Source organism: Physella acuta, unplaced genomic scaffold, assembly GCF_028476545.2.
Source record: "Physella acuta isolate Inbredline_101_S28 unplaced genomic scaffold, ASM2847654v3 ptg000197l, whole genome shotgun sequence".
In the NCBI taxonomy this organism is placed as follows: Eukaryota; Metazoa; Mollusca; class Gastropoda; family Physidae; genus Physella; species Physella acuta.
In genome coordinates this window covers 1,303,191-1,447,369 of record NW_026731716.1, presented here as the reverse complement: position 1 = coordinate 1,447,369, position 144,179 = coordinate 1,303,191, and the positions used below count along the sequence as shown (strand labels likewise).

The 144,179-nt window shown below is 39.7% G+C and overlaps 4 protein-coding genes across 9 annotated transcripts in view; 1 reads left to right on the top strand and 3 right to left on the bottom strand.

The window, feature by feature from the left end:
* The window catches only part of LOC131936954 (uncharacterized), a 15,559-nt gene extending 5,873 nt beyond the window's left edge, over positions 1-9,686 (top strand). The window contains exons 6-12 of one of the 3 annotated variants that reach the window (XM_059294097.1): positions 1,082-1,195; positions 2,624-3,004; positions 3,437-3,583; positions 4,780-5,250; positions 7,390-7,549; positions 7,816-7,874; positions 8,542-9,686. In XM_059294097.1, the coding sequence (XP_059150080.1) occupies positions 1,082-1,195; positions 2,624-3,004; positions 3,437-3,583; positions 4,780-5,250; positions 7,390-7,549; positions 7,816-7,871 (1,329 nt within the window). In that variant the 3' untranslated portion in view covers positions 7,872-7,874; positions 8,542-9,686. Of the gene's footprint in view, positions 1-1,081; positions 1,196-2,623; positions 3,005-3,436; positions 3,584-4,779; positions 5,251-7,389; positions 7,550-7,815; positions 7,875-8,541 lie in introns of those variants that run through there. The other 2 variants (XM_059294098.1, XM_059294099.1) reach the window with 2 other exon arrangements.
* A 16,027-nt stretch (positions 9,687-25,713) lies between these two features.
* LOC131937006 (uncharacterized) lies at positions 25,714-48,109 on the bottom strand. Of its 3 annotated transcripts, none has more exons than XM_059294182.1 (5): positions 47,972-48,109; positions 44,447-44,511; positions 42,415-42,546; positions 27,225-27,397; positions 25,714-26,081 (listed from the first exon to the last, which is right to left on the bottom strand). In XM_059294182.1, exons 2-5 carry the CDS (start codon positions 44,498-44,500, stop codon positions 25,886-25,888), a joined length of 555 nt encoding a protein of 184 aa, XP_059150165.1. In that variant the 5' UTR covers positions 44,501-44,511; positions 47,972-48,109; the 3' UTR covers positions 25,714-25,885. The 3 variants fall into 3 exon arrangements, with proteins under 3 accessions (XP_059150165.1, XP_059150168.1, XP_059150167.1); XM_059294185.1 differs by having other exon boundaries at positions 27,268-27,397; XM_059294184.1 differs by lacking the exon at positions 25,714-26,081 and having other exon boundaries at positions 26,899-27,397.
* A 4,445-nt stretch (positions 48,110-52,554) lies between these two features.
* On the bottom strand, positions 52,555-126,588 carry LOC131936986 (toll-like receptor Tollo). 2 transcript variants are annotated; one of them, XM_059294152.1, is made up of 6 exons: positions 126,434-126,588; positions 106,356-106,625; positions 61,199-61,385; positions 60,883-61,016; positions 60,083-60,199; positions 52,555-59,957 (listed from the first exon to the last, which is right to left on the bottom strand). In XM_059294152.1, the coding sequence occupies exons 3-6, from the start codon at positions 61,382-61,384 to the stop codon at positions 56,312-56,314; spliced, it is 4,083 nt and encodes a 1,360-aa protein (XP_059150135.1). In that variant the 5' UTR covers position 61,385; positions 106,356-106,625; positions 126,434-126,588; the 3' UTR covers positions 52,555-56,311. The 2 variants fall into 2 exon arrangements, with proteins under 2 accessions (XP_059150135.1, XP_059150136.1); XM_059294153.1 differs by lacking the exons at positions 106,356-106,625; positions 126,434-126,588 and adding an exon at positions 84,609-84,691.
* On the bottom strand, positions 87,461-140,096 carry LOC131936973 (putative PPE family protein PPE54). Its single transcript, XM_059294118.1, has 3 exons — positions 140,075-140,096; positions 89,093-90,361; positions 87,461-87,615 (listed from the first exon to the last, which is right to left on the bottom strand). Exons 1-3 carry the CDS (start codon positions 140,094-140,096, stop codon positions 87,461-87,463), a joined length of 1,446 nt encoding a protein of 481 aa, XP_059150101.1.
* Positions 140,097-144,179: the final 4,083 nt, after the last annotated feature.

Sequence of the window (144,179 nt, the reverse complement as noted above, 5' to 3'; positions counted from 1 at the left end):
CGTTTTTCCCTGTGACTTTTTTTCCTGTGACTTTTTTTCTGTGTTTTTTTTCCTGTGTTTTTTTTTCCTGTGACTTTTTTTCCTACAATCGAATAGAAAAGCCAGAGTTTGCTAAAGACTCTATAACCACCCTGGATCTACCCAGCTCTGATGAGTGCCACAAGGCTACCTTGTATGATTTTGTTCAGAATTGTATGATTTTGACCTAAAATTAGTGCTACTGTTGTCTTGAAACAGTTACAGATTATTTTTGTATACATCAAGTCTTGTAAGGTGTAACAAAATTAGTTTTAAAAGAAAATAAACTCTGGCTTTTAATCTTTAAGAATCAATATCAGCAAAAATTCAGTTTCTTTGTTTTAACTTTTCATTTCCTGGTCCAATTATTCATTATCATAATCATCATCATTTTTCCTTTTTTGTTCTTTGCAGAACTTAGGGCATGAGTCAAATCTTTCCACTCCCCCACAGTCTCCTGCCACTCTTTTCAGCTGTTCCCAGTTCCTTCCTATCCTTTCAGCCTCCTCTAGCATGCTATGTTGTCATGTCTTCCTGGTTTGACCCCTGCATCACTTGACCTCGAGGTTCCACCGTCTGTTTCTATTGCCAATGTCCTTCCTAAGCGTGTGCCCAACCCTTTGCCATTTCCTCTCAATGATTTGCCATTCTATTGTTTACAGGTCCAAGGATTAAATTCATTTAATTAAAATTTCAGCTCCATTTTCCTTTTGGTTTGCATTAATGTAACTACTCATAAGGGTATCAATTAGGTCTGTAACGTTGAAAAAAAGTACCCCTCAAACCTGATGGTCTGTGGGGCAGGTGAAGTAGAATCCACCTGATTCAGTGTGAACCACAGTAATGTGTGGCTATAGAAGATTATTATTCATTAAAAGACTAATTCTGCATGGACACAATTTACCCCATGATCTACCTTACACATTGGATCATGTAAAAAATAAACAGCTGAATTCATCTGCACTTTAGAACATCAGGCTTATCTTATATGCTGATTAGATTGATGAAAACAGTTAAAATTTTAAAACTGACGATCATTTATTTTAATTACCTTTTATTTTAGGCATCACCAGCAAGTGTATATGACTCACAGTTTTCTGAAGTTCCAGCAGACACAAATGTTTGTGTAGGGGAGACAAATGCAGAAACTTGTGACCCCAACTGGACCTGTGCTAACGTATGTTTTATTTTTGTATCATCTACAATAATGAATTTATAGCCTATGTTTGCCTATTTCTCATCAATTTTTTTATAAGCAACTATTATCAACAGAGATTTTTAATTGATGAAAACTGTCTACAGATATTTTTCCACTGACCACATTTTTCATAAACATAAATCACCTCTAATCTACTTCTTATGATGCGCCCCAGATGTGACCTAGCTAGTACATTCCTATAGGCCTACAGCTTGTTTCAATTCAACTAGCCTGATTATTTAAATGTATAATTTTAACATTAATTGCTAAAAAAATCTACATCGTCTTAGGTTGGACTTGTTTGGACACATATGATGAATGTTAAAGGTAGTTATTAAATCATTAATATAGTGTCAGGTTAACAAAATAATAGGACTCTAGGCCAACAGTAATGTGTTTTAAAAAATGTAGAAATACTGTGAATAGGGTGAGAAAATTCTGCTTTTTCATTAGGCGGGTGGATACATCTCTGTATCAATAGCGTTACAGTCCTACTTAAATATCTGCTGTAAACTTTATCACCAACAGCAGTGTATGCCTGGACATAGTTCGACTTAAAATTTTTCCTTTGGTGTTTATTAAGTACTACAATGTAATATTTGCATAAATAAATGAATCTTTCAACTAAAAGTTGTATATTATTTATACTTATATACACAAACATTTACCAGAAAAGCATGTTTGCTTTTGCTTTCTACATCATACATTTTTAAAAAGATCTTTTGTTACTTGTAGGTTCATAGTAAAGCTGTTGATGCATTTAACAACTGTTAATGAAAAATTTACTATAAAACACCATAAAGCAATATTAAATTGCTTTATTCATAGAATTCTATCTGATAAAAAAAAAATAGCTGTTGTAGGGAGCCGTGGTTAGAAATTTGGAAAAGATTTCATTATATAATTAAAGGGGGTGAAATGTGCTATTATACTTGAAAACTGGATCAAATGCATCACACTGTAAAGCATTGTTTACAAGCACAGACACATGTCCAGCCTCACATTTGTACTAGTGTTGTTGGTTTTATCATAACAGATTTTCCCAACTATTATTATGGCAGCAAATAAAAATATTGCACTAAGTCTAACTAAAATTCCCAATTCTGAAGCTAAACAATTAGTTAAACAAAACAAATAATACTAGTCTAACTAAATAATTAATAAGGAAATTTGCTTTATTGTTTAAATTGTTCTACATTAATGGTTATATTTAGTTTTCAGAAATGATCATTATAGTTACTTTTTAATATTTGATGATGGAGAAAAGTATTGTTTATTAGCTTAATAATTATGTTGGCTACAATTAAAAAATAGTTGATACAAATTTGCCAGCTAATTATTAAAAACTGCTGTTCTCTTTTAAAATGTCCAAAAAATTATTGAATTTTCATTTGTGTTTTCTTTCAGTTTCTGAGCCCATCTTTCAGCAATGATGTGACAGACTTGCTTGATTTGTTAGATGTGACATCTTTGGTTTCTTCTGCTGAAGATCTGTCCAATGCTTTGGTTTCTTTTTCTGAGGATCTGGAAAGCCTCAACTCATGGCAAGGAAATGTGAAGGATGCTGGTCACACTCCCTATGGCTCCGGCACCAGTGAGGATGATGTTTTCCCTGTGTCACTTGAGCCAGGTGTGGGTGAGGGGGATGCTGTAGATGGGGAACTTCTGCAGGAAGCAGCAGCCAGCAAAGTTGGATCAAGCCAAGACTTAAATGACAAAACCTCACAGTGGGTTTGGGAAACATTTCTTTGGCCAGGAAAATTTAATACTCTATCAGCCAAAGATGAGGTACATATTACTTAAATCTATGTTATCTCCAAATCACCACTTTTGTTAGTTGATCTAAGAATAAAATGTTATGTCAGGTTTTAATCATAAATTCAAGAAGGAAATCTGCTTAATCTGGAGGTGTTCACTAACCTGTAACTCTGTACATTAAATAACTCATTTAGTGTCTTTAGTTTATTTGTAAATAATGATTTCATTAGGCTGTATACAATTATAAATTTGAATAATCTATTGCAAGATTATGAAATGTATAAGAGATAAATGTGTCAGTATGACGCGCAATCTGTCGATTGCTACACAATCTTTGGTAACAGCCCAAAATGGTTTATCTTACTAAGCTAAGACACAGGTTTTGTCTTAGCTTGGATTTAATTAAATTCTCCTAATTAAATTCTCCTAATTAAATCATTGGTGCTATTAATATCCTTCAAGATTGAGACTGACAGCCCCGGCCCTGCAAAGGTCACTTCAGCTGACGTGTCCCCCTTGTGTGAGGCTTCACTCAGAGAAGTGGACGGAGCATTATGGGATGTTGATAGACCCAAGTCTTCTCACTTACTGCCAGGCTCTGCTAATGAAGTAATTATGTTTAAGTTGAAAAAATAACCACCCATCCCATAATTTTCTGCCTGAGGTCAGTAATCCAGTTCTTTATCTATTATACTGCAAACAATTCATGTAAACATGAAACCTTCTGTACAAACATATTTTATGCTAAACATAGACCCCCATACAAAACTTTTAGTACATAATTTCATGCTAAACACAGACCCCATACAAAACTTTCAGTACATACATAATTCACGCTAAACACAGACCCTGTACAAAACTTTCATTACATACATAATTCACGCTAAACACAGACCCTATACAAAACTTTCATTACATACATAATTCACGCTAAACACAGACCCCATACAAAACCTTAAGTACATAATTTCCTGCTAAACACAGAATCCATACAAAACTTTCAGTACATACATATTTCTTGCTAAACACAGAATCCATACACAACCTTCTGTACATACATATTTTTGCTAAACACAGACCCCATACAAACCTTCTGTATATACATATTTCATGCTAAACAAAGACCTTATACAAAAACTTCAGTATGTAATTTCTTGCTAAAGCTAAACACAGATCCCATACAAAACCTTTTGTACATACAATTACCCAAGGAATGTAATTAAGTATGAGCTAAGATCAATAGTCCCTGAGTAATTAAAGTTATATTTAATTAAAACTATCTAAAAATTTATTCCGTGAAATTTGTAATTTACAGCAAAGTATTTTAAAAATATTAGTTGGCTTCATTTAAAAGCACATTAAAAAACTTTAAAATTTAATTAAAAAAAAACTTCCACAACTATGTGAGCACATAATAAATAAAGTTAGGAAACCACCAAATACCAAAATTGATATACTAAATCTCCTTTTTATTTTTGAGGTGCTAGCTACTTATTCATTCATATAGATTTTATTCTCAGTTGAAAGTATTCAGTATTTATAATGTAATCCTATCAGACATTAAAATGCTTTGTTAAATGTTTATTTATATTTCCAATCTTTTAAAATTTTTTACTGTTTATGACAGTAAAATATAATTAGTGTTCAACTGACCAATACTTGAAACCAGGATATTTGATCTTTGGGTCATGGGTAAAGTAAAATTATTGGTGAAAATTAAACAGATTTTTTTTTTTTAAACTTTGTTAATTATATTTCACAATTTGCTAAGATAGTAGTTTTTTTTTTAATGTTTTGATTTTTAGAATGGTTCGTCTGAGGCAGTAAGGGACAGAAATCTTGACCTTCAACAAGTACCGCAGCCAGTTGTATCTCATAATACAAGTTTTGAGGCACATGGTTTAGTACTGTCAGCTCAGCCAGCAGATGCATTGCCAGTCACACAGGGTAGATCTGAATTCTTGCAAAGATCAGAAGGGAGATCCAATACATCCTTTCCTAGACTTGAGAGATCTTCTTCTGCTTCAGCATCAAGATCAAATGTCTTACTAGCTGAGAGATCCTTCCAAAATCTTTTTCCCAGGTTCAAGAGATCTTTATCCGATTCTTTGCTTCGATCACATGATAGATCACAGCCATATTTCTTGCAACGATCACAGGAAAGGCCGGAGCAAGTTTTCTTGCCAGTCTTGGAGGTGTATTCAACCCTTCAGCCACCCCAAGAAGTGCCAGAGATCTTGCCCTCAGTAGAACATCATGGACCAATCTATCAGGAGGTAAGGATTTCATCGTTCTACCTGTCTATCACTTGTGTTCAAATTCTTGTACATCTTTAATTTTTACCTTCTAGTATATATAGTGTATAGAGGAAGTATCATAACAAAAGTATTGTACAAAAAAAAACAAAATTAAGATTTTTCACAAATCGCGAGATTTCACACCTCCATCAGCCAAGAGATACTTTCTTTTGTTATCTTGTCTGTCTGTCTGTGTATGTGTGTGCATGTGCCTGCATAATAACTTGAGTACTTTTCAGTTATATCCTATTTGTAGTTTTCAATCCTAAACGTCAATGTACGCCTAAGCATGTCAGTTGGATAAAAATGAATAAAATTTATCTCCACCTTGAAAAAACCAAGTCAGTGCCCATTGCTACACATCAAAAACTTATAAAATAGAATTTAAGATAAAAAATATATACTTTTAACATTGTTTCCCCCATCGCCCTCCCGTTAATTTACAAATGCCCCCTCCCCCTAGAGAACAAAGTCTGATAGAGTTGTTGATCACTCATCCACTTAATTACATATTACTACAGAAAATAAACTAATCTCAAAGTGTACAAAATCCTAGGGTTAGTTAGTGATCACTAACCTAGTCCGATCATATTCAACTTCTTTAAATGTCTTTAATAAAAACTACTTTCCAACTAGCTAGTATAAACATTTTGTTAATTATAATAGCATATTAATTTTCTACAATGGTTTCATACAATCTAGTATAGATTATGCTTCTATAGTCTTGAGTGGCAGCTTCATAATCAAACAGCATCCTCTCTTGATATTAGAAAAAAGGGCCATAAGTCTAGTGACTTATCTAGAAGTTTAAATTGTTTCATTAAAACTAATATTCTTGCAATAGATAAAAAATAATATATACTATAGCAACTTTTCTATAAACTTTTTTTTCACAAATTGATCTTCTTACTTATAAGATCTATTTTTTTAAAACACAAAATTAAGTCAGTCTTAATTTACTCATCCAACTTCCACTTTTTTCTAAAGACATAGCTTTTCCTACTCTGGTGCCAATTTGTGGAACAATCTTCCTAATACAATACAATTATATGTAACTAAAATATATTCAAAACAAATCTATAAACAAAAAATATTTCATGTCCTCCTTAACTAAGTCACTGCAACATTGTAATTCTATTCCGTTATTTATTTCTTTATTCCACATTTTAAATGCTATTTTACTATTATGTCTTTAATATTCTAATGGTATAATATAAAAGTCATTAATATCTTTGTAAATAACGGCCAATGTGAAAAAAGCCTTCTTGCCTACTGTCATTACTGTTTTAAAATAGTTTTCTTCCTCTTCTTATTATTATTATCAACTTTATAACTATTTCCGTTAACCATAAGTATTTTAAAAGCTGATAACTTGAGTACCATTAAAGTTAGGTGTAAAAAATTTCACAAACATGCACATGTTTCTGTAAACTTTTGAACCAATTTTGGGCAACCAGAATTAGTACTTAACTTAATATTGGTACTTCAGTACTGTTCAGTTAGTTAAAGATCTAATAATAAGATTACTTTTAATTTTTGAGTAACCTCCAATATCTGGAAAAGGTACTTTATTTTCAGTTTCTAAACTACAGATTACTTAAGTAGTTTCAGGTGGATGAAATGGGGCTGACAAGTATTATCTCCTGAACGTAGATTTATATATCAACTCTTTAGTAATTTCTGGTAACAAGAAGGGGTATCTTACACCATTATCAGTTTCTCAAAAACCATAAGAATTTGATAAATTTATATCATATTCTCATGATCTTTTTGCCTCTAGCAAACTTCGATAGCTGATTGCACTGGAAAAGGTATACCAAACCTTTACTGTTAAAATAAAATTACAAACAATAGAGTTGCTGAAAACTCACTCCACCGCTATTAATATTTTAAAAAATGAGTATCATAACTATGTTAAAATACTGATCATTATCAAATTGCCACGACAATGGATTGCAGTGCAGATAATCTATATTCTTATATACTTTAAAAATGATCATTTATTGTCAGTTAAATTTCTGTGTATTTATTATTCATTTACATATTATATTGAATGGCTTTTGCTTTAAAATTTGATTTAACATGTACTTTACTTAGATATATCATTTTAATTTTCAGTCGTTCCAGTTGTTACATGATGATATTGATCAGACAGAGCTAGACTATCAGATTCAACATCCACTTTTTCTGGGCACACCTCTGCCTTCTGATGTGCATGTGAACCAACACAGGTTAGATGTTGATATCAGAGAATCCAGAAGAATAAGGCGCTTTCATCGTAAGTAAAAATTTGATTCATTATTTACTAATCAGGATTTAATTACATTTTTTATAAAGATTTCTGCCTAAAATATTACTCATCAACCTGTCTCATGCCTGGTCGACCTGGCATGACTGAGTAGTCTGCATTGGCTGATTTAACATTTCACTCAAGTATATTTCATTAATTTATTAGGTTTTTTGTGCATCTGGGCCTGTTGCAGTTTTACAACTGAAAAATAGTACCCTCTCTGTCACTGCTCATAACATTTTATTTTTCTGCAGATATCTGCTCGCATCAACTCCCCAAAGTTTCACGGCACTTGGATGAACATTGTTAAACTGTATCCATCTTTTTTATATACTATAGGAACTGTATAGAGAAAAATCTAATCCTCACAGGGCAGCTGCCCTTGCGAAATTAAAAAAAGATATTTTGCAAAAACCTCCCCTAGAGTATTCTTTTCAACTCCCCAAACATACATGCGATTGGATGAAAGGTGTTAAACAGTATCCAACTTTGTTTTTACATATACTGTTTTTAGAGAAGAATTAAATCCTGTCCTGCTGGGGTACTGCCCTTGCAAAATTAATTTTTTTTCCCACAGAAGCCTCTCCAGGAGTACTCTCAACAACGTCCCAAAGTTTCATAGTGATAGGATGAAAGGTGTAGTAATGCATAAAGGGCAAACCCACAAACAAACTAACACACGTTAATTTATATATATCTATATATCTATATATCTCTAAATCTCTCTCTCTCTCTCTCTCTGTATATATATATATATATATATATATATATATATATATATATATATATATATATATATATATATAAATATAACTATATATATATATATATATATATATATATATATATATATATATATATATATATATATATATATATACATATATATATATATATATATATATATATATATATATATTTACATATTTAAAGCTTTTATATTGTTTATTTATTTCTACTCTTTTTACTTTATTCTACAGGACTCTGAAGCTATGGGAGAAAAATTATTTGACCAAGGATAACGGATTGAAATTGGCTGACAAATTCACAATGTCAAATGTTTGAGAAACCTGTAATATTGTTCTAGCCTTAGTTTTGTTTAACACATAGGACAATGTTCAGATTTTCTAAGATTCACAATTCACCTGCACTACTTTAGAAGACATACATAATCAGCTTTAAAAACTGGTCACAAAAACTCACACACTTGCAAATTTTTTCAAATACAATCATTTTACACTTTGCTATCACTCACATTGCTTTAAAACCCAAATCGTTGTACCAGAGGTTTTAGAGTTCTACTTGACAGTTAGACTTGCTGTCTGAAAAGAACATTGACTAGAGCTTTTCAGAGCCAACCCAATCCAGATCTTGCTTCTGAATCTTTCTTCATCTTTTTCTGTTCATCTCTTTGAGATTTTCTTGGCCCGCCCCTTCTTTCTTTTATCCTGGTGACACCAGTAGATGATGTAGTTTGTCAATCTATTGCCAGTGTGGTAACACATCTTTCTTGATCCAACCTTGAAATCAGTTCTTCAGCAATTTCATGGTTTATTACAGTTTTCTTGTTTACTGCAGCCAATGTGCTTTATTGTACCCCATCTGGTTTATTGTACCCCATCTGGTTTATTGAACCCCATCTGGTTTATTGAACCCAATCTGGTTTATTAACTTCTTCTTTGTTAACTTCTTGCTTTTGTGTAAAGTTAACATGCACCCAGCCCATAGCGCTGGTTGAAAAATCAGATATTGTTGTGTAGTTAACTTCATGCTGTTGTGTGAAGTTGACATGCACTCAGCCCATAGCGCTGGTTGAAAGATCATATATTGTTGTGTAGTTAACTTCTTGCTTTTGTATAAAGTTAACATGCACCCAGCCCATAGCGCTGGTTGAAAAATCAGATATTGTTGTGTAGTTAACTTCTTGCTTTTGTGTTAAGTTGACATGCACTCAGCCCATAGCGCTGGTTGAAAGATCATATATTGTTGTGTAGTTAACTTCTTGCTTTTGTATAAAGTTAACATGCACCCAGCCCATAGCGCTGGTTGAAAAATCAGATATTGTTGTGTAGTTAACTTCTTTCTTTTGTGTGAAGTTGACATGCACTCAGCCCATAGCGCTGGTTGAAAAATCAGATATTGTTGTGTAGTTAACTTCTTGATGTTGTGTGAAGTTGACATGCACTCAGCCCATAGCGCTGGTTGAAAAATCAGATATTGTTGTGTAGTTAACTTCTTGATGTTGTGTGAAGTTGACATGCACTCAGCCCATAGTGCTGGTTGAAAAATCTGATATTGTTGTGTAGTTAACTTCTTTCTTTTGTGTGAAGTTGACATGCACTCAGCCCATAGCGCTGGATGAAAAATCAGATATTGTTGTGTAGTTAACTTCATGCTGTTGTGTGAAGTTGACATGCACTCAGCCCATAGCGCTGGTTGAAAAATCTGATATTGTTGTGTAGTTAACTTCTTTCTTTTGTGTGAAGTTGACATGCACTCAGCCCATAGCGCTGGTTGAAAATTCAGATATTGTTGTGTAGTTAACTTTTAGCTTGTGGGTAAAGTTAACATGCACTCAGCCCATAGCGCTGGTTGAAAATTCAGATATTGTTGTGTAGTTAACTTCTTTCTTTTGTGTGAAGTTGACATGCACTCAGCCCATAGCGCTGGTTGAAAATTCAGATATTGTTTTGTAATTAACTTCTTGCTTTTGTGTTAAGTTGACATGCACTCAGCCCATAGCGCTGGTTGAAAAATCAGATATTGTTGTGTAGTTAACTTCATGCTGTTGTGTGAAGTTGACATGCACTCAGCCCATAGCACTGGTTGAAAAATCTGATATTGTTGTGTAGTTAACTTCTTTCTTTTGTGTGAAGTTGACATGCACTCAGCCCATAGCGCTGGTTGAAAATTCAGATATTGTTGTGTAGTTAACTTTTAGCTTGTGGGTAAAGTTAACATGCACTCAGTCCATAGCGCTGGTTGAAAATTCAGATATTGTTTTGTAATTAAATTCTTGCTTTTGTGTGAAGTTGACATGCACTCAGCCCATAGCGCTGGTTGAAAAATCAGATATTGTTGTGTAGTTAACTTCATGCTGTTGTGTGAAGTTGACATGCACTCAGCCCATAGCGCTGGTTGAAAAATCAGATATTGTTGTGTAGTTAACTTCTTGATGTTGTGTGAAGTTGACATGCACTCAGCCCATAGCGCTGGTTGAAAATTCAGATATTGTTGTGTAATTAACTTCTTGCTTTTGTGTGAAGTTGACATGCACTCAGCCCATAGCGCTGGTTGAAAATTCAGATATTGTTGTGTAGTTAACTTTTAGCTTGTGGGTAAAGTTAACATGCACTCAGCCCATAGCGCTGGTTGAAAATTCAGATATTGTTTTGTAATTAAATTCTTGCTTTTGTGTGAAGTTGACATGCACTCAGCCCATAGCGCTGGTTGAAAAATCAGATATTGTTGTGTAGTTAACTTCTTTCTTTTGTGTGAAGTTGACATGCACTCAGCCCATAGCGCTGGTTGAAAAATCAGATATTGTTGTGTAGTTAACTTCTTGATGTTGTGTGAAGTTGACATGCACTCAGCCCATAGCGCTGGTTGAAAAATCAGATATTGTTGTGTAGTTAACTTCATGCTGTTGTGTGAAGTTGACATGCACTCAGCCCATAGCGCTGGTTGAAAAATCTGATATTGTTGTGTAGTTAACTTCTTTCTTTTGTGTGAAGTTGACATGCACTCAGCCCATAGCGCTGGTTGAAAATTCAGATATTGTTGTGTAGTTAACTTTTAGCTTGTGGGTAAAGTTAACATGCACTCAGCCCATAGCGCTGGTTGAAAATTCAGATATTGTTGTGTAGTTAACTTCTTTCTTTTGTGTGAAGTTGACATGCACTCAGCCCATAGCGCTGGTTGAAAATTCAGATATTGTTTTGTAATTAACTTCTTGTTTTTGTGTGAAGTTGACATGCACTCAGCCCATAGCGCTGGTTGAAAATTCAGATATTGTTGTGTAGTTAACTTTTAGCTTGTGGGTAAAGTTAACATGCACTCAGCCCATAGCGCTGGTTGAAAATTCAGATATTGTTGTGTAGTTAACTTCTTTCTTTTGTGTGAAGTTGACATGCACTCAGCCCATAGCGCTGGTTGAAAATTCAGATATTGTTTTGTAATTAACTTCTTGCTTTTGTGTGAAGTTGACATGCACTCAGCCCATAGCGCTGGTTGAAAAATCAGATATTGTTGTGTAGTTAACTTCATGCTGTTGTGTGAAGTTGACATGCACTCAGCCCATAGCGCTGGTTGAAAAATCTGATATTGTTGTGTAGTTAACTTCTTTCTTTTGTGTGAAGTTGACATGCACTCAGCCCATAGCGCTGGTTGAAAATTCAGATATTGTTGTGTAGTTAACTTTTAGCTTGTGGGTAAAGTTAACATGCACTCAGCCCATAGCGCTGGTTGAAAATTCAGATATTGTTTTGTAATTAACTTCTTGCTTTTGTGTGAAGTTGACATGCACTCAGCCCATAGCGCTGGTTGAAAAATCAGATATTGTTGTGTAGTTAACTTCTTTCTTTTGTGTGAAGTTGACATGCACTCAGCCCATAGCGCTGGTTGAAAAATCAGATATTGTTGTGTAGTTAACTTCTTGATGTTGTGTGAAGTTGACATGCACTCAGCCCATAGCGCTGGTTGAAAAATCAGATATTGTTGTGTAGTTAACTTCTTGCTTTTGTGTGAAGTTGACATGCACTCAGCCCATAGCGCTGGTTGAAAATTCAGATATTGTTTTGTAATTAACTTCTTGCTTTTGTGTGAAGTTGACATGCACTCAGCCCATAGCGCTGGTTGAAAATTCAGATATTGTTGTGTAGTTAACTTTTAGCTTGTGGGTAAAGTTAACATGCACTCAGCCCATAGCGCTGGTTGAAAATTCAGATATTGTTGTGTAGTTAACTTCTTTCTTTTGTGTGAAGTTGACATGCACTCAGCCCATAGCGCTGGTTGAAAATTCAGATATTGTTTTGTAATTAACTTCTTGCTTTTGTGTGAAGTTGACATGCACTCAGCCCATAGCGCTGGTTGAAAAATCAGAAATTGTTGTTGTGTAGTTAACTTCATGCTGTTGTGTGAAGTTGACATGCACTCAGCCCATAGCGCTGGTTGAAAAATCTGATATTGTTGTGTAGTTAACTTCTTTCTTTTGTGTGAAGTTGACATGCACTCAGCCCATAGCGCTGGTTGAAAATTCAGATATTGTTGTGTAGTTAACTTTTAGCTTGTGGGTAAAGTTAACATGCACTCAGCCCATAGCGCTGGTTGAAAATTCAGATATTGTTTTGTAATTAACTTCTTGCTTTTGTGTGAAGTTGACATGCACTCAGCCCATAGCGCTGGTTGAAAAATCAGATATTGTTGTGTAGTTAACTTCTTTCTTTTGTGTGAAGTTGACATGCACTCAGCCCATAGCGCTGGTTGAAAAATCAGATATTGTTGTGTAGTTAACTTCTTGATGTTGTGTGAAGTTGACATGCACTCAGCCCATAGCGCTGGTTGAAAAATCAGATATTGTTGTGTAGTTAACTTCTTGCTTTTGTGTGAAGTTGACATGCACTCAGCCCATAGCGCTGGTTGGAAATTCAGATATTGTTGTGTAGTTAACTTCTTTCTTTTGTGTGAAGTTGACATGCACTCAGCCCATAGCGCTGGTTGAAAAATCAGATATTGTTGTGTAGTTAACTTCTTTCTTTTGTGTGAAGTTGACATGCACTCAGCCCATAGCGCTGGTTGAAAAATCAGATATTGTTGTGTAGTTAACTTCTTGATGTTGTGTGAAGTTGACATGCACTCAGCCCATAGCGCTGGTTGAAAAATCAGATATTGTTGTGTAGTTAACTTCTTGATGTTGTGTGAAGTTGACATGCACTCAGCCTATAGCGCTGGTTGAAAATTCAGATATTGTTGTGTAGTTAACTTCTTGCTTTTGTGTGAAGTTGACATGCACTCAGCCCATAGCGCTGGTTGAAAAATCAGATATTGTTGTGTAGTTAACTTCTTGATGTTGTGTGAAGTTGACATGCACTCAGCCCATAGCGCTGGTTGAAAAATCAGATATTGTTGTGTAGTTAACTTCTTGCTTTTGTGTTAAGTTGACATGCACTCAGCCCATAGCGCTGGTTGAAAATTCAGATATTGTTGTGTAGTTAACTTCTTTCTTTTGTGTGAAGTTGACATGCACTCAGCCCATAGCGCTGGTTGAAAAATCAGATATTGTTGTGTAGTTAACTTCTTGATGTTGTGTGAAGTTGACATGCACTCAGCCCATAGCGCTGGTTGAAAAATCAGATATTGTTGTGTAGTTAACTTCTTGATGTTGTGTGAAGTTGACATGCACTCAGCCCATAGCGCTGGTTGAAAAATCAGATATTGTTGTGTAGTTAACTTCTTGCTTTTGTGTGAAGTTGACATGCACTCAGCCCATAGCGCTGGTTGAAAATTCAGATATTGTTGTGTAGTTAACTTCTTGATGTTGTGTGAAGTTGACATGCACTCAGCCCATAGCGCTGGATGAAAAATCAGATATTGTTGTGTAGTTAACTTCTTGATGTTGTGTGAAGTTGACATGCACTCAGCCCATAGCGCTGGTTGAAAAATCAGATATTGTTGTGTAGTTAACTTCATGCTGTTGTGTGAAGTTGACATGCACTCAGCCCATAGCGCTGGTTGAAAAATCTGATATTGTTGTGTAGTTAACTTCTTTCTTTTGTGTGAAGTTGACATGCACTCAGCCCATAGCGCTGGTTGAAAATTCAGATATTGTTGTGTAGTTAACTTTTAGCTTGTGGGTAAAGTTAACATGCACTCAGCCCATAGCGCTGGTTGAAAATTCAGATATTGTTGTGTAGTTAACTTCTTTCTTTTGTGTGAAGTTGACATGCACTCAGCCCATAGCGCTGGTTGAAAATTCAGATATTGTTTTGTAATTAACTTCTTGCTTTTGTGTGAAGTTGACATGCACTCAGCCCATAGCGCTGGTTGAAAAATCAGATATTGTTGTGTAGTTAACTTCATGCTGTTGTGTGAAGTTGACATGCACTCAGCCCATAGCGCTGGTTGAAAAATCTGATATTGTTGTGTAGTTAACTTCTTTCTTTTGTGTGAAGTTGACATGCACTCAGCCCATAGCGCTGGTTGAAAATTCAGATATTGTTGTGTAGTTAACTTTTAGCTTGTGGGTAAAGTTAACATGCACTCAGCCCATAGCGCTGGTTGAAAATTCAGATATTGTTTTGTAATTAACTTCTTGCTTTTGTGTGAAGTTGACATGCACTCAGCCCATAGCGCTGGTTGAAAAATCAGATATTGTTGTGTAGTTAACTTCTTTCTTTTGTGTGAAGTTGACATGCACTCAGCCCATAGCGCTGGTTGAAAAATCAGATATTGTTGTGTAGTTAACTTCTTGATGTTGTGTGAAGTTGACATGCACTCAGCCCATAGCGCTGGTTGAAAAATCAGATATTGTTGTGTAGTTAACTTCTTGCTTTTGTGTGAAGTTGACATGCACTCAGCCCATAGCGCTGGTTGAAAATTCAGATATTGTTTTGTAATTAACTTCTTGCTTTTGTGTGAAGTTGACATGCACTCAGCCCATAGCGCTGGTTGAAAATTCAGATATTGTTGTGTAGTTAACTTTTAGCTTGTGGGTAAAGTTAACATGCACTCAGCCCATAGCGCTGGTTGAAAATTCAGATATTGTTGTGTAGTTAACTTCTTTCTTTTGTGTGAAGTTGACATGCACTCAGCCCATAGCGCTGGTTGAAAATTCAGATATTGTTTTGTAATTAACTTCTTGCTTTTGTGTGAAGTTGACATGCACTCAGCCCATAGCGCTGGTTGAAAAATCAGAAATTGTTGTTGTGTAGTTAACTTCATGCTGTTGTGTGAAGTTGACATGCACTCAGCCCATAGCGCTGGTTGAAAAATCTGATATTGTTGTGTAGTTAACTTCTTTCTTTTGTGTGAAGTTGACATGCACTCAGCCCATAGCGCTGGTTGAAAATTCAGATATTGTTGTGTAGTTAACTTTTAGCTTGTGGGTAAAGTTAACATGCACTCAGCCCATAGCGCTGGTTGAAAATTCAGATATTGTTTTGTAATTAACTTCTTGCTTTTGTGTGAAGTTGACATGCACTCAGCCCATAGCGCTGGTTGAAAAATCAGATATTGTTGTGTAGTTAACTTCTTTCTTTTGTGTGAAGTTGACATGCACTCAGCCCATAGCGCTGGTTGAAAAATCAGATATTGTTGTGTAGTTAACTTCTTGATGTTGTGTGAAGTTGACATGCACTCAGCCCATAGCGCTGGTTGAAAAATCAGATATTGTTGTGTAGTTAACTTCTTGCTTTTGTGTGAAGTTGACATGCACTCAGCCCATAGCGCTGGTTGGAAATTCAGATATTGTTGTGTAGTTAACTTCTTTCTTTTGTGTGAAGTTGACATGCACTCAGCCCATAGCGCTGGTTGAAAAATCAGATATTGTTGTGTAGTTAACTTCTTTCTTTTGTGTGAAGTTGACATGCACTCAGCCCATAGCGCTGGTTGAAAAATCAGATATTGTTGTGTAGTTAACTTCTTGATGTTGTGTGAAGTTGACATGCACTCAGCCCATAGCGCTGGTTGAAAAATCAGATATTGTTGTGTAGTTAACTTCTTGATGTTGTGTGAAGTTGACATGCACTCAGCCCATAGCGCTGGTTGAAAATTCAGATATTGTTGTGTAGCTAACTTCTTTCTTTTGTGTGAAGTTGACATGCACTCAGCCCATAGCGCTGGTTGAAAAATCAGATATTGTTGTGTAGTTAACTTCTTTCTTTTGTGTGAAGTTGACATGCACTCAGCCCATAGCGCTGGTTGAAAAATCAGATATTGTTGTGTAGTTAACTTCTTGATGTTGTGTGAAGTTGACATGCACTCAGCCCATAGCGCTGGTTGAAAAATCAGATATTGTTGTGTAGTTAACTTCTTGATGTTGTGTGAAGTTGACATGCACTCAGCCTATAGCGCTGGTTGAAAATTCAGATATTGTTGTGTAGTTAACTTCTTGCTTTTGTGTGAAGTTGACATGCACTCAGCCCATAGCGCTGGTTGAAAAATCAGATATTGTTGTGTAGTTAACTTCTTGATGTTGTGTGAAGTTGACATGCACTCAGCCCATAGCGCTGGTTGAAAAATCAGATATTGTTGTGTAGTTAACTTCTTGATGTTGTGTGAAGTTGACATGCACTAAGCCCATAGCGCTGGTTGAAAAATCAGATATTGTTGTGTAGTTAACTTCTTGATGTTGTGTGAAGTTGACATGCACTCAGCCCATAGCGCTGGTTGAAAATTCAGATATTGTTGTGTAGTTAACTTCTTGCTTTTGTGTGAAGTTGACATGCACTCAGCCCATAGCGCTGGTTGAAAAATCAGATATTGTTGTGTAGTTAACTTCTTGATGTTGTGTGAAGTTGACATGCACTCAGCCCATAGCGCTGGTTGAAAAATCAGATATTGTTGTGTAGTTAACTTCTTGCTTTTGTGTGAAGTTGACATGCACTCAGCCCATAGCGCTGGTTGAAAATTCAGATATTGTTGTGTAGTTAACTTCTTTCTTTTGTGTGAAGTTGACATGCACTCAGCCCATAGCGCTGGTTGAAAAATCAGATATTGTTGTGTAGTTAACTTCTTTCTTTTGTGTGAAGTTGACATGCACTCAGCCCATAGCGCTGGTTGAAAAATCAGATATTGTTGTGTAGTTAACTTCTTGATGTTGTGTGAAGTTGACATGCACTCAGCCCATAGCGCTGGTTGAAAAATCAGATATTGTTGTGTAGTTAACTTCTTGATGTTGTGTGAAGTTGACATGCACTCAGCCCATAGCGCTGGTTGAAAATTCAGATATTTTTGTGTAGTTAACTTCTTGCTTTTGTGTGAAGTTGACATGCACTCAGCCCATAGCGCTGGTTGAAAATTCAGATATTGTTGTGTAGTTAACTTCTTGATGTTGTGTGAAGTTGACATGCACTCAGCCCATAGCGCTGGTTGAAAAATCAGATATTGTTGTGTAGTTAACTTCTTGCTTTTGTGTGAAGTTGACATGCACTCAGCCCATAGCGCTGGTTGAAAAATCAGATATTGTTGTGTAGTTAACTTCTTGCTTTTGTGTGAAGTTGACATGCACTCAGCCCATAGCGCTGGTTGAAAATTCAGATATTGTTGTGTAGTTAACTTCATGCTGTTGTGTGAAGTTGACATGCACTCAGCCCATAGCGCTGGTTGAAAAATCAGATATTGTTGTGTAGTTAACTTCTTTCTTTTGTGTGAAGTTGACATGCACTCAGCCCATAGCGCTGGTTGAAAAATCAGATATTGTTGTGTAGTTAACTTCTTTCTTTTGTGTGAAGTTGACATGCACTCAGCCCATAGCGCTGGTTGAAAAATCAGATATTGTTGTGTAGTTAACTTGTTGCTCTTGTGTGAAGTTGACATGCACTCAGCCCATAGCGCTGGTTGAAAAATCAGATATTGTTGTGTAGTTAACTTTTAGCTTGTCCGTAAAGTTAACATGCACTCAGCAGATCTGTCAGCTGCAGCTCTGTATTTTTTATGCAGTAGTTGCAGCTGTGGGGGTGATCAGTTTTGTGTAAGATTGCTAGCTCTAAAGCTTTGAGACAAATCTTCTACAAGCATGAGCTCAAAAGATATTCTTACACATTTAACTTATCACCCAAGGGGAAAGTCTATTCTTCCCACCCAGGCCATATGATGAAAATTATAATGGCTGCTGAAGCAGACCAAATATGACCTTCATACTGGGCCGATTGAGATTTACATCATCTCCAAAATCTTATGCAGTTGATCATATATATGCCTATTAATGGTGTACTCCTCACATTCTCCCTAGAACAGCTGTTCAAAAAAAAAAGAATAGGAAACATTTATTGTACTTAAAAAATTCTTTAACATGGTTTCTTCACTCCATATTCAGTCCTGTCACTTGACACAAACATTTTTATTTTCTCATCACTAAATAGTTCATTGGAGATAAAATATTTCAAAATGTAGGATCAATTGCTTGCTTTTACACTTTTTTTTTAAAGATCATAAAGATCACAACTTAAAAAATTAATTGGTAATGGTACCTGTTTTAAATAGCTATTTTTGTTGTTTTACTAAGTAATAGAAATTAAATGAAATAAATGTAATTTTTTATCAAATATTTAATTATAGATTAAATTTAGCATATTAAAACTAATTTTCTTAGATGTAGTATTTTTTTTTTTAAAACTAGTATTAAAACCAGATTAATTAATCACGTCAAGTAGTAAAAAAAAAACAGTATTCCTGGTCTCTAAGTTCTGACATTAAGTAGTAATTCTGAAAGCAAAAAATATTGCTGAGGAAGTTCTGGAGACTGTCTTATACTATGATCACAATGCTAAGTAAACATTCCAGATTTTCTGGAGATAAAACTCTTGCATCTTTTGATGCAAAAAAAAAAAAAAAAATTTTGTAAAAATATTTTTGCGTCAAGATTGAAATTTTGTAGTTATGAAGAAAATTGTCTATAATTTAATTCACTTTCTGAAATTTTTATATGTTTTATTTTACATACTGTTTATAATGTAACTTTATTTATTAAATATTTTCTATATAGATTTCTAAATAACTTATTTCACAAAGCCAGTGGTCATTTTTAAAAGAAAATAATTTTCATTATAGCCTATTAATCTGTAAAGATTTAAAACATAATAAATTAAGTTTCTTTTTTGATATTTGTAGACTACTTTTCTGGCCATTTATACTAGCCAAACAAAAATATAATAGTAAAAAGTATTGAGTAAAAATCTGGGTAAACATTAGCCAACTAAAATTTTAAGCTAGTGAGATTAAATTGCATTATAAACAACAGTATATTAAAATATTTATAAATTATTTGTTATAGTTACAGCACCACATTGATTTTTGTTTAATAAACAATTGTGATGTATTTTTTTGTCAGCATACTTTTTCTAGTTCGGTAGTCTATTGTTTGATATCAAATGACAATATTCAAATATTAATTATTCAAGGGCATAATTATATTATAAAAGTCTTATATAACCAAAATATCTAGAAACATGTACATTGTAAGATGGTGTTAATTTGAAAAGTTAGTTTATGTAGGCTACTCAGCTTGTCACAACAATTTATTTATTATTAACCCTACATAAAATAAGCGTCGCTGCACATTTAGTTTAAACTACAATTATAATAAATATACTAACCTTTGTGATACCATTTTAGTTTGAGGTTTTTATATTCTGTGATAATGCCATAGTATTTATGGAGGTTTATATTTTTGCCAACACTAAATAAAATTCAGGTGGTCGCTTATTTTATATTTTCATTTTGGACCACAATTTTTGTAGTTCAGGTACTAAACAGTTTTTTTTGTCAATTTGTTTTAGAATTTTTATTATAAGAATGTCACTAGATACAAACCACGAATAATAGGCCTATTCTAATTTCATGAGCATTTGTAGCACAAGATTCTTATATAGATAAGCACCAACTTTTTGTTCAAGTGATATTTCTGCAAGAAATGTCAAAAGTTTGAAAATCATAGAATTACTAAGTTGCTATTCTCCCATCTGGTATTTCATGAACAAGCCTTTAATTTTAAGTTCACCCTGAAGGGAACTGGACATCAAACATTCCTATGCTAAATGTTAATAATATATTTTATTACAAATGGTTATTACCTTGTTAGTACGCCTATTCTAAATGTATCCATGAAAAAAAAGGGAACAAAATGTTGGATATATATTTTTAGATAATTTATTATTTTTAAATGTGTATAGATATTTACCTCTAGAAAATTTTTGTTTAATTTTTAAAAATATAATTTGTGTTTATTGTTTTATTTTTATCTTTAAGTAAACTATAACAAAAATGTATGCCATCAATTTTATTTGTATATTTCTCTTTGTAGTAGGAACTGATTTGATAATAAAAGTAGCTATACTGTTTGCTTATTGCATTGCTTTATTATTTTCACTGTAATTTTTGTCCCCAAGACAATTCTTAGGCTGCACGTAACAAACACATATAACAGGTAAAAAGTCTATCAACTATGAAGGAGTTGGTAGGCCCAACATTCAAGTAAAATTTCCAAAATATTGGCATTTGTTCAGGTTAGTTCAGACATGAAGTAGCAGAAAAAGCACTTGCCAACCCAAAAAATCATGAGCTCAGAACATGTATTGTGGGTGAGACAAAAATTAATTTTTTTATTCTGTGATAGCCTTTCAGACTAATGAGTATTGCTAAAGCTGATGATGACCATGTATGTGAGTGAGAAAAAAACATGAAATAACACCGTGAAAATATGAAGATTGAACACCGAATGACGCAATTTCTTTCTGTAATCATTTAATGGCAAGATTTAAAGATGAAAAAAATTTCTATGTGCTAAAACATTAAGCTGTCATGTTATAAGCCAATGATAACCCTTCTTGTAATTTTGCAAAGAAAGAGAATTCAAGACAATTTTGGCTTTTGATTGTAGTACTACACTAGAGTAGATTCATGTCTTTTGACATTATATACATACTAACAGCAAACAAGAGATTTTAAAACCTGTTTTACATACCGGGAGTGATCTCCCCTAAACTTCCTCATATTTTTATACGAGCTGACCCGCGGCGTATCATACGCCCCTATTTAGTTGTTTTATTTTCTACTTGTCAGTACTTTAAGTGAATTCGACACTACCCTCCCTTCCACACCCCCCCTCCCCGCCACCGTGAATGCAGCCGTCCTTGACGACAGTTTACGGACGACAATAAAAAAAAATCAAGCAAAACTTCTGACCTCTCCTTAGCTTCAAATCGTTTAAAAGCTAAATTATCTGCCCCTAATAGCCGTCACTAATTCGACCAGCTCTACGATTGTAAACATTCGGGGTGAACCTTAGCTCACCAGAATGGTGGGGTGGTAGCTATATGCCTAGAGAGCGGAGGAGTCACGGCGTGCGTTTACATGGTGGTGTCTCGCATGGTCCCCATGAAGAGAATTTAGTATATAGATAAAGTTACGTGGGATGGCAACTCTGAACATAGACATGATTTTCAATCAATTTTTAATTACTTAAACTTTTAAAAATAGAATAGAATCTCGTAGAAAAAAAAAAGAATTGTGCACCAAGTGAATGCCAAACAATACGTGTATAAAAGTGCGGAATATTATTAGTACTTTATAAATTCACTTGGGTTTTTTGAGAAATCGGAAATAGCGTAAAGTACTACTAAATTACTACGGAAATGACTCAAAATTTGACATTTTTCAAGTTATAGGCTTTTGAAAAAAAAAATTGAAAGTAGAATAAGTTCCATTTCCAGTTACCCGAAATTGCTGAAAACTTGAAGCAGAACTACAAATTTGATATAATACTTGTATATGAAATTTCATCAACCTCGCTGTAACGGTACTCAAGTTATAGTCTTTACCTACACACACACACATACGCACGCACGCACGCACACACACACGCATGCACGCACCCACGCACGCACGTACGTACGCACGCACGCACACACACACACAAACACACACACAGACGCACAAACACACACAGACAGAGAGACATACGGACAGAATTGCAAAGCCCAATTTTTCCGAATCTATTACGCATAGAACGCTGAAATTTTGCCTGATTAAAATAAGTCCCTATATTCCGTATAGGATGAAGTACTGAGGTGTAAAACGATGGAAACTGTCAAGATTTCATGTTATTTTTGCGCACGATTACAATACCTACTCTGTACTCTGTATACGAGAAAGTAAAAAGACTGTAATTAGAATTCTTCCACCAGAAATCTGTAAAGGGGAACAACCAAACCAATACATGTCACAAAATCAATTCAAAGATTATCTTCCTTAGCTACAGTTAGATTGAAAAAAAAAGAAAAAAAAGATTGCTAGTAAAAAAACTCACTCCTTCTTGGTATCTTTTTTTTGATTGCTCAGATTAAATAAGACCCCGTCCGTCCATAAGAATTGGGTTGAGTGTTACAGCTGTTTAGACATATGAAACTACACCAACTGATTTAAACTGTCAAGGGAAAATAGAACTTCACTAGATTTTTTGTGTGGGTTATACGGATACTATCGTTTTGGTTCTAGTCCTTGATGGCATAGCTATTAAAAACAGGGTTCAGTTATATGTAGGCCAACGCCATGTTTAATAAAGAAAATAAGCAAATATAGTGCAATAGGTTTAAACTAATAAGGTGCTCAATGATTACATATTGTAGTGTATAAAAAGAAAGCTGATTACAAAAATATTTCTAGATAGTTTATGTTTTTTTATACTTTAAAAAAGATGACTTTTTTGCCTACACTTAAAATTAGCTGTAGTAAACTTGTTGGCTATAGCTACAATCTTACTTCACTTGAAGCTTGTTAATTAGTTCAAATACACGAAACTGCAATTTAATATAATTATTTCAGTTTGCACGGAAAAATAGAAAGCTATTTTAGCTTTGGAAATTATCATATTATCTTAAACATATAAACGTGTAGCTCAGATGTCGTATATCGAGATTATCGGTTGATTAAAATGCCGTTCATTGAAGTGTAGTCTAATTTTAAAAGTTTATCATTAAACAATATTTACATACAACAAAATAATTTCACATTTACCCGGGGATTTCAGTTTTTTTATTTTATTTAAACGATCATAACTTATTCTTTCAAAATGGGCACTAATATGAAAATATTCAGTGTTGTACTGATGGCACAAACCAGTCCTGTTGTACTGATGGTATCAGCCATAGCACCACTCGTCTTGTACTGATGGTACCACACATGGCACCGACATCCTGATAGTAATCGATGGACTCTGCAAACATTATTACATTAACCAGAAGCTTTAAATCAGGTCGGCCTGGCTGTCCACAAGTAGGTCAAGTCTTTATTTACTTCTGTCCAAACGGTGCCAGGACATTCAGCTCACGAACTGAAGAAAGTCTGGGTTTTATGTACAACCACGACATTCAACTCACGAACTGAAGAAAGTCTGGGTTTTATGTACAACCACGACATTCAACTCACGAACTGAAGAAAGCCTGGGTTTTATGTACAACCACGACATTCAGCTCACGATCTGAAGAAAGCCTGGGTTTTATGTACAACCCATTTTGTCTCTGTATTAATGGAAGACAGTGTCTAGAGTAGTCACCACCCCCTCCAACCCTCCTTGACTTTTACCCTTGCCTTTACGAAGCAGATTATTTTTCTTCGTTTTTGTGAAATTAAAAAAAAATATTTTTGTACGGTTACATACCACTAATAATATTCATGGTAGAGATTTATCATAGGCATACACAATTTAGAATAAAGTTTCAACAGTCTTCTTAAAGATAAATGATTAATTTGTGTACCTTAAACACATCTGCCAGCTTAGATTATAAATACTGAAGTGCTTTTTCCAAGCTTAATCTAGCTAGCAGCTCTGTATTTTGGTGTACCTTGTACCTAAACCAAGGTTCTGGAACCAAACAATACAGTCATAGCGCGATTACCTCCCCTCTACGCTACTCACGGCAAGGGACAGCACTGGTATTGCCCTAGAGAAGGGGGAAGCACTGATGTCGTCTGGCTTATAAGGGAATAGGATTGATTGCTTCTGGTTAAAAGCACTCCCCGAGCCTCGCCGTGTGGTTTACAAAGTACCGAGAGAACTGTTCTTCTTTGTTGGTTCACACTTTAGTTCATTTCGTGACCTATGACCTCTTCATTTTTAAGTTGGCAGTACCCTTGCATGACACACACTTACCCTGGCATGACACACACTTACCCTAATATGACACACTCTTACCCTGGCATGACACACACTTACCCTGGCATGACACACACCCTGATATGACATACACTATAAAAATATTTTTTTAAATATGTATCAAGTGTAAAATGAGAAAGTTTTAAAACTTACACATTAATTGGTATTTAATGTTATAAAAATATACAACAAATAACTAGTTAGGAATAGGATGACTGTTAGGGATATAGCTGGTTGAAAAGGAAGAATGCTATTTTATGTTTGTATCTCGTTTTAGTCTACATACCCATTCTTGCTTATAATAGTATACATTTGCTTTTCTTTAATCCGAAATTAATTTTAGCTTTAGTTATAAGCTCATGCGTCGTACCCCCTACCTTACTAAACAAAGGTTCAGTATTTTTTACACCCCCCCCCCCCCCACCACCCCCATAGACCATTCCCAACTCTCCACAGAACACTGAAACTTCCTGTTAAAAATATTTTAATTTTTAGGTTTAAAAAGTGGAAATTAAATGTTTTGTATTATGTATAAGTAAACCATCTTCAATGAATGTAAGTACATGTCTGAAAAAAAGTATTACTATTTTAAATCATCAGTCCTCATAAGCCGATGATGAAAACTGTAATACTAAATCCAACTTGTTAAGGAAAACTCACGCAAACTGTCTAATGCAAAAAAATAATAAATTATAACTACTACTGGCATAAAATATCTTGCTTATCCAATCATATCAGCATAAATAATATAAAAAGTTCAGTGTAACATAAGGCCCAAATAACGAGTAGTATAGACTAAGCTCGTCTCAAAGTACAAACAGGCAGTTTGTTGGTCTGGAGCTACAAACGGTGCGTTGTCTCAGAATACGAAATAAAGGTTAATTTATACACAGATTATACAATCAACAACTATGCCGTAGTTTCTAGAATGAGTCGCTTAGGTAATTCCGACCTTGTCTAGACAGGCTTCCCCGCATAACAGCCCCCCTCCCCCCCATTATTCCCAGACTCCTTTGTTTTAAAGTACTGGTGGAGTAGGTTTTTCTGTAGCTGTTGTTTAATTAAACAAAGTGGTTTTTCGCTTGAGTTTCAGGCGCCAGAGAAAGTCAGCCTCATCCAATAATCCCATCGTCTGCGGGTTGGTGAAGCAGACGGCACCACCCAGCTAAAACCTCTGAGGTTTAAGTAAATATTAGCTACCCTTTACTTTGTCGCAGTGTTTAAGATAAATTGGTGTTGCACTATAAGACAAAGGCGTTCAATGAGAAATAGGAATTGTTTATTACATAAAGGTCTGTATCACAGAGAATCGCAGTCACTCGTCTAAGCTATCATATCAATTTTTTTTACATGTTGTCTTGTTACATTTGTCTTTTTTTCAACATTGTTACATACGTAAAGAATACCGTACCAACAGTTGCACACATAAAAAGTGGATTTAAATTCACACACAATGGTTATTTTAAAAAACAATTAAATATCACAATTAACCAGGTGAGATTATTAATGATCAATCCACATTTATAGCAAGCAGAGAGGGGACGGCGTGGTCTAGCGGTAGACCGTGCGCTTGGTTCAGATCCTAGGCGGGAAACTGTAGGTCGTCTCCTGACCGAATGACCCCTCACGTCCAGAACCTGGTCATGTGGTGTACTGGGGGAGGAAGATAAAACCTAGTGGAAACCCACGGGTCTAGTGGCTGGTAGCAGGGGGGGGGGGAGAAATGTGGTAACCCACGGGTCTAGTGGCTCGTAGCAGGGGGGGGGAGAGAGAAATGTGGTAACCCACGGGCCTAGTGGCTGGTAGCAGGGGGGGGGAGAGAAATGTGGTAACCCACGGGTCTAGTGGCTGGTAGCAGGGGGGGAGAGAAATGTGGTAACCCACGGGTCTAGTGGCTGGTAGCAGGAGGGGGGGGGGGGGGGAGAAATGTGGTTACCCACGGGTCTAGCTGGTAGCAGGAGGGGGGGGGAGAAATGTGGAAACCCACGGGTCTAGCGGCTGGTAGCAGGGGGGGGGGGAGAAATGTGGTAACCCACGGGTCTAGTGGCTGGTAGCAGGGGGGGGGGGGGAGAGAAATGTGGTAACCCACGGGTCTAGTGGCTGGTAGCAAGGGGGGAGAGAAATGTGGTAACCCACGGGTCTAGTGGCTGGTAGCAGGGGGCGGGGGAGAAATGTGGTAACCCACGGGTCTAGTGGCTGGTAGCAGGGGGCGGGGGAGAAATGTGGTAACCCACGGGTCTAGTGGCTGGTAGCAGGGGGGGGGGGGGAGAAATGTGGTAACCCACGGGTCTAGCTGGTAGCATGGGAGGGGGGGGAGAAATGTGGGAACCCACGGGTCTAGTGGCTGGTAGCAGGGGGGGGGGAGAGAAATGTAGTAACCCATGGGTCTAGCGGCTGGTAGCAGGGGGGGGGAGAAAAGTGGAAACCCACGGGTCTAGCGGCTGGTAGCAGGGGGGGGGGGGGAGAAAAGTGGAAACCCACGGGTCTAGCTGGTAGCATGGGAAAGACAAAAGTTCGATTCTTAATCCTGTTCCAGCATGCCTGGGTATTCATTAAATGATTGAAGCGGTAAGTCCCAAACATATGGGAGAACAAACATGCAGACTGACAATGTTCTCTTTCAAGAAGAACTCTGTTGTTGACTTCAACCACTCAGTCCAGTTCTGCCTACATTGTTACTCATGAAATCATTATGTACAAATATTGTTTACCTAAACTATGAGTCAACACACAGTCTCACAGATTAAATACTGAAACACTCTCGCACTAATAAATCTACACAAAGTCTAGCTTTACCCCGTAGCACAGTGGCCGTACGTTTCATTGTTTTTGAACTCACAGTGTAGACCCTGTGCGCAGTCGCAGATGTACCCTTCCGTCATGCGCAAACAAAGCTCACCGAATGCTAGTAAAGGCTTGCAAACTGTTCTTGCTACTAAATTCCTGTCCAGGTCATCGAACGAAATGACCTGAAAAATTTGAAGAATATGTGTATAGTTAAATGTCTGATTTAGTCTTTTAAACAACATGAAAAAGTTGAAGAATATGTGTATAGTTAAATGCCTGATTAAGTCTTTTAAATAACACGAAAAAGTTGAAGAATATGTGTATAGTTAAATGCCTGATTAAGTCTTTTAAATAACACGAAAAAGTTGAAGAATATGTGTATAGTTAAATGTCTGATTTAGTCTTTTAAACAACATGAAAAAGTTGAAGAATATGTGTATAGTTAAATGTCTGATTAAGTCTTTTAAATGACATGAAGAAGTTGAAGAATATGTGTATAGTTAAATGCCTGATTAAGTCTTTTAAATGACATGAAGAAGTTGAAGAATATGTGTATAGTTAAATGCCTGATTAAGTCTTTTAAATGACATGAAGAAGTTGAAGAATATGTGTATAGTTAAATGCCTGATTAAGTCTTTTAAATGACATGAAGAAGTTGAAGAATATGTGTATAGTTAAATGCCTGATTAAGTCTTTGAAATAACATGAAAAAGTTGAAGAATATGTGTATAGTTAAATGTCTGATTAAGTCTTTTAAATAACATGAAAAAGTTGAAGAATATGTGTATAGTTAAATGTCTGATTAAGTCTTTTAAATGACATGAAGAAGTTGAAGAATATGTGTATAGTTAAATGCCTGATTAAGTCTTTTAAATGACATGAAGAAGTTGAAGAATATGTGTATAGTTAAATGCCTGATTAAGTCTTTTAAATAACATGAAAAAGTTGAAGAATATGTGTATAGTTAAATGCCTGATTAAGTCTTTTAAATAACATGAAAAGGTTGAAGAATATGTGTATAGTTGATTGCCTGATTAAGTCTTTTAAATAACATGTGTAAGTTTATGTGCATGATTAAGTCTTTTAAATAACATGAAAGTTTTGAATACTATGTGTAAATATCTATGCATGATGTAAGCCTTTACACTTTACATCTGTAAAGCATAAATAATGAACTAAATGTCTAGGAATGAAAGCATTGCAACTGTTTTTCTGTTGAATAAATGAAGCAAAAATCATTGTTGTCAAATTGAAATCTCACGGAGCGAGAAGAAACATGGGAAAAAAAGTTGAGAAAAAAATTGAGCAAACGCGGAGAGAAAACTTGGGATGATGGCACAAAACACAAGATGTGTCTTGTGTTGGGTGGGTGAGTGTCGTGGATTTAGTCAGTGAGTGTTGGGTATTTAGTGTGTGAGTGTCGCGTGTTTTGTGTGTGATTGTATTGTATGTGTATTGTGTATTTAGTGTGTGAGTGTCGCGTATTTAGTGATTGTCATGTATTTAGTGTGTGATTGTAATGTATGTGTATTGTTTATTTAATGTGTGAGTGTCGTGTATTTAGTGTGTCTCGTGTATTTAGTGTGTGAATGTCGTGTATTTACAGTGTGATTGTCGTGTATTTAGAGTGAGTGTCGTTTTTTAATTGTTTGAGTTCTACATATCTCGTGTTAGAGATAATTGTCTTATATTTGTAACGCAGACTTTTCACAACAGGTGTGTTTAAACACATTTATTTATTTTTTTAATTTTCACACATAATGTAAAAAATAATCTTAACTGACGTATTATTCTAAATCTACACATGTTATCTGAATAGTCTTTTCCCATTTCATAATCATCACCAACATATCACATCGCTAATTATCACCTAATCATCACCAACACATGACATCGCTAATTATCACCTAATCATCACCAACACATCACATCGCTAATTATTATAATTCCAGCACCAACACGTCACATCGCTAACCATCACCTAATCAGCACCAACTCATCACATCGCAAAGTATCACAATTTCATCACCAACACATCACATTGCTAACTATCACCGAGGATTGGGCTGCAACTTCAAACATATATTGGAATTATTTTTTACACATTTTTTTCAACCAGAAGCCAAAATTTGACGTGACTAGCCTTCAGCGGATATTGGGTTCCCGCTTCTGATATACCAGGCTGTACCCCCGACCAAACAATCCCTATACAATTATTAATCATACATCGCTGTAGGAATAAACATGGCCGGTCCGCATGACAGGGAAATCAATAGCTCGCATTATTAAAAAAATGAAAGAACTGGAGGCTAAGGAAAATAAAAATAAATATTATCCTAATTACGCGGACACAATAAAACTCAGCTGCCCAGTACGCCGTTTGAGAAATGGCCGACTTATTGATTGGGGATATTTTGGACACCGACTTTAGGTTTCTGTCAGCACTGCATGAGCCCGGGCCATTGAATTCTGTTTGATGGATGGATGAAAGGGACGCCATACAGGGAGGTAATAACGGGGGAATCAGGGGCGACTACTCTCACGACGGCAAGGTCCCACAGATTTTACATTACAAGTGCGTCTACAACATCGACGAGACTTCTGCAGACATGCAAGCAAGAAAATTGTGTTTTAGCCCTATTTATATCTGTAGCAAGTAAATTGTGTTTTAGCCCACTTCACCTATGTAGCAAGTCAATTGTATTTTAGCCCACTTCACCTATGTAGCAAGTAAATTGTGTTTTAGCTCACTTCACCTATGTAGAAAGTAAATTGTGTTTTAGCCCACTTCACCTATGTAGCAAATAAATTGTGTTTTAGCCCACTTCACCTATGTAGCAAGTAAATTGTGTTTTAGCTCACTTCACCTATGTAGAAAGTAAATTGTGTTTTAGTATGTGATTCAGGCAAGTTTAACTCTGCTTTCTAACTTGCAATTAAACGATGTAAAGTTACTTTGAACTTTATCGTAATACGTAGAAAAATTACGTTGGCCACCTGACATATTTTCTTGTTTTGTGCTACTTACCATGGCGACCAACCTCTGTTACTGAAACAATATTTAAATAACCGTTACTTTTTTCTTCTGAATGTTAAATAAAGTTTGAATTTTACATGTGTAAAAAAAGTGACCCGCGTTGAGTTTTAAAGAAATTCCTTTCCAAAGTTCGGGAAGACGTGTTCAGAATACCCCTTCCATATTTAAAGGGTAGGAATCGATTATTCATTACAGCAAAAGGAGGGAGAAAGAAGGAACCAAGAAAGGCAAAGATAGCCTGGCCCCGACTCAGCTAAAACTCAATTCAAAGGGCTTTTAATGGCGAGAAGTTGCCAGGGGCGAACACTCTTGCCACCTAGAGATTAATTTTGCCAGCGAGAAATCTAAACGACAACTTGGCAAATGACCTCATTAAAATTGCTATTTATAGCTGTTGTCGTGTCCTACAGCACAACTCTAAAAACAAGAAAACAAATTTGCCCTTCAAACGAATTAATAAATTTTACGGGATATTTTTGTCAGTTTTATCAGAATATTAATTAATATTTAATCTAATCAATACAACATTTAAACTTTTTATCCACAGTATTGTTTGAACATTATTTAAAACAGAATAATAATCTTAAGTGTGATTAAAACTGATTTGAACCCAACACTATGGATTCACTTTAGACTTCAACGTTTGAATTTAACAGTTAATAATTTAAAACAACAACATATAATATTTCAAAGTGCTTGTAGTTTGTTCTGATCGCGCTTAGTGTTGTTAACAAATTAGCGGCTAATAAGCTCAGCTGAGCTCTTGTTGAAATGTTATATTCAAATGTTGTCAGTTTTTTAGCGATGAATGTGTTCAGTCTATCGAGATTATAAAATGTGTTACTGAGTGGCAAGTACTTTTAGTCAGAGGCGTAGCGATGGGGGGGGGGGGGCAGGGGAGGGGGGGGTACATATGTCCCCGGGCGCCGACCTCAGGGGGCGCCAAAATGGGTTGTAAAAACAAAGTAAAATGCCATTTTAGCTGCACTTTTGCATTATAAATAGTTTGGGGGGGGGGGGGGGGGTGCAAATCGAAAGTTTGAGGGGAGGGGGTGCAAATCGAAAATTTGCTCCCGAGAGGGGCGCCAAATTGAAAGTTTGTCCCCGGGCGCCAGGAAGGGTCGCTACGCCATCTGCTTGTAGTTTACGTATTTAACACATTGAATGACTATCAATAACTGTAATAAACAGCTCCAAGTTCATATAACTGTGTAAAATGACTTTTCTTTAAAGTCTCAAACGCCATCTGCTAATGTACATTATCAAGGCACTGGTGTTGTATTTGCACACGTTAACCTATTATTACATCTACAGAACGCATCGAATTAAAAATGCATGTCTAAACGAAGCCTTAAAATTTCGGATAAAAATATAAAAAAAAAAAATATTTAAAAAAAGCGGGATATAACGTGGAAAGGATTTTAAGCTATAGCAAACAAGAAAAAAAAAAGGATTCTAAACGGTTTAAGTAGAACGGACAAGGAAGGATAACTTGTTTACTGCCTGCCCTTTGTTTTTGATCTACACGATGTGGAGCCTCTCAACTAAACAAAAGCCCCATTTTGTTTGGGATTAGTTAAATCTGACTCCTGGATTACCGATAAGCTTCCCGCCCCGTCCAGCAATGAGCTCTTGGTGGCCCTGGTCACGTGACGAAGCTATTAACGGACGGAGAAATGCGCCACCCAATTCCGTGCGTCAGGCAGACGATGGCGCCATTGTGCGGAAGGAAACTGTTCCCTGCTCACAGTCCAGCTTTTGGCGGGGCAGGGTGTTGGGCGGTGGGGGCAAAGAGCAAGTTTTTTTTTCATTCTCGCCTATACACTCAATCGATCTCCGTGCACCCCTCCCTCCCGGCACCCCTCCCTCCCGGCACCCCTCCCTCCCCCACCCTGCTCCCATCTAAGCGCGAGCATCATTCATTATTAACGTTCGTGTTTTGTTTCAGCGCTGACCGCCTAGAAGCGTCCAATACATTCCGGCTGGCTGAATATTTCAAATCTAAGTTTGACGAATGCACATTTTAAAGATTGGCCTGTTCTGCAAGGCGAGTTTTGTAATCGGAAACTATTTTTAGAACTGTATTGCCATCACTCTGCATGTGTACCTCCATTAAACTTTGTAACTGCAGGTCGGAGAACCGTTAAATCCTTACTCATAGTGTTGCATAACGTTTAGGGCTAGGTTAAAATAGCTTACATTAGCTGGGAAATTGAGCGTGTGAGCTGTGGTTAGGTCTGTGTTGTTGTGTTTTTACCCTAAGGTAGATAGTGGGTATTAGGGCGGTGTGAACGATTGGTAGGGGAGACTACTGGTTAGATAGCTAGAGGGGAAGTTACTGTGAATTGTATAGCTAGAGATAAATAAAGGACAAAATCTTTGTGTAGTTTATTTTAGAATTAATAAAATTGACTTTAACACTCATACCTTAGCCTAAAACTTACAGTAGTTGTCAGTGGCGTAGGCATGGGGTATATATATATAAAAAGTATGAGGGGGGCGGGTGCAAATCGAAAGTTTGTCCCCGGGTAAAAATTGGAACCCCCCCCCTTGAGACGATCCTGGCTACGCCACTGGTAGTCGTACATCAAATACTTATTCAGAAACAGCAAAATCGGTTAAATATGGAAATAGTTTACAAAATCTTATCAAAAACAACGTTGGTTTAATTGCCTGTTTATAACAGCTTTTACAAAAGAAGCAAAGTTGAATTATACATTACATTTAAAGCAAGCTGTGTTTGCCTGTTGACAAACACCCCCCCAAAAAAAAGACAAACACCCCACTACATGTAAGGCAAGCCTGTATCAGATGGTTACTTCCCCTGAGTCACAAACTTTCCAGTCTGGTGGGGGACTATCTGGTGCTGGCATCTCGTTTGGCATCGATTCGGTGTCTGGATGTGCTAGCTACAACACTCGGTCAGCACGTCAGTGGTCCTTCTGTCTCCTTTCAGTTAGTGGTCCTTCTGTCACACTACAGTCAGTGGTCGTTCTGTCAGTCAATGGTCCTTCTGTCACACTACAGTCAGTGGTCGTTCTGTCAGTCAGTGGTCCTTCTGTCACACTACAGTTAGTGGTCCTTCTGTCACACTACAGTCAGTGGTCCTTCTGTCACACTAAAGTCAGTGGTCCTTCTGTCACAGTACAGTCAGTGGTCCTTCTGTCACACTAAAGTCAGTGGTCCTTCTGTCACACTACAGTTAGTGGTGTATGGTCACACTACAGTCAGTGGTCCTTCTGTCACACTACAGTCAGTGGTCCTTCTGTTACACTACAGTCAGTGGTGTATGGTCACACTACAGTCAGTGGTCCTTCTCTCGCCTTTCAGTTAGTGGTCCTACTGTCACACTACAGACAGTGGTCCTTCTGTCACACTACAGTCAGTGGTCCTTCTGTCACACTACAGTCAGTGGTCCTTCTGTCACACTACAGTCAGTGGTCCTTCTGTCACACTACAGTCAGTGGTCCTTCTGTCACACTACAGTCAGTGGTCCTTCTGTCACACTACAGTCAGTGGTCCTTCTGTCACACTACAGTCAGTGGTCCTTCTGTCACACTACAGTCAGTGGTCCTTCTGTCACACTACAGTCAGTGGTCCTTCTGTCACACTACAGTCAGTGGTCCTTCTGTCACAGTCAGTGGTCCTTCTGTCACACTACAGTCAGTGGTCCTTCTGTCACACTACAGTCAGTGATCCTTCTGTCACACTACAGTCAGTGGTCCTTCTGTCACACTACAGTCAGTGGTCCTTCTGTCACACTACAGTCAGTGGTCCTTCTGTCACATACAGTCAGTGGTGTATGGTCACACTTCAGTCAGAGGTCCTTCTGTCATACTACAGTCAGTGGTCCTTCTGTCACACTACAGTCAGTGGTCCTTCTGTCACACTACAGTCAGTGGTCCTTCTGTCACCTTTCAGTTAGTGGTCTTCTGTCACACTACAGTCAGTGGTCCTTCTATCACACTACAGTCAGTGGTCCTTCTGTCGCACTACAGTCAGTGGTCCTTCTGTCACACTACAGTCAGTGGTCCTTCTCTCACACTACAGTCAGTGGTCTTTCTTTAATACACCATTTAGTGGTCCATCTGTCCCACACCAACTTGTAATCTTTATGTAAGAGATCAGCAAGTAGTCTGCTGTTACACAAAAAAGTGTAATTTTTAAATCCCTTTGTGGAACTGTTTACATAATTTAACAACATTAATGTTATAATACGTCATCGAGATCATATTTCTTTACAAAAATAAACTCGCTGTGGTTATGCTTTATTGATACAGAAAGAAATTAAATTATAAAATATTTGTGACAGATATTGTGTTCACCGTTGGCCCGTTGAAATGTTGATCACAACAAGGTTACTGCACAAACGGTTTGGAAAAATCAATGCCTCTTAAAAAAAACGCGAATGATTTTTTGAGAATATTAGATTGCGACAGAGATTAAAGGTTTGTGCTAAAAAGAGCGGTGTTTCAGAAAAGTTGATTAAAGGATATAATTACGTGTCTAAAAAGTGTAATTATGGCCCTTGATGTGAGCTATGGTGTATGTGGAACAACGTTTAGTGTAGAAAACAAGGGCGGTGGTTACTTCCCTGTAATACCAGTAGTTACTGGCACTTAGGTGAGGCGATCTGTTCCGGTTAAAATAAAAATATGTGTGTTACTGTGTGTATGTGGATTGTTGTGTGGCTATGTAGTTGAATCGTATGTGTGTGTAGATTTTAGTATGTGTACGAAGATGAGCTGTTTGCTTATTTGAACGAACATATTGTGAGTCGTGATTATTGTTCATGTGCCTAAATAAACATTGTCTTTATCAGTTATTGATGCCGTTGTTTAGAGTAGTTGGATGTTGGGTGCTGTCGTATGATCATAACTGTGAGTGTGTTTGTTAGTGAGTGATTTTAACAAGTCTTACATATGTTAATTAAACTTTTTACGTCTGTGTAGGCCTATAAGGCGATTGGTTAAAAAAAGAAGGGGGGGGGGTGAAGATCGAAGATGAGAAACTTTTACTCATGTGTAAGGGCAGGGTTGGATATGTTGGGTTCTGTATGATACACACATTTTGAATTAGCCAAATCAGAAGCAGACACAATCAAACGAATTATTTTTTCATAGTACGAAAATGTTAATCCTCTGAATTACTTAGAATATCTATATTTTAGGATCTATGCGTTTTGCCTGACCTTTAAGTAAACAAGTCTGCATCTGCTATAAATATTCTGAAATGAATTTAAGTTGATCACTAGTTAAAAAAGAAAAAAACACGTACCTTAGATAGTGAGGTACAGATGTTTGAAACAAAATCTGCTTTTTTTCTAAATAAAACTAAGAAAGTACAACTGCGACGTATTATGTTCGCTTTTATATTTTAGTTAAATGATTCATAAAATCGTTTAGTTAATTTCTTTTAACGAATTGATTTCAAGTTTTTAAACTTGACAAATAAACAAACAAACAAACAAACAAACATTAAAAAAAACAACGAACGCACTACTGTGCAGGTTACTCCCAAAATTAAAATATTCAAAAAATAAAATGTAAAAAATCTCAATCAGTGTGTCTTTAGTTAGGATTTTAATATCATTTAAATATTTATCTTCAGAGTAAAAAAAAATCCTTTTAACGATTGAAAAGGGTCGATACGGCCCGTCTAAAATTGTATTAATTAATTATTTATTTTGCTTTATTGATTACAGAATCTGTTTAAGGGATATTGATATTTTGCAATGTATCATCCGCTAAATTATTTTTTAAAAGTTCAATGTCATTTAAGCTTAAAATGAAATGATTAAATGCCACATAAAAAGGTCGTTAATGTAAAGGGGGTTCTACAACATTCCCGCCTGTCACGACAAGGGGGGGGGGGGGGGTTGTGTTTGTACAACATTCCCGACTGTCTTGTACAACATTCTCGCCTGTCTTGTACTACATTCCCGCCTGTCTTGTACAACATTCACGCCTGTCTTGTACAACATTCCCGCCATTCTTGTACAACATTCCCGCCTGTCACTCTACAACATTCCCGTCTGTCTTGTACAACATTCCCGACTGTCTTGTACAACATTCCCGCCTGTCTTGTACAACATTCCCGTCTGTCTTGTACAACATTCCCGTCTGTCACGACACACGGGGAGGGGGGTTGTGTTTGTACAACATTCCCGCCATTCTTGTACAACATTCCCGCCTGTCACTCTACAACATTCCCGTCTGTCTTGTACAACATTCCCGCCTGTCTTGTACAACATTCCCGCCTGTCTTGTACAACATTCCCGCCTGTCTTGTACAACATTCCCGTCTGTCTTGTACAACATTCCCGTCTGTCTTGTACAACATTCCCGCCTGTCTTGTACAACATTCCCGCCTGTCTTGTACAACATTCCCGTCTGTCTTGTACAACATTCCCGCCTGTCACGACACACGGGGGGGGGGTTGTGTTTGTACAACATTCCCGCCTGTCTTGTACAACATTCCCGCCTGTCTTGTACAACATTCCCCGCTTGTCACTGTATAACATTCCTGCCTGTCTTGTACAACATTCCCGCCCTACACTGTACAACATTCCCCGCTTGTCACTGTATAACATTCCCGCCTGTCTTGTACAACATTCCCGCCTGTCTTGTACAACATTCCCGCCTGTCTTGTACAACATTCCCGCCTGTCTTGTACAACATTCCCGCCTGTCTTGTACAGCATTCTCGCCTGTCACTGTATAACATTCCCGCCTGTCTTGTACAACATTCCCGCCTGTCTTGTACAACATTCCCGCCGTCACGACTCGAGAAAAAAAATCACCGTTTAATTGTGTTTAAAATAGCTCGTCAGTTATTGATCTGTTTGTCCACACTATACACCATCTCACACATCTCACACACCTCACACATCTCAAAACTACAGCTGTCAGTGTCAGATGTTCACACCCCACGTACTGCGTCAGTCATGACATACAACATATATTTACAACCAACATACATCGTCAGTCATGTTATACAACATATATCTACACCTCACATACAGCGTCAGTCATGACATACAACATATATCTACACCTCACATACATCGTCAGTCATGACATACAACATATTTCTACAACCAACATACATCATTGGTCATGACATACAACACATTTCCATACTAGACACATATGTCTTGAGTAATGACTAACAACATATTTACACATCCAACATACAGAGTCAGTTTTGACAGGAAAAATCCAGACTGAATATAATTTCACCACAACAAAAAATAATCTTCCACACCCCCACCCCACTTCACATCTCACCCCCTCCTCCTGTCTTAGTCCGATGTGTTGTCTGTCACCACTGAGATGGGAGACGGTACAACTACATCTACTGTTTTGTTTCCTTTCTACATTATCCACCCCAGGGTGTTAAAGCACATTCCGATTTTCTCTTTTTCAATGCACTTTTTGTACAGGAACCTCTTCCATTCTCACAGCCGTCTCATTGATAGACAGCTGGTTCTTCAGGCACTGTAAACATTCATGGCACTGTCCTAGCCCACGGGGGGAAAAGTGGTTTTACTGAACTGTCTTGACTCTGGTATTAAAAGTGGTTTTACTGAACTGTCTTGACTCTGGTATTAAAAGTGGTTTTACTGAACTGTCTTGACTCTGGTATTAAAAGTGGTTTTACTGAATTATCGTAGCTCACATATTTTAAAAGTGCTTTTACTGAACTGTCTTAACTTAATTTTTTCTGTGTCTGTATGTGAACACGATATGTGAATACGATAATTTGAGCACCTTAGCAGCTATGTTGACAAAGTTTATTATTTATCAAATTTGTAGTTTTCTATCAACTTTGGACCGGAAGTGGTTTTAACTCTATTACCAGTTTCTCAAAAGCTGTTAAATTCAGTAAAGTTAAAGTACGTGAACGAAATTTCACTTTAAGTATTACATTGTATGCACATGTTTCTATTTTACATTTGGACGATTTCTGATTACAGGAAGTGGCTCTTTACTGTATTTCCGCAGGGGCACGATAATGTGAATACTATTTTATTTAGGTAGACGAAATTTCAAATATAAGTAAAACAAATCTTACATTTGGATTACTTTAAATTTTTAAGTGACTTTCGATATCCGGAGTTGGTACATTACACTATATCTGGTAACTTGAGTAGGCTGCCGTTTCAGTAAAGGGGACATAAATATAAGACAGTATTCGCTGGTTTCTGACATGTTTTAGATGATTTCCGGTAACCGGAAAACGTGTTCCTGCCGATTTCTTTCAAACTTTTCAAGAAGGTCAACGTTCGATGACATTGCGTTGTGACATAAATGGCGACTTAGTTAAATGTCTAATTAACTTTTTAAAGTTAATTAGTGTTTCTTTTATAAAGCACTAATGTTTGCTCTGTTATATGCGCATTGTTTTTTTTTTAATTTGGTGCGCAATTCTTTTTTTCCAACGCAGTTCAATTTCATTTCAAAACATTTAAGTATCAAAATAATAATTAAAATATCTCTATAGCCCGATTTCATTGGAAATGACGGACATCATAAAGACAGATTACCAGTTTGTATGACGGACAGCATAAAGACAGATTACCAGTTTGTCGTATGACGGACAGCATAAAGACAGATTACCAGTTTGTTGAATGACGGACAGCATAAAGACAGATTACCATTTTTGTATGACGGACAGCATAAAGACAGATTACCATTTTTGTATGACGGACAGCATAAAGACAGATTACCATTTTTGTATGACGGACAGCATAAAGACAGATTACCATTTTTGTATGACGGACAGCATAAAGACAGATTACCATTTTTGTATGACGGACAGCATAAAGACAGATTACCAGTTTGTCGTACGTCGGACAGACATAAAGACAGATTACCAGTTTGTCGTACGTCGGACAGACATAAAGACAGATTACCAGTTTGTCGTACGTCGGACAGACATAAAGACAGATTACCAGTTTGTTGAATGACGGACAGCATAAAGACAGATTACCATTTTTGTATGACGGACAGCATAAAGACAGATTACCAGTTTGTCGTACGTCGGACAGACATAAAGACAGATTACCAGTTTGTTGAATGACGGACAGCATAAAGACAGATTACCAGTTTGTCGTACGTCGGACAGACATAAAGACAGATTACCAGTTTGTTTCTCATTGAATTTCCGCGCTGCGCCCCCTACCGGTAGTTTCTGCTAGTATCGATTAATTTCAGCCAAACAGTAATCGGGGAGAAATTGGTACAAGCACGCAATTTACTAACTTGTTCCAGTCTGGCTAGGATAGGTCTGTCGTCTGGCTGATCCACGGGGGTATATTGGAGCAGGGGTATATTGGAGCAGGGGTATATTGGAGCAGGGGAATGTTGGAGCAAGGGAACATTGGAGCAAGGGAACATTGGAGCAAGGGAACATTGGAGCAAGGGAATATTGGAGCAGGGGAATATTGGAGCAAGGGAACATTGGAGCAAGGGAATATCGGAGCAAGGGAATATGGAGTAGGGGTATATTGGGGCATGGGAATGTTGGAGCAAGGGAATGTTGGAGTAGGGGAATATTGGAGTAGGGGAATGTTGGAGCAAGGGAATATTGGAACAAGGGAACATTGGGACAATGGAACAGTGGAGCAAGGGAATATTGGAGCAAGGGAATATTGGAGCAAGGGAATATTGAAGCAAGGGAATATTGGAGTAGGGGAATATTGGAACAAGGGAATATTGGAGCAAGGGAATATTGGAGCAAGGGAACATTCAAGCAAGGAATATTGGAGAAAGGTATTGTTGGGGCAAGGGAATATTGGAGCTAGGGAATATTGGAGCTAGGGAATATTGAAGCAAAAGAATATTGGAGAAAGGAGTAAGTAAAATATTAGGGTAATTGAATATTGGAGCAGAGGAATACAGTAACAAGAAATTTTTGTGTGCAACGAAATATGAAAGCGAACGAATGCTAAAACAAAGTAAAATTGGCGAAACGGAACATTTCATCAAGGAAACACTGGATCAATGGAACACTTGAGAACAGAAACATTATGGAAGGGGTAATGAAGGTGGTGAAACTAATCCTCAGACTTGATTAATGCAAGTCACACAAAAATACACACAGAGATTAAACTAGTTGTTATCGCTTCATTATTCGGCTTCACTAGAACAGCTTCACTAGTCGGCTGAATGAAAATGGAAAACCAACAAAACTGATTACAAGGACGAATACTTGGATAAACAGTCCTGCCTGTGTGACCTGTTTAGCCTGGAGTCTGGTCAAGCCATGAGACCAAATAAACATGACCTCCAGATGATTAAATAAATGACACGCGCTAGTGTACACTAAAGTAATAGAACAGATCACGTCCAAGTAATGACCACTGAGGCGGCGGGGCATGGAGCTGACCACACTACCCTTCTATATGCTGACGTATTTGAAACAGATGAACTCTACTTCATCTGCCTGGTGTATTATGGGCACGAACGGGAAACAAAGATAATCGTTTACCAACCAGCAATAATCCACGTAACTAGTTTAAAGCTATCATCAGCTTAGATAATTTTGATACATGATACGTACAGTTTTAGATCGACAGTATGTAATCATAGTAAAGCGAGTTTTTGTGCTGTGTTTCAACAAATTGATCGTGTTTCACTGGTAGAAAAGTAATAACACAATTAGTGTTTGTTTACAAAAGATATAAATAGATGTTGGCCTGGCGCTGACTTAAGATTGCAAAATAATTTAAATGTAGGTTAACAACACAGCTAGGAACGTGAGCATAGGTTGCATATACACAAATCACAGTCATCATTTTATAACTTATTATTAGCAATCATTGCAGGATACACAAAAAACGATATGTAGCACTGGAGTAGAATGTCATACACACTAACGACAGCTACAATAAACTGGCTGTAAAATAAATATTTATCTTAAAAACAAACAGCTTTTAAAAAACTGTAAAAGCAAACAGTATATGCAAACACTTAAAACAAACAGATAAAAAGAACTTTTTAAAGTTTTAAAACTACTTTTTAAAAATTACATTAAAACGAATAATACACTAATCAAATAAAAATAATACAACTACAACTGAAAGATTCGTCATCTTTTTAAGCTCACATGGAGTAACCTAATTACCCCCAAAATAGCCTAATAACCCAATCTTCCCTAATTCCTCAATTCACATGGCAAAGACCCCCTTAACAAAGACCCCTTCAAAAAGACCTTCCCAGCTGGGTTAAGCTTGTTAACAGAATTGCATATTCTTCATCCATCGATCTACGAGCCTCCCCTCTGCAGAAAATCGCCTTAATTCCGACGGTGTAGAGGAGTGTTTAGTGTTCTCAGTAAACCGATTACCACGTAAGTGTTGGAGCAATTAATGACGTTAGAGAAAGATGGCTTAGACAAAAAAAAAATTTCCTTAGAACTAGGATTTTTTTTAATACAAGACAGCAATATGTATCCCGCAAGTTCTACCCCCCCCCCCTCCCCCCCCCCTCCCCCCCCCCCCCACCCCACTGTACGGTGTACAGGATCAATACGGTCTCCCACGAGCCCAAGTTGCATGGACGTTAATGACGGTTAAAATAGAAAGATAAATCTTGGGATCATCTCTGGAATAAATTGCTACATGCCTGCTGATGCTAGAGGATGTCTGTAGGTATAAAATATCATGTTGGGTTACACGATGTCTAAGGGTATAAAATAACATGTTGGGTTACACGATGGTTAAAGGTATAAAATAATAGGTTGGGTTACACGATGTTTAAGGGTATAAAATAACAGGTTGGGTTGCACGATATCTAAGGGTATAAAATAACGCTGGTCATATGAGACGGTGGTGGCGATAAATTAACGCTGGTTATATTAGACGGTGTTGGTAGCTATAAATGAACGCTGGTTATATTAGGCGGTGTTGTTGGCGATAAATTAACGCTGCTTCAGCTAATGGATACCCCTACGTCTAAGTTCACGAGAATTCGATATAGACATTCTTGACAATAATACAACATAGAACGAGATAGACTAAATTGATGTTCAGATTGTAGAGATTAAAAGACAAGACTTTTTGACAAGATGTTCTATGTCCCAACTCCTATATCCCAGTGTAATGAACGGTTTGTGAGACTAAATGGCGCGGACGTATGAGAAGCTACACTAAGCCTCACCTCTTTGACGCAGCATTCCCCCTCACGGCACCCTGTTTGTTCCCACAAATTGCACAGGGTCCCCCTGTCCAGCAGCAGCCACGAGGAAGAAGATTGGTGGTAATAATCAGGGTGGGACCCACATTCCTTCATCTGTAACAAACAAAAAACTGGTGGTAATAATCAGGGTGGGACCCGCATTCCTTCATCTGTAATACAAAAAAATGATGGTAATAATGGGGTGGGACCCGCATTCCTTCATCTGTAACAAACAAAAAACTGGTGGTAATAATCAGGGTGGGACCCGCATTCCTTCATCTGTAACACAAAACATACTGGTGGTAATAATGGGGTGGGACCCACATTCCTTCATCTGTAACACAAAAAACTGGTGGTAGTAATCAGGGTGGGACCCGCATTCCTTCATCTGTAACACAAAAAATATTGGTGGTAATAATCGGGATGGGACCCGCATTCCTTCATCTGTAACACAAAATAAAACTGGTGGTAATAATCAGGGTGGGACCCGCATTCCTTCATCTGTAAACACAAAATAAAACTGGTGGTAGTAATCGGGGTGGGACCCGCATTCCTTCATCTGTAACACAAAAGAAAAACTGTTGGTAATAATGGGGTGGGACCCGCATTCCTTCATCTGTAACACAAAATAAAACTGGTGGTAATAGTCGGGATGGGACCCGCATTCTTTCATCTGTAACACAAAAGAAAAACTGTTGGTAATAATGGGGTGGGACCCGCATTCCTTCATCTGTAACACAAAATAAAACTGGTGGTAATAATCAGGGTGGGACCCGCATTCCTTCATTTGTAACACAAAATAAAACTGGTGGTAATAATCGGGATGGGACCCGCATTCTTTCATCTGTAACACAAAAGAAAAACTGTTGGTAATAATGGGGTGGGACCCGCATTCCTTCATCTGTATCACAAAATAAAACTGGTGGTAATAATCAGGGTGGGACCCACATTCCTTCACCTGTAACAAACAAAAAACTGGTGGTAGTAATCAGGGTAGGACCCACATTCCTTCATCTGTAACACAATAGCTACAAAAAAACAAACAAGAGAGCCACATAATTAAGCCGTTGTTACAGTGACATTTTGACGATAATAACTCTATTCATGTCTCTTCGTGTCTCTAATCATGTTGTCGTGGTTTTAATGACAATCATTGCTTTTGGCATTTTTTTTCAAAAGTCGTTACTCTTAAATCACTAGCAAAAAAGAAAAGCTTTATAAATGAAAATAAACATTTTAACAGATTTGATAATGCATGCAAAACTCGTAGCACAAAATGTATGAGGAATCCAAAAAAGGAAAAAAAAAGTTAACGATTTTTAAAAATTTCAAGTTTTTAATAAGTTATTGTGTTTTAATGATATCCTTATTTTATTTTATAGTGTAGTTTAAATGTTATATACGGACATTAGATTAAAGTATTTTTAAAATCGCATATAGTTATTTTCCTTAACTAAGATTCTAGATATTTTTAAACCGCTAATGGTGATGAAGGCCGAATCAAGCGTGACAGTCACGCTTCAGCAATTAGTGGCGGATGGATTTAACGTTCGATCGGCGAATCACTCCGGGCTGTCGGGCTAGCGTGCTCGGGAGCAATTACGCTAATTACGCTAATTGGAGTTGAAAAATTCCCGGGGTCAGAATCTTAAAAGATTTTTCTATTATTTAATTACGGGCTAGCTCAACAAGAAATCCGCATTAGATTAAACGTCTCGAACTTTCGAGGCTGACGATTTTAAGTGCGATTTGGTCACACGGATTTAAAGTTTCAGAACAATTGAAATCTTAACTTCTAGATAGAGGCTGCTTATTACATGTCATGCATAATGGGTCCAAATCTTAAACGACTACTAAAGTTAATTAACCAAGATAAACTTAACTCAGCTTTGAAAAGCACCCTTTTATTATAATCTACAAAATAATAAAATATTAACGAAAATGTTTTTTAAACATTTACTAAACAAAACATTGCCTAATTAAAAATGTGCTTAATTGAAAAAAGTTCACCTACCAAAAATAAGAGACAGGTGTATCCAAGTATCAGCAAGTCTGCATTCTGTAACATGGTTCCTAGCCCTGTTGGGTGATAGCATTAGTTTTAACACCAGTAGCATAGAAGTAGGTTTTATGTAGGCAAACTGGGATCAAATGGGATTGTTGAGGAGAAGGGGGGGGGGGGGATCGGATTTCGATGCTTGAGCATGGATTATTAAAATCTTATTTGTGTAATCAAAATTGGGATAATTAAATCAAAATAGGAATAATTAAATCAAAATTGAAATAGTTAAATCAAAATTGGAATAATTAAATCCCGGACACCAAATATCAAGTAACGGAAATATAGGTTTGATATGACATGGAATACGCACATACACCACATGTCAGCACACACACACAAACACACACATACACCACACGCCAGCACAAACGCCAGCACACACACACACACATACACACAACTACACAAGAAAGAATTGGAATAAGAACTACAATTCTAAATTTAGACCCTATGTTCTATTAACTCTTTTAACCAACATTTACATTTTATACTCACACAGAGAGAAGGGTTAATTCAATAAAATTTGTCGCTTTAAACATTCATAGAGACACCGCTTAGACTCGATTGGTTTTCTTTCTTGTAGGCTATTTCTAGCCTCAGATTAGATGAAACGTGTATTGAAACAGATTGGATCTACAAATGCCACTATTTGATTTCATTTGACACAAATAGCTGTCATTATGTTATTCATAAACAAAGGTTGGCAACCTTTAAAATTGACGTTACTTTTTACAATAGATGTTTAGATAAATTGTTCAATACCTAAATAATTTAACCATGTTTGGTTGTGTAAAAAATAGCTGGAGTGTTCAGGCAGGGGGGGGGGTGCTGTCATCGATTTGGGCGATGTCTGTGACGTCCGTATTTCACGAAACATCGCTGCCTGAGATTTCACCAGGTCGGCAGACAATGTTTCTTTAATGATGCCATTTGTTGCAGGGGAGCGGGGGGGGGGGGGGGGGGGGGGGTGGGTGGATCAGGCTGCACACGCACTCTGGCCTCGGGCGAAAATTTGGAAAGATACAAAGTTATAATAAAATACTTAAAAAAAACTTTTTTAAAAACCACGTTTTTCTTGTGGACTAAAAAGTAGAAAATAAATTTTTCTTTTGTGCTTCCTCGAGCTGTGCAGGTTCTTGTGATGACTGACAAAAAACGTGGGTACGTTCACCATCAAATTTCCCGACCCATCTGCCCGACCCACGTTTTTTGTCAGTCATCACAAGAACCTGCACAGCTCGAGGAAGCACAAAAGAAAAATTTATTTTCTACTTTTTAGTCCACAAGAAAAACGTGGTTTTTAAAAAAGTTGTTTATATAGTTTATTTTCTACTTTATCTAATGACTTGATTAAGTATGACTTGACTAAGTGTTTATAAATACACGGACTAAAAAAATCTTGAGCGACCAGGATTCGAACCTGGGTTGTCGCGGCCACAACGCGAAGTACTAACCACTATACGATCACGGCCAGCGCGCTCACATCGATTGGGGCCGAAGTAACTGTGTCTATAAGCCTCCAGTCTTGTCGGTATCTTTAGAAATCATGTCCTCAATTTTATGGTCCTTGGGGCGTAATTAAATTAAGCTAATTACGGTCTCTAATTGCTAGTTTTTATGATTGCATCTGAAATTGTTAGGCGAAAGTAGCCTGTATGCCAAATTTCAGATCTGTAGAGCAATCAGAAGTGGGCTAATTTTCGATGTCAATTTTAACAACAAACAAACAAATCCACAAACGCGAAGCTGAGTTAAGAAAAACGTGTTAAAATAGAGGGCATAAAATAAATGGTATGGTATAAAATAGAGGGCATAAAAACAACGTAGCTGAACCGTGACGTTCGGACTTGTATCATATAAATAACAAATCTTGAACCATGCTTGCTTAAAATGATGTACCCTGTGTTGAATGGAACTAAATGGAACTAAATTTTTTACAAAAGTTCGAAATGTAAGTTTTACTTAATGTATTGTGAAGTGACATGACCATAGCTAGCGTGAACGAATTCTTATATATTTTACGTGTATCTTTATGAAAGGAATAATTTGATTTACAAACTTATATTTTTTTATTAGACTAATTTTTGTGTGTAGACATTGTTTCCTGAGCCTGTTAGGGACCGGTCTATCCCCGTCCTAACGTTGTACAGAGTATTGGCAGGGGTTGTGGATCCTACGAGCTGACGGTGGGGTGAGGGTGGTGGGGTGGGGAGGGGGGGTGACTGGGACAGACCTTCCTCGCTGAACTGGAATTATAGTATCACAAGACGAGATCAATTGGTAGAAAGCCGTATACTACCAGATACGATGTTTATATAGAGTAGGATGACGGATACGGTGTTTATATAGAGTAGGATGACGGATACAGTGTTTAGAGTAGGATGACGGATACGTTGTTATATAAGGTAGGATGAAGGATACGGTGTTTAGAGTAGGATGACGGATACGATGTTTATATAGAGTAGGATGACGGATACGATGTTTAGAGTAGGAATGACGGATAAGGTGTTTAGAGTAGGATGACGGATACGATGTTTATATAGAGTAGGATGACGGATACGATGTTTATATAGAGTAGGATGACGGATACGATGTTTATATAGAGTAGGATGACGGATACGATGTTAATATACAGTTGAGTAGGATGACGGATACGATGTTTATATAGAATAGGAAGACGGATACGGTGTTTATATAGAGTAGGATGACGGATACGATTTTTATAAATGAATAAATCAATGTAATCACCACAAATTAATCCACTAACTAAAAGGGATGAAGTAAAATCATTAAATTCCCCACTTGTAAAACACTTCAATCGATGGTTTATGAAAGCGATCGGCTAAAAATTATAAGCAAATGGTTTAATGCAGGGGTCTCCAAACTTTTCAGTCCGAGGGCCGCATTAACTATCAAATTTCAATTCGGGGGCCAGTTTCTTCTTTGATTTTTCTGGACAAGGTTCCTCATCCATCAGCAACAAACGGTTTTTCCCGTGGTCAAAAAGATCTCCGCGGGCCGGATGAGAGGACATCGCGGGCCGCATCCGGCCCGCGGGCCGTAGTTTGGAGACCCCTGGTTTAATGGAACATCATACGTGCAGTGATAAGGTGTAATATGGCACAGCGGAACATCATAAAGTTAAAGAGAGGTGAACTATTTATAAATATAGGACACGTGCTAGACACTTGGCACTACGGCTATTGTTGTTTAGATTTTGTCACTTGCCCTATGTATCTTGTTGTCACTGTGTTTTTATGTTATTGTGACGTGTTTCCTTACTATTAAACAAGTCCCATGGTCAGTCTAATGGAGACAGCGACCGCAACACAAGCATGGCAACCAGAAGTTTATATTCTTCTGATTTACCTGTCTAGTGACCCACACAGGTAATACAAAGACAGGTAAATTATTCTGACATACCGGTCTAGAGACTAAGACAGGCAAGACAAAGACAGGTAAATTTTTCTTACTTACCGGTCCAGCACCGTCCAAGACTTGGAGATGTATCCAAATTCTCAACTAACCGCTATCCAAGCAGATCCCTCCCGCCTTTGTCAAACTCCCGCCATTTAAGCGCTACTTTTTCCCCAGCAATCGAGGCGGACGGCTCGGGTACAAAAGCCCCTGTATCCCCCAGCCAGCGCGCGCTCCGTACCGTCTGAAACCGATCTCCCCGTCCCCAGTCCCGTGGCTCTGGGAGATCGATCCCATCCACCGCATGAAAAACTCACACACAATTCACATCCAGTCCAAGTTTTAAAAAAAAATGGCGCTACTTAAAAGCATTGTTAATGCCGACGACAGCTAAAAGGAAGTTTTAAAGAGCTTAAACAGAATTAAAATTGAAATTGGATTTTGACATTGATTGCATTGATTACTTTTAATCTATTGAAAGACTGATGAAATGGCTACAATATGATAATGGACAACTGATTTTTTAAAAATACAATTTAACCGTAAATTCTGTTTGTCAAAGAAAAACAGTAAAATAAAAATAGAAGAGAATAAATGAAAAACATGCCAAATATTTTCAAATTTCTACAGAGACGCACGCTCACGAAGGACGGGTGAGGACAGGACTAGTGGTTCACTTGAATGAAATCTCATGACATTCCATTTCCACGTTTCTCCATAAGCCACCGGGTTTTTTTGTCTGGTCTGTCAGTTGTTGTTTTGTGGCCAAATATCGATTTTGGTTCATTTCCTTTTAGGCCATATCTTCCACGTGTTGCACATTGTTAACTGCCCCATACAACACAATAATGGCTAACATTGAATATAATTTGGTATAAAACTAGTCATTAGATAATATTTTGTAGATGGCTACACAAAAAGGGGAAGTAACTAGGCGGCAGTGATGACTATCAGAGTGAGTGAACTTTAAATCACGAGTGTTGTTGACAAGCTGAAAGCTGAGAGGGGAGATAACAATAGACAGATTAGACTTGTTTCAACTCTGCTGCTTGCTACAAACAAATTAAGTAGAGGGGGGGGGAATAGGCCACACATTGCGCAGACAGCCAACCAATAGCACCAGGCAGGTATTGCAGTTGAACCCTCCCGGAAAGTGTAAAAGAGGTCGATCTAGAAACAACTGGTGACGGGACTTTGAACCGGAAAAGGATGGGCTACAACTGTAGGCAGGTTAAGGAAATGACACATGATCTTTGGTTGGCGGCCCATACCCCAGTAGGACAGAGGACTCAGGAGATCTTTGGTTGGCGGCCCATACCCCAGCAGGACAGAGGACTGGAGATCTTTGGTTGGCGTCCCATACCCCAGCAGGACAGAGGGCTCTATGGATCTTTGGTTGGCGGGCCATACCCCAGCAGGACACAGGACTAGCACGTCAAGCTCACTGGAGTATTTGAAATGTTTCTTGAATGTAGGCCAACCACATGTAAGCCTACCACATGTAAGCCTACCACATGTAAGCCTACCACATGTAAGCCTACCACATGTAAGCCAACCACATGTAAGCCAACCACATGTAAACAACCACATGTAAGCCCATCACATGTAAATAACCACATGTAAGCCCACCACATGTAAGCCTACCACATGCAAGCCTACCACATGTAAGCCAACCACATGTAAACAACCACATGTAAGCCCATCACATGTAAATAACCACATGTAAGCCCACCACATGTAAGCCTACCACATGCAAGCCTACCACATGTAAGCCTACCAGATGTAAACCTACCACATGTAAACCAACCACATGTAAGCCAACCACATGTAAGCCAACCACACGTAACCCACCACATGTAAACCAACCACATGTAAGCCAAGTAAGCCAACCACATGTATGACACCCACATGTAAGCCTACCACATATAAGCCTACCACGTGTAAGCCTACCACATGTAAGCCAAGTTAGCCAACCACTCGCCTCTTTAAACACTGCTAACTGCACAAACACTTGGCTTCATATTCTATTTTCCGGCTTGAAATAAAGGAAATAATAATAATAGTAATGCAAATGTTCCAGTCACTTCTATTAAACGTTAGTAATGCCGAAATTTGAGCGACTGCTAACATACGCTAGTATTGCCAATGTACTAGCCACTGCTAACATACGCTAGTAGTACCAATGTACTAGCCAGTGCTAACATACGCTAGTAGAGCCAATGTACTAGCCACTGCTAACATACGCTACTAGAGCCAATGTACTAGCCACTGCTAACATACGCTAGCAGAGCCAATGTACTAGCCACTGCTAACATACGCTACTAGAGCCAATGTACTAGCCACTGCTAACATACGCTAGTAGAGCCAATGTACTAGCCACTGCTAACATACGCTAGTAGAGCCAATGTACTAGCCACTGCTAACATACGCTACTAGAGCCAATGTAATAGCCACTGCTAGCATACGCTAGTAGAGCCAATGCACTAGCCAGCGCTAACTTACGCTAGTAGAGCCAATGTACTAGCCACTGCTAACATACGCTAGTAGTGCCAATGTACTAGCCACTACTAATTATGACCTAACAATGACCACTTGCGGGGCCCGACACAGCGTGGCATCAAGTAAAACTCCATGACGTGCCCCACAGACCAGCGATAAAGTCAACTATCCCTCCCCTTCATCCCCATCCGCCCTGCACCCCCATCGTATGGGTCGAGATCTTAAGGCGATTATAACCATACAACGCTTCAATGGTAACCATTCCTATTTTTCCTTGATTCTTTTTTTAAAAGAATAAATGGAAAATTCGATCCCTGAACTATTTAATTGATTTAACAAGAGCAGGGAGATAATCCAACATTTTGTAGAAATATTTCGGTTTGCCCGATTCTCTCCCATCATTCACATTTTCTTAAATAAATTGTAAACTAAACTAAGACTGATATAAATTTAAAATTTAGCTTAAACATTATAAACAGTAACAACTGTACCTGAGAAATAAAGCTTCATATATAGGTGTATGTTCCAAATTCAACGTAAGTTTATTGTGGCCCAAGATTGATTCATTGTTGATTCATGTACGGTTTTGTTTAATTCCTAGTTTGTCATGGACGTGAAACATTGTAAAATTGACACCTCAGTAGTTTAATACTATCACGTCGATGTGTTGTGAAACTAGCAGTTTTTGTACTTAAATTCTGATGGAAGCGACACACGATTAATGTCAGCTCGAAAATGTCAAGTGATGTACAGGTTCAAACCAGACCATCAGAGAGGGAGTAGAGTTCACCTGTTGTTGACAGAGCTACCTTTGTATGACGAGGCGAGAAAAGTAACAGAAACAGCTAAACACTAATCACAAACTATATTATATACGTCAATATCTCCTCACTCCTCACCCACACACTGTCATTTCGATTTCACCCGTTGTCAGCCCCTAATATTGCAGAAATTTTAGCTTCTGATTATTTAAAAAAAAATTATATTAATTGTATTTAAAATAATTAAGACGCCAATGTTAAAAATGTTTTGTCTCAAGTCTCATCTTTGTGAAAATAAGAATTTTATTGTAGCTTTCATTCAAATTTATGACGGTGTAGCTATGACTATTTTGTATCTAAAATTAAAATATCTTGTCAGCTCTATGTCTAGGTGGAGTAGAGTCGGCCTGAGTCGATGTAGACCATGGTGGCTGACGGTGTAGCTTGTGTGACACACATAGAGAGAACCTAACGTGTGAGTAGAACCATTGTGTCACTTCCTCCAGGTGTCACACTGACAGATGGATGTCAGTGTCACAAGTCTGAGACATACCAGCATGTGTCGTCAGCATCATCATCAGCCTTTCTCTTTTGTGCCAAGATACATGAGGCCACCGCAACGGTCGACACTCGCTAGAATCTAACCAGTTGTTGATACAGCCTCTCGTTTAGATTTGCCATTCAGGTATCAGTCATTCCGATATTCACACATAGGATATTATCCTAACATTCCGATATTCACACATAGGATATTATCCTAACATTCCGATATTCACACATAAGATATTATCCTAACATTCCGAAAATCACAAATGGGATATTATCCTAACATTCCGATATTCACACATAGGATATTATATTAACATCCCGAAATTCACACATAGGATATTATCCTAACATTCCGATATTCACACATAGGATATTATCCTAACATTTTGCCCATGTTTAAAACAAGCTCAGTGTGCATACAATATAACCATTTGAGTTGATAGCTCAAGTAGAATGATTAACTTCGATTTGTAAAAATAAAGTTTTTACACGTCCGAAAAGTTTTTTTTTTTTACACATTTTGTTGTAGTCAGTACCATAATCTCCTGCATGTTAGCTATCTTTATGTATCTTGAGGGTGTATGTATCAAATTATCAATAAGATACACATATAAAAAAACAACAACAGGAAATGATATACTGGTTTTGTTTTCTGAAAGTCTGAATGTAGGTCAACATCATTACGGCTGTTTAAGCACTCAAAACTTGCACACTTTGGGCGAGTTTTGAAGCCAATTTTTTTCATTAAGTGGCCATTACACCACCATTACACCACAATTACACCACAATTAAACACAATAGAGAACTCTAGAGGCAATTATATTTCAATGAGTTTATTGTTTGAAACAGTTTTTAAAAAAGCATACGTAATTGTACTAATTATAAATTTAGCACAATAAATTTTAAATACATTTGGATAGTATTGCACAAAAAAATATGACGTTTTATTGGAAAAAATTCCCAAAATTTTCTGGAAAACAAAGCTCAATGCTTGACATTCAAAAGTTTAAAGACCAAACGCTGCTAGAATACACAGGAAAATTAAGTCTCTGAAGCGGTAATGTGTTGACAATCAATGACTAGATGTTAGATCGCAGCTGGAGAACTTAGCAAAATGCATAAGGTATAAGGCAAATCAGTCACAGTCTGAAGCTGTTTGGTTGATAGGGTCTCGGAGTACGAACAACCCAAGTTACGAACGAGCTGGGAAATTTTGGCATGCATTAGAAATGTGGTGAGATGACATCACTTAATGAGACACTGTCATATGTTCAAAGTTGTTATAGATATTCATAAAAATTTCTAAAGTTCTAAATAAAATTGATCTAGACATTCATTATTTTTTTATTAGAACTATAGTACCTTCGGTAAATAATTACATATTAATTTTGTTTAAGTACAAGCACGATTTCCTGGACTTCTAAGTAGGCTTACCTCAGCAGAAGATATTGTTTTGTTACACCACACCCACCCCTAGACTCACGCTATTTTTGCCACACCCACCCCTAGACCCACACTATTTTTACCACACCCACCAGTATACCCACACTATATTTTACCACACCCACCCATATACCCACACTATTTCTGACACAACCACCACAGTTTGCCCCCCCCCCCCAACAAATATCAAATCACCCTCCGTCCACCTAATGCCCACCCCGGGGCTGTAAACTAATTAAATCCAATCACGTTTTAGTCTATGTTTATCAAACCAAATGCCAATGACGTCATACCAGCCGACTGCAATTAGTGTTTTAATGTGTTTTAATAATTCAGTACTCTTGTAGTCTAGGGAACGGTCTAGTTACCTCATAGTCTAGGGAACGGTCTAGTTACCTCATAGTCTAGGGAACGGTCTAGTTACCTCATAGTCTAGGGTACGGTCTAGTTACCTCATAGTCTAGGGTACGGTCTAGTTACCTCATAGTCTAGGGAAAGATCTAGTTACCTCATAGTCTAGGGAACGGTCTAGTTACCTCATAGTCTAGGGAACGGTCTAGTTACCTCATAGTCTAGGGAACGGTCTAGTTACCTCATAGTCTAGGGTACGGTCTAGTTACCTCATAGTCTAGGGTACGGTCTAGTTACCTCATAGTCTAGGGTACGGTCTAGTTACCTCATAGTCTAGGGTACGGTCTAGTTACCTCATAGTCTAGGGTACGGTCTAGTTACCTCATAGTCTAGGGTACGGTCTAGTTACCTCATAGTCTAGGGTACGGTCTAGTTACCTCATAGTCTAGGGTAAGATCTAGTTACCTCATAGTCTAGGGTAAGATCTAGTTACCTCATAGTCTAGGGTATGGTCTAGTTACCTCATAGTCTAGGGGACGGTCTAGTTACCTCATAGTCTAGGGTACGGTCTAGTTACCTCATAGTCTAGGGTACGGTCTAGTTACCTCATAGTCTAGGGTAAGATCTAGTTACCTCATAGTCTAGGGTACGGTCTAGTTACCTCATAGTCTAGGGTACGGTCTAGTTACCTCATAGTCTAGGGTAAGATCTAGTTACCTCATAGTCTAGGGTATGGTCTAGTTACCTCATAGTCTAGGGTACGGTCTAGTTACCTCATAGTCTAGGCTACGGTCTAGTTACCTCATAGTCTAGGGTACGGTCTAGTTACCTCATAGTCTAGGGTACGGTCTAGTTACCTCATAGTCTAGGGTACGGTCTGTTTACCGTATAGCCTAGGGAATGGTTTATTTACCGCTATAAAACATTAAGAAATGTTTGGGTCATCACAGTTTTAGAAGGGCTACATCATCTAATTTCGCAGGTGTCATAGTTTTGATTTCAGTTAAGTTATAGGTAAATAGGGACTAACTTTAAAAAAAACAACCACCCCACCCCAGGTCTAAAATCACCTAACCGGAAACACCTCTAAACATTGTACGCTTATCACTGAATAAAGCAAGTTATGTTGTTTTAAAACGTCACTCAGGTAGATAAAAACATCAAAACTAAAATAAGATTACAAAAGCGCTCTTACCCTGTTTGAATACTGTCGTATGCCATTTACACAATTTTAAACAAAGAAATAAAACTTCTTTTGGATACATACACAAACATATTATGGATTTCAAAAGTTTGCTTTATGCCTTGCATCTAGTAACACAAATACCAGTCATAATTATAGTTTAAAAAAAAAAAGCATGTATAAAGTGGATAGTCTACATACTAGAGAGCATGATTTAATTCTTTGAACATAAGGCCACTACAGCACAACATATTCAATCATTTGTAATAAATTTATATCGCTGTGCTAAATAAGTATTTTTTTTTAGTAAAATACATCTACTTTATTTATTAATGAAACAAATAATAGTCATCGTGACATCAGAATCATATAAATCCTCAGCATCTAAATAATGTGACAGAATATTTATCCTTGCTTTAGCACTGTGCCGATTACATAAATATTAGCGGTTTTACAGCAATCAGAATAAATTTACGTATATGAAATTTTGTCTTCTTTTCGGTTTAGCTCTCCGAATATAGTACAATAAATTTTGTCTCAATCTGCAGGTTGTGCTAGTATTAAGCTCAACCAGTATTTGAATTACATGGCTTTGACACATCACAATTAGGAATACCACAGTTACTTCCCATCCCACTAAAATATTCAGTGTTATCAAATTCATCTCAAAATATTTACTTTGAAAAATTAAACAAATAATCTCAAATTTTGCTTTTTAAAATACCATCATCTATTTTAAATTCGTATTTACCGATTGTCGAACTTCTGCGTAGAGTGGCTATACAGAGAATAATGTGACTCATGCTATCCAGAGCTCAAAAAACAAACAGCGCTAAGGCTAAACACTGGAAACTAATCATCTTGATCACACCTTAGTTCAAATAAAAACATCGATAACAAGAAAATGGTCTTAAATACTATGATAACGACCAAACTATTTCAATCATTAGAAAGAAGCGTTTTACTATTTTAATTTACTTTTAGTTGATATATTCAAGAACCGAATTTTTATCTACCTTATTCATGGTAGAAACTGTTTTTCTTTTGAAGAATAAATTAAAATGCGTCTGAGATCGTTTTTTTTTTTTATAAAAATTTATCAATGACAATAAATTTTACTTAGGTCTAAAAAAGTGTATAATATAAATCACACAAATCTTTATTTTTTTTCATTAGATACCCAACAAGCTAACATTTTGTAAAATTAAAATTTTTCTTTGCTTAGATTTAGATTCAATTCTTTTAAAATTAGTTAAAATATATTTGATGAGCCATTTGCATTGAGATTCCACTGAAACAATGAAACAACATCATAAAATTGACAACTTGAAAGATTTACGAGAGAAAACATCTGACATAACAACTAGTATTTTGGCAGGGAAACATCTTATAAAACATTACATACAATTTCTTATAAAGCATTCAAGTTAAAAATGGCAAGCTTTTAAACTGCTATTTACACCAATTCAGGACTATACATATATTTACATCAATAAAACATACTGCAACGATAAAATCAAATCTATGAAAGAAAGTTTGTCTTTATACAATTGGCTTCTGTCTTTTATTCTGCAAGAATTGCTAAATACTGATTGTTTTTTTTCTGAGAATTATTTACACGTACGCGGTCCGGGCACGGCTGATGGGCAGGAAACCTTCTTTGGGTATGGACGGCACGGGGGGAGGGGTGCCGATCAGTTTCTGGGGGGTGCTCTGTATGGAGGTGGAGCCCGGCCCCACCTCCTCGTAGTGGCCGTAGCTCCCGCTGATGGAGCCGTTATGGTACCCGGATGTGCTGTCGCTGCCGTCCGAGTTGTGGTAGGCGGAGTTGGTGTGGGTGCTGCAGCAGACACCGTTGGCCAGCTGGTAGTGACCGCTGGTCGTCTCCATGACGGGGATCTCGTACATGTCGTTGTGGATCGTCTCGCACAGGTGCCCGTTCACCAGGTGCCGGGTTCGGATCCGTGGCTGCTGGTCAAACACCTGCTGACCCTGCGGCATGTAGGTCATGTCCCTGTTCACCTGAATCCTGCACGGAATTTCCTGTTTCCGCGGCCGGACGTCGGGCATGGCGAACATGAGCTTCTCCCAGAACCAGGGGTCATCGTACTTCAAGTATGTCCTTGTGCGCATGTACACCCTCAGCGTGCTGTCCAGCTTCTCGGTGTCAAGGTCATGCATGAGGATGAGTATCACCCTGTTTCGGCGCTCGTTCAGGACCTGCTGATGAGCAGTCTGGAACTCAAACCGGCACCATTCCGAGTCTAAGAAGTTGTCAGACACCACTAGAATCGTTCTTTTGCTGGCCTCGACACTGCGCACGATCGTCTCGGCGATACACGCGCCGACCGGGAAATCCCGGTAGTGCACGCACAGCCTGAACTTCTTGTGGCCGTTCTCCAGCCTGGGCGCCAACTGCTGGATGACAAACTCCTCGTCCTTGTTGCTGTAGGAGATGAAGGCGTCATACGGACGCTCGTTATCGTCTATGCCTTTCGCCATTTTAAACACTCTCAGGCCGAATCTTGTAAAACACAGAACTTGCAGAAAGTTTCTGTTGAAGTATGCCACTATTAAAAGAAAAAGACCAAAAGAAATGACAACGCAGGCGGCGATGAGAGCGTATGTTTCAGTTTTAGCTGAAGAAGCTTGCGCCACTGTTCTGGTCAGGTTTGTGAAGTTGGCCTGGTTGTCCGCGCATATTTCGAACTGCATGTTGACAAGTCCCTCTTGTCTGCCACCTTGTTGTGGTTTGTCTGTGGGATTAGGAGCGACACATTCCACGTCCGAACTGTCCGGCACGTACATAGAGTTCACGCGCAGAAAGTGCAGGAAGTTGCAAACAAAGTCTGCGTCACACGTCCAGGGGTTTCCGCTGAGGAAGATGCTCGGTCTGAGACCCAGAGCTGTAGAACGGTTCGTCAAACCCCAGATCTCATCCAGGGATACAGAACTTAGCGCATTGTTTTGTAAATTGACCAGGTTCAGCTTCATTGGGTTGAGGAAAGCATTGCTTTCTATTACATGTAAGTCATTATTTTGAAGGTAGAGTTTTTCAAGAAGGTCTAGGCCTTTAAACACAATGGCTGGGATTGAGAAGAGATTGTTGTTATTTAGGTATATGACCTGGACAGCTTTGAGACCTTTGAACGTGTTGTTCTGTATGAAGTAGATCTGGCTGTTGTTGAGATAGAGTTCCTGTACGTGTTTCAGTGCCAGGAACGTGTGCTGCTGTAGCGTTGAGATGTTGTTGCCGTCGAGACGTAGTTGGGTGGCGCCTTCTGGCAGACCGATGGGGATGTTGGTCAGGTTGGCTGAGTCGCAGAAGACTTGATGGATGTTGAGGTGGTCGTCGCCGATGAAGCAGTTGCAGGAGCTCGGGCAGTGGTACTTGCAGTGGCAGGCAGCGTAGTCGCAGCACATGCAGTTCTCCTCGCAGATGATCTTGTAGGGACACAAGAACTCGTCGCGTCGGAGAGTTTGTAGCACCTTCAAGCTGGAATACATGGGGGCGTGGCAGCGAAAAGAGAACGGCATTTTAAAGGTTGGGAGGTTCCCCAGGTCTTTGAGTTTCCCCTCGGTCCAGTCCTTCAGCCAGCCAAGGCTACAGTCACATACAAACGGATTGTAGGACAGATCAAACGATGGACTGTAACCTAAATGGATATCGATCTCAACGCCCAGTCTGGACAAGGTGGTCAAGTTGTTGTAGCTCAGGTTCACGTTGACAATCTTTTTGAGAGACTTGAACGTGTGGACTTTAATATTGGCAATGTTATTCCTACTCAGGTCGATGATCTCGACATGGTTGGGGAACTGTCCACGATACGTTTGTGTGATTTTGTTGCCAGATAAATTTAAGATTTTTAAATTAACCAGAGACATGAACTCCTGACTGAAGCTAGTCAGCTGGTTATTGGACAAGTTGATCTCAACGATGCTCTTGACAAACGTGAAGATGTCGACGTCTAATTTATTTAATGAGTTGGACGAGAGGTCAAGGACTTCGAGGCTCTCGCAGCCTTTAAACTGTCGGACGTGCAGCGATGTCAGCTGGTTGTTGCTCAGGACGATCTTCTTGAGTGCCTGCAGGTCTTGGAATGTGACTGGCAGCAAGGACGTGATGACGTTGTTGCTGAGGTCTACGACCTGCAGGGACTCGGCGTAGCTGAGGACTGGAATCTCTTTCAAGTTGTTGAAGGACACGTTAAAGTAGGTCAAGGCTTTTGTCTTAGCCAGAAGGTCGGGTTCCAGCGTGGTCAAGGTGTTGCAGCAAAGGTCAAGGTTGACTAGGTTGGTGAGGCTGTAGAGAGCTCGGGTGGGCAGGTTGGTGAGCATGTTATATTTCAGCTCTAGCCTTGCCAACTGCTTCAGCTCGGCGAAGGCGTCTTGGCCAATGCTTTTGATCCTGTTGTAGCCCAGGAGAAGGTGCTTCAGCAGGTACTGCCTTCTAAACAAACTCTCTGGGACATCAAAGAGGTTGTTGCTCGAGAGATCGAGCTGTGCCAGCCGAGTTTGGTTGACGAATGTGTCCTTGTGGACAAATAAAATATTATTGTTCCGTAGCGAAAGGGATTCCAGTTTCAAAAACTGCCCCATCACTTCCATATTGATAGCGGAGATCTTGTTGTTGGACAAGTCTAGCTCCATTAGAGAGTTCAGGTTGGTCAGCTCCATCCACACGTTCTCGTCCAGCCCCATGCTGGCCATCTCTAGACCAGCTATGGAAGAAACACTGGACAGGAAACGTCTGGGCAAGCTGGACACGTCATTGTCCGAGATCTTCAAATAGCGCAAGTTCACCAGACCGTGGAAGTCGCCCGAGTTGAAGTCGTTGATTTCATTATTTGTCAAGTCTAATTGGTACATATTCCCAGAATGTTCGAAGGGAAAGTTCTCCAAATAGGAGATGGAGTTGTTGGCTACAGACAGTACAAACACGTGCGGCAAGCTAGAAGAAAACCACTGAGGGACTTTGGTAAGTTGATTTGCTGAGAGGTCAACAACCTCCAACATTGATGGATGCGTCTGGTTACAGAACAGACCCGCGTCCTCGAACTTCTGGATCTCGTTCATGGAGAGTCTTAGAGATTTCAACGACTTGGCCTGGCAGACAGGAAACAGGTGGGAGAGAGAGCTGTTGGAGACTTCCAGAACCTGCAGGCTGGGGAGGAAGGTCAGAAGCTCCGGGTCAACGAACTTCAGGTTAGCCTGCTGGATCTGAAGCTTCGTCAGAGATCGCAGACCGAGGAAAGCGCTCCTGGAAATATAAATGTAATATGAATATACCACCGTACAATTTAATACAAGTCATGCATGACGACACCAGTTAGCTAGTAGTTGTCTCAAAGAGTGAAGACGTGTAGAGACTAGAGGACTGCCTACCTGTACAGGTTTTTGAATGCACATCTTGTAAAGGTGAGCTCTCTCAGGTTGGCCAGCTGGTCAAACATTCCGCTCCAAAGTTGGGATTCCGGTTGTGGGTCGTGGATGTTGATGATGCTGTCAAGTTTAGATGGTAGGATAGGTTAGGTTTGGGCAAGTTTAGATGGTAGGATATTCACAGAGATGGAAGAATAATTGTTGTGATTACCACACTCAAGTAAGGGAATATGCTGAGGTCACAAAACTTGTGAACTCTACCTCATCTACCCTATGGATCGCTAGGTCTAAGATGCATCTTTGTGTTTTTTTTTACACAACGCCCAAAAACAGCAACATCTCTAAACTATAAGCGCTGTCTAGAAAATATAACTTTAACCTTATTTTAAAGTTTTCTGTGTATTTATAATTGTCTAGTTGATATACTGCATTATAATATCAAATTGCTCATTATAGTTGGTTGTGAAAGGTTAACTACAAAAGTGGAAACTAATATGACAAAACATTACGAAATGCTGGAAACTTGAACTTGTTTTCAGAAAGTGAATGTAACAATGTAAACACGAGAGACGGACATCAGACATTTAAAAACCCTAAACTTTTATCATTGTAGTCTATTGCATTTAACTCTCGTAATTTAAGTACGTTTTGTCACGGAATTCAGAAAACATTAACGTCATCTTATTGTCAGGTGACTTTTAATTTCGTTGAGTTCTCAAAATATTTACACCAATAAACATACGACAGATATAAACAAAATGAGACTACCTAAAAAGGTGATTCTACCTTACAGGACAACCTACCTGAATGAGCAGGTGAACATTGCAGTGCCTGTGTGAGGGTTGGCAATGTGACGTAACAGTGTCGTGACGGAGGGCAGGTCAGGTGAAAAGTAGGCCACGGTACAGTTGACCAAAATCATGGGGAGTGAGTTGGTCTGAAACGTAGGTAGGTGATTTATAAAGTTGATGAAGACTTCAGGTCGAAACATTATTTTGATGTTTTTTTTTTCTATAATAATAGTTATTCACTTACAACGCTGAGATATATTCTACACATTTAATGATAAAGTAAAGTATTAAGCAGCAATTAAAAGGTATAAAAACACAGTCGACGTACCTCGTTTTGGATGTAACACGCGCACTGGTTGGGGCAGATGTAGTCGGTGAAGGGGTTGACTGTGGGGATGGAGGTGTGGTGGCTTGTGTGAGTCAGTGCCAGACACTGGGTGGACAGTGTCCAGATAGCAAGGACTAGAAACATCCTGGTGAGTAGTGACGCGTAGATCGACACACCGGCTGCCATCCTGATGGAGGAAAAATCAAAGAACTTAATTAATTAGAAGTGTTGGAAATAGGCGACATTTTTATAATTAATTTATAATTAATTTATAATACACTGATCTTAAGATGTTCATAAACAAAACCTTTTTAATAAGAGAACGTTACTTAATACTTCAGCGGGTTTTGTTTAAAAAAAAAAGGTTGGCCTATTTTTTTAAAAACACAGCAAACCTTGCAAGGGAAACAAATAATGTTTCCTTAATCAACATCGAAATACACCAGTTGTTTCCCTTTCTATTACATGAAAAAGTAGTTATTCTATTAGACTCGACTCTATTGTCAACACATTTTAAACGATGTGGGTTGAGGGTTGTGTGGGAGGTGTGAGAGATGGGGGAGGTGTCGTGAGCGGAGGTGGATGGTGGAGGGGAGGTGGATGGTAATAAATTCTGTGATGGTCACCGCCTGTCTTTAGGGATTTTGTATTCAGATATTTTTTAAAAAGCGGGGGGGGGGGGGGGGGGGGAAGTTGGGGGGGGGGGTGGAGTAGGAGGGGGGGGGTGAAATTGGATGGTGCTAGCAGGACTGGGATTGAAATAGATTCAGTTACGGGGAAGGGGAAGGGGTGGGGGATTGAGGTAGATCTATGGGTAAACGGGTGGGTAGTGGGTCAAAATATTTGTCACAGCCAGTCACTGCTTGTCAGCTAACTTGATATAAGTAGGGACCATGAGAGGCCTATGACATGAAAGATGAATGTCTTATGACGTAAGTAGGGATCATGAGATGCCTATGACATGAAAGATGAATGTCTAATGACCAACCAATAGCACGAAGTGTTCATGGGCCACCATCACAGCGAGGGCCCTTTTGTTAGCATCCGTTTAACGAGGTTATTTATTCATGGTTACCAAGGACGTGACATCCACAACTAAACTAAAACACAATACTGGTGGTCACGTGATACACGCATGACTGGTTTGTTTACATTTTCTTTGAACTTTCAGAAATATTTGAAGTTTCCAGGCAAAGAATGCTACTGCTAAGTAACGCGCCATTGACCGTCGTTTCTTGTGGGCACAGGACCGTATTGTACTCACACAAAATATAAGGTGTGTTCAGAAGTTGCTCTATTGATGTCTATCATGCGAAATCAAGCATTGTAAAAATGTGTCACTTTTAAAACTAGTGTAAAACTTAAGTTATAGTTAAAGGTTAGCAGATAAAGATCATGTTCTAGATAGTTTACAGTATAAGGACGTGTTTTGTGTGTAATCAATACCACAGGACAAAGATCTGTGGCTTTGTTGTGAATGTAATCTTCTAGCAATCTCCCTCGTTCCATTCGATACGTGTCCTACAGGCACATCAGCCCAAATCATGTACCAGGCACATCTGGCAACCTTTACTGCCAGCCAGCTACGCCAGATTTTTCTAGCCCCTAGCAGTGTGTGTAACCTTGCGTCCAATCACTTTTGTTTTTGGAAGTATGAGAACCCGCACGTACCAAATATACTCATTTAAAAAAAAAAACCTAACAAAACTGAAGTAGTACATTTTTGTCTTATGCGCTCCTTTTGTTCTTTAACCATTTGCATACTCCTTGGTTAAATATATATATATATATATATATATATATATATATATATATATATATATATATATATATATATATATATATATATATAAAACGAACACATGCTAAAATGATCCGGAGTAGGTTTTTGTTTACATAAGGGTATTGTTTTAGAACTGAATATCTGAATTATTAAAAGCTTGGATGCAACACAAAAAGTTAAAATATTTACACTAAAAAAAAAAGTCTGTATTAAATTACATCTCCATTAAATGAGATTTTCAGAAACTTTACGAAACATCAACAAAAAAAAACAACATAAGCTATAAACTGTGCCTTGATGTTAGCCAACATATCGGAGATGCGCTTTGATACAAGTTCTAGAGTTTGATACAATATTAAACATCACATGAAGAAGAACCGCTTCTCATGACATTATGCAAAAATGTCTTAGAAATAAACCGGGAGTGATCTCCCCTAAACTTTCTCGAATATTCTTATATAAAATAACAGGGGATGGAAACTCGGGCTATAGACATGATTTTTAATCCATTTTAAATACTTAAAGTTTTAAAAATAGAATAAAATCTCGTAGACAAATTAATTGCACACCAAGTGAACGCAAATAAAAAAAAGCGCATAATAGTGCGCAATATTATTAGTACTTTTAAAATTTACATTAGTTTTTTGAGAAATCGGAAGTAGCGTAAATTACTACTTCCAGTCAACGGAAATTACTCAAAATTTAACAGAAGGTAGAGAATTAGATCTTTTACTTACATGTGAAATTTCATTTATCTATCTGAAATAGTACTCAAGTTATAGGCTTTTAAAAAATTCAAAGTAGGAAAAGTACCACTTCCGGTTATCGGAAATCGCTCAAAAGTTGATACGGATCTACGATTTTGATAAAATACTTATATATGAAATTTCATCAACCTAGCTGTAACGGTACTCAAGTTATCGTGTTTACACACGGACAGACAGACAGACAGACACACACACACACAGACATACGGACAAGATTGCAAAATTATGTTTTTCCGTATCAGTGAGGTGTAAAACGTCGAGATTTGTAAAAATCTCGATTTTTTTTTTTTGCACGATTACAATACTTTCTCTATACTACGTATATACGAGAAAGTAAAAATATTTGAAACATATAGCAGCAGATTGCGTGTCGGAGACCACGTGATAACCGTCACGTCATCTTCATGTCACGTGGCAGAAGCTCAACCTGTTTGTTCAATACTGTCTTGGGGGTTGGGGTGGGTTGCTATACAAGGACCGACAACCAAAAGACGGTTTCCCGTTTTACCAAACAAGTTGTCCTCTCTTGTGTCTGTATAATGTGTTGTGTTTTTGCTGGGAGGAGCGGGGACAACTCTACTTGGGGGGAAATGTCTTTTTTTTTTTGTTTAAATTGAGAGCACGGATGTTATTTGACGTCAATTATTTCTGTTCGAAGTGTCAGACAGAGACACACTTTAGGATAAGGGATGGGTGGGGTGGGGTTGGGGTAAAGGAGGGGTGGGGAGAAGGGATGGGTGGGGATACAGGAGAGGATGGGGCGGGTAGGGATAAGGGAGAGGAGGGAATAAGAGGGTTCGGGGGGGGGGGTTGTATTGATAAGAGTGGGTGGGGAAGGAAGGGGTGGGGTAGGTTGGCGATAAAGGAATGGGTGGGATGGGTGGTGATAAGGGTTGGTGTGGTTGGAGGTTGGGCCAGTCATATAACATGGCCCAGTCACATAACATGGCCCAGTCACATAACATGGCCCAGTCACATAACATGGCCCAGTCACTTAACATGGCCCAGTCACATAACATGGCCCAGTCACTTAACATGGCCCAGTCACATAACATGGCCCAGTCACATAACATGAGCCAGTCACTTAACATGGCCCACTCACATTACATGGCCCAGTCACATAACATGGGCCAGTCAGCCTTTATGGCTCACTCGGTATATAGATCATGACTATTAAAAAAACAAACAGAAAAAGTCACGTATCTAATTTTTAATGCATGACACCTGTACACATATCTATTCATTACACATTCATACGTGTGCTCGTATTATGCGAGGTGTGTTCGTATTATGCGAGGTGTGGTCGTATTATGCGAGGTGTGTTCGTATTATGCGAGGTGTGTTTACATCGTTACTGTGCACCTATCATCTTTAGATCTCATGCACAAACCCTTTAAAACAAAATCTGCACAAACCCCTAAAAACAAAAGTTGCAAAAACCCCTAAAATAAAACCTGCACAACCCCTAAAATAAAATCTGCACAAACCCCCTAAAATAAAACCTGCACAACCCCTAAAATAAAATCTGCACAACCCCTTACAATAAAATCTGCACAAACCCCGTAAAATAAAACCTGTACAAACCCCCTAAAATAAAACCTGCACAAACCCCCTAAAATAAAACCTGCACAACCCCTAAAATAAAATCTGCACAAACCCCTAAAATAAAACCTACACAACCCCCTAAAAAAAAAACCTGCACAAACCCCCTAAAATAAAATCTGCACAAACCCCCTAAAATAAAACCTGCACAAACCCCTAAAATAAAATCTACACAAACCCCCTCAAATAAAACCTGCACAAACCCCTAAAATGAAAGCTACACCCAGACCAAGAGTTAAAGACGCCTGACGAAAGAACGCCGCTGTTTTAAGTTCCGCCCCGACATCACGCAGACGTAATAAGATTCATACGCTCATCTGCATTTTTACACTGTATATTACCATATTTGGATGTGTGTTCCTATCAGACGGGAGGAATCAAAACAGAAATAATAAAGTACGTTTTTCCAATCACTAGACAACATCATGATGTAGGCTGGAATATGTTGTTTCGTATGCAAACACAATCGGTCAAAATTAGCAAGGGAAAAAAAAGCAAAAACAAAAAATAATGCAAAAAATGATCCCAATGGAACTTCATAGATTTTTCCGAGAAGTGAATCACGGAGTTCCTCAAATTAAGGACGCGGGTTATGATTGGCTGTAATTAAGGTCACATGGGAGACGGGGGCAAACGGTGATCTGACATTTGACGCTACCCAGAGGGCCTTATGCAGGGCCAATTCATATTTTACATGTTGGCGTGCTGGGGTTGGGGCAGGGTTGGGGTCCGGCGGGGTAGGGCTCAGGGCAGGGTTGGGTTCAGGGCAGGGTAGGGCTCAGGGCAGTGTTGGGGATACGGGCGGGGTAGGGCTCAGGGTAGGGTAGGGGTCCAGGCTGGGTTGGGTTGGGTTCAGGGCAGGGTAGGGCTCAGGGCAGGGTTGTGGTAAGGGCAGGGTAGGGTTACGGGTGGGATTGGGCTCAAGATAGGATTGGGTTCAGGGCAGGGTTGGGCTCAAGACAGGGTTGGGTTCAGGGCAGGGTTGGGGTCCGGGCGGGGTTGGGTTGGGCTCAATGTAGGGTTGGGCTCAGGATGGGGTTGGGCTCAGGGTTGCATGTTTTCCATTTGGGTGGGAGATTATGACCTAATCTGACACCGACCAAAGATTTATCTTCTACTAACCACATCAAAAATAGAACCAGCCTAATTAAAACACCACTAGAATTATGATGCGTTTCTAGACCTTCACCGTTGTATTCAATTTTAAAAAGTAAAAATAGAAAAAAATATATATATGTAAAAATGTTGTGTAGCAATTTTTCTTACCACTAATATCAATCTAAACATCAATGTTATAATTAAAACACTGAATATCTATGATTGTTTCGTTGATGTATTAATCAAGTTTATAGTTTTAAACTTAAAGATTTCTCTAAGATTTACATAACCAGTTAAAATTAACAAAGACGTTGTCTAGAGTCATGTTGGAACATGAGAGGGTTTAGTTGGTGCTTCTTTTGTGGCATCGATTTTCTTTTAACAACTAGTGCATCGCATTTCGTTTAATAGTTATTATTGCCCGCCCCCCTCTACCCCCTCCCTCGGGGATTCGTCATAACGAGCCAGTACACTGGGGACGCCGGGAAAATTATAGGCAAATTAGAGCGAGGCATTGTCAGACTCCAAGAACTCGGCGAGTTGGGTGTGTGACGTGTGGTAGAACACACTGATGACGTGGTGTGGTGGGAGGTGCTACACACCAGTCACGTGATGTGGTAGGTGGTGCTACACACCAATCACGTGATGTGGTAGGTGGTGCTACACACCAGTCACGTGATGTGGTGGGTGGTGCTACACACCAGTCACGTGATGTGGTGGGTGGTGCTACACACCAGTCACGTGATGTGGTAGGTGGTGCTACACACCAGTCACGTGATGTGGTGGGTGGTGCTACACACCAGTCACGTGATGTGGTGGGTGGTGCTACACACCAGTCACGTGATGTGGTGGATGGTTCTACACACCAGTCACGTGATGTGTTTGGTGGTACAACACGCCGATGATGTAATGTGGTTGGTGGTGCTACACACCAATCACGTGATGTGGTGGATGTCACTCCACACTGATGATGTGATGTGGTGGGTGCCACTAGTGCCACCACACACTGATGATGTGATGTGGGTGGCGCTACAAATCTACGACGTGATGCAGCCACTATAGGATTCACAAGAAATGATTACAATAATTAAGATCAGATTACATCACATGGCTTATTTTTAGTTTGATTATTTTTTCTAACCTTGATGGAACATCCTTGTTAGAAACATAAACTTAGGTATTAATGGCCCGAGCATAGGGGTTAAATGACCAGAACGGGAGTTTTAGGTTCTTATATTGCACACATTAAAAAAAAAAGATAATCATCATTAGTAATTAGTAATGAAGCCACAGTGAAAACAAATAATAAAAAATTCATAAAAAACGTTTTAATAACAAGCTTTTATGTAATGATGCACTAAAAAGTAGAAAATAAATTATAGACTACTATTTAAATAACTATAAAGAAAAGCGTGGGTCACTTTAGTATCTATTGGATACCTTTACTAATGTTAAGGAAGACACCCACGCTTTTCTTTATAGTTATTTAAATAGTAGTCTATAATTTATTTTCTACTTTTTAGTGCATCATTACATAAAAGCTTGTTATTAAAACGTTTTTTATGAATTTTTTTTTCAGTACTTTACATGTTTTATCTACAATAGAGTTACATGACTAAAAACCATTGCGCGCCTTCTGAATATCACGTTCAGTAGGCGCGCAATGGTTTTTGAACGCAGCCATTACGTGGTCGTGATGGCGCAGCTATTGATGACGCGTGTGGTGTGGTTGGCTAGACATGCCTACTAATTCGGTCCAAATTTTAATTAATTCATAAAAAATCAATTAGGCATCCAATTAAGTCAAATTTAGATTCAGATTGCATTGTCTTCATGTCTTGACCCACGTGCCAACTGTGAATCGTGTCGGTCAAGTAGAACTGTCCGAATTTTCACTCCTGCGTTTCCGTCTAGACAGACTGTCGACAGACTGACGACAGAGGAAGTGAGTTAAATAAAAGCTTGTAAAAAGTGGTCTTTATATAAGTATTGTTACGTCTTAAATTAGTCACTGTATACAATCATGAGAATCATTTCCTATTTAAATAAGTGAACACAAAAGTAGGTGTCGGCTAACACAACAATAAGTAGCACCAGAGGAAGACCTAACGACACCAGACGAAGACCTAACAACACCTGACGAAGACCTAACGACACCAGACGAAGACCTAACGACACCAGACGAAGACCTAACAACACCTGACGAAGACCTAACGACACCAGACGAAGACCTAACGGTACAGACAAAGACCTAAAAACACCCGACGAAGACCTAACGACACCAGACGAAGACCTAACGACACCAGACAAAGACCTAATTACATCATACGAAGACCTAACGGTACCAAAGACTTTAGATATAACTGCAAGTCGCTGTCTGGCAGAAAAGTGAATATGAAAGTCCGAAACAAGCTGAAACCTGCACAGCTGGTGAAGCCGGCCGAAACAGCTGGTGCAGTACCATCCACGGCATCCTGATATTGAGAATGTTTTCTCCGGCATTGTGTCGCAGAGCGGCAGATGGTCACAGGGAGGTCTCCATCCCCTCCCCCACCCGCACCATCTTTCTCCCCTTAACGGCATACACCCAGCAGAAAAACTAAGTTTTGAACATTAGGGGATTAAAAAAATACGTGTATGGTTACAGAAATGACACATAGACACGTTCTGTGTTTCTTTAGGAACATTTTAATGTACTAAGTCACAAGTTCTGTCCTTGTTAAAAACACTTGGTATGATGTAGTTGTAATTTGAACGTTTTTTTAAAGAAAAAATGTATTATCATTACAAGAAAAAGTTTTTTTTTTCAAACCTGACGGTCCATGGGGCAAGTGAACGTGTTTACATGTTTCTATGACCTCGGCATATGAAGGGATATACTGTGGTCAGCAATTTGACTAGACGCCTTAACTTTCCTTAAAGTGAGTTAGGTGCCCATCTGAGCTGGGTGGACTCAGTGACGTTCTACTGCACTTCAACCCGGATTTAAACTCTATACTTTCGGTTAGCAGGCTAGCGCTCTACCGCTAGGCCATGATCAATTAAGCATGCTTTAAACATTTTTTTACGTACAATAAAAGTTCATTCTTTATTTGTTATTCATTAAAATAATTTAATGAGTAAATATTTTTAGTTTAAAAACAAACAAGTTTACGTAAATCCATATCAAGTTCTAATTATCCAACGTGATTACGACATCGCTGTAACCAAACACGAGTTCTATAGGGAGCTGATTAAAACCCTGCAACGCGATACGTCTACACTTATCTCCCCTTGTATAAAAAATGGCTGCTAGTGTAGGCCAGTAAAGGTTGTCAGAAATGTGATCGTTCTTTACATCGTTAATGGCTCGTTAATACTGTCATTGGTAGACGGTGTTGGTCGTTGACGGGGAAACCTCACACGGGTTCATGTCATGTCACTAATGTCACTGACATTGTATGTCACAAATCTTCACGTTATATGTCACATTATGTCACGTGTCATGTAATATACTGTTACTGACATGACATGACAATACCTTCACTGCCGTGTCACGTGGTTACAGAACTGCACAAGTCATGCCGTGTAAACATCTGACACTAACTCATCAGTCTGTCTGTCTGTCTGTCTGTAATACAATTTCATGCAGAAAGATATGACGCAATTTGAAAGTGGCAAGCGACATGCTGACAATAAACCGTGTAACATCTTACGTCATGATGCTACCCCAGCTGTCATATCACGAGATGCCACTATGCCAACTGTCAAAACCACACCCAGACTCTAACCACAATTTAACCTCAAAAATGTTTGCTATCCTGACCTAACGATCAACTGTTTGCTGTCCTGACCCCCCACCAATTGTTTGCTGTCCTGACCCACCCACCTGTTGTCTGCTGTCCTGACCCACCCACCTGTTGTCTGCTGTCCTGACCTAACGATCAATGTTCTCCTACATTTTGTACACCGTATCTGATCATCCGTTACCACCAGCAGTAGAAACACCAGCAGCAGTTAAAACATCAACGACATTCAAATGAATTATTCAAGACTCTCCGTTCCGCTTGCACTGTGTCGGAGTTGGGTTTTTTTTGTTGTTGTTTTTTTTTTAAACATTTTAAACAATTTTCCATAGGCCGTGTTTTTGGCTAAGACCAACAAGCTGACATGCTGTTTTGTGCGTCACATAGGCCATAAGAAAAATGATAAAATGACATATCAATAAGAATGCTTAATACCATATTATATACGTACTAGCCCTATATGTTGTGGAAATCATGACGACTATAAAGTAGCACACACAAATGTGGGAACTATACGTGTACATCTATGTCAAAACACTATCAGCAGTCATACAATACGCACATCCATGCCTACATACAAACATCACACACCTCCATGCCTACATACAAACAATACGTACATCCATGCCTACATACAAACATTACGCACATCCATGCCTACATACAAACATTACGCACATCCATGCCTACATACAAACATTACGCACATCCATGCCTACATACAAACATTACGCACATCCATGCCTACATACAAACATTACGCACATCCATGCCTACATACAAACATCACACATCCCCAGGTCACCACACAAATTAAGATAGATGGCATTTGGCCACACAACAAACAAGTGCATCATCGCATCTCCCCTCCACACACACACAAACACACAAACACACACACAAACACTCTCCTGAAAATGTCATTACACTCCAGCCAGATTCAACAATGCATGAAATTAGCATTTAAAAGCAGATCTGGCAAAAGAATTCACTTTCTTTGGGGAAAAAAACACAAACGTCTCGCTAAAACGAATGTGTTTACAATGTGCAGGTGCACAAGTGTGCAGATGCGCAAGTGTGCAGATGAGTTTAAAGAGATGCAGACAAAAAGAGAGGTTTAAGGAGAAATCAGGAGGATGGAATGACTTCAACACACATAACAGGAGTTTTCAATAAACATGGGATTACAGTTGTCACTAAACAAATGAAATCTGTCACTAACACACACCAACACTGTCATTACGCACACATAAAGTGTCACTGAAACACACCCATACTGTCATTACACACACATAAAGTGTCACTGAAACACACCCATACTGTCATTACACACACATAAAGTGTCACTGAAACACACCAATACTGTCACTAAAGTAACGACCCCACTTTAAACGCGATGTAAACCAAAACGGAATAATTTTGTTACATATATTTAGAAAAACTGTATACCCCGAGGCAATGAGCTTTCTAGAACTTTCCAGCAAATTCTCTACCCACACAATCAACCTCTCACCGCCTGATTGGTTTTGAGAGCTGTGTTTCTTCCATGAAAGGTAAAGCTTTAAACCAAAACCATTTCAAACTCCCAATCAGGAACAACATGATTTGGTTGAAGCCAAATCTAGATGGGCCTCTAGTGAAAGCCAGCGATACAAAGCCTTGAATAAGATGGAAAGCCTCAATATAATCCACGGATCTAAAGACGAAGATTTTGTTTCAAAATTCAAGTGTTTTCTCGATGCTAATGTTTAATAGAATTCTAAACAATAACGGAAATTCGTTTTTTTTTTAAATTTTATTTTATTTTATTTTCTAGAAAGGACATTTAAATCTGAAAAGTTTTTTGAAAAAAAAAAGATAAAAGTCTAAAGACGTTTAATTTATACAATAAAAAATTGCAGTGTTGTGATTGGTGGAGGACTTAGTTCCGGTTGGAGTTTTGTTTCGTCCAGAATTGTAAAGTATTTTGTTAAAGCTGGAACGGAAATGGCCGCGAGCTGGTCAGAAAGACGAGAAGTTTCTAGTGGGGGATGAAAGGGTGGGGGATCGATGCGGAGAAACTTGGGGATGAATGAGATACGGGGAATAATGAGCCCGGGGGTGGGGGAGATAAAAGGTGCATACACAAGTTGATGATGCAGTTTATTGTAAAGGTAAGAATCAGAGATGTAAAGGTGGGGATGAAAGATGTGTAAAGGAATTAGAGTAAAGCTAAGACAGGTATAAAAATCATCATGATAGATAAACCAGGTAAAAACAAGTTTTGAAGGTAAGACGTGTAAAATAAAGACACAAATGTCTAGTTTGTGAAACTTGTAGTTATCTCATGCTATTGTATGCTTACGGTGAAACTATGAAAATCTTCTACCGTTAAAGTAATTACTTAAATAAGATGTTTAATCCAATTAGGATTATTAAATATTTTATGATGTTTATTTCATCTGTGGCATTTGATGCCGACGATAAAGGCTGCATTAAAAACGTCTTAGACCCAGGCTTGTAAGGTAGATCACCAACATTGGCGGCTGTGTGGTGGTTGTGGGATGTGTGGTTGTGGGATTGTGGGATTTGTGATTGTTGGATTTGTGGTTGTAGGATTTGTGGTTGTGGGATTTGTGGGTGTGGGGTGTGGGGTGTGTGGTTGTGAAGTGTGTAATTGTGGGGTGTGTGGTTGTGGGATGTGTGGTTGTGGGATGTGTGGGTGTGGGATGTGTGGGTGTGGGGTGTGCGGCTATGTTATGAGTGGTTGTGCGATGTGTGGCTGTGAGGATTGTGTGTAGGTGTATATTGGATGTGGGGACAGCAGGTTTTCCTGCTACACTGTGAATGAGTGGTGTTTGATGTTTGTTGTGGACAGCCCAGTGTCCATCTGTTCACAAATTTGTAAATCTAAGGTTCACATGCGACAATACTAAACCGAGTAATTATTACATAAATCATCTCCCTTTGTTCATGTATTACAGCGGCAGAAGCTCCTAAATTAGTATTACATAAAAAACCTATTGTATTATCTTGACGCTGTTTTGTCTCGATTTATCTCCAAGAAATAATTGTGTTTTTATTAAATATTTATGCAGGGCGAGATTTAGTTTTTTAATCTCTTAAATGTATTTTTTTATTAACACAATCGATGCATCCATTAATCAGACAAATGAATTAGATTTTTTTATCATTGCAGTTTAAAATAACTACTTCATTTAAGGGAGAGAGGTACACAAAACGATATCTATTATTAATACATGGTAAAATGTTCCTGCAGAAGAAACAAGTTAAAAAATATACCAGTAGTTGTTGTTGTTTTTTTTTTTTTGGTCTAACTTTTTAAAGTGGGAAACAAAAGTTGAATAAACAATTCAGAATATTTTTTATGCTTATTTATTAAACTTTCGGAAAAATCTAATCCGATACAAATGTGTACATTAACGACAAAAATTATCATAAAATGAAGTTATCAATAAATCAAGTAGGATTTTGTTACATCCGAAGACTAATTGTTGAAATGAAATTGGGAATGTCCGGAAAACAATTGGATTGTTAGGCCGGCAAGACGATAAACAAAAGCTTAATTCAAGGCAGCACGCAGAATGGCTAATTCTTTTTGAATCGTTAATTAAACTAATCAAATTAAACAATAAACTGGAATGGCAATGTGTTTTTATAACCATTATTAATCAAAATAATAAATTGTATTTTTATTCTGTTTGTAAAATGAACAAAATAAAACCCGCTTGATGAAAGCTTTTATTATAATTAATTAATCAATTATGTCTGAGTGATTCAGTCAAACAATTTTTAATGCCACCAACTATTTTTTAAATGTAGCGATATCTATAGCTGTAGGGTATTTAAATTTGGCTTTCTCGCCTCCAGGCCTCCATTAGCATTGTTGTTGTAAACATATCATTTTTACAGCAATAATAAGCCAAATCATCGGTTTTTTCCCGAATCATCGGATTTTCCCCATTTCGACCGTGTATTCAAGCACTTGTGTGGCGGGCCGCAGGGATGTTTGACGGTAGCATGGGGCGCAAGTGTTGGGGAGAGGCGCCTCTCACTGGGGGTAGCTGGAGGTGATAATTAGGGACACGGGATTTTGTCTGCGGGTCCAGACTTTCATGGCCGGGCTAGCATTGGGGGGAAACACTCTTGAAATAATAAGCCACACTGGAGTCTGACAAGTATACGTCCCCCTTAGCAATCAGCCAGGCCCTCATGTGTGTAGAATTAGTGTAGCCGATAGCAACGCTGAAACAAACAAACCCGTTGAAACTACAGCTAACGATTAAGCTCCGATATCACAAAATAACCTACACGTCTACGTAATCTTACTCCTTGGGATCTGGCGGACCATGATGCGGGTGAAGTAGAGTATCTGTTTCATTGACCTCGGCATATAAGGGATAGTGTGGACAGCACAATGCCGGGTCGCCCTTACTTTCCCTAGTGTGAATCAGGTACCCATCAGAGAACTGTGGACCCGAGACCCGAATTGAATCAGGTACCCAACAGAGAACTGTGGACCCGCGACCCCAACTCGTGTTAGCAATCGTGCGCTCTAGCAACCAACCACGCCATTCCTCACGTAGGTACGTCTAATCGATATAACCACAACTGGTCAGTCTAACTTAATGTTGTCGGAACATCACATGTTAAATCCAAATAAAGCTCTAGTTCAGAACATCACATGCTAAACCCACATTGAGCCCACCACTACATGGTTTCAGAAATGTTTCAGAAATAAATAAATAATGCTGTCCAATATCAAACTAAAAGTAATAATAAATTAGCTCTCCATTAGATTATGTGAATCGCAAAAAAAGGAAAAAAAAAATCATAAATGTTCAGTTTTTACGTGTGCAGATTCTGTATATATTTCTGTTAGTGTTTACATTGAATTGATTAATTATTTGAGCACACGTTAAATATTAGATGTATGGTGATGTCAACCTCCGCTTCCTCTTTACGTAATATAACTACAGAACGTTATTTTAAATCAAGCTGTACATTAAGCAAATCGATGATATATTGAGTTCAGAGAAGGGAGTTAAGTGCGTCAACACGATGAATCACGTTAACTCTAATAGTATTTTTAAAAGAAAAACCTATCTAATTTATTGATGCTTTCAAGTATTAAGCAGAGCCAAACGGGTGAAGCGTCTTTAACCTCCGTGAAATAAATCTCTCGATATATCCTCGTCTTGCAGTGTGGGGTCCTAGAGCAGAGACCTCATTCTTATTTCATTAGCTTTATTTTCTCGGGACCCTCATACATAACGCTGCCCGCGCGCCTAGCTCGACTTACACACACCCAGATCTACACACACTCACACACAAACACACCCACTCCCACACAACCGCACATGCGAGGGGTGGAATGTTTACGAGCTTATATAAAGAGGATTTATTGAGATCCACGCGGGATGCTAATCGATGCAGTATTGATATACGAGCACTCGAGACGAGCTTGGGAGAGCTTCACAAATCACCCGGGCTCAGCGCTCACCAGTACGTTCAACGTTTCGCTTTTAAACTATCTAATAAGTGTAGGGTATGTAGACGTCCGGTTATAGACGTGACGTCAATTTACAGTGGGGACGTCATCGTATCATATTTACGTAACGCTAGGAAGTAACACGATTTTAACGTTGTATATAGAATATCGAAAGTCTATTACGGTAAAAGAAATTTGGACGTTGTATATAGGGATATCGAAAGGCTATTAACTTATAGAAATGTTAACGTTGTATATAGAATATCGAAAGTCTATTAAGGTAAAAGACATTTTTACTTTGTATATAGGAATATTGAAATGCTAGAAGGTAAAAGAAATTTAAATTTGTAATATAGGAATATGTGTACTGTAGTTTACTGGTATCTTTTAAATTAGATTAGAATCCAATTTTTTCTTCAGATAGGCTGCTGTGAGGTTATCTCTACCTGGTCCAGATATGCAGGTGGTGTGTTGGGTAGGTCACAGTTTCGTGTATCTACCTGATGTAGGTGGGCGTTTAAACCGAGTGAGCCACGCAGAGGGAGAGGTGTGGTGTGAGAAGAATCGCTAACAGTCCGTGGTCTACAAAAACTCAACGGTCCATTGCTGAACTAACAAAACACCATCCACCGCTGTGTGCCGCTTCATGTATCTTACAACAAACACACCACAAATGTGGTGCTGGTGGTCGATGAATCCATATAATAGAAGCTGACATGTGTGGTACAAGATGCTTGCACATCATCGCTACACACGGCAACCTATTATATTCAACAGTTGTGAAGACCTCTAATTTAAGCCCCCTAATTTCCTGAACCACCTCCAACTCCCCCTCCCCACCCCCACCGTACAGATATCACCCCCCCCCCACCCCCACCGTGCAGACACCCCCAATGAACAACAACTCGCCCACGATATGTTGTTGCAGGCGACGTTAAAAAGTTGACCGTGAAATGGCCCATGTTGTACAACAGGCACAAAGAAGCAGAAGAGCTCTAAAACTGGCCAGATCAATGCTCTAAAACTGGCCAGATCAATGCTTTAAATACCCGATTTGGACCGGAAATGAGCTGACGTGTGTAAATGAAAAAAAATATGGCGGCCAGAACTTTTTTTTTTTTAAATATCGTCATCGATTTATTGCAGTTAACAGCGGAATAAAAATAAATGAAAAAAAAAAAAACATTTTTTTAAAAACGTATTTACTATTTCATTTGGATCACGATATAAAACATTAGATGACTAATTGTATTTCTAAAAATGTCAATCAACATACGTTTTCGTTAAATTTTAGTATACAGTAGAACAACATATAATTTTATAGAAGAAGCGCTGAAAAAAATGTAAATTACGTGAATCTTTGATCCACTCATGAGGCCAGATTCAGCAGATAGATCTATAGACAATGGCTTTAAAGAGAAAAGTATTCTGTAGCGTAGACAGTTGTAAAGGCTAAATGTTGCTACAGTGATACGGAGTGGGATGTGATGTGTAGGTGATATGGGCTGAGGTGTGTTTAACAGGTGAGGTGGGCTGGGGGGTGTTCAACAGGTGAAATGGGTTGGGGTGTGTTTAACAGGTGATATGGGCTGGGGTGTGGATAACGGGTATTATGGGCTGGGGTGTGGATAACGGGTATTATGGGCTGGGGTGTGGTATGCAGGTGAGATGGGCTGGGGTGTAATACGCAGGTGACATGGGTTGGGGTGTGTTTATCAGGTGATATGGGCTGGGGTGTGTTTAACAGGTGTGGCAGACGATACTTTCAACGTTACCTGTACTTTCTGTTTATCCCCTGGCCGCGTGCTCTAAACGCCTTTAACTCGTGTTTAAAACAGTTCTCAACACTAGGAGCCTGTTCTTTTATGTCTCTAAATTTAGCAGTCACGTGTTACAGAAGAAAAGGTTACAGTTCAAAGTTCCCCCCTCCCCCTCATCATATTTCACACTCCATCTGCTGCACATGTGTCGACATACATCCCGCTCAGGTAAATAGAGGCAACTTTTTGTTAAGTAAGACACAACTTTTTCAAATGGAACTGCTTAATTATGTTTTGAATGCTATGAGTATCTTAACTGTGCAGGAAAGATATAACTCAACCATATATGATATACTGCGAATAGCTCTCCCCTTCTGTCCAGGAGTGATAATAGTATTTTTGTCTGACCGGAGACTGACCATAGCAGGCATTGTCTGATGTTAGCAAAAAAAAAAAAATTGGCAATTTGAGTAAATAAAGAATCTCTGCGTATAGAAACAGCCATTATATTAGGTCATAATTTTCAAAATAATTTTTCTAAGAAACTATCAAATTAGACATGAAATTATATTTTTTTTTCTTACAATGCCATTTTCAAGTAAACACAAAAAATTTAAATTTCCAAGTACACTTTTAAAATGCTTAATGAAGTTGAGAGTGTATATATGTCTATTTCCTGTGAAAAACTTCATATGATTCACGTAGTGTTTTTTTTTTTCAACAGACATGATGTTTTTCAAAAGTTTTTCAAATGTTTTTCCAATGTGTTCAAATGTTTTAAAACCCGGAACATCGGAAGAATCTTAAAATGGAGTGAAGGAAAATGTAAGGGTCGGGGAGTGGGGGGGGGGGGGGGGGTCAGAGGGTGACAGAAGTGTGAGGGTGAGGCCAGCAAGCAGTTAACAAGTGAGGGGTGGGGTGAGAGGAATCGATGTGAGCGGAGTGGGTGGGGGGTGAGCAAAAAAATCTAATAACGGAGCGTCGATGGTTAGATGTCATTAATAATTGACAGTGGGGGCCTGGGGTGGGTGGCCACCACAGGCAGAAGGCAGGTTGGCAGGTTGGTACAGGGGCAGGTTGGCAGCCTGGTAGAGGGCAGGTTGTCAGAGGGCAGGTTGGCAGGTTGGTACAGGGGCAGGTTGTCAGGTTGGTACAGGGGCAGGTTGGCAGCCTGGTAGAGGGCAGGTTGTCAGGCTGGCAGAGGGCAGGTTGTCAGGTTGGGAGGTTGGCAGAGAGGCAGGTTGTCAGGTTGGGAGGTTGGCAGAGGGGCAGGTTGTCAGGTTGGTACAGGGGGCAGGTTGTCAGGTTGTGAGGTTGGCAAAGAGGCAGGTTGTCAGGTTGTGAGGTTGGCAGAGAGGCAGGTTGTCAGGTTGTGAGGTTGGCAGAGGGTAGGTTGTCAGGTTGTGAGGTTGGCAGAGGGCAGGTTGTCAGGTTGTGAGGTTGGCAGAGAGGCAGGTTGTCAGGTTGTGATGTTGTCAGAGAGGCAGGTTGTCAGGTTGTGAGGTTGGCAGAGAGGCAGGTTGTCAGGTTGTGATGTTGTCAGAGAGGCAGGTTGTCAGGTTGTGAGGTTGGCAGAGAGGCAGGTTGTCAGGTTGTGAGGTTGGCAGAGGGTAGGTTGTCAGGTTGTGAGGTTGGCAGAGGGTAGGTTGTCAGGTTGTGAGTTTGGCAGAGGGCAGGTTGTCAGGTTGTGAGTTTGGCAGAGGGCAGGTTGTCAGGTTGTGAGGTTGGCAGAGGGGCAGGTAGTCAAACGGTGGCGGTGTCATGGAGCTTAAAGTAAATGTCTGCAATAGCAGGTCCCCATGAAGCAGAGAGTAGCCTCCATGTTCAGAGATTCCCATTGATTCAACTGCTAAAGTATTTTGAACACGTGACCTAAAACTCGCCCCACTTTATTGAGGCCAATTCTGATAAAAATAATTTTTTAAAAGTTTGTTTTAAATTTAAATTGGCATTTTTCAACCAGAATAAATTTAAAACACATTTAAAGAAATTTATTTTCGACAATTAAAATAACTGGAGCAACAATCAACAGAAATCAATCACCCAAATGAGGAGGAAACAGCTTCAATCGATGAAGTCGGTGGTTCTAGTTGCCATGTATGGTCATGCTGCACCTGGTCTGGTTGACCTGGAATGGTGTACTCGCTCGTATTCCATCCTGGTCAGTCTTGTTTTGTTTACTTTCATCCATTGAAGCAACATTTCATTTCTCGAATTCCAAAAGCGTATATGAAATGCTGCGTTAAAGTTTTAAAACTGATCTTTTAAAATAATTTGTGAAAAGTTTTTTTATAACTTATCAAATGCGATTCTAATGTGAAACACTTAATCAAATGGTTAGAAAAAAAAACGTGTTCTGTGCAGGTTTACACTCTAGTGATACAATAGACTCAGCAGCTTTTAACGTCAATTTTAGCCAGATGAAGCACGTCTTTACCTCAGTGCACTGTCGCCATTACTTCACATTGGATGAAACAACCCATATCACGCGAGGATGTCAAGGAAAGATTCTAAAACCACAAGACAAAAGTGCAATGTCGAAAGAATTATTTCCCTTTCTCGTGAAACTTTCACGTTCGGTTTCCCCTGAGAATAGACGGGAAAGAATCGCCAAAAAATGTTTCCATCAAAATCACGTTCAACCACCCAGAACGGTATTGGGTTTCACTTTCTCGTTTCCAGTGCGAAAGTTACAAGACGATGATATTTCAATGATACGGGACTGAATCTATTTTTAACCCAAGGCTAAATGACGTAAATGATATATATACTACTTTAAAGATTCTTAAAACTGTTAATCCTCTTGCCGTGTATTTTAAAGACCAACATATTTGTTTTGCTTTATAATTTTGAGGTTATCTACTACTTTATTATTCAAAGACTTAAGACCTAGTTTTGCTAGATAAACCTAATTCTGGACCCATGCTAGTTTAACCAAAAGCTGGAACTATACAAGATTAACACAACCAGATAACTGTACTAGATTAAAACAATCCCGGATCTAGCTAGATCAACCTAACAAAAGAACTGTGCTAAATTAACCCATCCTGGAACTAATCTGGATTAACCAAAACCTGAGGCTAGATCAACAGAACACCACGTGACCTAGCAGACAGAAAGGTCGTTATATTATTCGCCTACTTGCGTTTTGTAAAGTCAACACACAAAAATTCTGAATTTAGCGAAGAATCTGTGTATTGGGTGAGCCAACATTCAAACCTTTTTTTTTTTTTTTTAGAAATCTTTAATCGAATTTTCATTTTATTGTATTTGCATAAATGGCGGCGTTAGATGGTGCTAATTTATTTTTGTTTGATCTTATTTGCATACATTATCAAACTGAAGCTGCTTCTTTTATTTTTAGATCCCTGTGTTGGCTCCACAATTTGCATTTAAAAATTTTGAGGGAAAAAGTTAAAATATGTTCTGCTGATTTTACACTAGGGTCAGGCACTTCGTGTGGGGGTAGTCGTGTAGGGGTTGTAGTGTGTGGGTTGTAGTGTGTGGGTTGTAGTATGGGGGTTGTAGTATGGGGGTTGTAGTGTGGGGATTGTAGTGTGTGGGTTGTAGTGTGTGGGTTGTAGTGTGTGGGTTGTAGTGTGTGGGTTGTAGTGTGTGGGTTGTAGTATGGGGGTTGTAGTGTGTGGGTTGTAGTGTGTGGGTTGTAGTGTGTGGGTTGTAGTGTGTGGGTTGTAGTGTGTGGGTTGTAGTGTGTGGGTTGTAGTGTGTGGGTTGTAGTGTGTGGGTTGTAGTATGGGGGTTGTAGTGTGGGGGTTGTAGTGTGTGGGTTGTAGTATGGGGGTTGTAGTGTGTGGGTTGTAGTATGGGGGTTGTAGTGTGTGGGTTGTAGTGTGTGGGTTGTAGTATGGGGGTTGTAGTGTGTGGGTTGTAGTGTGTGGGTTGTAGTGTGTGGGTTGTAGTATGGGGGTTGTAGTGTGTGGGTTGTAGTGTGTGGGTTGTAGTGTGTGGGTTGTAGTGTGTGGGTTGTAGTGTGTGGGTTGTAGTGTGTGGGTTGTAGTGTGTGGGTTGTAGTGTGTGGGTTGTAGTGTGTGGGTTGTAGTGTGTGGGTTGTAGTGTGTGGGTTGTAGTGTGTGGGTTGTAGTGTGTGGGTTGTAGTGTGGGGGTTGTAGTGTGTGGGTTGTAGTGTGTGGGTTGTAGTGTGGGGGTTGTAGTGTGAGGGTTGTAGTGTGTGGGTTGTAGTGTGAGGGTTGTAGTGTGAGGGTTGTAGTGTGGGAGTAGTCGTGTGGGGGTTGTAGTGTGGGGGTTGTAGTGTGGGGGTTGTAGTGTGGGGGTTGTAGTGTGGGGGTTGTAGTGTGAGGGTTGTAGTGTGGGAGTTGTAGTGTGGCGGTTGTAGTGTGTGCGGCTGTAGTGTGTTGGGCTGTAGTGGGGTGGGTAGTGTGGGGATTGTAGTATGAGGACAGTAGTTATTGGGGGGGGGGGCTGAGTTATGGTTGAATGATGAGATATATTGTTGTGTTGGGGGGGGGGGGGGGTGAGCTAGGTGTTGTGACGGTTCAGGGCTAAATGTGATAATTAAAACCTAAATACTCTGACCCAAACATAGAGACCTGTACAAAATGTACAGCCACTACAGCACGTCCATGTCTACAAACGAGACCGCTATTTACGGTTTTCTTTACTTAAGTGGTCTAAGCTTAAAATAGCTAGGGAGAAAATGTCTTTACCTGTTTGACAAAAGGGCCGTTGGCCTTGACATATCTAGCATGTCATAAAATAAAAAATATTCTATTGTAGTGACTTGACTGAATAGAAAACAAAGTTTTGTTGTTGTTTTTTTTTTTTTTGGAGGGGGGGGGGGGAGGGGGGAGGGGGGGAGGGGGGAGAATCGAGAGGCTTTATTTCTTTACAGTAAACAACGTGGGTTGTAAACAGCGTGACAAGACAGGCGTTATAAAATGTTTCTCTCGTGTTCATTGAGTGATTGCATAACTTGAGACACAAACTGCGTCTTTAACTCTGTTGCATGTCGGCATGAAAACACGGATGTCGGTGGTTGTAGTTTGTGGTGTTGATGCTGTGACTCACCCGGTCGTGGTGGGTGGGACGTGCGGCTAATTACACTTACATGCAAATTAAGCATAATTAAACTAACACTTACTTGAAGTTTAGCGTAATTAAAATTACATGTACGTGAAGTTTAGTGTAGCGAAGAGATGTTTAGCTCTTTGGAGGGGGCGTGGTTAAACAACTCAAACACAATATGAGAGATCTGATAAACATTAATGGGGAGAGAGGGTGGATCAATAAGAAATACACACCGTAAGTGAACAGATGAAACAGATTCGAATGAATATGATGTGTATATGTGTAGGATTGGGTGTGTGTGTGGGGGGGGGGTAGTACGTCTGTTTCCAGGTACTGCCACTTAATTAAGAATTCTCCAACAATAAAGGGTGTCTAGTTGCTGTTAGGGAACTTTAAGGTTACTTGCTTAGTTAAGATTAGCTGTGGTCCTAACCCCAGACTAAATGATAACCCCATTAACAATCCTTACGTTTGGAAGAGTCCAAAAATCACGTGACAGATCTTTACGACATGTTTGCGCTTCTTTTATTTCATTCTTAAAGTGCGACTCAAGTATCCGGATACAGAACTAGACAGTCTGAACTTGGCCCATAGTAAGTATCATAGAGAGGGAGAGGTGAGGAGAGGGTCGCTATGTGTTTACATGTAGCAACGCTGCTATTTTTAGATTCTCGGTTTCCGTGTTTACTGGGGATGTGGGAGCAAGGTCTCACAGGAAGTGACGTCATTGAGTGTGGACTATTTTAACCCTCTGTTAAGAGTGCTTGATTTCGTAATGAGCCATTCAACTCTAATTTCATCCAGTTCATTGACGCGCTCACGTAACTTACTTAGCCAGTGTCTACCTACTACCATTGTCAGACAGTGGACTCTTTCAAAATAGGGGTGTTAGGTTGTTAGAAGTGTTGTAATGTAAGGTTTAGTTTTAGGGTCTAGGCTATTGGTACACTTGTGGTGTGAGCAGAATGTAAAGGACAACAGAAATATAACAGTGAGTACTGTGTAGCCGAGTCCGACATTGTAAACTCCCCCCCCCCCCCCCACAACATTTTCCTACAGACTTAAGAGCAATCTGAATTTATGGACAACAGTGAGTACTGTGTAGCCGAGTCCGACATTATAAACTCACCCCCCCCCCCCCAACATGTTCCTACAGACCTAAGCACAATCTGAATGAATGGACAACAGTAAGTTATATGTAGCTAAGTCCGATATTGTAAACTACCCCCCCCCCCCCGCCATTCCCACAAGCTCCTACAGACCTAAGCACAATCTGAATGAATGGCCAACACACCCAACCAGCCCACCACACTATTGATCTCGATGTCTACCGTCCACTCTATGAAACACAGTGTCAGAGAGATTCGAACCGCGGTCTTCAACGTGACAGCTGAGTGGAGTTCACGTCAACCCCCTGGGGTACATCTGTATTAGACGTCGTTGATATAAGGCCCCACACCCAGGGGGACCCATGGTCGTGGGGAACTGGGAAGGGGGAGGTGATACATAGCTGACACCAGCCGACCCTTGAAGCAACAGCAGCAATCATAGCGACGCCAATATTCCCTGCCCAGTAGGTAGTACATGCCTATGTCCTTCATTTTGTGTACAATGTCGCTAGCCCACCGTTCTTAGTTTTATTACTACTTAAGATCGTAGTTAATGTTTATGTCAAGCTAGTATTATATATTTTAAAATCACTTTTATGGAGGAGATTGTTTGATTTGTTTTAAAATCCACAACATACGTCTCTCTCCTTCTTATCTTTCCTTTATGGTCCCTAGGGAGAAGGGGCAGCGTCTCTCAGTCCACCACAATTTCTAGTATGCCACATGCCCACCGCAAGTTACTACATCTGCCACAATTAACGTCATTAACATTGTACACTACAAAAGTGAAATTTGTTTTACTGTTAAACTTAGGTCCACAACAAAAATAAATTAAAGAAGTGATTTATTGTATTTTAAAAAAAAACTTTCATACACAATATTAACTTTAAAAATAAAATTTAGAGTAACATTTTACCTGACCACTTATTTGACGATACAAATAGACTAATAGAAAAGATAGTTTCCTACCTGAACTATTCTCAGAAAAACATCGTGGACTAAACGTTGTCGTGTTCCATGTCTAAGGGACTTATAGGCTTGACATGGGAGTCGACTTCACTTTGGGAATTCCCAGTCTCGCCTTTTTTTTAACCTTGAGTTTTATATGGGTCTCTAGAGGCGCGATGTTCATCTATTTTTAGTAGCGGTAATTTAAAACCCATAGACAGTGTCTAGGTCACGATAACCTCACTTAGGTGTAAACGTTAGATTTGAAAAATGTAATTTGAAGAGTGATATTTTATTTTACACTAATGTATAAGCAAGTTTGTCTCAAATACCCAAAGTATGTTAAAATAATTACTTCCGAGAAATAGCGGTTACAAGTTACAATCCTAATGGGAAAACTTGCAAGTAAACAAGGTGCGCCTGGGTCCACAACTTCCGGTATATACCGAGGTAAGTTTCATGGCAGAACTGAGCAGTGACGTATATGCGTCTCTTGCTGCTATCAGCTTTTAATTGGGTCACGGGGTCAGATGTATAAGGTTACCAGGCTAAGAAGGGAGGGGGCGGGACCTGAATTAATAGGTTAATTAATTTTCGTCATGTCGCCATTGTGGTAAGTGACGTAACAGTCGTGTTGGTAAATTACGTCTCGCTTAAGTTGTGTTGGTCGTAGGTCGTGGGCAGGCGACACGAGATTTTTAAATGACAGAACACGTACAGCTGACATTAGACGCGACTCACAAGACACAAGATATCGGACATCAGTCATTACAAGACTAGACATCAGACACTACACGACGAGACACTAGACGTTAGTCACATAAGAAGACCAGACACCAGACATTCGACACTAGACGACGAGACAACAGACTTCAGAACTAGACTAGTTTTGAACGTAGTAACTCTTTCCTCTTCAGTCACCACTTGTTGAAGTGGCAGCTATTGGCAAACAACACTCCATGCATGATGTACCTTGTCTTTTACATCCCAACCCCCCGCCCTTATCTATTATTAGACTTGATTGTGCTATATCCGTATTGGCTTGTATATTAATACATGTGTAAGATATACTGACACATGTGTTGCACATTACACTATCATTATACTCATATAAATACATCTGTTGCTATTAGATAGACGTGAATTACAAAATGACAGAATCGAGTCATTTCCTGATATAAATGCTCTATTTGCTTTGAACGTGAGTAATATATCTTGTTGGCACGAAGTTCCCACCTGCCGATCTGCTTATTACGTGACAATCTACCTGCAGGGTAACAGTATCGGTGCACCTGGAATTGGCTTTTCTGTAACTGATACACTTGCGTCACGATTAGAGGGAGTCTGAGTAAATTACTTCATGCACAGGCAATCTGCGTTCAGTGGGACGTTACTATCAGGCATGATAGTTACAGCACTATGCACTTACACAATGGCTACAGGCATGATAGTAGCAGCACTATGCACTAACACACAGGCTACAGGCATGATAGTAGCAGCACTATGCACTAACACACAGGCTACAGGCATGATAGTAGCATCACTATGCACTAACACACTGGCTACATTTCTCAAGCAAAAATTTACTTGTTTTCAAGCCTACGAACAACTAACTCTTGGACAAACTGATGATATTTGATGATAAATTTGATGATACATTTGAAGACGTCATTACCCTTTTGATTCGCTCAAGTCTGATGACATCACTTATAACATCAGATGCTTGTGTCGACATAAACTTATACCAAACTTGAACCACAGAAATGGACGAATCAGTTACCATAAACTATTGTTAAACAACTTCAACAAAGTTTACTATCGCGGTTTACCTAGATTTTGGTTTTGTCAGTCTTTAAGATTGATGTGTTTATAGCATGTCAGTACTATGTGTCTTTAAAAAATCACATTTTTTGAGTGTTTGGTCTAATTTGAACGTTTACAAAATCACATTTCTGGAGTATTTGGTTTAGCTTAAACGTTTTAAAAAATCACATTTCTGGAGTATTTGGTCTGGTTTAAACGTTTCAAAAATCACGTTTCTGGAGTGTTTGGTCTGGTTTAAACGTTTCAAAAATCACGTTTCTGGAGTGTTTGGTCTGGTTTAAACGTTTCAAAAATCACGTTTCTGGAGTGTTTGGTCTGGTTTAAACGTTTCAAAAATCACATTTCTGGAGTGTTTGGTCTGGTTTATATAACCCAGCACCGTCACCGCACCTACGACTCAGTACCTTTTCTTGCGGAGAACGAAGGAAAAGACCAATGAAATTAAAATACACAAAAGCCATTGATGCTCGCATGAAAAGGACCCTCGGGACATTGTCCCCACACAGCTAACGAAGCGATTCCGTTTCACTTGACTGAACTTACCAATAACAAAATAATCGATCCAGTCTAAACCAATTGAAAACCAGGCAGGAATTACAAGAAACAATAGGCCATACATTGCGAGCCTGGTGAATCGATACCATCAAATAGCGGGATCGATACCGGGTAGATGCTAGAGAAAAGACGCAGCCATACGGTTAGATGGATCGAGTACTAAAAGTTGTCGCTGTTGTTTGAAGTGTCGTGTTATGAATACAGTTTAATAGATGGGGACAATCGCAATCATGAAGCAGAGAATTCAAGTGATTGTAGGATGGGATGACCGCTGCGGAATGTCCTTTTTTTTGTTAAAATATAGATATATTTAGTAATATGTAAGTATTTTATCAAATATGAATGCAAAGTGATAATAAAGAAAGTATTGACAGACTATTCTAGAAGTTTAATTGTGACGTAATTCAATGGGGTGGAATTAAAAGTTCCAGAAAAGGGTTTGCAAACCATGACAAGTTGAATACCAGAAATGCACTGAAGATTTTCTGATGCAATTACGTTGTGCCATTCAGGGGGATCCATGGGGACAAAGTGGTGGCCGGCATTCCTACATCCGGGCTAATGAGTTCCTTGTGCTGATCCGAGAGGTTGCGCACTATAAACTTGCGCACCGTAAGGCAGCGCAACCAATAGGCAGCGTATCGCGTGCCTGAGCACCAAACATAATTATGTTAACATATTGTTACATAATATGACCTGCTCAAACTATGCATGTAATTAAAATAACCCAGACAAAGACAACATACAGCACTTATTAGACGAAAATTACATCGCTTGTTTGAAATAATGCTCATTCAGACACCAAACGTATGTTTTACATCGGGTGACCGGAAAGATGCGCAATGGGATACTGCGCACAAACAAAAGTGTGCACAAAAAATGGGCGAAAAAGGATTTTTTAAATCGATCGTTTATGGACGTAAACAAAGAATGAATACATGTAGCCCACACTGCAAACATAATAAATAATTTTTCCCCGACATATGACAAAAGTGTATTTGTATAGTTTGTATTTGTGCATTGTTGTGTTTACGCTGTTTTCGTATGCGTATTTTTCCGTCGTCTGAGCATTTTTCTGGGAATCCTTAGGTAGACATAAATTACATAACTAAACAATGCGGATTGTAATTAGCATTTATCAAGTAAAAACTAAATAAACTAACAGTTTCACTCTGGATTAGAACCCACGACTTAAGAGATTCCATCGCTTTTCTGATCCCTATAAAACAGGGAATTAAAATGATTAGAAACGATTTTCATTGTTACCAAAATATCCGCGCGCTTCTGTCCATCAATCGTCTGACTGTGCTGGTGTCGTCTGCGGCTTAAGCCACCAGCCCTGCACGTATTTACTTTTAATCAGCTGCTCGGCTACCGGCGACAGTGATGCATTTTTTTCTGGCCTGCGACAGGCTGACCGGATTATCCACGAAATTTAATAAGATATCCACGCCAGGGTCATCCATCAGCGGCTCGCGCTGGAGTAAATGGTGTAAATGGATAAATATGACGCGAACGTCTGGAGGCTGATCCACTCGTCGATCATGGCGCTGGGGTTCAAATCCCACTTTAACATCTAACAGGCTTGTTGATTGTTGTTTTGGTGAGGTGGGGTGATCTCCCTTAAATATGGGCTTGTTGATTATTGATTTAGGGAAGTGGGGTGATATCCCTTAAACACCGGATTGTTGATTGTTGATTTAGGGAGGTGGGACGACAATAAAAGATTCGAGGCGATGATCGGGTCTTGAAGACTCTGTATCCGGTGTTGAGCTAGGTTCGACCGTAAATGACGTCCTGAAATTGTACCCGTTCACGTCCACCTCAATACACCCGCCATCGTCATACACTGTCATTATCGTCTGGTCAGCTCACCCCCCCTACTTTAAAATAACAACCTGGTTACCAGAATCTTTCAAAAAAATAACCATAACTCTAAATCAACATTTTCATCATGATATGATTTTAAAGAACTAAAAATGAAATTATTACCTCAATCTACTAGGTTCCCTTCCATTTTAATGTACAAATTCCACATTCCCCCCCCCCCCTGCCCATTCCTCCGACGGTAAAAAGACAACACGACCACCAGTAAGTCCGACAAAAATTTACTCGACCGAAATCACCTGCCTCCACTACACCATAAAACAATATTCCACCGCAGATATCACCTGCCTCCACTACACCATCAAACAATATTCCACTGCCCAAATCTCCTGCCTCCACTACACCATCAAACAATATTCCACTGCCCAAATCTCCTGCCTCCACTACACCATCAAACAATATTCCACTGCCCAAATCTCCTGCCTCCACTACACCATCAAACAATATTCCACTGCCCAAATCACCTGCCTCCACTACACCATAAAACAATATTCCACTGCCCAAATCACCTTCCTCTTCTACACCATAAAACAATATTCCACTGCCCAAATCACCTGCCTCCACTACACCATAAAACAATATTCCACCGCCCAAATCACCTGCCTCCACTACACCATAAAACAATATTCCACCGCCCAAATCACCTTCCTCTTCTACACCATAAAACAATATTCCACCGCCCAAATCACCTTCCTCTTCTACACCATAAAACAATATTCCACTGCCCAAATCACCTGCCTCCACTACACCATCAAACAATATTCCACTGCCCAAATCACCTGCCTCCACTACACCATAAAACAATATTCCACTGCCCAAATCACCTGCCTCCACTACACCATAAAACAATATTCCACCGCCCAAATCACCTGCCTCCACTACACCATCAAACAATATTCCACTGCCCAAATCTCCTGCCTCCACTACACCATAAAACAATATTCCACCGCCCAAATCACCTGCCTCCACTACACCATAAAACAATATTCCACCGCCCAAATCACTTGCCTCCACTACACCATAAAACAATATTCCACCGCCCAAATCACCTTCCTCTTCTACACCATAAAACAATATTCCACTGCCCAAATCACCTGCCTCCACTACACCATCAAACAATATTCCACTGCCCAAATCACCTGCCTCCACTACACCATAAAACAATATTCCACTGCCCAAATCACCTGCCTCCACTACACCATAAAACAATATTCCACCGCCCAAATCACCTGCCTCCACTACACCATCAAACAATATTCCACTGCCCAAATCTCCTGCCTCCACTACACCATAAAACAATATTCCACCGCCCAAATCACCTGCCTCCACTACACCATAAAACAATATTCCACCGCCCAAATCACTTGCCTCCACTACACCATAAAACAATATTCCACCGCCCAAATCACCTTCCTCTTCTACACCATAAAACAATATTCTACTGCCCAAATCACCTTCCTCCACTACACCATAAAACAATATTCCACCGCCCAAATCACCTGCCTCCACTACACAATAAAACAATATTCCACTGCCCAAATCACCTGCCTCCACTACACAATAAAACAATATTCCACTGCCCAAATCACCTGCCTCCACTACACCATAAAACAATATTCCACTGCCCAAATCACCTGCCTCCACTACACCATAAAACAATATTCCACTGCCCAAATCACCTGCCTCCACTACACCATAAAACAATATTCCACTGCCCAAATCACCTGCCTCCACTACACCATCAAACAATATTCCACTGCCCAAATCACCTGCCTCCACTACACCATCAAACAATATTCCACTGCCCAAATCACCTGCCTCCACTACACCATCAAACAATATTCCACTGCCCAAATCACCTGCCTCCACTACACCATAAAACAATATTCCACCGCCCAAATCACCTGCCTCCACTACACCATCAAACAATATTCCTCCTGCCTCCACTACGCCATAAAACAATATTCCACCGCCCAAATCACCTGCCTCCACTACGCCATAAAACAATATTCTACTCAATCAGATCTACCCGACCTAATCAATCGTCTGCAACTGTTTCTAATACACTGCGGGGCCGTGTTGTCCAGTAAATCCAGCCATCTCATTCACCCGATATTTTATCGCTGTCTCCCGCAACAATATCTTCATAAGCCAAGAAATAAACTCATCATCATTCTGATGTCGTAAAAACAAACACGCACTAGGCATTCATAAACTTGTTCTTTTATTATCGCTATTGAATTATGTCCCCTGCAAAGGGAGGTAAATAGCCGCACCGTCTTCTTCGGCGAGTTGTATCACAATCATTTATCTTCCTTTGTTTATCGATTTGGTAGTACGTGGTTTGGCCGTCTACACATGCGTTAGGCTATTGATAAATATTTGAGTTTTATCAGGAGCGAATGAAAATCGTATTCACGGCCAGCGGCCCGGGGTGATTTATCGTTGGCTGACTGTGGGAGGCTGCAAGCGAGGCCAGGATCTTGGCCTATGGGTCTCATGGCCATCAGTGGCCCATGGATAAATGTAGTTTTGGGAGTTCTAATATTAGACCCTTACCACAACGTATACGGCGCGGCGTAAGATCTCCTGACAGCAGTGTTAGACTCGAAGCCAGTTGACTTGAGTGTAGATTTCTACCGCTATCAAGTAAGAGGCACTTAAAATCAACATCGTTCCAGTTTTCACCGTTACCTGGACAGGTTGATTCGTGTTTCCTTGACATTGATGATCAGACTTTAAGGCTTTGTATCCACAAAGGCGAGGGCCATAGTCTTCAAGTAAGGACATAAAGTATTTCTGACACATCGGTTACACCATAAAAAATTTTTTTCATGTGTTTAATGGGAGTGTACTATATCTAAGGCCCGTTGAAATCTAACAAATTTTTGGGCTAACGTTTGAACTTTCGACAAAAGGAAAGGAGATTCAGTTTTTTAAACACAATAATAACCAACAAAAACATTTAAGAAAGTTAGAAGCATTGCTCATTGTAAAAATGTAAATCTTTCATTAAATCAGTGATTTAATTAGTAATTACTTTCGGGTTACTTTAGGGGTTTTATTTATATTTTAATTTGCGTTTAAATAACTGGTGTTAGAATTTTTTTATTTGAAATGTTCTGCGTGTTAAGGTCTAGCATCTACATTTATCCGGGGTCTCAAGAACAATCATTAGGAACATGTTGCCTGCTTTAAGTCATCAGAAACAGAAAAAAAAAAAAAAAAAAAAAAAAAAAAAAACTTAAAAACTTGCGATTGAAACGGGAGGTCAAATTAGAAGCAAACCACTCGATCAGGGGACAGCACTCCCGCCTCGCTAATGAGACAAATACACAAATGAGGGGCTCAACTTGTTAAAAAATTGTGAATGTGAAAAAAAAAACCCCATGGCAAACATGCGCAATGTGAGGCAAATCTAAGGTCGGAACAGATATTGTGTGGGATGGTGGGTAGAAACATTCGCTTGTGTGGGTGGCAAAAGTTGTGTGGGTGGCAAATGTTGTGTGTGGCAAAAGTTGGTTGTGTGGGTGGCAAATATTGTGTGGGTGGCAAAAGTTGTGTGGGTGGCAAATGTTGTGTGTGGCAAAAGTTGGTTGTGTGGGTGGCAAAAGTTGGTTGTGTGGATAGTCGAAATTAGCTAGGTTCCTCAACAACAGAAACCTTCCAAAATATGTGTCCAGCTTTATGGATTGCATGGACATATCTACTAGGAATATATTTATCAAAATCGTATTGTAAATATTAGCCATATACTAGCAGTTCTGATAGATGAGTTATAAAAAACCACCCAGTGTGAGGTGAATAGAGATATTACAATAGACATCTAAGCTGTGATATTGACCTACACTCTGAAGAAGGTGATAAACGTAGGTGATAACCTAGACATTCACACGTTATGAAGTATTGGTCGTCTACAACAACAAACACCCGGACACCTGACCTAGTTTCATTTATCTGGTTGACCCCTGACCTAGTTTCCCCTATCTGGATGACCCCTCCCCATTTACAACACAACCACAGATGTAAGGTTATGATGGACAGAATGTTGATGACGAAAACACGACACGTCACTTAGACCATTGTAAGCACATTTCCAAATTTAGGTTTTTTACCTACCAGGTAGTTTTTTGCCTACCTGTATGTTTTTACCTAGATCTACCTGTAGGAGATGCCGAAAGATGCCAATAGGCGTCACGGCTCTGCGTGGAATGATGGCGGTTTTAATTACCCCCACTTGAGGGTGTGCTAAAAATAAATAAAAAACGGTTTACCTTTACAGATTCATCAGTGGTTAAAAACGTGGGGTCGTACAGGTATACCCGGGCTAACGAAATGCTCACTGCTTTCTACAGTACAAACAAATAAAATTCAGCTCAAGTTTAACGTTTTTAAATTCCTATTGATTTTTTTTCGAAAACTTAATACTTTGCCTCAAGGTGTTTTTGTTTACAATTTTTTCCCTCCTTATCTCAATTGCCTGTTTGTCCAACGTAATGGTGTAGCGTATTTGTTTAACATAGTTCCACCGAGTGTTTATTTAACATAGTTCTAATGATATTTGTTTAGCACGTTTGTGAAGGGAGTTGCTCAGTTGAGCTGCTAAAATAATAAACGACTTTCACTTAACGCAAAGCGTGAGCACACAAATCGTCCATTTTCTAGTAGATGTTATCTGTTGATTTAATTTAAAGTAGGTTTTATTCCTATCATTGGGATCGAATAACATGACAACAGATAAACATTAATTGTATAAAAACATAAAACATTAACTGGTAATAAAACTTCGAGACGCTATAAAAGTGAGTACACAAATTAGAATATGTTTAGGACAGCATGGCTTCTTTCAGCTTTACCCTTAACTGTAATCAGCCCCCCCTCCCCTTTTTACAGCTATAGCCAGCTGTTAAGCAATAGAAAAACGCGTAAGGCTTCTAGAGTTATGTCCCTGTAATGATAACATTCGAATTGTTCAATACAAAGAAGTGGAAATGTAATTTCTTTGAGTTGAAAAAGGTTAGGACAAATCCTTACATCACAAGTTTGGATGGGTTTGGATGGAAATGGAATGCCTAACAACTGCGACAGAACACCTAACAACTGCGACAGAACACCTAGCAACTGCGACAGAACACCTAACAACTGCGAGAGCATGAATGCCTAACAATTGCCAGGGAACGCCCACCAACTGTTTCGATGGAATTGTTTCAGCAACTTGACTCAACGCACCACCCAGCGAGCGGGGGGCGGGTAGAGAAAGAAACAATTAAGCGCAGGGCTATCACTTAACACAAGCAGACTTTAAGTGCAGCCCGTCCAAACAATACCAGCTCCTGGAAGTCTGGCACCGAACAAAAAACGGTTGTCTAGAACCAGACGAGAAGTGACTGACAAGTCTGACGCCAGACTTATTACAGGGGTCACAGCTTGTGGTCAGGCTGGCGGTCACTTTATGAAATCAATCAAGATTTCTTTCTTATTTTATGCTGAAGTTAGTTTTGTTTTCTTAAAAAATACGTCAGTTTTAATTTCAAAATTAAATAAGAAGGTAAATTTAATATTTTTTTTTTGCGAAATATGTTAAGGTGTCAATATCTCTTTCTAATTTGGTCAATACATTTCTGTTTGGTACTAGTTTAATAAATACTATATGGTATTGTTTCTATAGAATTTAAAGAACAAACAATAACTTTATTTCTAGTTTACAAAGTAAATTATTGTGATGAGATAATGTATTTACTATGTACCAGAAAAAACATATATGTAAAAATGAAATGTTCCTTCCGATCAAAAGCTGTAATTTGTTACAATGAAAAGGTTTTCCCGATTAAAAACTCTGTGTGACAATGAAAAAGTTTTCCCGATTAAAAACTCTGTGTGACAATGAAAAAGTTTTCCCAATTAAAAACTCTAATGTGTGACAATGAAAACGTTTTCCCGATTAAAAACTCTAATCTGTAACAATGAAAAAGTTTTCCCGACTAATAACTCTAATCTGCGACAATGAAAAAGTTTTCCCAATTAAAAACTCTAATGTGTGACAATGAAAAAGTTTTCCCGATTAAAAACTCTAATCTGTAACAATGAAAAAGTTTTCCCAAATAAAAACTCTGTGTGACAATGAAAAAGTTTTCCCGATTAAAAACTCTAATGTGTGACAATGAAAAAGTTTTCCCGACTAAAAACTCTAATCTGCGACAATGAAAAAGTTTTCCCGATTAAAAACTCTAATGTGTGACAATGAAAAAGTTTTCCCGATTAAAAACTCTAATCTGCGACAATGAAAAAGTTTTCCCGATTAAAAACTCTAATGTGTGACAATGAAAAAGTTTTCCCGATCAAAAACTCTAATGTGTGACAATGAAAAAGTTTTCCCATTTAAAAAACTCTAATCTGTAACAATGAAAAAATTTTCCCGATTAAAAACTCTAATGTGTGACAATGAAAAAGTTTTCCCGATAAAAAACTCTAATCTGCGACAATGAAAAAATTTTCCCGATTAAAAACTCTAATGTGTGACAATGAAAAAGTTTTCCCGATAAAAAACTCTAATCTGCGACAATGAAAAAGTTTTCCCGATCAAAAACTCTAATGTGTGACAATGAAAAAGTTTTCCCATTTAAAAAACTCTAATCTGTAACAATGAAAAAATTTTCCCGATTAAAAACTCTAATGTGTGACAATGAAAAAGTTTTCCCGATAAAAAACTCTAATCTGCGACAATGAAAAAATTTTCCCGATTAAAAACTCTAATGTGTGACAATGAAAAAGTTTTCCCGATAAAAAACTCTAATCTGCGACAATGAAAAAATTTTCCCGATTAAAAACTCTAATGTGCGACAATGAAAAAGTTTTCCCGATTAAAAACTCTAATCTGTGACAATGAAAAAGTTTTCCCGATTAAAAACTCTAATGTGTGACAATGAAAAAGTTTTCCCGATAAAAAACTCTAATCTGCGACAATGAAAAAATTTTCCCGATTAAAAACTCTAATGTGCGACAATGAAAAAGTTTTCCCGATTAAAAACTCTAATCTGTGACAATGAAAAAGTTTTCCCGATTAAAAACTCTAATGTGTGACAATGAAAAAGTTTTCCCGATAAAAAACTCTAATCTGCGACAATGAAAAAATTTTCCCGATTAAAAACTCTAATGTGCGACAATGAAAAAGTTTTCCCGATTAAAAACTCTAATCTGTGACAATGAAAAAGTTTTCCCGATTAAAAACTCTAATGTGTGACAATGAAAAAGTTTTCCCGATAAAAAACTCTAATCTGCGACAATGAAAAAATTTTCCCGATTAAAAACTCTAATGTGCGACAATGAAAAAGTTTTCCCGATTAAAAACTCTAATCTGTGACAATGAAAAAGTTTTTCCCATCGTCCAGGCGATCAAGGATGTGTTCCCACGGCTTGGATTAAGACAACTTAAGCTCTAATCTCTAGCTCCAACACAGGCCGAAACAAAAACCTTACCAACAGGAAATCGATCAGTGTTTTTTTTTGTTTTAATCCACGGCTTAAAATCCTTCAGACAGAGGATTCTGGGATCAAATTAAAACACGGCATGAAGCTGTTGGGAAAATGTGGACAGGTTGATGTAGCAACATGGTGCAGTAGAGTGATGCTGTTACATGTCTTTAATATGGTGCAGTAGTGTCTTAGTTGGTGTAGCATTGGTTTTACATGGCGGAGTAGACTGATTTAGGTTGGTGTAGCTGTAGTTTAATATAGTGCATTGGTGTGTCTTTGTGTAGCTCTGGATTAACAATAGGCATTAGAGTCATAGGTTAGTGAAGCACTGGTTTAGAATGACACAGTGGTGTGTCGTAGTTGATGTAGCTCTGGTTTATTATATGGATGTGGAGTCTTTGCAGTCACCCACAAAACACAGTGGCTTCTATAATGAAAAAAGGACCCGTTATATCTAGAAGACACAGCAGCTTCTCTATAGCCATAGGGCTGGGGAGGGGGGGGGGGGGGGGTGGAGGGGGGGGGTAGGCAACAACGATAAGGTTAACTCAGTCGACCATCTACAGCAGTATAGACCTCGTCTTATTGATATCACTTTCTATACAGGCCTAACTGTATATGTCACTGTCCCTTATAATGAAGTGTAAACTACTCAAAATATACCAAATATCATTAAGTGTATAACAGATTCAGTTACTTATTAAAACACTGTAACTTAAACAGGTAACGCTGTGTCAATGAAATAAACAGCGCTGCATTATTTCAACCAACTACAAATACAGCAACAACACCAGATTTTCGACGCGTAGTTTCAAACTTTAATTTCCCATTTTGTTTTCAATTGGTACTACAGTGTAACATTTTTTTTAACGAAACGTTGGTCACAGTTTCAAGCAGTAGTGGTAAATGTCTGCACAAAAGTTAACCTCAGTAAGACTCTCGGAACTATAAAGTATTGTAGAAACAATGCTATTCGATGATGACATCTTAACACGGATTGGTTGATTCGTTTTGTGGTTCTAAAAATAGAATATATGCTCTATCAAGAATTTGATCATTTTTGTGCTGTCGACCGTTGTTGAAACATGACCCAGCAGAGCTAATGAGGCGAGCTCTTCTGTCTGGGAGGGGGAAAATGATGTCGAGGACACCCCAGTGCCACCCCCATCTAATGGGGAAGACCCGGGTCTTTGATCTGAGGGTCGCCGCTCCTCCCCTCCCCCACTCATATTACATCAGCGAACAACTGGGGTCGCATGGAGCCTCCTCCCCCTCAAACAACGGCGGTCACGTGATGACCGTACTCCCATGGCAGCCGGACTATAAATCAGCCATCCACCGCCCCCCTAGATGACCATCTTTCATTAACCCCCCTCATTATGGGGTCACAGCAACCCAGTTCCACGTCGTCAAAGTTCAGGATAATTGTCAGGTCCTTGATTACAAGGCCACGGTGTCCACTCGCCTTCTTTACCTTTTTCTTCCTACAAGTTTTAAAAATCCCATCTGTAATTCTCGTGTAATTAACCACAGCAGGCTTCTTCCTTTGTGCTGATGGCTCAAGATGATGGCTCGATTACATCGCTTGTAGCAACAACTACTAGAGGGAGTGGTCCACCAACAGCCCACTATGGAAACTTCTCTATAGGTCCACAAACAGCCCGCAGTGGACTAACCTCGATGTAAGGTCCACCAACAGCCCACAGTGTAGTAGAGTGGTCCACCAACAGCCCGCAGCGGACTAACCTCGATGTAAGGTCCACCAACAGCCCACAGTGGACTAACCTCGATGTAAGGTCCACCAACAGCCCACAGTGTAGTAGAGCAACAAAAAGCCAACAAATTATGATCGATATGTTTGAAATCTTTCTGCCACGGTGATCAATAGTTAGCTAGTAACACGCGGAGATCAAAGACAAATTTCAAAAATAAAAAAATTATGAAGCTCACTATTGTACAAGTGCTGTTATTAACAGCTTAAATTTTCAATGTTTTTCTTTAATCAAACCGTTAGATTTTATTTGTTGAATTGTGTTTTTTTAAAGGCTCAAAACAATTTTTTTTTAAAAGACATCGTCGTTATTATGGTCGATAGTTAATACAAAAATTATCTAGATCACAAGAATCGATTAATCTTGTCTGACAGAATTGTTCGATTTGTCAGTGCTATTGTGTAGCTGGAGACTTATTGCGATCACAGGCGAGTTTACAGCGAAAATAAAACAAGAAGGTGACGACAATCACTAAATATATTGTCCTTAAATGTATTTTTTAAAAATAGTTGGTAAAGGCGATCATCTAAATCTTAATTTCCACCCTTTTTACGATATTTGGTGACATTCTTAAAAACAGACAACTGACTTTTATTTTTCTATAAACGACAGGAATTTCTGGTTAAAAAGTTCAATTAGAGGCACGATCTATTTTGAGGGCGGAGCGAAAAAAGTTGTATTTGGAGGTATAGAGGAAATACGATCTATTTGAGGTATGTGGGATAGAATTGAACTACTCGATGCTATAAATGCCCTTGACCTTCAGCATAAACGGGCATCGATTCATCTCAAGTGTGGTACACCTAGTACTCCAACATACGCTGCACGGTTCTCCCCCTTGTCTGGAATTATCCCCCTTGAGTTCTCCCATTTAGTGAGTTGAATGCAGGACAAAGGGGAAGCGATCAGAGGCTATAATTACGGCAAGAGTTGATGTCACACTCGCGCTAAACGGTGGAGGGAGGGAGGGGGGTATGTGCTGATGACTGGAGCTAGGTGCTGGCAATCTGGAGACAGTTCTAGAACAATGTTCTCATTAGACTGACACGTCAGAACCGCTCTTGTCATGCAGGTCTAAATGAACCGTAGGTGTGGTTCGTTCAGGAGTATAGGAGGGGGGGGGGGATTTTTATTAAAGTATCGTCCTATTACAGGTGGAGTGAGTTGATTTATGTTTTGCGTATAATCAAACTGCGCTTGTTAAATGCTGTGCATGAGATGCATTTCACTTTATCTCAAATAAGAGGTAAAAACTATCTGATGAGCCTAACCCAACTCATTGGGCCCCTAAAAACGTCATCCATTTAACCGCCTTTTATCATAGCAATTTTAACATACACTTCTCATATATATATATATATATATATATATATATATATATATATATATATATATATATATATATATATATATATATATATATATATATTTGTTTGTGTTTGTGTTGTGTTTTTGTTTGTTTTATTCTGTTCCAAAGTTGGTACATTTAAAAAAGATTTACCGTGGCGGAGCACGGGATGCAGCTAGTATATATATATATATATATATATATATATATATATATATATATATATATATATATATATATATATATATATATATATCACTTTACCCTTCACACTACACCCAATATAACTCACTTCTGCCCAACTTCAGCCTACAAAGGCTGTCTGAGTCTCCTCATCGATACAATTAGAAGCTACCTTAGGGGGTTGGTTGAAAGTCAGACTTTGATGACAATTTATTAACACTAACTACCAGACTAGCACAAGTTTAATTGTCATCGGCAGTCTATAGCGTCTAGACCACGGGTTCCCAACCTGGGGGTCGCGACCCCCCTGGGGGTCGCGAAGGTCTTTCTGGGGGGTCGCCAACTGGTATACTAAACCTTAGTAATTTGAAACAAAACATAAATATTTAGAAGAATTTTTGAAATTCGGCTCCATTAAAATCACTGGAAATGTAATAGTGAAGAAACAAAGCGCACTGTACAAAGTTGTTCTCAGTCACGAATCTATGAAATCTTCAAAACTAAAACGTCATTTGAGACGAGTCATTCGGAACACACCAAAAAATATATGGAGTTCTTTCGTCGATAAGAAGCTAGAGGCAAACGCCAGAGACTTGATCGAACAGGAAGTTTTCACCAGCATTAGTGCAAGCAAGCATCAAATGAAATCGCGATAGAAATTGCCAAGCAAAAAAAAAAAAAAAAAAAAAAAAAAAAACAATAGGAGAAAATCTCATCAAACGCTGCCTGTACGTAAATGTTAAATAACACATTTTTATTGAAATTAAGCTTTCACCATTGTCAGTTTTTCAAGTTGATAAATCAACAGACGTGAGTTTGTGTTCGCAGTTGATGGTCTGTTTCGATATTCATGCGGATGATAGCAAAGATAAAAGAGTTGCTCTTTTGTGAAGATAGCATGGAGAAAATAAATATCTTTTTTGAAACTGGGTGATTAAAATGGGTTAGAACGGCTGTGGGGGTTTGTGCGGATGGTGCGCCATCTATGTTTAGCTCAAAATCGGGCTTTCAGAAAACAGAAAAGATTTAGCTCCCTAACCACTGCCCTAACCAATTGACATCAAGAGTCCATTGCTAGTATAAGTCGTAAATTATATAAAATCTGAAGCCTCCAAAGAACTGAGCAAAAACATTAATATAGATCACGAGGTTCTGCTCTTCTACACTACAGTACGCTGGCTGTCAAACGAAATGTTGTAAATTGTGTTTTTGAGTTGAAATCTGAAATCAAATTGTTCTTGGGAGTGCAAAAGAAAAACAAGACATTTTGGTATACTTAAAACGACACAGAGTGGTTGGAGAGAGTATCATACCTAGCAGATATGTTCGAACATCAAGATAAACTTTAACCTGAAGCTTCAGGGAAGATGAGCAAATATTATAACTTTCCATGATAATCTCGGGGCATTTTTATCAAAGCTGCAAAATCGGTAAAGAAAACAAATCTTGGAAATATTGTAAATTTGAGAAACTCTGCGGTGTGGTAGATGAATCTGATTGTGAGATAATTAAAGTTTTGAAAGAAGCGATTTCTGGGCATCTTGAATATCTTGAAAACGAACTGCATCGCTATTTCTCTGAGCTGAAAAAAGAAGAATCTGCATTTACGCATTACCCATTCTCTTCTTCCCTTGATGTTGCCAGCATTCCCGATGAATTACAAGATGAATTCTTTGATTTGCAGAATGATTCCGAGTAAGATGAAAAACTGCAGACACAGTTTTGGTGTAGTATTCACCATTCATACCCAAACGTACATTTGATTGACTTATCGATAATATATTTTCAACACTATTCTTCGATTAAAAACAAAATTAAGATAATTATAATGACATAGGTTGGCGTTTACAATTTTTTTTTTTAAATTAAAAACTTAACCACGAAGGTTTAGTGAAAAGTATGCAATTTTACTCATGCTATTAAAACAGTTATCAATAGTAGTTCATATTGAAAGTCTACTTCTTCTTCTTCTTCGTTCTTAATTATTAGTGTTGAAGGGGATCGAGATTTATCTGCCAGTGGGGTTGAACTTGAGACTGTTCGAATTTATCAACCATGAGCTTTTTGCCGACTCGACCACGCCTCCAACACAATTAAGCGTTACGTGTCAACTGGTTATGCGCCATTGAGGCCATTGACTCCGATTTCAGCCTGCTTTTCTTTTTGGATTTGCTTCCATAGCCTTTGTCCAACCAAGAACAAACTACAAGGCAGCAGTTGTTTAATTTTGGAGTTGTCTCTCCTAGAAGAGTGGCTGTCCCCAGCTAACGAGCCTCATCTGCCCGAGGGTTCGAACTCGAGACTTTTCGGTTTAGCAACCATGAGCTTTACCGACTCGACCACGCCGACCCCTGAAAGTCTACTAGAAAATCTTATTTTAGTGCTTATTAATTTCCATACTAATTTCGGCTTTTTAATTCTATGGGGGTCGCGGGTCACTTACTTTTTATAAAAGTGGGTCGCCACTAGAAAAAGGTTGGGAACCACTGGTCTAGACGTTGTCGCAAAAATCGACAACAGCCTCTCGCATGCAAGTTATGTGGGCTGAAATCAAATAAACAACACCTTCGTAATTAGAGAGGCTGGAATCAAAGAGACCGCAACCACCGTGGTGTTGAGAGTCTGGGGTAGATCGGTACCGTATCGTCTGATGCCATTGTCTAATACAATAAAAGTACGCGGACAAAGGAATCGATCTTCCCACGTCGATGTTAGCACATTCATTGATATTCCTGCCTTTGATCCGGTTTTAGTGGATAATCTATGTGACCTTTCACGACATTTCTACGGCTAGCCTTGACCTTTAGTGCTGTATAATTTATCATGCGTTAGTAAGACATTTCACATTCTATAACCCAGCTTGCTGCTTCGATTATATTTCATGATTTTTTTTCTCTAAATAAGCTCCGATGATTTATTTTTACTCTCGCGTATAAAAAGGAAGAATAATAAAAATGGAATTCTAGTAATCTCCCATTATATAGAAAAAAAAAGTTGTCGCCCTTTACTGACTAAAATTGTCCCCCTTGAGCAGGAATAGTCAAGCGTGTTCACGCGGATTGACAGGCGTGCGGACAGGGGAGGGAAGAAGGTAGAGCAAACATCAACTGTGGATATTAGTCCCCCTTTGTTGACTCAGCTACCGAGGGAACTCTCCTCCTGCTTTAAGAAATCCCAGCCTCCGCCCTCAGAGAATTCCACGAACGCGCGGGTTCAAATCCCATCGGGGGTATACGTTTCTGGCATTTTAGAACATCGTGCGTATGGGTCGGATGCTTAAGGGCAGTAAATCTTTGAGGGCGTTATAAACAAGGCAAGGCTAGTTATTGGCCTTTAGAATTGCACGGTGCCACAGGCATCCCGCTACTAATTTAGATAATGAGCGGCAGAAGCGGTGCTAGACGTATAATTTCTCCCTGGGTATTCATTAGAAAGCTTCAGGGTAAGACAACCGATCTAGGTTTGATGTATGCTAGCACAGGTTGTACGGCTAATCGGATTAACCTCGACGGCAGGGAAGTGGTTCTGTGCTGTGTGTAGGTTCTGTGTTCATTTCCTCTCAAGATGTTACTCTACTGAATCTAAAACAAAGGTTTACATAGGAGTGTATGTAAAATTGTATAGATTGGCTGATATATTTATAAAAGTACCCCACTAAGATAAAGGATTTAAAGACTTATAAAATATAATCTAAACAAACCCAGTGAGGTAAAACAACATGAAACGCACTAGCATGAGTCTGTTGCTGTTATTTCCAGCTGTTAGATCCTGCGAATTTAAAACAAAATTTGAGCCGTTTTTCATGATTCCCAAAACAATTGTAAAACTCAACGCGTTAGCATATAGACCTAGAGCTTTGTCGGCTGTTGAATATTCAAGCCCTCTTTACGTTATACCAAAACGTGACAGAAATAATTTGATTGGGCACAGAATGTAACATGTAACAACTAGTTAGACTAACCATTAAAACGTTGGGACGAAGGTAGACAGACAGGGTGGAGAGTTTACAGGTGTGCCAGTATGTCTGTATTTGGGAGTAGATCTACTTGGATTAATTCAATGTGTAGTTTAGGGCGGTGTGCATTTGTCACAGTACAAAGTTTAAGGATAAATCAGGACACCAGATCACCTAATGAATGTTGATCTGCATCTTTGACGTGAGTTACCCCACGCCCCGTCCAATACACGAGGTGACATATACCACCAATTAGGTGACCTGTATCACCAGTACATTGGACTGTATCACCACTGTGGTGACCTGTATCAAATCTGTAAGCCAAGAGTTACCCAAACCCCGCCCTCCCCCGTGGGCTGATCACGTGTCTGATAACCCACCAACCAGGTGTATCTTACAGGTGAGACAGACGAAATAGTTTATGAAATGGCAGAGTCAACATCCATCACGTTAATGTTTTTCTTATCGCTCTAATAGAACTGCATGGTGGGAATAGCGCTACACAGCCAAACTACAAACAGCTGAACACATAAACAACAACACGGCCTAAATGCTCGAAAAATAACATCACTTTATTCAAATACCTAACCGTGAGATTTTTTTCCCCCTTGATAAGTTCCTTGTCCTAAAAAAATAAAACAGATGGTCGCCATGTTGTTGTTGCACGCGGTAGAAATGGAGCTTCCGGAAATGACGTTTCACATAAACAAACAGCAGACGAATTCAATTTCCTTACACACTTTTATTTACCGGCAAGGATTCCCTCAGTTGCGCCAGTGTCTGCTTCTTCATTGATCGAAAAAAATCTTCTCTTTTAAGAAGTTACTGCTAATTATCGCTTGAATAAAAATCAATATTGGCAATATTCGTCAACCCCTGGCGTATTGGCAGGGCAGTTAAATCTGGCAAGAGCTGCCGGTACAGATAATTACTTTTTGTTTCCTTTAGAGCCAGGTACCCGGTGACTTGGCTTAATTTGATACTTTTTAAAATACCGAACGGGAAAGAAAAAACTAGCAGGAAAAAAAAATGTACACGAAAATAAATTTGATTTATTCTGGGAGTGTTCGTGATTTATTTGAGCAAATGTAAATGGATTAATCGAGAAAAAGTAATTAAGATGGAGGGGAGGGTTAAATTAAATGTCGACTAAATAAAACGAATTAAAGAGGTTTTTTTTTACATTTCAGAAAGGAATTTGATTGGATTTTGCAGTTTATTAATATCTGCATTTTAGCTAGCTATCTAATGTATAGCATTATGCAGATTTTAAACTAAATATTTGAGTTGTTTGGTGGGTTGTTGGGGTGGGGGGGGGGTGCTCTAACAAGGTGCAGCCGCTCGGTGCTTCAGTGATAAGAGTCGGCATTAAATTTTAATGAAGATACACGCGCTAATGAGATGGGAGTGTCTAGGTTCGTGACGTCAAACTGTCAGAATTTTAAGCTATGCCGGGATGTCAGTCTTTTGGGCTTTCAGACTAGTGGGCTTACTGACTTATGGGCTTTCAGTCTTTTGGGCTTTCAGACTTTAGGGTTCCCAGACTTGTGGGCTTTCTGACTTATGGGCTTTCAGACTTTTAGTTTAAAATTGTAAGTTCCCAGATATTTGGGTTAACAGAATTTTGGGTTATCAGACTTTGGGATGTCACTCTTGTGGGATGTCATACTGTCAGGATTTAAAGCGCTTCTGCAGCCCGTGCTATCAGGCTGTTGGCCTGTCGGTGTGCATGTCGGTGTGCACGTAAACTTAATGTCACCTGTGACAGACCGCAGTCGCTGCAGTGAAGATAAACATTTCTGGCACTGCACCAAGAACAACCGGTGCACGTTTTGAGACGGAACATCTGGGGGTCGGAGTGACGTAATGTGGCAGGGTACTCAAATAAATGGGTTACGTGAGGAGAGGCGATGGGTGGGCGGAGTGGAGGGGTGGGGCGGGGCGGGGAGGGTGGGGAGGGGAGTACACGTGTAACCGGAAAGTGTTTTTGCGAGTTAATTATCTGACACAGGAAATTAGGCTGGGGGTTGTGTGTATAATGATAGGTAAACAGTTAGGCCTGGGAATGTGTAGTGGTGTTGGGAGTCAGTGGTGTAATATAGGAGTCAGTGGTGTAGTGTAGAGTCAGTGGTGTAGTGTAGAGTCAGTGGTGTAGTAGGAGTCAGTGGTGTAGTGTAGGAGTGTAGGAGTCAGTGGTGTAGTATAGGAGTCAGTGGTGTAGTGTAGAGTCAGTGGCGTAGTATAGGAGTCAGTGGTGTAGTAGGAGTCAGTGGTGTAGTGTAGGAGCATAGGAGTCAGTTGTTTAGTGTAGGAGTCAGTGGTGTAGTATAGGAGTCGTAGTGTAGTGTAGAGTCAGTGGTGTAGTGTAGGGAGTCAGAGATGTAGGGAATCAGTGATGTGGTAAAGGAGTCAGTGGTGTATTATAGGAGTCAGTGGTGTAGTGTAGGAGTCATTTTTGTAGTGTAGGAGTCAGTGTGAAGTATAGGAGTCAGCGGTGTATTATATGAGTTAGTGGTGTAGTGTAGGGAGTCAAAGTTGTAGGGAATCTGGTGTTATTTAGGTAAATCTGTGATATAATGTAGAGAGTCAGTGATGTAGGGAATCAATAGTGTAGTGTAGTGAGTCAGTGGTGTGGGAGTCAATGTTGTTGGAGTCAATGGCACCGTGGTCCACGTTTCGGCCATACCTCAGGACCACTGACACCCCTCCCCACCCGCATATCTATCCTACTTTATGCACACCTTAGATTACACCAAATTTCAAGTACTCACCTCTTACATATGGCTCGTCCTTGTGACGTTCATGGAATTCCCGATGATATAAATATCCAACTTGTTTATTTCCGCGCAGATGACGCCAAGAACTCTACATCTTATCACATGGGCTGCACACAGGGAATACCCGTTTGTTTATTTATAACTCCCTCAAACCGTTATGCAGTAGTTTGTTAATGTCAGGCACCAATCAAAGCCAGTATATTTTGTCACGTGGTGGTGAGAATTCTGCTAGTCTGGAACCGGATTCAGCCGTTAGTTGCAGACCTGTGGAAGAGTGAGTCAGTTTTGTATTGATTGACAGCTCAGTAATTAAGTAACTTTTGTTCTAGTGGTGGCAAGGGGCAGTAAGAAAAAGTGAACGGAAGTGACCAAAGTAAACACGGTTACGTAATGTAAGATAAATAAAGCCGTCAAGGGGAGGTAATTGTGTTAGGAGGAGGGGAGAGAAGAACACATAAAAAACAAATCGGTTTTGTCAAGCGGGTCGGGCATATAGGTTCCCGTGCGTGAGAGTAGGGTCGGGGGGGGGGGGGGGAATTGATTTTAGGGCCAGCGTGTGTTTGGGTAGATAGGAAAATACTGGCGGTTAGGAGATTGAATAAGACTGATTGATTGGTTATTGATGTGTAGTTGAGAAAAGGGAAGGTAAAGTATTCACCGACGACAGGAAGTGAAACGTGATGTCATCAAACAAAAGGTGAGACGGGCTGACGTTTGGGCGCACCGCTGCACGTGTCAGTGACAAAAGCTTGTGACAGGTGACAATCTATGTCATGACAGTGACAGCGTTAAATTAAAAATATGAGCGATATGTTGCTTGTGGTTGTATGGACCACATTAGATCAGCAACACCCCCCCCCCCCCCCCCCCCCACATTCCCTGTCCCACACATTAGATCAACAACACCCAACCCCCCCCCCCCCCACAATCTCTGTCCCACACATCAGATCAACAACATCCCCCACATTCCCTGTCCCACACATTAGATCAGCAACAATCCCCCCCCCCCCCCCACACACACTCATTCACTATCCCCCACCTAAGATCAGCGACGCCGCAACATTCCCTTCCCCACACTTCAGCTGACATCACGAGATATAACGTCTTAAAGTACTGGATGAGCTGCTAGCTTTGAGCTGATAAACCCACGTAATAAAACCACATGAACTTAAGCTAAGAATCACGTGATTTATAAATAGATCAAAAGATCTCATTGCTCTACACACCCAACCTACGTGATAAATTTTCAAAACATGATAAAAACTAAATGGATAATCTGCTAACACTCACGGAAACTAAAATAGTTTCGCTGAAGAGGCTATTTATCGAACATGTGATGTTATTGTATGAATTAGAGGAAACTGCTCTGAATAATTGTCTGACATCTGATATCAACATCAAATGACACATGACATCAGAATAATGCATGACCTAACAATTACTACAGTACATAACAAAGCTTCTTGTATACAGTGTAAAATCCCATGTAAACCATTCGCCTGTAAATCATCCCCCGTTAAACCAGTCCCTTTAGACTAGTCCCCCTAAAGGACAATTCCCTATAGACCATTCCCCTATAGACCAGCCCCTATTGACCAGTCCCCTATAGACCATTCCCCTGTAGACCCCAGTGGCATCCAGTGACAACAAGCAGTAACCAGGACAACGTGAGTACAACAACACGTGCACCCCCCCCCCCCTCTTTAACTCATCTTAATTGAATATTCCCCCGCACCGGCTGACAGACCGGGGCGGCACCGAGTGACGATATAAGGCCGAGTGCAGACAAGACCACAATATTCCCTTCTTTTTTTATTTTTACTTCCTCTCGTTCTATCGGCTGGCACATAACAATTGCAGATAATCTTGTCTCTCTGAGTCTCTCTGTGTCTCGGTGTGTCTGTGTCGCGCTGTGTCTTCGCTGTGTCTGTCGGTGTGTCTGTCTGTTGTGAATCGATGTTTCTCTCAACGGTATGATCAATCTGTGTGTTAGTATATCTGTCCGTGTGTCGATGCTATCTGTCTGTGTATTTACGTGTTGTTTTGTCTGCATCTCTATCTGCTGGCTTGTCTGCATATCTGTGTATGCACGTGTTGGTCTGTTTGTGCTTAAGTCTGTGTGTCTATATGTGTTTGCGAGTGTGTCTGTGTGTCTTTCTCAGTTTCAATCTGTTTAATCGTCAGTATCAAAGCTCACATATGAAATGAACCGCCTACATCTCCTATTTTGGTTCTATAAGTAAAATAATATGTATCCAGTTACCAGCTGTACAGACATCAAATGAAACACACAAGAAACCGATCTTTTCCATTGGGGCGTTTCGTCTCGCTCGTGCTAGACTGAGCGTGTAAAGTAGTTGGTTAACTTTGATAATCTTTCACTGCAGTAATGAGTCGACTAGATTCACATATGCCTTTTTTACCAGTTTCGTAAAACGATTTACTTGTGTTATAATTTTACTAGATTGACATCATACACATGAGGTGGAGTAAATACTAGCCTAGATGTGTTCTAGAGTACTGTCTAGCATAGGGAACACACCCAGGACCGTCGCCTATTGCATCAACCTCTTTAGCCCATCCACCAGTTCCACAGCCAGACAGGGAGGGGAGAGAGGTCAGAGAAGGAAGAGGTCAGTTTGTGATTAAATTAAGCGGCTCATGGCTCATGGTGCTACCCCCACCACCCCCCTCATCAAGGCGCAAGTGGTACCAGAGGATACTACTCTCTCTGATTCTCACGTGCACAATTCTACTCACACCATTAATATCAGCGCTGTAACTACGTTCTTTAAACAACATGCTTCATCGAATTAACATGAAAATATTGAAAGAAAACACTTTTAAAACTCGGTTAATTCCCCTACCGACTTCCTCCCCTTTTTCGGGATGAAGTGTACAAAAAATGGTTCTAAGAAAAGTACCTTACTTTAAGTTTAACACATGCATGACCTACTGCTTCAATATGCGAACATTAGCATCAATTACATTACAGCCTACATCAACACGGATGGGGGGAGGGGAGAGAGCAGGAGCGATAGCCGTTCCTGGGCTTATAATGGAGCAGATCAAATAACGGAATGCATTTTGGGAAGTCCCATTGAAATTATATTAATGGATTATGTTGCTTTAAAAACGTTGGCCTTTTAAAACATTGTTGCTTGTGTTATTTTAATCCTGCAATGGGGGGGGGGGGGGGGGGGGGGAGCGAGAATGAGAGAAATGGGCTAAAGTAGAGAGAGAGAGTGAGAGGAGAGAAAATTGGAAAGAAGAGTGACATTTCGAGTCTCTATTGAACAAACCAAACTGAATCTACTGGCCTGATCATATTAATTTAATTAAAATAATTGCCTAATTACTACTTTACTCAAAGAGGTTTATACATTTTTTTCAAGCTAGTAATTCTGAACACAAGTGGAAACATTTACATATAGATGTATTACCCACATCGAAGGAAACTTCAGAAATCATGTTGATATGAATCATTATGTATTTTCATTCAAATCTAAATTTACTTTCAGACTTCTGTAAAACATTTTCGACAAGGGATAATATAAATAACACGTGGCAGTTAAAGAAATGTGTGAACGCTAATTAACCAGCGCGTGAGTGGCTCAAAACCACAACAAAGAACCGTGAGAAATTAGCGAATAATTATCACGTGCTTTTCACTTCAGGGCATGCGCTGACTCAACGCTAGCGTGTAAAAACACGTAAACTGTGACGTAGTACGCATACCGCGTCTACCAAAACCTATAAATAGTCTATTTCCTCTACGAAAACATCAGAAATGGAAATACCGGGCAGGAACAACAGCACAAATGTCAGAAGTGATACCACAAATATGCTCACCACATTACGAGGTCCGCGAGAAAGACGGAGACTTTTGATTCATAGAAACATGTGTCACGGTCCCATCCGTCTCCATTAGTGCTCACTTTCAAATGCTGCACCGGTTGCCTGACCTTTCGCCCGTAGCCCGCGTCCACGGCATGCTAACCTTTAAAGTTATTCCACGAGCATCAGTCAAATACCTCGCCGTCTCGGTGGCGACGGGCCCGTACCCTAAGTCTCTGACGCCGAATTACTTCACAATAAAATCCCGACCCCAGCATCCGTTTCTATCTCATCCCGACCCCAGCATCCGTTTCTATCTCATCCCGACCCCAGCTTCCGTTTCTATCTCATCCCGACCCCAGCATCCGTTTCTATCTCATCCCGACCCCAGCTTCCGTTTCTATCTCATCCCGACCCCAGCTTCCGTTTCTATCTCATCCCGACCCCAGCATCCGTTTCTATCTCATCCCGACCCCAGCTTCCGTTTCTATCTCATCCCGACCCCAACATCCGTTTCTATCTCATCCCGACCCCAGCATCCGTTTCTATCTCATCCCGACCCCAGCATCCGTTTCTATCTCATCCCGACCCCAGCATCCGTTTCTATCTCATCCCGACCCCAGCATCCGTTTCTATCTCATCCCGACCCCAGCATCCGTTTCTATCTCATCCCGACCCCAGCATCCGTTTCTATCTCATCCCGACCCCAGCATCCGTTTCTATCTCATCCCGACCCCAGCATCCGTTTCTATCTCATCCCGACCCCAGCATCCGTTTCTATCTCATCCCGACCCCAGCATCCGTTTCTATCTCATCCCGACCCCAGCATCCGTTTCTATCTCATCCCGACCCCAGCATCCGTTTCTATCTCATCCCGACCCCAGCATCCGTTTCTATCTCATCCCGACCCCAGCATCCGTTTCTATCTCATCCCGACCCCAGCATCCGTTTCTATCTCATCCTAACCGCGGGTGCCGGATCTCTCACCTATAACTTTAATCTTTCTACACCCGCTCTCCCACTCGATTCCAACCTCACCCCCCCCCCCCTTCTTTCGCGTAAGACATCAATGGTTTTTTTTTTTTTTTTTTGTTTACGAAAAGCCGTATACTTTTAAAAAGCGCCGTATCGGAATAGGATTGCGGTTAAAATCAACTCAAGAATCATGAAGCTTTTAGTTTAGTGAAAAGCAGTGGTTCCTAACTTTCTTGGAGGTACCGAACCCTACCAGTTTCCTATGTGCATTCACCGAACCCTACCAGTTTCATATGTTCATTCACCGAACCCCACCAGTTTCATATGTTCATTCACCGAACCTTACCATTTCATATGTTCATTCACCGAACCCTACCAGTTTCATATGTGCATTCACCGAACCCTTCTTAATAGTTGTATCGTCCACACTGACAACATCAGATCGGGAATCTGATGAGTCGGGTGTGTGTCTTGACCTCCGCTGAACCCCTGAGACTGACTCACCGAACCCTGGGGTTCGATTGAACCCAGGTAAGGAACCACTGGTGTAGAGTATCAACGGCTTCAGTGGGACCTGTCAGCATAGGTACAAGTATCAACATGATTTATATACATAGAACAGACTAGAAGGTCCAGGTGTCATATGATATAGGTACATAGAACTCACTAGAAGGTCCAGGTATCGACACATTAATGACAGTTTAGTACGTAATAAGCAGTCAACCGCACGTTCAGCTGCTGGTCTGTTATTAAAGTCAAGCTGCAATTCAAGATGACGGCTCGGCGTAATGACAGCGATGTCAAGGTCGACGTAATTGTAAGTTGGGGGAGACGACGAGACATCAGGTGAAAACTCAAGTTGTTCTAGAGGATTCTAGACCGATTGCAGGTCATTGTTCTTAGCCTGGTTGACTTGAATTTATGTAATGAAACTTTGGTCTATTAGCATATGACTGTTATCGATCAATAGTCATGTGACTGTATCGATCATGTGACTGTCAGTGTGATGAGTTAACGGTCAGGTGACTGTCAGTCTGTTCTATCGACTGTCTGATTAATAAAAAGTGCTGTGAATGACTGTCGTATATATTAACAGTAGAGTGAATGTCTAGCCCTTCTAACAACAATCACTTCGCACAACAAAACTAATCAACTATCAAGTCATTCTCCAGTCATATTTCAAACCATCAAACGATAGACAACCCAGTTTATCAAAAGTCAAGCCTCCAGAATTCTCATCCATCAGAAATAAAGTAAATAACTCCTTCTCGGCGGCCAAAGCAATCAGAAAACCAAACAACAAAAAAATAAAGTACTTTTACTCTTTATTTGCATACCCCAAACGTACTCAAAAGACCGATCATAAATTTTTCGGTGATTTATTTCTAATTTACATAAATTTACTACAATGCACTCACCCCCACTGCCTAACCCCCCCCCCCCCATGACCACCACAACAGTACCAATATTCTGCTTCAAATTTTCGTGTGTTTAAAAACCCTCCCGCGTGTTGGTGTAAGGGGCCATAACTCCGACACTGGTGCCAGACGTATCATCCAGCAGCCATGATTGCCAGCACTCTCCCGTAAGACGGGACTCCGACTCGTGAGCAAGTATAAATAGGGGAAAATGGGACGCAATCAGGCGGGGGAAGAAGATTGTGAGGGGAGGGAATCATAACGTGGCGGAGGGGAGGGGTGGTATCGAGGGTATTGGTTGCCATGAGGATTGAAAAGTCAATTTTAAAAATTAATTTCAAAACACGGTGATATTGCATAAAATCGATTTATTGATCTTCACTGGTTTTATTTACGTTTTCAATTCTGATATGAGCCTATACACAGACGTACATGAAAACACCAATCTAAAAAGTACTTGTATATAATTATATATATATATATATATATATATATATATATATATATATATATATACATATACATATATATACATATATACTTAATATATACATATACACATCTACACATATGCACACATATATATATATAATTATATATATATACATATACATATATATACCTATACATATATACATATACAAATCTACACATATGCACAAATATATATGCATATATATTTATCTACATTATATGCATATATATATATATATATATATATATATATATATATATATATATATATATATATATATAAAGTGATTTTTTTTAAACACATGCGACAAAAAATAAGTTTTAATTATTCACTGATGTAATAACGATGATAGCAGAATTCTCAAACGGCACCAGACATCCTCGCCCCACCCCCTCACCCCTCTCTAGCCCCCAACCCCTTACCCGCCCCCACAGACTGAATCGTCTAATTCTCACGTTTTTTCGTGATGGGGTGGCGGTGTGTACACTTCTCAATGTTAGCGAAGCCAACACCAAAATAAAATGAGTCCACTTTCTTTTTTCTCCCCCACCCCTCCCCTTCCCTGCTCCACCCCTGGACACCAAACCCCGTGAGTTCCAGTCAATATCAGTCTCCCACCCAGATAGACACGCGCCCCTACAGCTGACTACCTCCATCACTCACACTACGCCCGTCTCGCCCTACGTGATTGCCTCCCTTGACTAGACGTTCACACATATCAAACTGACCAAATATTTAGAGAAGTTTGAAAAATAAAAGTTGCCGCCCCTGACTCAAGAAAAAAAGGTGGTGCTAAATCACCGATACTCACTTATCTCCCCCCCCCCCCAAACCCCCCCCCCCCATACCCTACCATTCTGAGATCACTTGGATAACAGTTTTACGGTGATTGCTGAGTCGATTGGAAAACTTTAATTTACATCAAACAATTGTTAGATAAAACAGCTTTAATTCTAGATCTAGTTATCCAATAGTTGTGTTTAATAGAATCGTCACACATACACTAATCCTTTCTAACTTAACCACTCACACTAATCCTGTCTAACTTAACCAGTCACACTAATCCTGTCTAACTTAACCAGTCACACTAATCCTGTCTAACTTAACCAGTCACACTAATCCTGTCCAAATTAACCAATCACTTGAACACTAATCCTGACTTCTACACTAACAACAACACTAGCCTTTACTCTAGCCCTCATCTAAACCCTTACCTAAACAATGATACCAGAAGTTGATTAGTTTGAGAAGTTACTGACGAAGTCCACACAATTATTTTTTATATACCTGAATAGATTGAAGGTTGGTGATGGGAATGGGCATTCATAATGTAGAACCTTATTTTATTATTACATGTTAATAATGTTGGTTTTGTACTGATCCTTAAATTGTATTAGTCAGTTAACGGTTAGTTTAAATTTGTCTTTAACCAGTCGGGGTTGTATTAACTGTTGAATTATTACTAAATTAGAATTTTTATTGTTAGGTTTGTTTTGGACATTAGCTAGTTAGCAAAAGTATTAGTCTTTGAATTGTTAATTATGTTTTCATTGTAACCGATTACGTTTTATCCCATGCATTGTCTAGGTCTCGCTGTTATTTGATTCAATCTCTAGCCTAAGCTAACCATTATTTCCCCGAAAGACTCGCCTAATCCTAGTGCTAATGAGTAATCCTGCTCTAGTGTTAAACCGTAACCGTGTGAGTACCGTTGAAGTGCTCACCTAACAGCGCGTGAGTCACACATGGTGCATGTTTAGTTGTGAGCATTGCATGATCGCCCGCGGATATGGAATTATTTTAACGGTAAGGAATTATTTTCTGTAAATGATTGATGAGAGAAATATTGACCAATGACGTCATAGGCTGCGGTGTGAGCACAGGTTTGCCTTAATGTGTTGTGTGTCAACACGCGTGTTGACCCGTGCATGTGTAGCCCTCATCCCTCACGTGTCAGCTCACAATGCCGTGCACGTGCATCAGCCCGAGCCGGCGTGTCCACGCATGAATGCACGCGCACCACAAGAGTTTCTGGGCGACATGGAGACAGGCGAGTGGAGGTTATTGGGTTTAATGTGGGGACGTGGGGGTGGGGGAGGGGGAGGGGGCGGCTGAGCATCCACCGATGCGTCATAACAAACCAACTGTTTTTAACTTAATTTTAAGACCGGGGCGTGAGTCGAATTGAAGGCGGCCCTCACGCGTGAGCAGATCTTTTAAAAACATGCTTCGTGTTTTTGCGCGCCGTTTTAAAATTCGCAATCCTGATTGCTTAGTGGGAATCCCCGTTCTCATGCGTGTATTAATCAGCACGAAAAATTTAATAAACATTTTTACGCAGGGTTTTAATGTAAAATAGGCTTCAGAGCGTAAACAACAAATGAATGGTTTACTTTTAAAGAATTTATTCGGATATTATTTAAGAAAAGAAAATAACAAAACATTTCAAAACTGTTTTTGTGTTATATATACCAGCACTGAATTATTAAACAAGCAGTATTTGCATAATTAAAAAAGAGCTTCTCAACTAATTCTATTTGAACAATGCATACAAGTATCGAAACACAATTACGCGGTAATCGAGTTTGTTTATAGTATCGAATACCCACGCATAGGGACGGAGCGCTAGTCGTTTAAGTATCGATTCCACTTGCACGTGTATTCACCAGAGTGAGCTTCTTACGGCTTATTACGTCACGCGAGTGGGGGCGGGGGGAGCTCAGGGGCAAGTATTGTTTTCCCCCGGGAGAAGGGGAGGCAGGGGTAGGGGGCTGGGGAGGTCACTGATGTTAAAATGGAAAAACAATAAAACTTGTACCGTGCCGGGTAGGAACAACAGCCGAGAAATGTCAGGAAAATGTTAATACGTTTCCAGACCGTCAGGATGTTGGCATTCTAGCGTAAGTCACGTGTTAATTAAAACAAGTGGTGTCGTCAGGGCGCTGAGGCTATATTTAGAAATGGGAGTTCGCGTGATCGTGAGGACTGACGTTGGTTAAACAACAATTGTTGAGTATAGACAGCACGATAATCTTAAACAACAATCGTGTAGTCTCAGATGGGACTTCGTGGACAGGTACTAGAGCGCTAGGTTTCTAACCTTCAGGTCTCTAGTTCGGGTCTAGGTCGGGACTAGTCAGCAAGACGTCCCCTGAGTCCACCCAGCTCTTATGGGTATCTGACTCACGTTTGGGGCAGTAAATTCGGCTGCGCATAGTGCTGATCACACTATCCCTTTATATGCCCAGGTCAAGAAACAAATGAACTCTACTTTACCTGCCCTATGACTAATTTGGTCTAGAAGGAGGATTCTTACATTTAAAAACAAATGTAGTCTCAGACTGGTCATCCAACAAACGGAAGGTTTTCAACTAAACGTTGATGTTACAGAATGCTGACGTCACTTAATGATGACGTCAAAAGGTTGATGTTATAGTAGTTACGTCATGCTGTCGTCAAAGAATGTTGCGGTATTCAATTTTTAAGCTAGATGTGAGTGTTTAAGTAAGCTTTATTTCTATAACTAGCGAAATCATTACGTAACATAATCTGATGATTCTGTTGACAGCCTGTATATGAGTGGCTGTATCGTGATCCTGTCACGTAACTGTCACGCCTCTATAACTCAAACTCAGCTGACGTGACGGCCGTTCACGGAATTGTCAGGGTGACATTTATACAATGAAGCATCCCCCCCCCCCGCACATTATTGATATGTGGCTGACAAATCGCATCCGGCACATCAGCTTGCAAATGGCACACGGCAATGCCATGCTAGCTAACTCCACGTTAAAATTTTATGTTTTAATGCAGGAATCAGTACTGGCTGATACTGACTTTACACCATATTGAAAATACTGACAAGGTGCCGTTGGTAAAACAACTGACATTTTAAAAACCTGACATTTAGCGTTGCAGACAAAAAGTTAAGGGAAGGCCAATATAGATGAAATATAGTTGATATTGATTTGAAATGTTGAATTTTAGCAACAGCAAAAATAGTAAGAAACAGAGTTTCTTCCAGGCATCTGTTCGGGGCCCCAAAAAATTTTTACCGCCCCCCCCCCCCCCCCAACGAAATGAAATTTATATAATTTATAGAGAAAATATATACTTTTAATAGTGTCCGCCCCCCCCCCCCCGAAGAAAGTCTACCCCCCCCCCCCCCCCCCCCCCCGAAAATTTCAAGTGCCCCCCCCCCGGAGAAAAAAGTTTGGAAGAAACACTGGTAAGAAACCATTGTTGCTAGTATTTAAATAATGACCCTGAAACTTTTAAAATAGCTGTCACTTCACACTCTTACAAATTGAAAATTTCAACAGACGCACGCACACACAAACATACCTTTATCAAACACACCAAGACTCGACACAGCACACCAAAAACGAAAACAAAAGCTGACACAGTACACCACCAACACGTATACGAACCCGGGCACCACAACACAACACGCACACGAAATTCTTATAGCACGAACACACACACACACACACACACTAATAATTATTAGGCTGGAATACAACTCACAAAAATCGTCAACACATTCTGGTACCCTGACACCCCAAACACCGAGACCCAGACCCCAAAACCCTGACACCCCAAACACCGAGACCCAGACCCCAAAACCCTGACACCCCCAACACCCAGACCAAACACATTGAAGCAACCCTCCAATGCATATAGTACTTATAATAAAAACAACGAAATAACATCTGAAACGATCATTTATACTCTGGCCTGTCATAAATTACTGACATACAAAATCAACTCATTATTTGCATATGAGTATACTACGAGTTTTATTCTCTTTTCTTATAGCTTTATTCTTTTGAAGTTTATTTGAAGCTGGTACTCTAAGTTTATTCCATCAAAGATTGTTTTTTTTTCTAGGTTCATAACATAAAGAATCATTCATTTCATAGAAACGCGAAAAGGGCGAAAACGAATTACTGTGAAAACAAACAACGGTTTTCGCGAAAACAAAAATCTGGGTCTGATTGATGATTCAATAATTAAACAAATATTTCTTGGCTAAACAGCTGGGCTGTGAGTAATTACAGCAAATTGTTTCAGGCTGGGGAGGGGGGGGGGGGGGGAATAGGCGCGTGCATTTAAAGGGTGGGGTGGGGCGTTCATTGGCGAGTTTTGATAGGTTTACAGAGCCAGTTCTTGGAGGTTTCAGGTTTAATAGGTTTATATTCCGCGTTTTGGGTACGTCAAATTTCGGGCTTTGATAGGTAAAAATGGTGAGATTGTAGGTGCTTAGATGGCTGTGTTTGTTGGGAGGTTTGAAAGGCGAACTTAGTGTAGGTTTTTTTTTTTTTTGGCGAGTTTTATGAAGTTTAAATATTGAGATTTTGGAGGTTTAAAAAAACCTGGTGTTTTATAAAAATGTTTACATTGTAGACATAAGTAGCGAAGTTGAAAAGAAAATGGGGAAAAGACAGATCTGCAGCAGTGAAACGTCAACAACATAAACTTAAAAGAACCACAACGGCGGCGATTGTTGTAAGATTAGTAAGATGTTGAGTGGATTAGTAAGATATTGAGGGGATTAGTAAGATGTTGAGGGGATTAGTAAGATGTTGAGTGGATTAGTAAGATGTTGAGTGGATTAGTAAGATGTTGAGTGGATTAGTAAGATGTTAGTGGATTAGTAAGATGTTAAGTGGATTAGTACGATGTTGAGTGGATTAGTAAGATGTTGAGTGGATTAGTAAGATGTTGAGTGGATTAGTAAGATGTTGAGTGGATTAGTAAGATGTTGAGTGGATTACTAAGATGTTGAGTGGATTAGTAAGATGTTGAGTGGATTAGAAAAGTTGTTATCAATGGAAAGCCAGGCTAGTCACAGTAAGAGAAATCTGTTTTTTTTTACCCAAAGCGTGGTGGAAGGGAGGTGGGAGGGGGTGGGGGTGTCGGACAATCACATCAGATTAGTGAGTTTATCAGCGGTGATCAAATCAGTGGCCCTAGCCCCGGGGTCGCTAGTTACAACTCAGGGCAGGGGCGGGGTGGTGGGCTGTTAGTAGCAGATCCCAACTTCACCGAGACCACCGAACCGTGACGGAGGGGGATCGATGAAATCAAAGAGCTGGTGCCATTAGGTTCAATAAGGAACAAATTTCTCGTTGCCCCACGTTTAATTTTTTCCCCACTTTCTTGACTACTGGCACAGGTTAGGGCCGAGTCAAGACATTCATCAATACATTCCTGCTGCATGGGACGACGGAACTTATTCCAGGAAATCAATTCTCCGTCGTGAGATGGCGGCTTAGTCACAGACTAACTGCTGCTGTGTTTTTACATTAGATTTATATTAGAATTTTAACTTGAAATCTATCTTAAGGAAAATTTTACAAAACAAAACAACCTAGCATTAATATTTGCAAATCATATTTTATACTTTCATTTGTTTTCTAAGATGTCTTGAGAGTATAGGAAGCAACTAGCTATGTGTACAGGGATACAGCTAGCTTTGTGCACAGGGATACAGCTAGCTATGTGGACAGGGACACAGCTAGCTATGTGCACAATGACAAAGCTAGCTATGTGGACAGGGACACAGCTAGCTATGTGCACAATGACAAAGCTAGCTATGTGGACGGGGACACAGTTAGCTATATGGACATTGAAACATCTAGTTGCTGTGTGTACTTTGCCACTGCTAGTCCCACGTTAATTGCACATATAGGACACATTGGTCCGTCAACGATCCCAATGCACTTAACACCCAGCTCACCCCGGGCCCTTTGTTCTATACACCCGCTCCGTCAGGGCTTGAGGGAGATTGAAAAACTATGGGCGGGAGGGGGCGGGGTGGAAATCAATTTCGTCTATACGACGGTGCCGGAGCTGTTCAATGAAAATGAAACAGTAGTTTGTCCGCGTGGCGCCTTGCGTTAACCACAGTCAGCTTAAAAGCGACCGATGTCCGAGTCGCAGTCAGATTTGTATCGACCGTTGCCAGAGTCATAGTAAGATTTGTAGCGACCGTTGCCAGTGTCATAGTAAGATTTGTAGCGACCGTTGTCATAGTAAGATTTGTATCGACCGTTGCCAGTGTCATAGTAAGATTTGTATCGACCGTTGCCAGTGTCATAGTAAGATTTGTATCGACCGTTGCCAGTGTCATAGTAAGATTTGTAGCGACCGTTGCCAGAGTCATAGTAAAATTTGTAGCGACCGTTGCCAGAGTCATAGTAAGATTTGTAGCGACCGTTGCCAGAGTCATAGTAAGATTTGTAGCTACCGTTGCCAGTGTCATAGTGAGATTTGTAGCGACCGTTGCCAGTGTCATAGTGAGATTTGTAGCGACCGTTGTCATAGTAAGATTTGTAGCGGCCGTTGTCATAGTAAGATTTGTATCGACCGTTGTCAGTGTCATAGTAAGATTTGTAGCGACCGTTGCCAGTGTCATAGTGAGATTTGTAGCGACCGTTGCCAGTGTCATAGTAAAATTTGTATCGACCGTTGCCAGTGTCATAGTAAGATTTGTAGCGACCGTTGCCAGTGTCATAGTAAGATTTGTAGCGACCGTTGAAATGTCATAGTAAGATTTGTAGCGACCGTTGCCAGAGTCATAGTAAGATTTGTAGCGACCGTTGCCAGAGTCATAGTAAGATTTGTAGCGACCGTTGCCAGAGTCATAGTAAGATTTGTAGCGACCGTTGCCAGAGTCATAGTAAGATTTGTAGCGACCGTTGCCAGAGTCATAGTAAGATTTGTAGCGACCGTTGCCAGAGTCATAGTAAGATTTGTAGCGACCGTTGCCAGTGTCATAGTAAGATTTGTAGCGACCGTTGTCACAGGAAGATTTCAATGACCGTTGTCATAGTATGACTTTTAGCGAACTTTGTCCGTGTCACAGCTAGCTTTGTGGCGACCGTGTTCATAAATCTCACTAATATAAAAATAGAACTGTGAGTTATCTCCCATTACAAAAAAATAAAATAAAAATTATGAGCCGTGGTAAGAAACACAACTGAGATTACATTGATGAGCTGCGTAAAACAAATATAAATTCACAAATTTAATAACGATTGATGAACATCTAAATCAGCTACAGACATAATAAAAACAACCAAACCGTTAACTTAATTTAATAAAATCATACAAAACTCAAGCGTGAGTACACATTTCAACCGTGCACACACACTCATGAGTTTATTGCATTCGGGAAATTATTCAGCCTTGAAATTCTACTCCACTTGTCTGTGAAAACACTAGCAATAAACAAACAGTTAAAAAAAAATATAAATTAAATTGACGGGTGTAGTCTGGACATGTTGATTAAAAACAATTAAATTAATTATTATAATGGAATCTCTCTTCGATAATGACGGTCACTAATCAAATATTAATTCATGTTTTTTTTTAATCATGTTCTGTTTTTAACATAAATTTGAAGCTCTTTGTTTAAACAGAACAAAACTGCAAGTGGTTTCCCTTGTATGCTGCTAGAATAATAGATGACCCGTTTTAGTGGGAGATGGTTTTACTTGCTTTACAAAGTTGTAATTATTTACACAAATATTTTTTTTGTTTTTATCACGTTAACGGTAGTTTTTAAAAACAAATATAAATATTAACACGACCACACAAACACTGACATCCAAATACTGCCAAATCCCCCTTCCCCCACACACTCAATAATGACATTCCCCACTCTCCCCACACACTCAATCTGACACAACTCTCTCTACACACTCAAAACTGACAGCCCCACTCCCCACACACTCAGTCCTACCCCCCCCCTGCTCCCCACACACAAAATACTGACAAAAATCCCCCCCCCCACTTAATACTGACATCATCCATTCCCCGCACACTTAATAGTGGCATCCCCTTACATTCTCAAAATTAACACCCCCACTTCCCAACCACTCAGTACTAACCCCCTACTACCCACACACTCATTACTGACATCCCACTCCCCACACATCCAATACTGACATCCCCCTTCCCCCACACACTAAATACTGACAGCCCCACTCCCCACACATTCAATACTGACATCCCCTCTCTCCACACACTCAATATTGACATACCCCACTCCCCACATACTAATCATCCATATTCCCTTACGTTGAATCCCCCCTAATATTCTACCCACCCACCAGCCCCCCCCCCCCCCACCAGCTCCCCCCCCCCCCCACCCCACCAGCGGGTATTCCCGATAGAGTTCCACCAGAAATTGATGAAATGCTCAAGTTACACCTCGAGACTTGTTGACAAGTCTGTCTGTATTCATGACCCCGCCAAGGTCAATCAAATAACGCCGTGTCCCCGACCCCTCATCCACTAACCCATGACCCCTCTTCTCCGGTAACCCCCATAACTAATCAACTTAGTGACACGTCTATAAATAGAACGGAATGACTTGTTTCGCTGAGATTTGAACACACCCGTACAACAACCACAACTGGACTGGTTGGCGGTCAATACTCATACAAGAGGTTTAGCCAAAAATAGCCACGCCCGGGTATCAGCTGTTGTTGGGGGAGGGGTCACATGATCAGCAGACGACACCGGCTAGTTTTTTGGGTCCAGGTTATCTTACACGCGAGTCACGTGTCTGTCATGTGTCATGTATGTGTTGGCGGTGTGTCGATGATGTGTTAGCAGTGTGTCATGTATGTGTTAGCAGTGTGTAGATGGTGTGTTGTGAAGGTATCCATGACTACAGGTCACTGTGTATTGTTACCATCGGGGCGGGGGGGGGGGTATAACAATTGGGGCGGGACGGGGGGTATAACAATTGGGGCGGGGCGGGTATAACAATTTGAACGGGGTGGGTATAACAATTGGGGCGGGGCGGGTATAACAATTTGAACGGGGTGGGTATAACAATTGGGGCGGGGTGGGTATAACAATTTGGAAGGGGTGGGTATACAATTGGGGCGGGGTGGGTATACAATTGGGGTGGGGTGGGTATTACAATTGGGGCGGGGCGGGTATAACAGTTGGGGCGGGGTGGGTATAACAAAGGGGGCGGGGTGGGTATACAATTGGGGCGGGGTGGGTATACAATTTGGGCGGGGTGGGTATACAATTTGGGCGGGGTGGGTATAACAATTGGGGCGGGGTGGGTATAACAATTGGGGCGGGGTGGGTATAACAATTGGGGCGGGGTGGGTATAACAATTGGGGCGGGGTGGGTATAACAATTGGGGCGGGGTGGGTATAACAATTGGGGCGGGGAGTGTAACATAATCGGGGCGGGGCGGGTGGTGTGAGTGCACCCATACATTGTGTAACGAGCGATCACATGCTAAAACAAAGATTGAGTTATTTGTGTATATTTTCTTTACATTATTTAAAACAGGGTTCATGGACAGGGGAGGTAGCCACGCTCAGACAATGGGAAGGGGAGGTAACTACACATTGGACAGGGGAGGTAGCCTCACACAATGGGCAGGAGAGGTAGCCACACACAGACAATGGACAGGGGAAGTAATGAGTGCTACGACTACAGAAACCACGTCATCTGTAGTATAAGTGGCGCGTGGAAGTGTCGGACGTCAAAGTGTCGGACGTCAATGTATCGGACGTCAAAGTGTCGGACGTCAAAGTGTCAAACGTGGACTCTACTTCAATCGAAGATGTTGACATTCAGCGCCCCTTGTTTACATACGACTCTAGACCCACGCCGCTGTCTTTGACCGCGCTGGTTGAAAGGTCACGTCTCTTGTACTAAGGTCACGTGACGTACATGGCGAAATGGGTTAATGATGTCGTATAATTATGCACCAATTAAAAAACATGATAATATGAAAAGCTTAACTTGCCCTTTAATGATATTCAGCTAGTTCTAAGACATACTAGAAGCAGTAATTAGACGGATTGGCCTTTGCGATATGTAGAGTAAAATCACGGATGAAATATTTTGTATAAATTTATGTGAGAGAAACGACAAGTGTGTGTCATGTTTGGGTTAGATAATGTTAACCGTGACGCCGATTTTAAGTACCAACTGCGTCATTGGAGTCGGATTCAACAGTTATACTTATTTGTGAACTTGACCTTGCAAGTGAAGAAGGGAACGAGGCGGTGTTTGACTATTAGGGGAAACGACTCCACTTAAGTTCTATAGGAGTTGCCTCGCTTTGTTGGCTGTGGCACTTAGTGGCTGTTGTATAACGAGGTGGTAAAATCTTGTTACACATACAGTGTGGTACAAGTGGTTGATGTTACGGTACAAGTGGTTGATGTTACGGTACAAGTGGTTGATGTTACGGTACAAGTGGTTGATGTTACGGTACAAGTGGTTGATGTTACGGTGCAGCACTCTATATGATGGCCGGTACAGTACTCTATGATATGGCCTGTACAGTACTCTATCAGATGGCCGGTACAGTACTCTATGAGATGGCCGGAACAGTACTCTAAGAGATGACCGGTACACTATTAGATTGCCGGTACACTATTAGATTGCCGGTACAGTACTCTATCAGATGGCAGGTACAGTACTCTATGAGATGGCCGGTACAGTACTCTATGAGATGTGTGGCCGGAACAGTACTCTAAGAGATGACCGGTACACTATTAGATTGCCGGTACACTATTAGATTGCCGGTACAGTACTCTATCAGATGGCAGGTACAGTAGTCTATCAGATGGCCGGTACAGTGCTCTATGAGATGGCCGGTACACTAGGGTACTCAAATGATAAGTACATCTGCACAGCACAACTTTACTAGTGATCCTTTAAGCTGCGTGGCCGTGCGTTAATTGTACAATTGTCTTGAAGATATCCGATACAGCGAAATATTTTAATAGAAAGTTCTAAATTAAGACAATAATTAATGAGTAACAATTAGAACAATAAGGCTTTGAATGGGAAAATATTGAATGCAAACACACATAAGCTGTTGCGCGATTTGAAAAAAAGAAAAGCGAAAAATGTATTATTCAGAGAGTTTTAGCTTATCGTAAAGAGGAAAATCGAACGTGTCATTACCACTTTCAGAAGCAAAACATAGGCTAGCTGATGTTTTAAAATGGAAACCTGAAATACAATCTCTATAGCGGGACGCCTCTAGGATTACATTTCAATTTCAGCCTAGGGTCGAGTTTCTGTTGTGTTGGAGCTAAAGCCTAGGTCTATGTCAGACACAAGTCACGTGATATGACGACACGGTACTGTGACAGACACGAAATTCTGACATATTGACACACTGACACGTCAGTGGTAGACTGACACACTGACACAATAATGACAAACGGACAAATACGTCACGGGTAGGCTGACACACTGACACAAGACTGACACATGTCAGTGGTAGACTGACACACTGACACAAGACTGACAAACGGACAAATACGTCACGGGTAGGCTGACATACTGACACAAGACTGACACATGTCAGTGGTAGACTGACATACTGACACAAGACTGACACACCTGGCAAGACACAGTTGGGTCTGACTGACACATGTCACTCAGTTAGGCGTGTGTCAACATGACCAGTGGCACCAAGTCATCCCCGTCCCACGGGACGAGTACACAGATCCCCACCCCGGGGGTCGATACGGCACCAACCGCCTGACAGCCTGTGTTTCAACAACTGATCACGTGGTCAGTGGAGAAATTGTCGGACACTGATAACAGTAAACACTGACAATGTCATCGCTACTGACACAACCCTGACAACATGATTAACCTACATGGTCAGTGTCACACATGTCAGAGCAACCAACTTCGTACTGACAATGTCAGTGTTACGTAACTCTGTTAGCGCCAACAGCCGATAGTATCTGTGTCACTAGCGTATGTCAGTGTCACATACGCTAGCAAGTGTCATGACATTAAGCAAAGCAGTGCCATAGGCTGGTGTCACGAGCTGAGCTATCAGTCAACACAACGTTTCTTTATACGCATTCATATATCACTTCATTCACTTCATTCAGTTTATTCACTTCATTCACTTTGTACGTTACAAAATTATCTATTTCGTGTACGTTGGTATGCAATAGCCAACAAAGCGTCTTTTTACTCGCATTTTCATGTGAAAACGCTTTTAATGAAAAAAAAAAAAAAAAATTTAAAAGAATTGAAAGACCGAAGATTCAGCCGAATATAAAATGCGGAAAATAAAACTTCACTGTTGTTTATTGATTTGTCTAAATCTGTCAATATTGTATACGTTTATAGGTAGCAGATGCAGTCAACGATAAAATCAGAGAGGGAGGGAGGGGGGAGGGGGAGTTCAAGGTCACAATATTCCCGTTAACTACAATTCACGTCGACAGATGTTAGAGTTTGTCAAGCGCAATAACGCTCCACCCCTACGGTAAAACATCAACACAACACCGATTTATGTAAACAAACAACAGGGACTAAATATAAACAAAAAAACTCAAACCTTCGATAAAACAAACAAAATATTTATCCAATTAGCTTTAGCAAGTGGGAAAAGAATCACAATAGTCCGATCCTGCTGTAGTTTTATCCACACGATCTCCCATTGTCCCTGTCCCCACGAGTTGTCCTGCCGGCCTTACAACTTGACTGCAAGTACTGCTACAGCCAACAGCGCGACGGTTATAATCCGCCACCGTGGGGTGTGGGGGGCGGGCGGTGAGGACCGCTAAGCCAGCCATCGAGGCGCGCGCCTTGCTACGGCGGTTCGCCCACTGCGCGGTGCACTATGGGTATTCTGCGTGAGCACTTATAGAATCCGTAGCTAAATCTCCAGACGTGAAGCTTCAGAACGTAAAGGACAGTGAGGAATTGAACGATTGCACCGCTATACGGCTTAACTCTTGGCGCTTATAGATGGAAACCGAATTTCTTTTACAATCTTGTGTTTGCTGGTGTTTCTGAAAGTAACATTATTTAATCAGTTCAACGCTTTTTGTAAATTAAATTGAAATTTCAATTTGAGACAACTTTTACCTCGAAAATTATTTTGGTTTATTTGCACAAATCTATAACGTTTACGGTTTAAGTTGAATAAATTTATAAACTTGACAAAAACCACTTGAATGAAACTTCTAATATTATTTCTCGTCTAGGTTGGAGATATACTATTTTTAGTAAGACCAAATTCGAACACACGTCCATTCTATTTCATTAAACATTTTAGAAACTCGCAAATCAACGAATGCTCTGTATATTTTATAGTTTCGCTACATTCAGATGTAATGACAGTGGTCCATTTTTTTTTACTCACTGTGGCTCATGGGCCGCAGGTTGCCTATCACAGAAGCAGGTAAACAACCCCCCCCCCACCCTAATGATTAGCCGTCATTACATGTGTGTGTACATGTAGGCTAACGAGACCCGGGTATCACGTGATGAACACAATACCACCAGCCGCCCCATTCATCAAGGCCAAACAATGTCACCTGACTGCACTTGACCAATGGGCTGTGATGAGGGGATCAAACCCCCGCCGTCTCTGATCACTTTCTCGGCATGTTTGACGAGAAAATGGCTGGAGCTGTTAGACATACACGGGCAGACGTCTGGCGTAAACATGGCCGACAATCATGCGCATGCGCCCTGGGGAGTATACAAATAGAACAGGCAAACAAAGAGGTCGCCAGGCATGTTGAGCAGGTTGATACAGGTTATGGTGATACAGGCAGGTTGATACAGGCAGGGTGATACAGGCAGGGTGATACAGGTTATGGTGATACAGGCCAGGTTGATACAGGTTATGGTGATACAGGCAGGTTGGTACAGGTTATATGGATACAGGCAGGGTGATACAGGTTATGGTGATACAGGCAGGTTGATACAGGCAGGGTGATACAGGTTATGGTGATACAGGCAGGGTGATACAGGTTATGGTGATACAGGCAGGTTTATACAGGTTATGGTGATACAGGTTATGGTGATACAGCAAGGTTGATACAGGTTATGGTGATACAGGTTATGGTGATACAGGTTATGGTGATACAGGCAGGGTGATACAGGTTATGGTGATACATGCAGGGTGATACAGGTTATGGTGATACAGGCAGGTTGATACAGGTTATGGTGATACAGGCAGGGTGATACAGGTTATGGTGATACAGGCAGGGTGATACATGTTATGGTGATACAGGCAGGTTGATACAGGTTATGGTGATACAGGCAGGGTGATACAGGTTATGGTGATACAGGCAGGGTGATACAGGTTATGGTGATACAGGCAGGGTGATACAGGTTATGGTGATACAGGCAGGGTGATACAGGTTATGGTGATACAGGCAGGTTGATACAGGTTATGGTGATACAGGCAGGGTGATACAGGTTATGGTGATACAGGCAGGGTGATACATGTTATGGTGATACAGGCAGGGTGATACAGGTTATGGTGATACAGGCAGGTTGATACAGGTTATGGTGATACAGGCAGGGTGATACATGTTATGGTGATACAGGCAGGGTGATACAGGTTATGGTGATACAGGCAGGTTGATACAGGTTATGGTGATACAGGCAGGGTGATACAGGTTATGGTGATACAGGCAGGTTGATACAGGTTATGGTGATACAGGCAGGGTGATACAGGTTATGGTGATACATGTTATGGTGATACAGGCAGGTTGATACAGGTTATGTTGATACATGTTATGGTGATACAGGCAGGTTGATACAGGTTATGGTGATACAGGCAGGGTGATACAGGTTATGGTGATACAGGCAGGTTGATACAGGTTATGGTGATACAGGCAGGGTGATACAGGTTATGGTGATACAGGCAGGGTGATACAGGTTATGGTGATACAGGCAGGGTGATACAGGTTATGGTGATACAGGCAGGGTGATACAGGTTATGGTGATACAGGCAGGTTGATACAGGTTATGGTGATACAGGCAGGGTGATACAGGTTATGGTGATACAGGCAGGGTGATACAGGTTATGGTGATACAGGCATGGTGATAAAGGTTATGGTGATACAGGCAGGTTGATACAGGTTATGGTGATACAGGCAGGGTGATACAGGTTATGGTGATACAGGCAGGTTGATACAGGTTATGGTGATACAGGCAGGGTGATACAGGTTATGGTGATACAGGCAGGGTGATACAGGTTATTGTGATACATGTTATGGTGATACATGTTATGGTGATACAGGCAGGTTGATACAGGTTATGGTGATACAGGCAGGGTGATACACGTTATAGTGATACAGTTTATGGTGATACAGGTTATGGTGATACAGGCCAGGGTGATACAGGCCAGGGTGATACAGGCCAGGGTGATACAGGGCAGGTGATATAGGCCAGGGTGATACAGGGCAGGTGATACAGGCCAGGGTGATACAGGCCAGGGTGATACAGGCCAGGGTGATACAGGGCAGGTGATATAGGCCAGGGTGATACAGGCCAGGGTGATACAGACTGATGAGATAGAGATTATGGTAGTACAGGCTAGGGTGAGACAGAGTATGATGATTCAGAACTTTTTAAAGAGATTTAAAGCAGGTTGATTCGGACCCCTGTATGAAGCAGGTTATATAGACACATGTCTAAAGCAGGTTAATATAGACACAAGTCTAAAGCAGGTTGATAGAGGCCAGTAATTAACATGTTATGGAGACAAGTGTCCACTCAACTATGACGTCATACAAGACGTTACACAAATCACGTGGTACGAGTGTTTACGTTTTCCTCCGATAGATCGATCCTTGTTTATGTTTGTGCAAGCGCTCAAGCGAAAACAAACTTGAGACGTACAGGAAATTGGGCGTTTTATAAACACAAACATGGCTGCTCTTTTCAACGTGTACATAGATCAATAGCGAGCAGTCATATCGTGTTATATATAGTGACAAGTCATATCGTGTTTTATATAGCGACAAGTCATATCGTGTTATAATTTCCTACTGTGAGCTTGAAGTAAGAAGCTTCACCTGCTCGGTGTGTGTAAGGCAACCATTAGTTTATGATTGTTTATGGTGATTGGTGACTTTAGGCTAAACCTAAATGTGTTTACCTCAATTGGTGACTTTAGGGTAAACCTCAAATGTGTTTACCTCGATTGGTGACTTTAGGGTAAACCTAAAATGGTTTAACCTCAACTGATTGGTGACTTTAGGGTAGACCTAAAATGGTTTAACCTCAACTGATTGGTGACTTTAGGGTAGACCTAAAATGGTTTAACCTCAACTGATTGGTGACTTTAGGGTAGACCTAAAATGGTTTAACCTCAACTGATTGGTGACTTTAGGGTAGACCTAAAATGGTTTAACCTCAACTGATTGGTGACTTTAGGGTAGACCTAAAATGTGTTTACCTAAACTGATTGATATCTAGGTGAGAAGATGTCAAGTGCAGATAAATGTAGGTGTAAATTTCTTAATTAGGACATGACCTCAATAGTAACATTCTTATTTGATTACATCTTGGAGAGATCTTAAATGTGTAGTAGTGAGGTTTGATATTTTGAATGAAGTTTCAGGTAAAGACTACAATCAAACACGATATTATTAAACAAAAACTAAACAAAAATCTTTAAACAGACTTGCAGACAAGACACATGTGCAGACAAGCAATCAGAAAATACACCATGTGCAGACTAGCAATCAGAAAATACACCATGTGCAGACAAGCAATCACAAAATACACCATGTGCAGACAAGCAATCAGAAAATACACAATGTGCAGATAAGCAATCAGAAAATACACCATGTGCAGACAAGCAGTCAGAAAATACACCATGTGCAGACAGGCAATCAGAAAATACACCATGTGCAGACAAGCAATCAGAAAATACACCATGTGCAGACAAGCACTCAGACAAGACACTTCCAGACAATCTTCATATTTAAGCCCAACATGAATACATGGCTTGTTTCATAACATTATTCTCTCCCCCCCACCCCCCCCCCCCCTGGGCCGTCTGTTAAAAGAGAAAGGAAAACGCTTCCAGAAATCTCATTCCCCCACAGCAGGAGTTAGGCGGGTCCTGGACGTCAAAGCTCTTTGTCCAACCGTTGTCACTCGCGAGAGGGCGCTTCCAGCTATAAATCAACAATTCCAGGAAAACTCCCTCAAATGTTAATTGGGTCACAATGGAGGGTCATTAACCTTTAGCCCATGTCCAATCAAAGAAATGTACCACAATAGGGGCAGGCGTTAATTAAAAGAACAACTTGTCCTTACTGAAGCTGACGCCAATTAGTGTAATCATTACGTTAGAATTGTAATTACAAAAGTCAATTGCATGTTTACGCCAAACTCAAGTGAAAACGGTATTTGACTCAGCCACAGAAAAAGCTGAAGTCTATTGTGGTAGCCAGCAACACAAATTAGTGAGTGATCTTACCACAGCGATGAAAGGAATTCACCGCTATTTAGCACTTGTATATAAATGCTCATCTTTATGTTCGAATAAATGTATGAAGTCGAATTGTAAGAACATGCATGCAATTTACTTAATGTCTTATTAAACATCAAGCTAATTATTTAATTAAATAATTGTTCATTTGCAATTTTGTAAAAATATTTTTATTTTCTGTTGCTGACGTTGTTCTAACGAAATGACTTTACGCCGCACAATCCAGTCCTTCCCCAAACGCGCTCCATCCAATAATAATGCTTGTTGGACGAATGATGTATTCCAACAATAGGCTTTTATGTTCCAGAATGTTATGGCCAACAATAGACTTTTATGGTCGAGAAACAATCAAGTGACGACCAATCGACCGAGGCCGAGGTGAGCGCTTAAGCTCGAGAGAGAAAAACACAAGTCCTACGGCCATTAACTCTTTAACGGCCGGATGAATCGTTCCTTTTCATGTAGTCTTCGAACAGCGAAAAGGCGGTCTTATAAAAAGATATGCCCAATAATGTCTTTCATTAAAAAATTAACAGGCGACTAATGGTTGGGTCCTGTTGCGCGTTGGCGTTAGCATGTAAGTCAGTGACTGTCGTGGGGATAGAGCTAGCAAGTCAGTAGTAGCTGTAGCAATAGTGGTGGTAATCTCAGTAGTAGCTGTAGCAATAGTGGTGGCATTGTCAGTTTTAGCTGTAGCAATAGTGGTGGCATTTAGTCGGTAGCTGTAGCAATAGTGGTGACGTTGTCAGTTTAAGCTGTAGCAATAGTGGTGGCACTGTCAGTAGTAGCTATACCAATAGTGGTGGCACTGTCAGTAGTAGCTATACCAATAGTGGTGGCATTCTCGGTAGTAGTTGTAGCAATAGTGGTGGCATTGTCAGTTTTTGCTGTCAGTTTGAGCTGTAGCAATTGTGTTAGCATTAAGTGTTCACACTATTTCACATTAATTGCATTGACCTGTAAGAAATAGTTCTTTTCTCCGATCTAACCCCCTTCGCCCACCCCCTCTCCCCTTATTATAACCTGAGTGTGACGTTCTTTTTTTTTTTTTTGCTTTGTCGTAATGTCAACTCACCCAAATGAACAACCATCAATTTTTCATATTTTTATTTTACATCCATTTTTCATTATTAGTTTCTTTTTTTTTTTTTCGTTAGTTGAACAAACCCTATAGCTTGAACCCATACTTAACTGCCAACGCAAATTGATAAAAGTTCAAACACAATTAACTTAAAACGATAAAAACTAAATCTACACAGGAACGTCTCATGTTCTGTGTCTATTTATAGAATTGTGTTGACTATTTTGTCTAGTTCGTGTTACAGCGGGTCCTATTGACTGAAGTTGAGACAAACACCGACCACATTCAGAGCTGAGCTGGCAACCTTTCTCCAATTTCTGGTCAAACCATATCTAAAACCGTCCAGCCAATCGATTGCGATCGGCTCAATCAGCAAGAGTTAATTGATTGCAATAATACTGACTTTAGGAACCTGCGCAGGTAATAAGGTCAACCTGCGGGGCGCTACTCCGTTCGATTGGCTAATCAGTAATTGAATGATAATTGCCAATAACACCCACCAGGGATAATTAAATTTAATGGACAATTTCCTCATTAGGCTTTGATCCAAGTCCATTTCGGGTGGTCATTTCCATTTATAGGGTCTAAGTTTATTTACCACTTAAAAATACCGTTTTGACAATACACCTAACATGACGATTTTTTTTCGCTTTCAAGCGTTGAACAATATTATTTCGGACATTCATTTTTTATATTTACGTTTTAATTTTTTTTAAAATTTGCCATACCTAAATTGGAATGTAAGTAAAGTAGTGTATATGTATATTGTTATAGGACATTTATATTCGCCCGTCCCCCTTTCTCATATTTATGATTAAAGAAATGAGGAAGTGAAATTGGAGACTAACGGGCATTGGTAGCAGGAGATGAGGCCGTGGGTCGCTCTATTGCCTTCGTTACCCCAACACATGCCTCTCTTGAGCCTCACCCCCCGGATATTAACTACAAAAGTGACCCTTGAAGTAGCCCTAAAATATAAGAGCGACCCTCGAAAGTGGCCCTAATTCCAAGCATTGTATCACGTGCTTTTAGCCGCGGAAAACACCGTCCAATAGTCACGTGATCAGCATTCAGCGCTCCCCCCCCCTCCCACCCTTGAGTCCCGCTAATATCCGCTCCCCCAGACACTGACCGCTGACGGTGAAATGCCCGTCCCTCACACCCACACAATAGGCGGCGTTTATTTAAGTTTTTTTTTGGTTGGGGCCACGATGACCCCCACTCAGACCCCCACTTCCCACCCCCGTCCTCGTACAAATAGACACACAAACACGCGCGGGGTCGGTCAAACAAGAGGTAACGGGTGTGGGGTGGGGCGGGATGCTGTAGTTAAGCAGGGGATGCCGTGGGGCGACTTATGGTCAGGGTGAGGCATGAAGCGAGGCCAAGGTTCTATTAACCTTTTGTGTAGTGCCCCAAACGACTTTCTATAGACCTGGACTTGGTCTGAGATTTTTAGGGGAAGCTAATGACGGTCGGGAGTCTGTATGGTGGGCGTGGGGGGGGGGGGGGGGGGGGAGGCTGATGGTGTGGCACGGGGGAGGAGCGGATGGTGAGGCGTGGGGAGGGGTGGATGTTGGATTGGGGTCGTGGGATAAGGGGAGATGCTGGTGTTTTCATCACTTATCTTCTCACTGTTATGCTTTTAAGTAATTAAATGAGAAGTGGTTTAGAAATATATCAAAATATAAAGGAGCATTTTAGCTTTGATTACGAAATAACGCATCTTATGCTAGGTACTTATGCCTATAGTTAACTAAAATAAGTTCATTTAAATGCAATTCCATATTTGCTAGAACAAAAGTAGAAACAATCAAAAAGTAATAATTTTGAACTATGCTGAGTATATTACTTTTACGGGGAGTGGGACGTGACCTTCACCCAAACTTGTATGCAAGCGCTTGGCCTTCAACTGACAGATACTTCAGTGACTGAAAACTGATACATATGTTTGACTGACAACGGACACATATGTTTGACTGACACATATGTTTGACTGACAGCTGACATATATGTTTGACTAAAAACTGACATATGATAAATTCAGATGAAAGAAATTTCTGGTCTCTACAACCCACCACATATCGTCGTATAAAGGTCAAAGGTTAAACTCCGAAGCTCATTTAGGTTAATTACACTGAGTTTACTGATTACCTATCCTTAGAGTAATATCCAAGTAAGGATGGCGGTGGGGGGGGGGGGGCTCTAACGTTAAAACTGAGAAAAACAATTGACAGGAAATAGTGTATTGTACACAAAACATTTTAGTATCAAATTACATACCAACACCAAGCACTTTAGAGGGCGTTTAGTACATGTGTTGTGTTTAATAAATGGTGTGTGTGCTGTGCTCAGTGCGTAACAGTGTTTGTCGTTTAATAAGTGCGTGTTATGTTGCGTGTGTGTTATGTTCGGAGTGTTTCGACATGGTGCTATGTAGTGCTCCTAACATACACTAACCATAACACAGTCGTTTTGCCATCGTTTAACATCAACTTCTGCTAATTTCTGTGTCACATCCAATTTACCAACCTGACCACGGTTCAACAACCCCATCACACCAAAATATAAAACTAACGAGTTAATTTTCTCATCTCAGCTCGGGGGACCCCCTAGGGGGCCCATGAACTTCTGGTTAAGGACCCCTGGTTTACATGTTAGGAAATCATCGCGGCCATGGCCCTGGTGCCCTGCTCATTTAGATGTTCGACATTGTTTGTAAACATGGCGCGGCTGTCGCCCTGTAGGTAGTCAGTTCTCTCCCCTCTCTAGATCATCTTAGTTCTCTCTCCTCTAGTCTAGCCCATCCTAGTTCTCTCCCCTCTAGTTTAGATCATTCTTATTCTCTCCATGTTGTCTAGATCATTCTTATTCTCTCTCCTCTAGTCTAGATCATCCTAGTTCTCTCCCTTCTAGTATAGTTCCTCCTAAACATCTCTCTCCCTCTAGTCAAGCCAATTCTAGTTCTCTCCCTCTAGTCTAGCCCATCATAGTACTCCGACTCTAGTCGTCCCTCCCCGCTAAGTTGGTCACATGACCCAAGTTCGCACTACTTCCAGCGTAGAAATCCATAGTCTAGAGTCAATTAGTAAAGAAGGTCTATGCCCGTGGGCCGCGACTAGCGAACGCACGAGAGAGCTACGGGGAATGTTCCTGTAAGCTTTAATTAAATGGCTGTTGTGTTGACTGGTATATTTTATGTTAGGCCCGCAAATGTTTTTTTTTAACGGGCGATTTGAACCATTGTGTGCTCCTCGGTACATACAGAAAATTAAATCAGAACGCTGCATGTAGACGTTTAAAGTAAACACTTACATAATACTATTGATATATATATATATATATATATATATATATATATATATATATATATATATATATATATATATATATATATACATATAAGTATGTATTTATCCATGCATGTATATAGGCCACAGATATAAGCTTGTATAATGGGACATAATTTCGCTTCTAAGAGAAATGTATTTCGCCACTTCCTCTTTGTGTGCGCATTGGGTTGCTGCGCAAGAAATGGCGAGCTCGGGAAGATTAGGAGTTTGTAGTTTCAGCAAATCATTCTTATTTAAAGGCTTTGGCCATTATTTTCTTATCACATGTCTTGTTTAAAAGCCAACTTCTCCAAGAGAAAAACGAAACGAAATGATCAAATTAAAGAATGGAAATCAGCAGAATCCAACGTTTATTCTAAAAATTTGGATGTATGTGTTGAGCGTTAGTAAAAGCATGTGTTATGTGATACATACAGACACGTGTAAGGATAGACACGACATTATTGCTGGATAGAGTAAAGGTCAAAGTTTGATTAAATAGCATAAAATAGGACCGATCATGGGATCTAAGTAGGACACGGGGGACACGATAGGACATGGAATAGGACGTAGCTAGTGTAAGATAGAGCAAAGTATAGGACCTAACTAGGAAACGTGTGTGGGGCTTAGCTTTGTTGTTACTTGATTTTAAAAATCAAATTAATAAAGTTTAAATTATACATCATTTATACATGAACATGAATGACTAAAACGCTTTACACCGTCTTTTTGTAAACGAGTGCGTCCACTTGTTGGCAACATGAGCAAAGTGTAGCTAGTTGACCAACATGGTAACGAAAAAACACAGCCAATATGACATTATGGTTCTGTAAACATGAGGTTTTTAAAAGGTTATACACGAAAGATTATTGGCTAAACAAATCTTAAAACCAGCATAGATTATAGCGAGCAGATTTAACTGCAGTAAATAACGACGAGTTGAACTCAAATGATTAGGAAGAAAAAGTCAATCTCCCGTATAATTGTACGGTCTGAACGATTACCTCTCGCGATGGTATTTAACTAAAGGTAAAAGGGAGAAACGATTAATGCCGTCTTTCACGTCACATTATAATTGCTAGGTAAACAAAATACGACTTTATGAAGTGTGGTGAATGTTTCTAGCTGGTAGAGGAGATAGTGATGTCTAGTGCGACGGTGTCTATATTTATTTCAAATCTCAAATGTAGGTACATTTACGTTTCAACTAGGGTTATTTACCGTTCACATTGTTTTCACAGACACTCTCAACCTTGTCAGTTAATGGAGTGTCGACCTTGTCAGTTCAGTTCATGGAGTGTCGACCTTGTCCGTTCAGTTCATGGAGTGTCGACCTTGTCAGTTCAGTTCATGGAGTGTCAACCTTGTCAGTTCAGTTCATGGAGTGTCAACCTTGTCAGTTCATGGAGTGTCAACCTTGTCAGTTCATGGAGTTTCGGCCCTGTCAGTTCAGTTCATGGAGTGTCAAGGACATACATCCAATCGGCCTTATAGTTCTAAAAATCATTCGCTAGTTCACCGTTTCCCCGAGGCAATATAAATGTGTTTTAACGTGTGAATAAATCTTTCACCAGGAGATAATTTTTTTCACCTCTGTGCGGCCAGTGTATGATTTAGATGCTCTATGTCCGGGGTGATCGGCCTCAAGATTTATTACTGGGGGGCTGCAGACGTAGAGAGGCACGTGACAGACTTCACCAAACTGGACCCCCGCTGGTCAGATGATTAGCCAGACTTTAACCAGCTGGGCCGTACTTTAGCCGTTGAGCCACTTGCGGGCGCATAAAACACGATACCGTTGAGCCGAGGGCCAGCTGCGGCTCGGCTCACCTTTGAAGTGCAGACGGCGTGATGTCCAGATTAGGACGACAGTTAAAAAATGCGAATTTTGAAAATGACCTTTCGCCGCTCACTACAAGATGCAGGGGGTATCTGTTGAATGATCTGTTTTATATCTGTGTTTATCTATGTATTTATTTTTATATTTAAGAACACGTTCGACCGATGTTACAAAATCATCATGTTTGTTGTAGGAAAGAAAAAAATACGGTAATAAAGTCCATTTGAACTAGATCTATATACACTTTTCTTTAACCCCTTTACTTTTTTTATAGCATCGTCCACATTTCCAATCTGGCTTCTGCTAGAAACGAAGATGTAATATTAAAATGGCTTTAAGCACTGCTAAAATAAAGGTCAGATGTTAAAATAAAAAGAGTCCGTCTGCCTTGGTTTCAACAACAGAACTGAATGTTAGCATTCAAGTTCCGTTGGGTAAAAGTTGATACAAAAATAATCTTTTTACGACATTGTACCTGAACTTAATCAAACAATTAATTGCCATTAATTGAAGCAAATGTTGTTTTTTAAGTTTCAACATACACCGATACAGATGGTTCAACATAGTGAACTTGTGCCAAGTGTATCTGCTACACATCCAACAGAATTAGTCCGGACAAACATGTAGGCTGCTGCTAAAGGTTTCATCAAACAAGTGACAAGTCTTTAAGTACAATTTGACTAAATACAAACAATGACCCTCTGCTACCAAACAGAAAAAGTGCCAAGTATTGAAACAAGTTCCAACCAACAGAACAAGTGCCGAGTGTTGGTACAAGTTTCACAAAACAGAACAAACGTCGACCCCTGCAACAAGTTCCACCCAACAGAGCAAGTGCCGAGTGTTGCGACATATTCTACAAAACAGAACAAGTGCCGACCCCTGCAACGAACTCCACCTTACAGAACAAGTGCCGTGTGTTGCAACAAGTTCCACCCAACAGAATAAGTGCCGAGTGTTGCAACAAGTTCCACCCAACAGAACAAGTGCCGACCCCTGCAACGAACTCCACCTTACAGAACAAGTGCCGTGTGTTGCAACAAGTTCCACCCAACAGAATAAGTGCCGAGTGTTGCAACAAGTTCCACCCAACAGAACAAGTGCCGACCCCTGCAACGAACTCCACCTTACAGAACAAGTGCCGTGTGTTGCAACAAGTTCCACCCAACAGAATAAGTGCCGAGTGTTGCAACAAGTTCCACCCAACAGAACAAGTGCCGACCCCTGCGACAAGTTCCAACCAACAGAACAAGTGCCGACCCTTACAACAAGTTCCACCCAACAAAACAAGTGCCGATCCTTACAACAAGTGCCGACCCCTGCCTCCCGATCCATCAAACTCCAGACATTTCCCGTCCACTAAAGTGGCCAGCACCATTTGGTGCCTAAGGCAAGTGTCCAGCCGGCAGGTAATTACTTGACCACAGGTGACCAGACTGTTCCAGACACACTAATGTCTGCGAGTTATTTTCATGGAATCGCCCTGCAAGCGGTGCGGCGTGCGGTACTGGTCGGGCGGACGGACGGGCGTAGGCTCCAGATGTTCCCAGTTGAGATATGGGGTTGTGTTTTGGCTTGTGATGGTCAAACATGGCTTGAACAGACAGTCTTCATTTGCCCGAACATCTTCATCTCTCTCTGTATTTTCTTCAGTCTTGTGTTTCGTACACAGGCGTACCCCCACCGAAGGCGTACCCCCACCACAGGCGTACCCCCACCCCTGGCGTACACGGTGAACGGGAACAAAAAGTCACAGGGCAAATAAACACAGAAATAAACACAGAAAAAGTCACACAAATCTTTTAAGAAATATTTTGATTCAATTTTTGAGAACTATAAAGTTTTGGGTTTTTATTAATGTGGGTGGTGTTTTTTTGGTAGCATATTTATGAACTTAAAAAGCATAATGGTTTATAACAATAATTAGTAAAAAATACTGTAAGATAATTTACACAGTAACATCAACTTTTGTTACGTATTGAGTTATAGATACGCGGTTGAAAAATTAATTACAAAAGAAATGTAAGCACATCATTGTGTTTTGCCATAGGCCTTTCCCCTGTCGGCCTTGTCCGTTTATATTGTATGTCGTTGACTTTTTATGTCAATGACAGCCTTTGTACCGTGTCGGCTTTGTGTTTTTATCCTATGTTTTGTGATGTAATGAGCGATTTAAACTATATAAATTATACAAATATGTCTGAACTGACACTCATGTCCCATTACGTTAGATTTTTAAAAATGTTGATTCTTAAATATATATTTTTAATAGAATGTGTGTAAGGCTTTTTATCAAATTGCCCTGATAATGATATAATGGTACGTTGCCACTAGCCGTGTTTCAATAACTATTCCTGAAAGTGTTCAGTCGATATGTTGACAGTAGCTGGGATGGAATCAACTATTGTTCTGCCACAGGTGGTATTTTCTCCCGAGCTTTGACTCGGTCAATAAACACGAGAAGTGAGCGAACTCACCTGTCTCTGTGGCACTCTTCATCGGCTCACCTGAGCAGCCAGGTGTTTATTTGGCTCCAGATCGTGAGCCATGAGATATGGGCCGAGTATTTGGCTCACAGTGACGTTCATGTGTTGACTTAATTAAAGTGTTTACGGTAGGTCTAGTTAAGAACATAGGCGTGAGAAGACGAGAGCCATTAATAGGTATATATATATATATATATATATATATATATATATATATATATATATATATATATATATATATATATATATATATGTATATATATATATATATATATATATATATATATATATATATATATATATATATATATATATATATATATATATATATATATATATATATATATATATATATATGCTTGTATGTTGAAAGCTAATCAATAGCGAGTGAATCAGGCCTGCTGGATGAGAAAATGGTTTGTAATTTGATACTTAACTGAGAAAAGATGAGCGGCGTCAGGTTCAGTGTACACGCTAATGTAGGCGTACAACACTACAAATATGACGTGGCAGACATATCGTCATCGATTGATATGTACTCAACAATATTGTTTTTATACATGTACCCAGTAAACTCCCCCTGAGCAGTCTCTCAATAATAGTCGTAGCGCAGTAATCGAACAGGTGATATTGACTGTATCGATACTGCCAAGTCAGCTTCAACGTTCTATAGTGTGCTCAGTTTAGAAATAGAGCCGGAGTTAGTATTAGGTTTTGGTTTAAATTTAGGATGAGGGTTAGTTTCAGTGTTATATTTGGGTTAAGTTTAGAAAAAATGTTAGGTTCATTATTAAGGTTTGGGTTAAGTTTAGTATGAGAGTTAATTGTATTTTAATGACTTATTTTAAAACTGTACTACTCTCTCATCAACAATCCGTTGAATTGTTCTCTATTCAAATACATTTAAAAAAAAACTTAAGACAAAGCAATTATGTTTATTAAATCTCTCCAACACAAGTGAAGTTCATAGATTTTTTTTAAAGAGGATACTGGAGGGGGGGGGGGGGGACAGATAGGATAAACGGGGGGGGGGGGGTGGGTAGATAGGATAATAGTAGATGAGAAATGTAATCAAAGTGGGTCAACAGCCAATCGCATCCTTTTACCTTGTTGTGACGTAACTTCCGGTTGTATCGATTCCCTGTGTAGAAGGACAGCGAAGTTGCTTTCAGTCACGTATGTATACTTAGATGGGATCACTCACTTCAAAGCGGTGTTCACTTACAGCTGCAGCCACTGGCGGCGGGGATCAGGATAGAGGTTAATGTATGACTCCACTTATCTAGGTAACATGGTAATCTATGATTCTACTTATGTAGTAACATAGTGCTGTATCAAGTATAGGTAGACATCAGGCTATGGTCTAATGTATGACTCTACTTATCTATGTAACATGGTAATCTATGACTCCACTTATCTAGGCAACATGGTAATCTATGATTCTACTTATGTAGTAACATAGTGCTGTATCAAGTATAGGTAGACATCAGGCTATGGTCTAATGTATGACTCTACTTATCTATGTAACATGGTAATCTATGACTCCACTTATCTAGGTAACATGGTAATGTATGACTCCACTTATGTAGGTAACATGGTAAACTATGACTCCACTTATCTAGGTAACATGGTAATCTGTGACTCAACTTATGTAGGTAACATGGTAATCTATGACTCAACTTATCTAGGTAACATGGTAATCTATGGCTCCACTTATGTAGGTAACATGGTAATCTATGACTCCATGTGACTCCACTTATGTAGGTAACATGGTAATCTATGACTCCACTTATGAAGGTAACATGGTAATCAATGACTCCACTTATGTAGGTAACATGGTAATCTATGACTCCACTTATCTAGGTAACATGGTAATCTATGACTCCACTTATGTAGGTAACATGGTAATCTATGACTCCATGTGACTCCACTTATGTAGGTAACATGGTAATCTATGACTCCACTTATGAAGGTAACATGGTAATCAATGACTCCACTTATGTAGGTAACATGGTAATCTATGACTCTACTTATCTAGGTAACATGGTAATCTATGACTCCACTTATGTAGGTAACATGGTAATCTATGACTCCATGTGACTCCACTTATGTAGGTAACATTGTAATCTATGACTCTACTTATCTAGGTAACATGGTAATCTATGACTCCACTTATCTAGGTACCATAGTGATGTATCAAGTATAGGTAGACATCAGGCTATGGTCTAATGTATGACTCCACTTATGTAGGTAACATGGTAATCTATGACTCCACTTATCTAGGTAACATGGATTTATTTCACACAGTTTTTCTGCTGGATAATATGACTTAAAGTCATTGCATTTTATGAACAAGTGATATGCATGTTTATAAATGGAAAAAGTCCGATGCCAATGATCAATACTCATTAAAACGTGTAATATACACTTAGACTGAAATTATTATGAAAGTATATTCGTTAGCTAACATGATATTGCTTTTAACCTTAAAATAGCTCGGGTCTTCTGTAACTTAGAATTCACGTAGCAAAGGTCGTCAACATATACACATTGTAGATGTCTTCAGTTATGTAATGTTACAAGAAATATTGGCAGCACGGGAAATAAGACACACCCACTTTCGTAACGTTCCATCAGGATCAAAATCCATTTCCGGCCATCCATTTCTAATATACAATATCATCGTTGTGTGTGTAAAATGTAAAATTATTTGTTGCGGTGGGGGGGGGGGGGGGGGGGGATACTTCTGTATTTTGTACACATCACAAAATATATCTATCGTCTAAGGGGCCCGAGCAATTGTGAGGGAAATGTAGAACGATATTGCTTTAGTCTACAGGGTCCCAAATGGTGCTGTTTTTCTGTTAGAAATTGCTCAGCTTCTAAGGCTATAAATCCGATGACGTGTACTTATATCTATCAAACGTCGTGTCGGGGTTTTTTCATTGCCTCCTGTACCGCCCGAAAGTCTAGCTACTCAAAGCCCCCCGTGCCGAGCGGCACTCACTCTGAAAAAATAAGATATCTATCTTTAGTGCGGGGTTGCGCCGGAAGTGACCGGGCTATAAAGCAGAAGACCCGAGATTACGTCAACATCGTTCGCCGGGTTTTATGGCTTTACGCGACCAGTTCGCATCGACTGGCTAGGATGGTTCACATCGACTGGCTAGGATGGTTTTTCAGTTTAAAAATAACCCAGAAACAGATTTTAGCTTTTTGTTTGTGAATGTAAGCGCCGCTATGATTTCAACCAAACATTGAATCGGTCTAATTCTGATATTTTGCTATCGATTCTTACTTTAGAAGAAAGATTCGAGGAAAATACTAATAATAATAATTAGCCGTCGAGTAATCAATTAAATACATCTTTTTACAGAGGTAAAATATTAACTAAATAATTAATTATCGACAATAAAATTTAAACAATTTTTTTTGGTGAGTAACTAAAGAATGTCTCTTTTATTTTATTCATTGAGTTATTCGTTGACTAATTGAAAAAAAAAATTTACTGCAATAATGTGATGTAATCTAATTTTTTATCGAATTTATTGTGTTGATTTCTTAACAATTTAATCTGCATTTTGCAGCGAGAAAACGAAACGAAATAAAAATTTAATTATATTCTGCAGTCATCTGAGCTTGTATCTTTAGTTATCTGCACATTTCTCTATCAAATCCTTTACTCAAACAGCTTTGATGGTTGACGAGAAACTACAGACCGGAGATTAAAGTTGGACGTCGAAGATTAATCGTTACGAATAACATGGAAGTTTTGAACGGCCGAAAGTATCGTTTACGACCTGCTTATAGCTCCAATCTCGCCGCTCAAATCTTTACGTCCATTTTATCGCGGTATGGCGTCGTTAGCTTAAACTTGATACCAGAGCAGTGGCGTAATGTGGCCCAACTAGGCTGTGTGGCCCAGTGGCGTAATGTGGCCCAACCAGGCTGTATGGCCCTGGTGGCCCAGTGGCGTAATGTGGCCCAACTAGGCTGTATGGCCCTGGTGGCCCAGTGGCGCAATGTGGCCCAACCAGGCTGTATGGCCCAGTGGCGTAATGTGGCCCAACTAGGCTGTATGGCCCAGTGGCGTAAT

What these genes read in the sequence shown, in the direction of transcription:
- LOC131937006 (XM_059294182.1), bottom strand. Translation starts at nt 44,500, where the DNA reads ATGTTACAGAATGCAGACTTGCTGATACTTGGATACACCTGTCTCTTA. An exon ending in ACACCTGTCTCTTATTTTTG is followed by an intron (nt 42,547 to 44,446) that starts GTAGGTGAACTT and finishes TGTTTGTTACAG; the next exon opens with ATGAAGGAATGTGGGTCCCA. An exon ending in TACGGCCACTGTGCTACGGG is followed by an intron (nt 26,082 to 27,224) that starts GTAAAGCTAGAC and finishes TTCCTCCCCCAG; the next exon opens with TACACCACATGACCAGGTTC.
- LOC131936986 (XM_059294152.1), bottom strand. Translation starts at nt 61,384, where the DNA reads ATGGCAGCCGGTGTGTCGATCTACGCGTCACTACTCACCAGGATGTTT. An exon ending in ATGTTCACCTGCTCATTCAG is followed by an intron (nt 60,200 to 60,882) that starts GTAGGTTGTCCT and finishes TAAACTTGACAG; the next exon opens with CATCATCAACATCCACGACC. An exon ending in GCATTCAAAAACCTGTACAG is followed by an intron (nt 59,958 to 60,082) that starts GTAGGCAGTCCT and finishes TTATATTTCCAG; the next exon opens with GAGCGCTTTCCTCGGTCTGC.
- LOC131936973 (XM_059294118.1), bottom strand. Translation starts at nt 140,096, where the DNA reads ATGAAGAGTGCCACAGAGACAG. An exon ending in GAAGAGTGCCACAGAGACAG is followed by an intron (nt 90,362 to 140,074) that starts GTGAGTTCGCTC and finishes TTTATTGTGTAG; the next exon opens with TGGAGGCAGGTGATTTGGGC. An exon ending in TTATGGTGTAGTGGAGGCAG is followed by an intron (nt 87,616 to 89,092) that starts GTGATTTCGGTC and finishes TTTGGTGCTCAG; the next exon opens with GCACGCGATACGCTGCCTAT.